Here is a 130,295-nt window from a genome sequence, read left to right on the forward strand (position 1 = left end):
CTGCCTGTTTGTTTGTCTTGGTTTAGTAAAAGTCTAAAACTGCACTTGGATCCTCATTCGCCTTTGTCCAACATCGTGACAGGTAATAAGAATAGTGACATTTCACTGCTTTTGGTTGCCATCTTTCCGGCTTTCTGCCGATTAATGTTATAGATAAATGCCTCCAGCTCTGACTGCACGTGCACGCTGCACGTGCCTGTGCTTCTCCGTAGAGCGTGCCGAGCGTAATGCAATCTAGGAGCAGTGATTCGCCAAACCTCCCTTATTGCAGTCGCACACATCTCTTCTGATTTTCTTTTGGAGTAACGAAGATGCTTAGTGGAAATATAACGGAGTAAAAGTATACATTTTATCTAGGAAATGTAGTGGAGTGAAAGTTGACATAAATTTAAATAGCGAAGTAAAGTACAGATACGTCAAATTTCTACTTTAGTAGAGTAACGAAGTATTTGTACTCCGTTACATTACAACACTGAATAGTAGTGGCCTTCCCATAGCCCACAACGGGTACTGTATGGGTTTGGCAGTTGTGGATGGCCAGCTGCAATGTATCCTGTAATAGTATCATCTGGATAAGCCACCACTGTCAGTTCTAGTTACCCTTCTGGGGGAATCTCTCCTTCTGCTGGCTCCACCCACCATGGATTATTACTCTTAGCCTGTGTTAATATAACAACATACTCATTTAACAAACATTTAACTAATTTCATTAAACCCTCAAAGGTGGTATAATGTATTCTTTCCTGCAAATCTTGTAATATGGTTACAGCACACACTGTTAACACATTCTCACACAATTTTCAGTCTAAATGAAGGCAAGCATGTAGCCAGAAATATTGTGACACATCCCAGTTCAGCACTACTTCCTGCCAGGTTACTAACTATAAAGGCATATTACTAACAAAGACATGTCAACTAGTGTAACCTTGGACTCCTTTATTGAATGTACAAGATTTATATGATAAAAAAACATTCACTTATATGGGTTCTTCAAAATAAAAAACTTCAAAAGGGAAGTTATGGAGACCTTGCTTCTAAAATACTATGCAGTGTTTTACGACCAAACTAAAAGGAATAGAACAGCTGCTGCAGCAGATAAACTTATTTGGTTAAATGCTTTCATCGTCAACTCAGGAAAAAAGCAACCATTTGTACTTGCTTGCATATAAAAAAGTTCGAGAAACTGACTGGCAGCATGGTGAAGTTTCATCTGCTTAGTGCATCTGTTCATTATTATATTGCAATAGTTGTTTTTTGTCAGTGATTGTGCAATAGTAAACTCTAGTTCTGGCTTAAAAAAATACTCCATTACTTTAAAGATGCTTTCACGAGGATGGCTGCAAGCAGTAGAAGAGGGCAGCATGAGATGTAAGAGGAAAATTATAGACAAAGTGTTAATCTATCAAATTGTAAACAGAGAGGGCTAATCTATCAGACTGTGGAAGAGTACAGGCTGGCTGGTGCAAGCAATACGTTTATAAATATATATATAAATAAAATATATATAAAATATCAATAAATTCTGCCTGTGTTTTATCAGCTGTGGGAGGCTAGCACCTACAGTGCAGGACATTGACAAAAAAACTAGATGCTTCATGTTCACCTTTTCTTTTTTTACTAAGCATTAGCACGAGGCACCCCCTCCATCTGTATTTGTTTTGTCTACTCTTGAAAGCAGTGTTACTGTAAGTAGCTGAAAGGCAGATTAAATCAATTACCATAATGTGCAGTGCTGAGTGGCATCTCCTGGATAAGGTTTTAATTGGAATTTTCAAAGTAAGGGAGGAAAGATGTGTGGGCTATTCTGATTAATGACATATTATTTATCTTTTTCTGCATGGCTCATGCAGCTATTTGCATTCATTACTTCCCTCCTACATCTCTTGTTCTATTCCACATGGTGAGACAGAAAGCTAAGTAGACCAAAAGCAGTGATAAAGCTTCTACTCATCTCAGGAGCATACTGTGATATGGAAGTACACATTGTTAATAAAATATTAAAGTATAAACTTTTTTTGGTTACAGACTTATCCAAAATACATATGCCTTGTAGGACTTTTGGACAGAGGCCTATGTTTTCAGAATCAGAGCGAGCAAATATCAAAAAATTGCAGTGTTAAATAACTACCATCTTTTCATGTAGGTGCATTGATATTTTAGTGGTAGCATGTTTGGTGGTGTGCATAATCACATCAACTGATTTTTCATTCAGAATCAAGTTATTTGTTTGTTGTTTGGTTGATTATTTCTCCCAAAAATGCACTGTAATGGGACAGAATTGTTTTAAGCCTATGCTCAAGCAATAAACCAAGTCCAGTTTTTCTAAATAGGTTAGAAAATATCACTGCACTGGTAATACTTGTTGCTCCAGGCACATTAATTTTTGTACACAATACCACTCAAAGTGGTTTAAAGACTTTATTCTTAGAAGCGGTAATTGTAAAAAGAAAACTGTTATGCTTGATATATACAAAGTGATATTACTGAAAATTACTTAGTTAATGTGTTCTCTACATTCTAAGATAAATTTGGCATACAAAATTTGGCAAAAATCTATGTTCATGGATCATGCAACTTAAAATTATCTATCTATCTAGAAATCTATTTGTAAATATGGATTGTGAAATTAATTAGCTTTGTTATAGAATACTAGAAAAGATCAGTCTTTTCTAATGCTGCATGTGTAGCTGTATCTAAATGTCAACATTATTCTCAAACGGTATGTGTGCAGTTTTATGTGCCTATATGTGTGCATGTACTGTATGTGAGCTAGTCCTGCAGCAACTCTTCCATGCTTTTTGAAGTTGATGTGCTTAAGCCGGAATTCTACAAACTGCCCTTAAGACAATCATTTACAGTTTATCTCTTCTCCAAGATGATACTTGCACTCAGGACCGGCATTTTGACTTCTGGCGAAAGTAGGGCGTTCAAACTAAGAACCAGAGACTACAACCTGAACTACAGATTGAATCAAACTTTGGACAAAGTAATATGCATTCTTATAAATCATTGTGTATAGCTTTACAGCCTAAAGTCTGCTGTCGATTCTTTAGTCCTCAGAACTAAAAGGAATGGAGCCTGGACGTAGTAAAGTACATTCAGTGGTACAAACAGTAGTAGTGATTGCCCTTGGGAAAAAAGCAAGCACAATATTCTCTGCATGAAGTTGGCACTCCAGAAAAGAGACAGATCATTTCAGGGATGTGAGAATACAAAGGAGTCATTTAAGAGTCATACATTGCTCTGTCAGTGAGAGAGAGAGAAGAAAGAAGAGAGAAGAGAAAGTCATATAGTCAATAGGGGACTGGATCAAAAAACAGGATGGCTTCCTCTTGAAAAAAGAATCCAATTGAACAGCAAGAGGGTTGAAATTTCAATAATCAAATCAGGCTGCATTAGCAGGGTTTAAGACTATTGATTGCTTTAAAGCTTCTAACACTGAAAAGGTTTAAAATGGAAACAAATCTCTAGGTGTTTCAAACACCTAACTCTGCTATTGTATGAAGGAATGCTACAGATATATATACAAACATATATATAAAAATGTAATTAATCAGATATTAAAAAATGCACACTAAAAAATGCACTCTTCTGACACACTACAGTGCATTGAAGCCCACACTTCTGAGGGTCTGTAATTTAATTCAAGACATTTTGTGATTCACTGAAGCTGAACAATGCCCTTGATTCACCAGTGCACAGGTAGTCAGCCATATAGGGGGAGATAAACGTCTCTGACCTCTCTCATTAACAAGGCATTTTTTTCCCACATGATTTTTAGTTTCACACTAAACCCTAGAGATGAAAATGTTGATGTTTGTTCTGAACTTTGAGTTAAATCTTGAATGATTGGATGCACTGTACTGCTGCCAAATGATTTTCTGGTTGAATATTTGAATGAATGAGCAGATTGTGGCCATCAAGTATACAGTATATGGTCTCTCCTATAATAAAAGAAAAACAGAGTTGAATAAAAATTGCAACAGTTAAATACAATTCTGTATATGACTTGGGATTTGTCCTTAGGCATATGTCTTCTGGTTATTGGGAGATGCTGTCACTGGATGCCAATTATCAACAAAGCCAACAAACCACTCACATTTTATTTTGCAGTCAATGAATCTAAGAATTAATTAAAGGTAAAATTTAACTAGTATGTGGGCTATGGAATAGCCTAGTATAAAGTGAAAGTACACCTGTCCCTTCTTGTAATATTTGGATTATGATTAAAATAGAGCTAGACCTACCATTTGTGCCAAGAACTGGGCTGAGATGGCGAATTTGTTGAACAACTGCAGCGTCCTTGGGATGTCAGTGAGCACTGGGATGGTGCCAAAGTGTAGCTGAGTGGAAGAGATGGAGACAACTGGCCACTGGCCAATGCAGGATAGGAACAACTCCTGTGGGAGACAAAGGAAATGGAGGAGCAAGGGGTCATTGAATGAAATTAAAAATTACAGTACAATTTGTAATTCTACTGAAATAATAGGACAAAATAGACACAGGTCAAATTTCTCTGTCTCACAAGTGTGCATATACAAATACACATATGCTCACCAATGGAGGATCCTTTTGGCCTAAAATTGCAATAAGAACCCGAGGAATCTCTTCAATACTGTATGGCTGAATCACTCCTCTTGGATGAACAGTAGAATACAGTAGAGATGGGTTCTCCTCATACTTCTGCACAGACAGAGACACAGTGTTCTTCACATTCTGGTCAGAGAGACATTCTGAATATACAATACCCCCTATTTATTGAGTATTTCTGTGGGCTTAGAAGACCCTCAATACTCGGTGCAGTCATGTTTTTCTTATGATTTCCTATCATTAACAACAAGATAATGGATTTTTTTAAGGGTCATGTTACCTGGTCTAAAAGGCCATAGCATGCAGGGAGGTTTGTGTCATTTATCAGTCTGGTGGTCTTTTCATAGGGATAACCCAGGAAGCAGCGCTGGAACTGAAGCACAGAACTCTCCAGATGCACTTCAGGAACAATACAGATATAGAGTGTCTTCAGCAAAGAAATAACTTGTATAACATAGTGTACACCTTGATAGTATTAACAGATTAGAGTGAGTCACTATAAATATCCTACCTAGCCTTAATTGGGAGAGCTAACAACTCCTCCCCAACTCCATTAACATCCACAACCATTGCTAGACTGTACTTCTGCACTGTATTGGAGCACAAGGTCACCTGCAGCAGACACACATTGTCATATATATACATATTTGGTTATATATACAGTACATATTTTATTACTGTTTATGACACACTTACCTTCAGATGTACTCAATGGGAAATAATCACTAAACAATATCACATCTACTAGATTTGTTCAAATAATTATTTAAACATCTGTTATTTAAAAATTCATTTCAATTATATCAATTATTTAAACAATTCAAGTATATTTAAACAATATAAAATATTGTTAAATTTAAATTATAAAATAATTTTAATTTAAACTTTAAACAAAGTACAAGTAAATCACAGATAGACACTAGTCATGACTGCCGGATGCCGCCCAATAATACTGCAGGGTTCTTGAATTAGAAATTCCTAATCCAGGCCCGTCATCTAAGTGACAATGTGGGCCAGATGTACAGATGTGAGCATGTGCAGAGAAACCAGAGATCCCCTGTCAACGCCGCCAGCGACTTCCAAAACTAGCCCCCAAACCCAGATGAATGCTGCTGTGGATCGTAAAGTGCTGGCTGCAGTATAACCTGCTGCCCGTGAAGGAAGTTATTGAGAGGGTGGCCATGGACTGGTTCCTTTGGGTGTTACCCGCAGAAGAAAGGAAATCTATGGGGCTAAAAGGGTCTGAAACACTTAGAGAGTTCCACTTAGAGCAAAGTTCCTTCCATACGTCCACAGCCCCAAGAGCACCACGCCTCACTATGAAGGTAGAGGGACGGCCCAGTTCTGCCCTCCTCAACTCCAGGAGCATGTTCATGCTTGCAAGGCTGGCCATCCTCCCTCCCATAGTAAAGTGGCCGGGACGCTAACCAGTCGCCTGTATCCATGGCGATGGCCACTCCATCCCCGCTGCACACGTTAAGATCCGCTCCTCATCTGCCTCTTCCCTGACCTTCCTGTCCTCATTCTCTATGGATATGACTCAGGGGCGTAGATTACGCGGGGAACACTTTTTATAAAAAGTATAACATCACACGCCCCCACTACTGTAGCTCGAGTCGCACCCGCGGTCCAGCATTTGGTTACGATGAGCTCAAAGCGGCAAAAAACGCTTCACTCCTTTTTTATAAAAATGTCAAGCAGTGTAAGTTGGCATATGGTATCCGAATTGTGTTGCACAATGTTTAGTAACTCTGCCTGTTGCTCTTGTTGAATAATTAGCAAGTTTTAATTTAAAGGATTATAAGGAAAAATTGCTGCTTTGACAAACGTTATATAAACTCTTTTATAACGTCTTTTGTTTTAAAAAGTGTGTCATCAAAACCCTTCAAATAAGATTAAAGATAATGTTGAACTGAGATTTTACAGCATGTTTAACTCTGCCAATTCTACATAATATCAAGTATGTGTCACTGTATGTACATGACAGAGACGAGGACGACGAATAGTGACATTAAAGATGTCATTTTAATAATAAGGAGCGGGTAAATCACACATACATACAACGTAGTAAAGACGATAACTGACAATGAGTGAAGACAGTGATGATGAGTATAAATAGAGTCCGGGTGAACAGACAGGTGAAGACGGGAAACAAACATGGTGGATGATGGAGTGCAAAGGATGATGGGTAATGTAAAAAATGTAAATAAGGTACAAAGATGTCCTTTTAAGGGTACTGTCCCAGTGGCAAGCTGTTCTATTTCTTTCTTTCTTTATGTTTTATAATCATATATAATCATAACGCATATAACGCATGATTAAAAAAATCATAATTAAAAATAAAACCTGTCATTTACACAAGGGTTAACTGAAAAAAAAACAACAAAATCATGATGGCTACGCCCCTGGTATGACTAGCCTCGCTTCAGCGCTATGAGCCAGGTTATCCAGTCAAAAGAGGACCGAAAGCATAAGGCCCGGGTGCGGTGTATGGCTCAGGAGGAACTGGACACCGATGGCTCCTCCCCATCTGAGTCCCTGCCTCAGTCCACCCAGTGTCATCCCTGTTTCAGCAGGCCACCCAGGAGAGGAGTTTTGGGAAGAAGCAAAAGGAGGATGAGCGTTTGAAACACTGCTGGAGCCAGTTCCAACAGGTTGAGGGCAAGAGGACGGACCCTTCTCGGCTCCTCCAAGCTGCATATTTCCTAGCAAGAAATGGACTGCTGTAGCAAGGAGCGGAGAGTAGAGCCTTGTGAATTACCGGTTGTCCCCTGGTGATGCACCCCCCTCCTCGTGCACCTGGCCCACACGCACCCGCTGGGGGAACACTTAGGCCCCAGGAATATCTTGGAGAAGCAGGATTGATCTGCCTGGCCCGACATGAACGCCAAGGTCCTGGCTTTCTGTAGAGCTTGTGAGAAATGCCAGCAGACATGCCTGCTCCCCTCATCCCACTTTCCATCATCGGCATTCCGTTTGAGAGAATCGACATGGATCTCGTTGGGCCACTTACGAAGTCAGCCAAGTGCCAACGAGTACATCCTTGTTATCATGGACCACACCACTCGCTTGTGTAATGACTCATCTGCCTGTGAAATGACTTCTGGAGGCTTAATAAGATCTCGGACTTTGACAGCTATCCCATCCCTCCACACTCAATCTCACCAAGGGATATTGGCAGGTTGCTCTAGACCCAGATGCCAAGCCCAAAATGGCTTTCAGCACCACCAATGGCCATTGGCATTACCAGGTTCTTCCTTTTGGCCTGCAAAGAGTGCTGGCTACCTTTCGGCACCTCATGGACATTGTCCTTGCTTTGATCTAAATGTATAAAACAGACTCACTAATGTGCTGTCTTTGCCTCCCTCATTTTCTCCCACAGATTTGCCATAAGAGTACATGCCGTCTGCCTGCTGAGCCTGAGCCACGCTCCTGGGTCGAAATCCTTCTCTACCTCTCCACTTTGGAGACACCCGCATCTTCACCTTCCCACTTCCTCCTTCTGCTGATTGAGTGGACCTATTCCCTGTGGGCTGCACCATCTCCTTCACTCCCCCTCTTACTCCCTACACCACAAACTTTGCAAATAAACCCACAATACTGAATTTTTCACCTAACAACCATCTATGTCTGCATCTTTCCGTGTCTGATTCCATAGAGTGCCCTACAATATTTATTGTTTATGAGCAGATGAGGACACTTGCATGTTTGATTGTATGTACATCATGTGCTTAGACCCAATTGTGTGTTTAATGGCAATTTGTTTTTTTCTGCACAGGATGAACCGTAATTGAATCAAAAAATGGGTGAAACAGCAACACATCCTACTGTTAGAGACCTCACCCAGAGAAGGAAGATCAGCTGCTGATGGCTCAGGCTTTCTGAATCACTCTGCCTTATTTAAGTTCACACATATGACAGAGCTTTTAAAGAATAAGACCAGGACATCCTGCATACTGACATGAGATTCCCCAACCTCAGAGAAGCCCACAGACACCCAGACAAAGACATCAGATTAGTCCTTTTAAAGCATATGACAGCAATTACTGGTGGAAAGGACTACTAGCTGACAATTACACACAGTGCTGGACATCTGGTAAGAAAAGCAAAGTGATTGTTTTTTTTTTTTAGTTTTTTGTTTGCTTGTTCATTTTGCTCAGTTCAAGAATTTAACAAAAAAATAGCAATTATCTTAAGCTGATTAGGGATTAGAGGTCAGTTCTGTCTTCATTAGATTTACATTTTTAACTGCACAAAGAATTTTGAAGGAAGCAGCTTGGAGAAAGTTTTTTTCTTTTCTGCACCAATATTTTAAAAGGGTAGACAACACAGTCTAGTTGAAGTGGTTCAGGCTAAACTTTGCATAGTGAAATCCATTCTAATTTTGTCAAATATGCAGCGAGGACAGCACTGAAGGGTCAAAGGAGGATCTATAAAACAAATAATCCTACCTTGATGTCCATTTGGCTCTGAGCCCGGATGGTGACAGAACTGAGTGTCACTTAATTCTCGAGGCCTTTCAGGTGCCCTGTCTCCTGGCTTCCAGTCCTTAGTGTCCGGCTTTCTTACTTGCTCAGTACTGATCACACTTTTTCCATTCCATCACCAGGGATCCGTAGGCCAAAATTCATAGATACCAATGCGGTATCGGTAAGTGAGCAGGTCATTGTTTGAGGAAAGCCTTTTAAGGCCAAGACAGAGAAAAGATGCAAATAAACAGAGAAAATAATCAGGAAAACTGGAAGTCGTACTGGGGTTTTTGCTAAGCATGTGATCATGGATATTGTCAAAACAAAGTTCATTTACCAAAGGATACCTGACCAAAGTCAAGCTCAGTAATGTTAAAATAGAACTTTCCCCAGACTGTGGCTCAGTACTCATATAGATGAAATCATTATGCATTTCTATCATCTGCATAACAAAATGATTTTCCATTCCTGCATGGAAAAACAGGTTTTTAAAACAGGACTATGGTGCGTCCTTGAAAAACAATGGCTAGAAAAGCAGCCGCACATGAACAATTCAACAAATAAGACATTTACCTGAATGTGAGAATGAGAGTCTGGGGATTCCCCAAAACAGTAAAATAAAACTCCTCGGAGAAGGTGCCCAGTTTGTCAGAAGAGAAGCAGACTTCCAGGACATGGTAAGCCCCAGGTGGCACCATGCCCTCAGGAGGACTAAAGGAAAAGCACAGCCCCACAGCTGTAGTAGGAGGCATGAGCATATAGGAGGCATTTATAAGTCCCTTATTGCTCACAAGCACCTTGAGTAAAGCTAAGCGCAGATACAGAATCACAATATATTGCTAGAACGTGTCTTGCAAAGGCATACTGAGCCAAATAGGATGCATGGAAACAAATTCAGTTAAAGTGAATTGAAGTTAGATTTTGATATCCACTGGGAGGATATTCCTGACTTTTTATTTTATCTCAGTGTTATGGTTAAACTACAAGTAGTTCAATTCAAATCAGAACAACTTACGGTGTTTTTTAAAAATGTATTTATGACATTTTCAAATATAAGTAAACTTTTAAAACATATTTTAATTCAGTTTATACATAGATGTCTATATTTTATAGCATCTAATTTAAGGACTTACATGGTTTTACTTTTAAAATAGAGTCAAATTCCCTGGGATTTTAGGGGTGTCATATAATGCTAGGGATGACTTTTGCATAGACAATATTGTGTTATTCATACCTCATAGCAGTGCTTGGAGCAAACAAAAATGTTTCCAATGTCCAAAGTTAAACTGCAATTTGGGCCCCATGCCTTCCCCCTTTATATGCAATTGCAAACAAGTCTCTCTGCCTGCATGAGGACATTTGTAATAGATCATTAATGTACATCATTAAAAAGCAATACAGTGGATTAGCAAAATAAAAATAATGTTGCAATATATATTTGCTCAGCCACCTCTTACTTTTGCTGTTTGATTGACAAGCCACACACAATCCCTTTATTAAAAGCTTAACTACGCTTAAAAAGTACCTAATTAAAAATAACTTAATATATAGAATTTGTCATATTCATTCATTCATTCATTCTCATTTTCTATCGCTTATCCGAACTATCTCGGGTCACGGGGAGCCTGTGCCTATCTCAGGCGTCATTGGGCATCAAGGCAGGAAACACCCTGGACGGAGTAGAGTTTGTCATATGTATATATGAAAGTGATCTGAATTTTGTTTGTTGATTAAAATCCCAAAAGGCTGATATGTCTTTTTTTGCCAAACGTTATTCACTAACCTCTGGCAGACATGCAAATGTGAGGAAGTCCATGAGAGATAGGCTTATACTCACACATGCAAACCACTCAACAACTGGCTTAAAAAGAAATAAACAACAATGATATTTGTTGCACATTTAAACTTACGGTGTGCTGGTTTGGCTTCTTGGGGTTTAAAGATAATGTTGATTTTTGCTGTGCGGTTTGGCCAGATGTCCCCCTCCTGTAAGCAATACAGAGAGATACTAATTCAACCATAATGTTCTTTTCACTCCACTTCACTATAAAATGCATCCTAAGGCACTTTGAAGTTTGAAGAGTAATGAATGTAAATTAAAAAAAAACGGAGTGTCCACAAAAGATTAGAAAGCTACAATATAAGCGTTGCTGCTCACCTTGGGTAATTATGGTCGGCCGCCACACCTGGGAAGGTTCATCACTGTTCCATGTTTTCACCATTTGTGGATAATGGCTTTATACACATATATATATATATATATATATATATATATATATATATATATATATACATATATATAAAAACATATATATATACACACACACACACACACACACACACACACACACACACACACACACACACACACACACACACACACACATATACATATACATATACACACACACACACAAAGTCGTGTCGGGAAGTCGGGAAGTCGTGGCCTAATGGTTAGAGAGTCTGACTCCTAACCCTAAGGTTGTGGGTTCGAGTCTCGGGGCGGCCACGACTGAGGTACCCTTGAGCAAGGCACCAAACCCCCCCAACTGCTCCCCGGGTGCCGCAGCATAAATAGCTGCCCGCTGCTCCGGGTGTGTGTTCACTGCGGTGTGTGTGCACTTTTCGATGGGTTAAATGCAGAGAACGAATTCTGAGTATGGGTCACCATACTTAGCCGTATGTCACTTTCACTTTATTTATTTAAAGGTGTAGCATAATTCAAACCAATGTGATTGTGTAAAGTTTGAGTTAAGGTTGTATGAAAGCAAATTAAACTAAAATCAGCAGCATGAAAGATTTACTCTAGCAGAAACATTCTGTTAACTCAGAGCAATGCAGAAAGAGCACAATAAAAACTGCTGTCTCAAAACACTTGTTAAAAGGTAGATAATTGCTGCAGTGTTTTTACTGCAACATTTTATATGAGGACGAATGAAAAAAGTGTAACATGCAATATACACACCAGATTGCATAAATATAATTAGATTTTGCTAAATGGCTAGCCTATATGTGTTCTCTCCACACTCCAGAGTACTAGGAAAAATTCAGTGAGGTACTTACCGGTTAGATCCCCACAAAAAAAAATTAAACTGTAAAGAAACTGTTTTTTCTGGAATCTCAGGCTCTATATACAAAATGAAAATGTTCAACCAATCCATCTTACAAAGGTTGAGAAAGGCACATCTCCCTCCCCCATCCTGACTATGTTTTACAGAGGGAGCATTCTGAGCAGCTGCATCACTGTCTGGTTTGGGAACTGCACCATCTCAGATCGGAAAACCCTGCAGCGGATAGTGAGGACAGCTGAGAAGATCATTGGAGTCTCTCTTCCCTGTATCAGGGACATTTACACCACAGAAGCCAACAGCATTGTGGATGACCCCACATACCCCTCACACACTCTTCACCCTCCTGCCTTCTGAAAAAAGGGTACCGAAGCATTCGTCCCCCCACACAGACTGTGTAACAGTTTCTTTCCACAAGCCATCAGACTCCTTAATAACTGAACTGATCTGTACTGAGCACAACACACACACACACACACACACACAACTGTATGGACTGCACAGACCTACAACAAATACACACTCTTCCAATATATGTCCATCATACTGTTTACATGCTGTTTTTGCACACTGTTTTTTGCTCTTTGCACATGCTGACTCACATTTCAGTCGTTTGCTGTTTTGCACAACCCTTTACAATATCTCGGGTAAGCTCTACTATAATACTGTGTTCATTCCAGTATTTCTGCACACGCAATATTGTTGAAAATACAATATTTACACTGGTTGGCACTATTTCTGTTTATAGTCTTTTGTGCATTGTCTTTTGTGTATTGCCTTGTAATTTTTTGTTTGCACTGTCTTTTGTCCTGCACTACACAAAGTTGCACTTTATGTGGCTAGGACTACTTACTAAGTCCTTAGCTCTGTCTTTGTTTTATGTAGCGCCATGGTCCTGGAGAAACGTTGTCTCATTTCACTGTGTACTGCATCAGCTATACTGTATATGGTTGAAATGACAATAAAAGCTTCTTGACTTGACAGTACAAGGAGAAGCCTCTATTTTCCTGTCAGTTCAGTAAGCTCCCCCTCAGGCATTCAGCTGTACTTGCCTAGGCAGCACATGTGCATTTGTTTTAGGGGCATGGCTTTTGAACAATACTGACAGGAGGAGCTAGTTAGTATTTGTTTAAATTTTGAATTTCAAAATAGATTCTTCAGTTAACCTTTGCCAAAATCTCTGACTGCAACTTCATGATGCAGTTAACTTGAGTTAACTTGAATGATTGTATTTAAATGTATCATTGTGTGTGTGTGTGTGTGTGTGTGTGTGTGTGTGTGTGTGTGTGTGTGTGTGTGTGTGTGTGTGCGCGTGTGTGCGTGTGCGCGTGTGCGCGTGTGTGTGTGTGTGTGTGTGTGTGTGTGTGCGTGCGTGCGTGTGCGTGTGTGCGCGTGTGTGTCACCTGAGGCTCTATGATATGCTGGTCACTGAAAACCAGGCTGTCTTGATGTGGTTGCTTACTGAGAGATGGTCTCGGAAAGTGGGTTCAGCTTCAGAAACTGTTCCATCTCATCATCCTTTTCCTGCTGCCGCTTAGAAAAGAATATAGATGGAAAATGAGAGGGAGAGAGAGAATGTCAGAAAGAGAGAGAGGGTCATATTAAAAAAATCTCTTATATTCATAACTGCATCAGAAAGGGAGAGCATCTCAGCCTCTTTAAATGGGGCAGCATTCTGATAGATGTGATTAAAATTTAACAACACAGATGTTTTAAGATAAGGCAATCCACAAAAGGCTTCAACCCTTAAATCTCAGGACCTCTTGGTAGCTCTAGACTTACAGTACATTGCTTACACTTGTAACTACATTATTTTAATATAAATACAGTTACTGAAAAACATAAAGCACTTATTAAACAATACTCATTAGGAAGAATCTGTGGACTCTTCTACTAGTGAAGACTTTTAGCTCACCTAGATATCCTAAATGCTTATATTTCCTTGGTTTGTTTATGCCTGATCCTGTTTCAGATATTAATCTTGTCTGGATAAGATAGACTTACACTTCCTAAGTACAGCTGCTGTAATCATAAAAAACTGGCTTATACTAATCTAACAATATTATCACATAAAGCATTATGTATTATTTTTAAACATGTAATACATTTTGTATTTTCTCTGTATGACAGTGTAGTGTAATGTACAAAACTGTTTGTTGAACTGAATTATAATCTAGGAACCTTAAAGGAGTTCTGGAATTCTCAGAATCTATAAAGAATACTTTAGGCCAGGGGTCGGCAACCCGCGGCTCCGCAAGTGGCTTTTTCATCCCTCTGCTGCGGCTCCCTGTACATTTGGAAAATAAATATCTAATTTAAATTTATTTTATTTTAGTTAGTTAGTTTTTTAAAAAATGTCATTCTAAATTCTAAGATTATGATGCTCTTGTAACATTAAAATAAACCGTGTTTAATTTTTTTTGTCGCTCAAAATATGCGTCATAATTGCCGACTTGCAAAATCCAACACACAGAAGCAGACGCATTTTTGGCTTGCTGCAGCGGGCAAGTTAAAATTTTGACGTCATGAATAAGAAGAGGACTCAATTAGACATTGAACATTTTATTTGAAAGTAACCTTCAACCCAGCGTCTTTTTTGTTAAGGTTAGTTCAGACTGTTCAAAATATTTTTGTTTGCCTGCAGAAATAAAATTTCGGTTACTCGGTAACAGTTCATTGATTTCATAAATGCAACACACTACAGTTTTTTCTATACTTTCCATAAAGGTAAAAAGCGATATATGCAGTGTTATCTTCATTTTAGATGTCAAAGGGGTTTTGTGGCTCCCTGTGTTTTTTTTCTGTGGGAAACGGGTCCAAATGGCTCTTTGAGTGTTTAAGGTTGCCGACCCCTGCTTTAGGCAAACATATTAGACCTGAGTCTATGCTGTTCCTCTTCCACCTCAGTGGCAAAGCTCTTCCACTGGAAATGCACTATGGTGTCACTTCTGTTCAGGATAGCCACTGTGCGCTGGTTAGCCATGGAGATGTAAGTCTTTTCCACCCACAGTGAATTCTTATCCAACCTCACATTTATATCTGTGGAGGCTCCATACACATTTATGTAAATATCTTCTCCTATAAAAGAACAAAATTAGATAACTTTGGTTTATTATTCACATTTTAAGAAATAACAGTTGTACTCTAAAACATTGTTTAGAAAAAAAATCAAACTCAAATGCTTTTAATTACTGGTGAATGGAAACCAAGGTGGCAGTGTTGCACTGCTGAGTTGGCAGTTCACAATTCAAAACAAGGGCTCAAGTCAGGAGCAAGGTATGTAAATTATTGCAGTATTTTGCCTGATTTTTGTTCATTTGTCTACATTCAAAGCAGGAGCTTCATGCTCAACCAGATACCCTGACCTAGCAAAACAATGACTGAAAACACACTCACAGGCCAGCACACAAAGTAGAGAGTATTCAAATAAAAAACACAGGGACTGGTTATATCCTTACATAACAGGTCATAGGATTCATCAGAAATGAGCACTAAAATGTCTTCTTGGAGTCCAGTATTTCTACTGATTTCAAACTCAAATAGCTATCCTAACAACATTGGAAAGTTGTTTTGAATGCACGATACAAAGCATGTAATTTTACACATTTATGTATGTTTATTGCCATGTCTTTCAGTGACAAAACTTGTTTCAATGATCTTAAAAACTAAGTACAGCAAATAACAAATACGTTATAATAGCCCAATATAAAATAACAGATAACAGATCATCAAATAAGGAAAAAACATAGCATTTTTGTCTCTAGTCTCTTTTCCCACTAATTCTTGTGTTCTCGTCCTGCATTTTTTGTACATTAGTGAGTGAGTTCAGCTTTGTGAGGATCACAGCAACATGATATGTTCTGTACAGAAATTATTGCAGCATGTCTGTCAATCTCTAGATAGAACACATTTTAGCAGATCAGGAACAAAAAGAGCCAAAAAGAGCAAAAGAGCGCCAAGCAAATTTATTAGCAGTGAAGTTCAAATGCTAAGATAGAGAAAGATGTTTTGGGGGAAAAAAAATCATTAATAATGTCTGTATAACAATAGAGAGCTAGCACACATATGCACACACAGTCATTCTAACCTTGTGAGGAATACCTCAGTTGAGGGAGTAGTGATGCCGAGAGGGGCGAGGCAACACCACGCGCCTCCTAGGTCTAAGTAATGGCCACTCCACAGAGCATAATCTGCAGCGCCAACCTGAACAGGGGGCGTGAACGCAGACCGCCCTATTGATTGATATAGGAAACCACTGCAGTGCTGTCTGTGCACAGACATGGCAGCCGCTAAGGTACAGGAAAAAGTGTTTCGATAATAGAAACACAGCCCTCATCTCTTTCATTCATTCCATTAAATTGTGTAAACTATGGCATTAGTAAGGAGAAATTGTAATGAATCAACATGCAATGATATTTTAACCTTTGAACATGTACGAATAAGTGTGAATCAAAAAAATAAAAAAATAAAAATAAAAAAGTTAAAAAATAGAGCTGGTATTCATAAAAGTTGTCATTCTTTACACTGCGGACAATGTATTTCGGAAAGGCAAACTACAGTTTTGTGAATCCTGATTTTTTATTTTTTTGCATGTTTGTCACACTTCAGATCATCAAACAAATTTAAATATTAGTCAAATATAACACAACATGCAGTTTTTTTGAATGAAGGTTTTTATTATTAAAGGAAAACAAAATCGAAACCTCCATGACCCTGTGTGAAAAAGTGCTGGTTGGGCCACCCTTAGCAGCAAGAACTGCAGTCAAGTGTTTGAGATAACTTGCAATGAGTCTGTTACAGTGCTGTGGAGGAATTTAAGGTCATGCCAAAGCATCTCAATTGGATTCAGGTCAGGACTTTGACTCGGTCACTCATCATTTTGTTCTTCTTCAGCCATTCAGAGGTGGACTTGCTGGTGTGTTTTGGATCATTGTCCTGCTGCAGAACACAAGTTCACTTCAGCTTAAGGTCACGAACAGATGGCCGCACATTGTCCTTAAGGATTTTTTGGTAGACAGCAGAATTCATGGTTCCATTTATCACAGCAAGTCTTCCAGGTCCTAAAGCAGCAAAACAGCCCCAGACACTCACACTAAGACCAACATATTTTACTGTTGGTATTATGTTCTTTTTCTGAAATGCAGTGTTACTTTTACGCTAGATATAATGGGACACACACCTTCCAAAAAGTTCAACTTTTGTCTCGTCAGTCCACAGAGTATTTTCCCAAATGTCTTGGGGATCATCAAGACGTTTTCTGGCAAAACCGAGACAAGCCTTTATGTTCTTTTTGCTCAGCAGCAGTTTTTGTCTTGGAACTCTGAAATTTTTGCCCAGTCTCTTTCTTATGGTGGAACCATGAACACTGACCTTAACTGAGGCAAGTGAGGCCTGCAGTTCTTTGGATTTTGTTGTGGGGTCTTTGGTGACATCTTGGATGAGTCGTCGCTGCGCTCTAGGGGTAATTTTAGTCAGCCAGCCACTCCTGGGAAGGTTTACCACTGTTCCATGTTTTCGCCATTTGTGGATAATGGCTCTCACTGTGGTTCGCTGGAGTGCCAAAGCTTTAAAAATGGTTTTATAATATTTTCCAGACTGATAGATCTCAATTCCTTTTTTTCTCATTTGTTCCTGAATTTCTTTGGTGTAGCTTTTGAGGATCTTTTGGTCTACTTCACGTTGTCAGTCAGGTCTTATTTAAATGATTTCTTGATTGTGAATAGGTGTGGCAGTAATCAGGCCTAAATGTGGCTAGAGAAATTGAACTCAGGTGTGATAAACCATATTAAGTTATGTTTTAACAGGTGGGGGCAAACACTTTTTCACACAGGGCCATATGGGTTTGGATTATGTTTTTCCTTAATAATAAAAACCTTTAAAAACTGCATGTTTTGTTTACTTGTGTTATCTTTGACTAATATTTAAATTTGTTAAAGTTTGTGAAACATTAAAGTGTGACAAACATGCAAAAAAAAAAAAATCAGCAAGGGGCAAACACTTTTTCGCACCACTGTAAATACGTAACGGACAAGGACTTAAGGACGAAGTGCACCCAATGGTTTAAACATTGCACCCTGAAGGTAGTGCCATATATCAGGATGATTATGCACCTATACACATAGCAAGACCGGTGACAGAGTGGTTTGATGAACAATAGTGAAGCTGATCATCACGCATGGCCTTCACAGAGCAGTCACGGTGTTTAACCAGTCGTGGGAAGTCGTGGCCTAATGGTTAGAGAGTCTGACTCCTAACCCTAAGGTTGTGGGTTCGAGTCTCGGGGCGGCCACGACTGAGGTACCCTTGAGCAAGGCACCAAACCCCCCCAACTGCTCCCCGGGTGCCGCAGCATAAATAGCTGCCCGCTGTTCCGGGTGTGTGTTCACTGCTGTGTGTGCACTTTGGATGGGTTAAATGCAGAGAACGAATTCTGAGTATGGGTCACCATACTTAGCCGTATGTCACTTTCACTTTATTTATTTAAAGGTGTAGCATAATTCAAACCAATGCGATTGTGTAAAGTTTGAGTTAAGGTTGTATGAAAGCAAATTAAACTAAAATCAGCAGCATGACAGATTTACTCTAGCAGAAACATTCTGTTAACTCAGAGCAATGCAGAAACAGTACAATAAAAACTGCTGTCTCAAAACGCTTGTTAAAAGGTAGATAATTGCTGCAGTGTTTTTACTGCAACATTTTTTATGAGGACGAATGAAAAAAGTGTAACATGCAATATACACACCAGATTGCATAAATATAATTAGGTTTTGCTAAAATGGCTAGCCTATTTGTGTTCTCTCCACACTCCAGAGTACTAGGAAAAATTCAGTGAGGTACTTACCGGTTAGATCCCCACAAAAAAAAAATTAAACTGTAAAGAAACTGTTTTTTGTGGAATCTCAGGCTCTATATACAAAATGAAAATGTTCAACCAACCATTAAAAATCAGGAAGGGGGCCAACACTTTTTCACGCCACTGTATGGGTATGTTCTAAGTACTGGTCTTAAGGACTCTGCAATGAGATTTCACTGCCTTGTGTTCAGTAACGCCCCAGACCTATTTCATAATAGAAAAAATTCACAGGATGAGATATGCATGTTTGTTTATCTACCACACAGTGTTTGTCACAGCAAACTTGAAAATATAATTACACTGTTTTTAAGACCAATAAATATATAAAATAAATAAATAAAGCCGTCTGTTAAGATAGCATCCATAAATGTACAATGATTCAACAAGCTTTTCCCTGGCCATGAGACAGAGCACAGACAGTCTCTAAAACAGCTAAAAATGAGCAATTTATAAGACATAGTTTCTAATAAGACTGCAAATTCATACACTTTACTGCAAAGTATGTTCTCATTGAAGGGTTGTTAAACTGTGGAAACCAAATAAGACATTTGATGAGGATACAGCTGAGTAATCTGTACTTGCTGGATATCTTTTTGGCTATAGTGTGCCCTTATGCAGTACTGTTTACAAGTAATGCATAAGGGCACACTATAGCCAAAAAGATATCCAGCTGAGTAATTTGTACTCAGCTGGATATCTTTTTGGCTATAGTGTGCCCTTATGCAGTACTGTCTACAAGTAAAGCAATTACAAAACTCATCAAGCTGCCCTTAAAATGTAATATTTACTTATTTTTCTATAAAAGAGCAGACAAAGGTTATTAAAGTGGACAGAAATACTCCAAACCATTTTAGTATTTTTCTGGCAACAGGTTAGCTATCTTGTTAGACTGCAAATGATCAGTGTTACATTTCGTCAGGTAATAAAGCAGATCACAACAGTATATATCTAAATATATCTAAATTCAATGGATAGCTTTCAGCTGTTTTCAATGTGATGTTGGAAAGCCATTAAATGGCAGCTTACTGTAAAAGACAAAATATATCGTAACGTGCTAAATTAAAAATTATACTACCCTAATGCGCTCCAACTGGTGATTTTAGAAATGTGTGCATTATGAAATGTTAATAGCTTTAGCCTTCAGAAGGCCTGTGGGTTAATGCACTGAGACAGCTCAGACATATTCTGCACAGAATGTGCATACACACACATAAATACATACGCAGTCCAGATTTTGAAAAAGCATGCACAAATAAAAAACTCCTCTTGCCTACCAGCTAAATATGATCAACTTTTAAACCCCAAAGTACAATTTATAAAGGTCATATTTTAATGCATACAACTACTACTGTATGTCAGTTGCTAACATCACTGTGATAGAAAACATCAGAGACAAAACATATTCTCTTTAAATAGCTTTTCTTTTCATTAAGCAACTCCACTAAAACAACCAATCATTAGTATCAAAACAAATGAAACAACAAAAAGCAAAAAGCCTTAAAACACCAAAGCCATAATACATAAAACACTTTAAGCCATAATAAAATAAGTTAACCTATAATGCAGCCATGCGTATTGATCATTCTTTGCAAATCACCAATAGTTACCAAGAGACCAAGAAGTTTCTTCAGTATCAGGTCACATGACAATTGCACTCTTTTGATGGACATGTATGCTGAAAAACGTGAATGCTATTTCAGTTTCTTTAAGTTTACTAATTTCCACCATGACACATACACAAAACTGAGCAGTGAATTTGACTAGCAAGGAGATAAAGCAGCAGTATACTTGTAGCTCATGTTTGTGTGCCTTCTTACAAGGGTTATTTAAAACCAGGCTTTCTCTTGCTTTAATTTCACTGTGGTGTTACTGGGCTCACCACTTTGAAATAAAGGGAGTTGTTTTCAACCATCTTTATAAGGCAAGGGATCTGCAAGTTGCAGGAGAACTTAGATACAACCACATGTGTACTTGCGCATATACCATTTGAATTGTTACTGAAATTATATTTATTTATTCAGCTCCAGTCATTAAGACCTGTAAAGTTTACACCAAACTCATTAGTTGAACCATTAGCTGGAAGGGCAAAGGTTCTGGAGTAGTGGTCAAAATGATGTTAATTGAATTTGAAAATGTGGTTGTAAATATTTGTATTTTGTAAAAGTGCATTTGAATCGTAAAAATATTATACATTTGTGTTAATAAAACAAGTTTCTACCTTATGAACACTTCCAAAAAGAGAAAATCACATAAGAATTTTGCAATTTCAAGTTCAAATCCTAAGGTTCTCAAAGTTTTTTAAACTATAAAAAGATCCATGGACCTCCTTAACAGATACTTATTTTTTATTAACACATTATATTTAAATAAATAATTTTGTTTATATAAGGCTTTCTATTTTAAATGTGTGTAGTTTTATTATGTTTACATTAATATATTGTGACACAAGTACATTTGTACATTTAGTAAAATTTTCATTAGAATTCAGTTAACATTACAGGCCTTTTGGTTTCTGAGATTTGGAGTAAACCCACTTAAATTCATGTGTCTAGTCAAAGAACTTAATAATAAATATAATTTTAATAACAGTATGTGGTAATTTTCACATCTGAAAAAACAATTTTAAAATCAAGGACCTATGGTCCCCATGACACCACCAGCTCTACAACAGTTACGTCCCTGGGGCCGTCACATTACTCAACACCCTGCTGCATCCCACTGCTCACCTTGGCTTAGTCAAATGCATTAACCCACTATGACTCATCACACTTTACAAAGCTGCCTCAGACACTTTATGGAACACTATAGTTATTGCTGTTATACTTATTACTGCTATATCACCAAATAGTTTCCAGTATACAACTTATGTTCTTTTTATTTATTGATTTGTGTATTTACAAGACGGTAACAAGACAAGACGGTAGCTGCTACTTTATTCAAGATCTTTAACGGTCATTTTTTTATTCAAGATATTTAACAGCAATTTGTTCACATGTAATTTTATGTTATGCATACACTGCTATATTTATGATACATACTAATATTAATACTGTAGTACTCCCAGTTGCTCTCAGAACAGACTCAATCCTCTGTGGTAAGGATTCCACAAGGTGTTGGAAAGATTCCTTTGAGATTCTGCTCGGTGTTGAAATGATTGCATCACATAAGTGCCACAGATGTGTCAGCTGCTATTCATGCTATGAAACTGCTGTTCTAGCAGAGAACATCTCAAAGGTGCTCTATTGTATCCAGATCTACTGACTAGGGATGCCACTGTACTCATTGTCATGTTCATGGAACCAGTCTGTTAAATGATCTATATACATGCAGTCGTATGCAAAAGTTTAGGAACCCCTGACCATTTCCATGATTTTCATTTACACTGTAAATATTTGGGTGTTTGGATCAGCAATTTCATTTTGATCTATCAAATAACTGAAGGACAAAGTAATATTTCAGTAGTGAAATGAGGTTTATTGGATTAACAGAAAATGCAATATGTATCAAAACGAAATTACTGTAGACAGGTGCATAAATTTGGGTGCCCTTGCCTGTAATACCTGTAACTACTTAGCACCGATTAATTGGAACACACAATTGGTTTGGTGAGCTCATTAAGCCTTGACCTTCACAGGTGCAGGTGCATCCAATCATGAGAAATGGTATTTAAGGTGGCCAATTGCAAGTTGTTGTTCTCTTTGACTCTCCTCTGAAGACAACAACTCTCAAATGACCTGAAAACAAAGATTGTTCAACTTTATGGTTCAGGGGAAGGCTACAAAAAGTTATCGCAGAGATATAAGCTGTCAGTGTCCACTGTGAGGAACATAGTGAGGAAATGGAAGACCACAGGCACAGTTCTTGTTAAGGCCAGAAGTGGCAGGCCATGTAAAATATTGGCGAGGCAAAGGAGAAGGATGGTGAGAACAGTCAAAAACAGCCCACAGACCACCTCCAAAGACCTACAATATCAACTTGCTGCAGATGGTGTCACTGTGCATCGTTCAACAATTCAGCGCACTTTGCACAAGGTGAAGCTGTACGGGAGAGTGATGCGAAAGAAGCCTTTTCTGCACACAGGACACAAACAGAGTCGCTTGAGGTATGCAAACGAACATTTGGACAGGCCAGCTTCATTTTAGAATAAGGTGTTGTGAGTGATGAAACAAAGATTGAGTTATTTGGTCATAACAAGGGACGTTGTTGCTATAGCAGCAAAAAAACACAGCATTATAAGAAAAACACTTGCTACCCACATTAAAATTTGGTGGAGGTTCCATCATGCTGTGTGGCCTGTGTGGCCAGTGCTGGTACTGGGAATCTGGTTAAAGTTGAGGGTCACATGGATTCCACTCCATATCAGTAGATTCTTGAGAATAATGTTGAGTAATCAGTCACAAAGTTGAAGTTATGCCAGGGCTGAATATTTCAACAAGATAACGACCCAAAACACTGCTCAAAATCTACAAGGGCATTTATGCAGAGGAACAAGTACAATGTTCTGGAATGGCCATCCCAGTCCCCAGACCTGAATATCATTGAACATCTGTGGGGTGATTTGAAGCGGGCTGTCCATGCTCAGCAACCATCAAACCTAACTGAACTGGAGATGTTTTGTAAGGAGGAATGGTCCAAAATGCATTCATCCAGAATCCAGACACTCATTACAGGCTATAGGAAGCGTCTAGAGGCTGTTATTTCTGCTAAAGGGGGCTCTACTAAATATTGATGTGATTTTTCTGTTGGGGTGCCCAAATTTATGCACCTGTCTAATTTCTTTTTGATGCATATTGTGCATTTTCTGTTAATCCAATAAACCTCATTTCACTACTGAAATATTACTGTCATTCAGTTATTTGATAGATCAAAATGAAATTGCTGATCCAAACACCCAAATATTTATAAATGAAAATCATGGAAATTGTCAGGGGTTCCTAAACTTTTGTATACGGCTGTATAAATATATATCATTTGTAAGCAGGGTGAGCTCTTACTGTCCGTTTGCCAGTGCTCATTGTGTGCTGTAGAATAGAATCCAGTTAATTCTATTAAAAAAACAGGATTATCACTGTGACACACTTTTAAAGAAACCGCCGAGTTCTGCAGCTCCACCTCCAACACGCCATTCCCTGGATGATAACGCGTTTGTGACCTGTCTCGTCTGCAATTATCTTTACTAATCCACCCGTAGCGGAAAGTATAAAGTCGTCCTTTATTCTACGATTTTCGGTGATTCTGTACCGCAGCCGCTCCGGACATGTCCGCGTCCAACCAGTGCAGGTAAGATTATTTGGAGATTCGAGCCTATTCGATATCACCATTCATAATTCACCCGTTGCTGCTAGGAGAAATGTCGCATTATTTCATATTAATACAGACCACTGTGTAACGGTGAAGTCCAACGAGTATTTTACGTTTCAATGTCCACCGTCTCTGACGAAGATGATTTTTTCCCGTGCCTTTTCTGTAATTGGAGAACGCTATCATTAATACCGTGTAGAATCACGAAGCGCATAAAAGTAAACGTATTAAATTTCCAGGTCCTTCTAGCTACTGCGTCCGCATAAAATATAAGAAAAAACGTCGATTTAAATGTATTGTTTTTATCTGTAGATCACACAGTGATGTCACAGGCATTACTGTGTGTTTTTTAATGCATACATTCTGATTACAGTATATCAGAGATTAATTCTGACTTCCAGTCCTGTTTGGAGAATACCAACGTGTAAATAGGGTTGCACTTAAAGGGCCAGATTACATAACGACTAAATTCCAGATTCAGTGTACACTGCTCGCCTGTACACTGCTCAGCTTTGAAAAAAGAGTCGCATTCAGCCTTTTGCACTACACTGGCCACTAATGAAGCGCTTCATTGTGCATTCCCTGTGAGCTTTCCAGAGTCCCATAGTGACGGGCACAGAATGTTTGAGCTTTATACAAACTGCTAATCCCACTCTATATGTGTGTGTGTGTGTGAGTGTGTGTGTGTGTGTGTGTGTGTGTGTGTGTGCTGCAGCACCACGGACAGCGCCCCCGAGCCCCGCGCCCCAACACACGAACTCCACGTCACGTGACGCATTCTCTCTACAAGAGTCCGTCGTCATTTTTAATTTGGAAAGAAATTTGGCCCATAAAACGTCAGCTGAAGATAAACATTTATGATCATTGCCATTTTATGATTTCTAAATAACATGGAGACTTGGACGTTTTTAAGAACTAAAAAAATATTGTCTTTTAGCACTTGTATGAGAAACACATCAATACACTCACGCTAATGATACACTTAGCTTACTTAGATTAGTATGCAAGTTACTAAACTCTCTCAAGTTTAGTAGGTTCAAGTGTTCTGTAAGCCTTGATGACTTATAAACAGGATGGTTTCAATCTGTTTTAAAGAACAACACTAACTATGGCATGGTTAATGTTTAAGGGAGATCCAATTTATACATTACTTTATATACAAGGCATGAAGGGATTACTTATCTACTGTTTCCAACTGTGTCTACAAAGAATAGAACATAATTGAACAAGGTTAAATATTTCTAGAGCATCCATAAAGTGTTACTCTATTATGTACTGAACGCTTTATCTAAATGTTCTGTGGTTTTCTGGTACTCAGACTACTCTTCATCGCTATGAAACTGCCAACAGATCTTAATGGGGGTTACTGCAGATGACAGTTCATTTCATTGTATAAGATCGTGGTGTATGTACATGGAGGTAGGAAAGGTAGTCCAAAGCAGATGTTACTGACAGCTATGTTTTGTGCTTCTTATCTAGTACCAGTCAGTCAACTACAGATGAAACCTTACATGCTTTGTACTTGCATTGAAATTTCTGATGACAATATTTGACTTTACTTATCATTATGTGTGCACTAGGTAGCATCAGTCCTCATGATGTGCATAGTACTTACACCAAATTATCTTATTACACCAATAACTATCAATATTGAGGAAAAATAAGAAAATCAATGATTTTTTTATGGCTTTAGGTACAAATATGAGGAATGCAAAGAGACAGTAGATTGGCTACTGGCTCATACAAACATCCGGCCAAAAATTGCTATTATCTGTGGATCAGGTCTTGGAGGCCTGTCTGACCTGCTGAACAACAGCATTGCATTTCCTTATAAGGATATCCCACATTTCCCCCGCAGTACAGGTATGCATACTTCATGAGCTCATGAGATTTCCAACAATGTACCTAAATAAACGTAATACTTTATACTCACTTTATTGCTTATTAAATTGGCAATTGACTTTAATTAAAAATAACTATTATGTTGTCTGATTAAAAAAGTGCCTTGAGAAAAATGTTCCATCAACTGAAAAGAAACCAGTCGAAGATATTTGTAAGAAAAAACGAGAACCCCAGCATTTCTCACGCAACTATGTAGATTATTCAGGTACACTATCATGCTGCAAATTTCCCCAGAATCTCCCCTTTCATACCATAAAGGAGTTAGTTTGGATTGAGAACAGATCAGTAAACTCATTGTCATGTTCATTAAACCTGTTTGAGACCACTTCTGCTTTAGGACATGGTCCACTGCTATACAAAAGTGCAAGTTTTCATTACAATCATGCAGGAACCAAACCTGTATATTAAGCTTATTTTTGCTTTCATAATACTGAGGTGTGATTTCTCATTCGAACTTGCAACCACACTGTCCCATTCTGGACAACAGTAGACACCGTTGCATTAGAAGATGAGTCAATTGTGGCCACGAAGGGATGACATGGTTAACAACAATACTCAAACAGGCTGTGGCACACTATTACACCATCTCCACCAGCCTGAACTGTTGACCCAAGGTGACCATGGATTTAAGAGTTTGCCACCAAATTTTGGCCCCATCATCTGTGTGCCTTAGCAGAATTCAAGATTCAGCAGGTGTTTTTCCAGTCTTCAACTATACAGTTTTGGTGAGCAGGTGCCCACCGAAGCCTCAGATTTCTGTTTTTACTGCCTGAACCTTATGTGGTCTTCTGCTGTTTTAGCACCTACTCCTAAATGTTCAAGATGTTGTGCATTCTGAGATTGTTTTCTGATCACCACAATTGTATAAAGATATCAATGGGTTATTGTAAGCCTTTCTGTCAGCTCAAAACATTACAGACATTCTCCATCGACCTCTCACATCAACTCTCTCTCTCTCTCTCTCTCTCTCTCTCTCTCTCTCTCTCTCTCTCTCTCTCTCTCTCTTTCTCTCTGTATATCTTTGTTACTCCTTTAGTTGCAGGACATGCAGGACAGCTTGTGTTTGGGGAGCTGAAAGGAAAGCAGTGTGTTTGTATGAAAGGTCGCTTTCACTTCTATGAGGGCTATGACATTGCCATGGTGAGAATCAAAAGTTTTTACAGAAAGTAGAGATCTATAAGCAAATGGCATACCCTGTAAACTGTCATTTCCTCAGTTAATCAGTATTTGAAAATTGACTAGAGGCAAGAATTGAGAATAATTGAAATGCATTCATTGTTTGAGAGCTCAATATTTCTTTCTATATCGAACTTTACTTTTGTTATACATTTTTGTGCAAAGGATCAATGTTGTTTAGAGTAAAAAATTTGTATATAACGAGTGATTTGTAAAGCACTTTTGTACAGGTTCCACTTTATTAGGAACACCTGTGTATCTGGGCCATGTACATACTAACTCTGTCCTCCTCTTTTGTCTCTTACTTACTGTTTTTTTACACCTTGCTGATACACTGAATGACGTAAAGATTGTAACTCGTGTGGTACTCTTTTCTCAGAAATGCAAGAACAATAGCATCATTAATCATACATGAATGTTTGCACATTCATGAAATTCCAAGGTTAACACTGCAGCATTTCTTTTACTCACAAATCAACCTTTAAACACATAAACATTTTTATTTAACTTAACAATTAACAATTTAAGTTATCCTACAGCAGACTACAGACACCTCAATTCAGTAATGTTGATCTTTTTAGACCACTGGTCCCATGTCACCCCCAAAAACTATAAGCTGGAGCTACATTCTTTGAATAAAACTGAAAAACCTGCAGTGTGGTTTTAAAAAGCTGGCAAAGAAACAAAGAGTGAAAGGGTTCACAGTTCTTATTTGAAGTAATACTACAGTTTATTGACCTTTATTGTCATTCAGGATATGCAGGTTTATGACTGGAGCTTTGAACAAGATAATGGAATGGGAGGACTTTTTATTTTATGTACATTTCTCAGTTCTTTGTGAGCAGAAAGATATTTGTATACAATAGAATAACAAAATTTTTGTTGATAGACCTACATAGAAAGTTTTAGCTTGTAAAAACAGATATTGTATATGTTTCAAGTAGAGATCAGGGAGCTACACTTTTGCTTTGTTGAGTCAGCTAAAAAAAGACACCCTGTATTTTACCACACAGGTCACATATCCAGTCCGTGTCTTTTTCCTTCTTGGAATCGAGACTTTGATTGTTACAAATGCTGCAGGAGGCATAAACTCTCATTTTAAGTTGGGAGATATTATGATGATCACGGACCACATCAATATTCCTGGCTTTGCAGGCCAGAATCCTTTGTGTGGCCCAAATGATGAGAGGTAAGTTACTGTTTTTTGTTTTTTTATCTGTAATAAGGTTTCTATCATTGTAAATATGAAGCATGTAAAGCACTTGCTAGTCTATCATAAGAAATAATTGAATCAGACATATAGCACACATAAACTTTGCAATTGCTTTTTTTAGACCATATTGGATATTAAGTATGAATATGAATAGCACATAATTTTCTATTGCATCAGTGAGGAAATGAATATGTTTATTTTAATGGCACAAGTCATTAAAAACCTGTTCTCAACCTCATTATGTGAGTGTTTCAACAGCAGTGTGGAAACTTGCACATTATGCTCTAAGAACTAAAATGTTTTTTTTTTCAGTGTTCTGGTATTGCTCTAGGAACAATCCATTGTTTGTGTGCATTTATGTTCTGAAATCATAGTAATGCTAATGTTTCTGCATGGCGATGGATAACTACATTTAATTCAGCTGACAGAATTTTTCCCCAATGCTTAACATTGAGTCAGACCAAAAATCTGAGCATATAAGTAAACCACTGAGGAACTTGACTATTTGTTGATCCTTGTATATGAATCCTTTAGAATATCCTAGCAGAGATGTCCAACAATAGAGCTCCCTCTATTGCCTAAACTTCTGTGGTCATGTGTTTGTGCAGGTTTGGTGTACGCTTTCCCTGCATGTCTGATGCATATGATAAAGACCTGGCCAAGCTAGCTGGGCAGACAGCTGAGGAGCAGGGCTGTGCTAACTTTCTTCAACAGGGAGTCTACTGTATGGTGGCTGGACCTAACTATGAAACTGTAGCTGAATGTAAAATTCTTCAGTTGCTGGGGGCAGACGCTGTAGGTAGGTGGAAAACCCAGACTCACCATGGGAATGTTTTTCAAAAAATGATACTTTGGCTGTGTAGTGGTATTGTAATGTTATTTTATTCTAACATGTTAATTGTCAGTAGAAATGTACATACTGCAAAACAGTCCAGCGACTTTTGAAGAAATGTCTTTAGAATTATATAATCTACATTTTAGTTAACTAAAGTCAAGAGCACTAATGAAGTCTCTACAGACACTTATTAAAATAATACAATTTCCAAACATCAAATTATCTCTAAACACTTTGCATATAACTATATTGTTCAGAATATCATTACTATTACACTGATTTACTTTTTGCAACTTCTGTTAGCGCAGGATGAGATGTGGCCTTTAACCTTTGTTTAATTTTTTGCAGGTATGAGCACAGTGCCTGAGGTAGTGGTGGCACGTCACTGTGGCCTGCGTGTCTTTGGCCTCTCCCTCATCACCAACATGGTGGTGTCTGACTACAACAGTAAGGAACTCATCAACCATGAAGAGGTTCTTGAGACCACACGCATGCGTTCACAAGATATTCAACGCTTGATCAGTCATCTCGTGGAAAAGATTTAAAGTCATGCTTATTGGTGACCAGGCGATGCAAGCTACCTAACAATGATGTCTAAAATGCTACACTGATAAATAATTGTAACATCACAATCCAGATCATTTGTGTATGTTTGTGTTTGTGAAAAAAACTGACTGTTTTGGTGTTCAGCCAAAATCTATAGCCAGCAGCCATGTATTCAATTTAAAACACGCTACCTCATTATTCTGAAACCCTAGAACAAATATATATAATATATTATATATATATATAATTATTCACTTAACATCTAAAGGACACACATCATGAATATGTAATATTTTACACAAAATTACACAAAATCCTTCATTTTGATTATTTTCAAGTCATACATGGCTCTCTCACCACAAGAAAGAGTCTCTAGAACAAACAAGTTCACACATGCATTCATAGAGCATTTAATGCTAGCAGTAAAGCTAGCAAACTGTAATGTTAACACATAAATAATAATGATTTATAACTATGAGATGTCAAATGGAAGTGGATGGTATCTTGTTTGAGTCTGTGTCAAGCCATGGTTTCTTACTCACGTTTCTCAGAGAGTATTACTTGCTAAAATCACTATATATCTATTGTTAAAAGCACAAGAGAAGATGACAATGACATGCTTCCTCTGAGACAATGATGCAAATTTCTTTTTTGAGACTAAAAGATCTGCTAGCATTTGATAGGAACATTATGTCTAATTTTTATTGACAAAATGTACACAGAATTGTGAATGTTCTCTATTTTTCTCAATTAAAATGCATACTTAACATAACTTACATACATACATAACTAAATAAATATTTGTCAAACTAAAATGTGTGTATTATATTCTGGTACATATTTAAGCACATATATGTTTATAAGGATTTTATAGAATTTATTATTAATAGTAATATTTATAATAATAATAATACTAATAATACTAATAATACTAATAATAATAATAATAATAATAATAATAATACCAATAGCTATTATTATTATTATTATTATTATTATTATTATTATTATTATGTTGGCTTTGTAGAAGCCAACATTATGTTTTTATTACTACTACTAATACTACTAATACTTTATGTGTATGATTTGACAAAACACACAAACATGTTTTTGTTTCAAGACACATCCATGTTTATCCATATTATGTATATATTGTATGTACATATTGTCTTTTGAACTTTGGTGCTGGTGATGAATCATGTATTTACCCCGAGCAGACAGAAAAACAAATAGATGGGTACTGCAGCAGATCAAATAAAAAATGTTGCTATAAGCTCAGATCATACAGCTTGGACTCTCTTACTTTTATCATATTATGCCAAGAGGACAGTCAATGGAGAGGGACATCATGTTGTGCAAATTTTAGCTGGTTGGCCAAAGAAAGGATGCTTTTAAGGATGAACACTTTTTCAGGACTTTTGATCCTGACAACTCAACATAATCCATAATACATAATGCATAATACAAAACACACACACACAGGTGGCCCCTTTAATTGTTGGTCCTATAGACAAAAACACATATACACTGTATTTACAGATGAGAACCCAATGATTCCTAACATAAAGGCATCTTTAGACAAATAATCGAAAAATGTTCTAGAACGTACTTTGTTCATTTTGCTAGCTGACTATGCTATGATGTTGGAGCTTACTAGTTTGATTAGCTAGACATGAGTTAAAGTGTGTTCAACTCTTAATAATTCAACATGTTTCTGGCTACATAGTTAGATATCTAGAAAAGTTGCTCCTTGCACCTGATCCTGTGTGTGACCTGTAGATTGATCTTGATATTAAGTATTTAACACAACAGGTAACTGCTACTGAACATCAATATGACAGCTTAAAATTAATACAGTGCTTTCATACTAAAACATTAAAATTATTATTTTATTTAAAAGAAGAGTAAAGAGTACTAGAGTAAAAGTAGTATACTACCAAAAAACCACGTATTTGAGTATTATAACAATAGAACATGTAGTTTGCTACTTTCCACCCCTGCAGCCAACCATTCAGTTTCCCTGGTAGTGAATAATTTTGTAGAGCATGAATCAGTAAATAGAATAGTCCCATAACTCAGAGACATATCGGATGATTGTTTTCTATTCGTGTTATTTGTGCTATCTATACAGCCATATTGGAGGACTGTTAAGTTGTTAAGTATGTCTATGAATGATGTGTTCTTTCATCCAGGTTATTATTACATCCGAACAGTATCTTTGCTGTCTCTCTGAAGGATTCATATTGTTAAAGCTCTTAGCGCTCTTATTGTCAGGGGCGAGTGCCTCAGAGGAAACAAAAAAACAATGACCCAAATGCAGGGATAGAAGACAGACGGGGTTTGTTTAACAAAAAAAATCAGTGGACATATGGGAAAACTGAGAAAACCTTTGTTTGTTTTGTGTTTGTTCCTGTCTCTGCACACCTGATCCTCATGTTTCACTGCCCAAGTCATCATGACAATTAATGGTAATAACTTGATAAGTTGAGGTAAACCCATGTATGCTTTTTCATTTGAGTTACAGTGAGTTTGGTACAATTTATTTCAAATTTGTGTTGTCAAGGTGTCTAATCATTAGTAGTTCCATCAATATTGCGACGTTTTGCAACATGACCATCACACCAGTGTTCATTAGGTTTCTGCCACGCAAAGGTTAAAAATAATTAGTTTCCAGTCTGTCCTAGCATTCAGAAGTCAGAGGAAACAGCCTACAGTCATGTGAGGTTACAGCTCTTCCAGAAGCTAGAAACAGAAATAGGAGTAATCTGGTCTATTGTGTCCTCATTGTGTCCTGACCTCAGACAAGATTTCAGTACACAGGCATGACAGAGGACAGAAAAGTTTATAGATGTCTTCTGCCAACCTCAGTCCCACAGAGCACTTACTGGATTCCCTAGATCATATCAGGATACAGTGTGGACTTCCATCAACTGACTCCCACTTAATGAGGCTCTTGGAATTTATTTAAGCTTTTTGGAGATTAGATATTTTGTGAAATAATGCTTGCATTTTGTTTTACATCATATATTTTTACCAGAAATTTCTGACAAAATATCTGCTATCATTTAAGTCATCTCTTCAAAATTCCTGATTAAATTCTCTAAAACATGGTGCTACTATAGTTTTTCAGTCAGTCAGTTTTATCAAATCCATTGACAGTCAGGTAGAACGGTCGTCCAATGGGCAGTTATCTGATATCAAATACAGGAAAAAAATGCTAGTCAGTGTGTCCTGAAAGTGACAGTAAATTAATATGATGAGTGAGGGACAGTGAGTCAATAGCCCATCTGCCAGCACCATTGCATGCCTCTTGGATGGGCAACACTAGGGTGACGAGTGAGGTGAAGAGTGTAAAAAAGTCAATGTTCAGCAGACATGTAAGAGTCTATTTCCTTGGCTGCTTTGGTGACTATGAAATCGATCAACTCTGAGTTTATTGAGGAGGCAAGGGCAAATGGATTATCATTTTAGAATATGATACAATGATACCATGGTATATGCAAACTTTCTTTTGTTTTCTGGTTGCCATTCTGTCCAGCTGTCCACTCGTCAACCTGGTTGGCTGGCTGTGGGCCCGCCCGAGATTCTTGTTGGCTCATTATCTCAAGATCAGGTGGGTGTATTTTGTAGGAATTATATGGAGTAATCATTAGAACCAACAGATGAACTGATTAGATTTTGGAACCAAATTGTGTCAAGGTCACAGCAAGGTCAGATGTATTAAACAGTTTATCTTCAATAGCTTCCTTCCTGTTTGATGTATTTTAAGGGGTCTTGATGAAAGTAGAAACCCTGTTAATTATAGGTTATTATAAAACATTATTTTCTTTCTGTATATCTGTGTTTCACAGTCTAAGTAGTTTACCTTAACATACTCAAGAAAAGACTTAATTTAATTTTGGCCTTCAGAGTATTTGAGTGACTGTATCAAACTCCTCTAGATACAGGGATTTTCCTGTGAAGTATTTGAATGCCTAATGTAGCTTTGTCCCTAGGGCTGTCTCTTCCTTTTCTCCTTCTTCTTGTCTTTGTCTGTTTCAAACACAAGCAGGGAGTTTTTTTTATCATTAGCAAGGATTAGATTAGTACAAGATGAAAAAGAAAAAAAAATGGCCTGGTGTGGGGAGTGTAGAAAGAAGCAATGTGTTGTCAGCAGAGGAGGAGAACAAAAGAGCTGTTTCCATGACCTAAAAATTGTTTCCAGTGTGCGTTTCAATGTGAGTGTGCATGTGTTTGTCGGCTTATATGTGTAGTGTGCATTACTAAAGTACCGTCTAACAAGTCTAAAAAAATTTTAACCTTAGCCACATATTTTTTCAATACCTCTGTTTTTCACTGTTTTTCCATCTCTGGCATGTATTGCTTTAATTACTGACATCCAATTCTTAGTTGAATTATGTTTTGCAAGCTTCCAGGTACATCAAGTTTAACCTATTTATGTTCCCCACTGGGTTTTCACTGCATTGATGATTGTGCCCTATCTGTACTACATACACATTATCATTTTATAGCTTGAGACATTCCTCTTTGTATTGTAAACGAGGTCACGTTCTGAAATCTGAGAACCCTTGGTTATAAATGGGAAAACAAACTTGTATAATACCATAAAAAGCATGATGATTTAAAAATCTGAAATCTGATATTCTGAATAGTTAAATATGGTGGCCCCCATGGTTGCTTCCTTGAGAAATAGATTTTAAAAATTAACTGATTAAAAGAATAATAAAATAATTTTTCTCCAGTCCTTACTTAATATGGAATACTATTTCTAGTTGAGTATTTAAGTGGGTGGGCCCCAATCTATACATATATAATTTTAACTTATTACAACTTATTCAAACCAATAACATGTGCATGCTACAGATGAGGCATTGCAACATTGACACACATGCATGGTACAAATCAGGCAAGAGTTACAGATCAGGTAACCACATCCATTAAAATCTCTGGTTTTCCAAAAGGACAGCACATGGAATGAAAGCTTGATGTGCCAGAGTATTTTAAGGGAAAACAGGTAAAAGCATAACATGTCTTGACTACAGATGAACAACAGTACATAGCCACTCTGCACCTTCTGACCTGAGAAGTGGTTTCCCTGTATTTCCTGCTGATTCCATTCCATGCTCACACACTTGTATAATTCAGCAGGCAGCTGGAATGTGACAGAATGAAGCACTCTGAACTCACTAGTTCACTTGTAGTGCACAGCAACCAAAGCTTTACTGAGTTCCCCTCTGAAAAGCTTGGACAAATGTAACAGTTACTGATAAAGCTTACTTCTGGCACCATCATTGTAAGAATGTCAGATGTAATGAAATGTATGAAATGCATTTAAATGGGTTTTATATGTAATGTGCTGTAATTTTTTATAATGACCATGAGTAATAAATGAAACTTGAAAATTGTTGGGTTTGTAATAAATACCTCCTGTACTGTGATCCTCTTCTATTCAAACAAAAAATGTATTGACTCTATACTCAACTCCAATATTAAAATTAAAAAATGTGTTATTGTTGCCAACACAACAACCTAATTGTAACCTTTCTGAAACAGTTATGCATCATTTTACACAACCCATTCAAACCAGTCATTACTTATTTCCATGTCACTGTAGTACAGGAGTTCCACACACTCAACTAAGCAGAAAACTGACTATTCTCTTTGTTAATATAAAATACACAATTTAGTGTGTTACACAGTAAGAAGGGGAAAAAATTTATTTGTGGCACTGTATGACGGGAGATGATATATACATTTACAGCATTTGACAGATGCCCTTATCCATAGCAACTTACTTTTTTTTTTTTTTTATACAATTGAGCAATTGAGGGTTAAGGGCCTTGCTCATGGGCCCAGGATTTGAACTCACTGATCTTCTGATTGGTAATGCAACACCTTTACCACTAGGCTACCACATCCCACGTTGTTCCAAGTCAATTTTAACAAATATGTAAGACTGATTTTCATATTTAGCATATTAATTGATCCATATGGTTAATGGTATATGAAGGCTTCTGAGGTAACCTATGCCAGAATCACAGTTCTGACTCAGGTGTGCTCTCCAGAGTGACCCCTGAGTTCTAGGGAATCTATCAAGTTGGAGGAAGAGATCAAGGGGTTTGGTTTCTCTCCAGGTCTTTGCCTTATTCTGCCTCAAAGTGTTCTTTCTTGTGGACTCTGTATTGTTCATTAGGGATTAAAATTTACCCACAGATTTTACTGGAGTTCCTTCAGACTTCATCTATGAAATGATAAAAGAATAAAAGCATTTAAAGACAGGTACTTTATAAAAACTTTTTAAACCATCTGCTTGCATGTCTAGAGTAAATTTAAATACCTGTAACGCCTTTTTCTGACAAATCTCCACAGCTATTAAACTGCCTTCCAATTAGTTTTCAGGACTCAGACACAGTCTCATTGTTAAAGATTAGACTGAAAACATATTTATTTAGTCAAGCATTTTGTGAACAGTTTTTTTCTAAGGTAAAGGAGCAGACCATAAGTTTTTTTTTCCCCAGGCATAGAGTGTTTTTTTGATCTGGGCTGTTTGGATTTTGCATGAGCATAGCATGCTAGTATACAAATGATACTAACCCCTTCTGCTCTCCAGACTTGCCTGATCCAACTTGATGCCCAACTTGTAGGACTGCTTATCATTAGAGGTTGATTATTGCTGCTGAGAATGGCTCAACAAGGAAAGTCTAGAAATAAATGGGATTTCTTTATAAAGACAGACTTAGAAACCATGAAAATGGCTTTGGGCTAAAATTGATATGAACAGCTGCTCTCAAATCTCCATCTGTGAACAGCAGATAAATTCGACAATATGAGCGTCATGTTAAAACTAGAATAAATTTCCTGGTTACCCTATTGTACTTTTTGAACATACAGTATCTCACAGAAGTGAGTACCTCACATTTTTGAAAATATTTTTTCATGTGAATAAGAAGAAGGCTATAAGATTGCCAAGAACCTGAAACTAAGCTGCAGCACAGTGGCCAAGGCCGTAAAGAGGTTTAACAGGACAAGTTCCACTCAGAACAGGCCTCGCCATGGTCGACCATAGAAGATGTGTGCATGTGGTCATCGTCATATCCAAAGGTTGTGTTTGGGAAATAGACGTATGGATGCTGCCAGCATTGCTGCAGAGGTTGAAAGGGTGGGGTGTAGGCCTGTCAGCGCTCAGACCATATCCCGCACACTGCATCAAATTGGACTGCATGGATATCGTCCCAGAAGGAAGCCTCTTCTAAAGGTGATGCATAAGAAAGCCTGCAAACAGTTTGCTGAAGACAAGCACTCTAAGGACATGGATTTTTAAAACCATGTCTTGTGGTCTGATGAGATCAAGATTATTTGGTTCAGTCTGATTACAGGTTGATTACTTATTTGGTTCAGATGGTGTCAAGCGTGTGTGGCAGCAACCAGGAGAGGAGTACAAAGACAAGTTTGTCTTGCCTACAGTCAAGCACGGTGGCTGGAATGTCATGGTCTAGGGCTGCATGAGTGCTTCTGGCACTGGGGAGCTACAGTTCATTGAGGAAACCATGAATGCCAACATGTACTGTGACATACTAAAGCAGAGCAAGATCCTCTCCCTTTGCAGGGCAGTATTCCAACATGATAACAACCCCAAACATACCTCCAAGACGACCACTGCCTAGCTAAAGAAGCTGAGGGTAAAGGTGACGAAACCCTATTGAGCAACTGTGGGTCATTTTCAAACAGAAGGTGGAGGAGCACAAGGTCTTTAACATCCACCTGCTCCTTGATGTCATCATGGATAAGTAGAAGAGGACTTCCGTGGCAACCTGTGACACTCTATAACTGAATTTATAATATTATAATATTTGTTGTGACTCAGATGGCGATTTTCTTTTGAGTCTGGTTTTTTGAATGTTTCTTCCTAATATTGTAATATTAGTTTTCCACTTCAGGCTTGATTATTAAGGATACATTTTTATTTAAAATTCATCCTTTACATTCTGAAATGACATTCTATAAAGCTGTTTGTGACAATGACCACAAATAATACAGTATACAAAATACATTTGGATTTAATCAAATTAATTCAGTAACACATGAAATAAAATCCAAAATGTAGAGTCTAATTAGAAACAGTTCTAAGAATTCAAAGTGTTCAATTACATTAATGAAAAATGCTAAGAAGAGCCCAATGCTATATTGCATGCCTAGTTAAAGTAGATCTACTCTTATGCACTCTGCTAACTACCAGACGAAAACTTTTATTGAGAATATTTTATTGAGTATGTTATTGAAAGTATGAAGTAGTAGTATGAAAGACAAATTTTTGAAGGTGAATTTTCAGCACTATCTTCTCCTGCACACCCATCCAGTTTTTTGATTTATCATATTTAGACATGTGACCAGTGTGCAAGGGTAGGATAAAAAAAAGCCCAAATTTACACCTAACCCCTAAGTGAACTTTTAAGCTTTGTTCATTTCTAGTCAACAACAAGGATTCTTGAGCTTCTGCTGGAGGCAATTTTACTATGGAAATTTAGAATTTACAGCACTTCTCTAGGACTGCATATGAGTTGTATGACGGAGTAAGAAATCTGACTCCTTCCTGAGTAGTAAATAGTATTACCCAAGTCAAAACAAGAATCAACAAAAATATTAGTGTTATTTACACAATTACTGTAAGTATATGCCTTCTAAAAATATCATATACAGTGGTGAAGCAAAACCTAATCCACTGTACTGTACTCAAGTATGACTTGCACAAAAAATCATTGGTATTTTAATAAGTAAAATAAATTTACACCTAGATACTGCACATATTCATGGTCAAATTGTTTTGGTTTCATGTGAACTAATGCTAATTATATAAGATTTAACTAGTTAAACCTTGGCAAAGTTAAAGTGAAAACTTATTTCATGAAACCCTACCAAGCTTGTTGTTCTGAACATGGCATTTAATAGTTTCATTTAAAACTTTAAATCAGAAAACTATACGAATAAACTGTACATATTTTGGGTTCTGTTTTGTCTTCCATCATTGTTCTTTTTGCAAGAAAACTGTATATTTACCTGAGTCACTGAAAAAAAACTCATATTTGCCCGATAAAATGTTTAGAATCCAAATTCATGTCAACTTACTGTAATACTGTGACCCTGAAGCAGATTGTCCCCAGACAAGGCTTGTAAAATGTGTAATTAATTTGGCCTTGCTTTAGTCACTGCAGCAAAATGCTTGTACTTGAAGCTAAAAAAAATTTAAGCTAAACAAGTGCAATTTTTTAGCCCTCTTTCAGCAGTGAGCCCTCTACTACCGAGCTGTCAGAGTCCTTGTGGTGGACAAGCTTTGGGCTACTTCTCCCATGATATGCTCCTGCCACCAAGGCTATGTTTCAGGGAAGGTGCTGTAATCTACATGCATGAGTGCAATGGAATAATTAGCCCCAGATGCTGCAGGCTCCACAGGGATAGATGCTTTTCTTATCATGACTGTAAACACCTCACAAGGTACAAAAACACTCATCTACTCAAATATGTGCAATATATGGCCTAAATATTGTAGACCATCTTATCCATGTGTGCTGGTTAAATGTGTGCCTACACTCTTTTGGGAAGGCTTTTTACTAGGTTTTGGCTGTGGGGATTTCTGCCTATTTAGCCACAGCTGTTAGTAAAGTCTGGCACTGATGTCAGGGGATGAGGCCTGGGGGGGTGCAGCTAGTGTTCCAGTTAATACCAAAGGTGTTCAGTGGGCTTGAGGTTAGTTCTCTGTGTAGAACTCTCAAATCTTGGTTGAGCTTTATTTGTTCACCGGGACATTGAGGAAAATGTTGTATGTTCAATGCTGAAACTATATTTGGGCCCCTTAGTGCAGTGAAGGGAAATCCTAATACTACAGCACACAAAAACATCTTCGCATATTCTGTGTTTCCAACTTTGTGGCAACTGTTTTGGCAAGGCTAAAATATGCTTATACGAAAATATAAGCATGGCTTGAAGTAAGGTGAAGAATCTGACAAATAATTACACACAGGCACGCACAGGACTGATGGATGGACAGCCAGCCAGATAGATAGATAGATAGATAGATAGATAGATAGATAGATAGATAGATAGATAGATAGATAGATAGATAGATAGATAGATAGATAGATAGATAGATAGATAGATAGATAGATAGATAGATAGATAGATAGATAGATAGATAGATAGATAGATAGATAGATAGATAGATAGATATTTTATGTGCATAAGAATCTAGCACACGACGGCACTAGGGCAATGTCTTCAGTCTGTAATTGTGTAGCGCTGAGTCTTATGGGAGCTCTAGCGTTAGTGGAGGTGAAGGACACTGCGCCACCCGGCCGCGCGCGGTGGCACTGCAGTTTTTAGCGCTCATTTATAAGCTGCGGCGCGCGCGGGGAGGGCGATATCTACACTCGTTGTTGGACGAAGTAGAAGTTCGCAGGGATTTTTCTATCTTAAGCGCAGCAGGGGAATAAAACATGGCAAATAACTCTGCACAGCCTCCTTATCTTCACTTGGCGGAACTGACGGCAACCCAGTTCCTCGACATCTGGAAACATTTTGATGCTGACGGTAAGTGAATGTGTTCGTGGATACTGAGCTGAGAAAAAGATGCTCTGGAAGGGATTTAACTGAAAATAATAAAATGCTACGTGAGCTTTGACATTAGATGAGAAATAAGCTGAAATAAGTAGCTCATGCAAGAAAAGTTTGTGAAAACAAAAGGTTTGGGTGTTTTGTGTGTAGAGAAATCAGGACGGTGCGCACCGGTATATTTCCGAGCAGAGCACCGAAGGTGTGCACTGAATTTCTGTAATTTACAGAGATGCTTTGTGCTTGCATTGCTATTAAAACTTACAAAAATGCATTTTTACCGTTATTTCTCGAATTTCCTTGTTATTGTTGGCTAGTTCCATTTATCAGGTAAATATATAAAAGGTGTGTGATAATTAAACACTAATTATTTCTATTAAAACTATGTGAATTCTTTACACGATAGAAATCATTGGAACAAATCAACATTGTCTTCTCATTTACCAGTAGAGCAACACTACCTTTCCTTTGCATGCCTGTGTATACCAGTGTAAAATGTGTGTGGTCTCATTCAATAGGTTGTTGACACTGAGTCAGGACTGAACTCTGAATGCATCCAGGTGCTGTCACAGGGCTGTGATGCTAGGACTGACACGGTTTTATTCAAATTTTCATTAATTTAAAATGCGGATGCATGCTGTTTTGTTTTGGCATCCAGTTTTATACTTACTGTAAATAACAAAGAGAGAGAGATTCTTCTTGAGAGATCAATTTTCATGTCTGCAGACAGTTTAACTGACACTATCTATAGTTTGAAGCAGACCACACACATTTGTGCAGAGACTACAGATGGTAATATTTTATGCACTAGCAGAAATTGAATCAGATTTTTTATAGCTCCCTAAAGCATCAAGCTTCACATCATCTTTCTGTGTTTTGAAAGAAATGGAATTTAAAAGGCCCCCTATTGCAAGGCCCTTAATTATTCCAAAATCAGAAAGAGAAACATTCAAAGCGTGCTGAGGAGAACAGCTGTCAAGATTTTAATTAGGCTCTATAACTGTTATGATTTTGGTGCCAGCCAAAAAACGTTTACAAGCTTGGTAGATAGGACATCAGCCAGACAAATCAACAACTTGATTTCATGTTGTCCTGTTTTCTAAATACTAATGGGGATCTCACCTACAGGCAATGGCTACATTGAGGGCAAGGAGCTTGAAAACTTTATCACTCAGCTGGAGGTTGCACGGAAAGGAGCAGGTGTGGTAAGTAAACAAAGAAATAGAAAAATACTTTGAATCTTGAAATTTAATTTTGGAATCTGGCAAAATAAAACACATCTTGCAGAGGCAAAAATGGCTTTTGTACTTTTTTCACCCAAAACAAATTGAATTAAGTTAACTGGTCAGGATCATTCTGTATTTAAGGCCGAAAGTCGGATACAACAAATATATCATTGTCATTCAAGAGCAAAGTTAACCTAGAACAAAAAAAGGATCTACATCTACAACAAAGCTAAAAAAAAGCCATACAGGGACTAGAAACATATAAAAGCACCAGCAACACTAAGCAAAAACAGTCCTGAAAAAGCAGAATGCTTTATTCTATGATGATTTTGCAAAAACAAGCAGTGCTGATTACAAGGTTGTCAGTGACAAAGCAATCGAGGACAGGTGGAAAGAATCATATTGCAAATGGGACACTGTATTTTTGGTTTAATAGAAGTACATCTCAATAGATGCAGAATGAAACAGAGTGACTTTGGAGATGCTTGAGATATTTAAAAAGAAAAAAGAAAACAGAAAGAAAGCTCCCATGATATTTTCTGTGTTGTTGAAACAATAACCTGCTGGTACTTGAAAAATGTCACCATTTCTGCCATCAATGTGGCCAAATTGAATACTGAAATTGGAATTTTCCTACAGGAGTTAAATGAGCGTATGGTATTTATGTAGAGGATCTTTGCGCAAGCAAGAGAGAGGTTTTATTTCCCTGCATGTCATATACTAAAATCCATGAATCATGTGAACCTCTGGAATCATGAGAAATATGCTAGAGACTCAATAAGTAACTATCTTATTGAGGCTTTTCCCCTGTAGCAGAAAGGCATCTTCTTTGATGGGGTGTCATTTATCTGGCACGTTTCCCTTATCTCTGATAAGTAATGCAAATTAAAGTGATTGGTGTTACTGTACATGAGATTGGTGTTACATACATCTAAGGCTAACTCTGGACCAAAGCCCTCCTGCAATGTTTGTCTGTTTCAGGACCCATCAAATGCATCTTTCAGAGACAAGATTGCAGAGTTCATGCAGAAATTCGACAAGAACAATGATGGGAGGATTGAGCTGTCAGAGGTAAGAAATTGCATTGTTTAAAAATGGAGTCTGTTGCCAGTGAACATGACAAGGTCAGACAAGGAAAATCCTTTGAAAACAGCAGATATTTGGACTTAACTCGACTGTTTTAAATGCTCTAAAATGAGCAATTGTCATTTAGATTCTAGAAACATTCATTCTCATGTTATCCATGTTTCAGCTGGCCCAGATTCTGCCAACAGAGGAGAACTTCCTGCTTTGCTTCAGACAGTTTTTGGGCTCCAGCTCTGAGTTTATGGCGGTAAGTTTACAGAAATGGTTAATTTGACCTTCTTTTGTATTCCATACACTGAATTTACTTAATTGTTATAATGGTAAATGTTAAAAAAACAATAGAAAGTTATAGCAAGTGTTTCCAGTCCTATATACTAAGGGTTAGTTGTGATGTTAAATATGTGACTGTACTTCTACCAGTGAGTGCACAAGTACAGATTTCTGTGGAACAAGTAGAGGTCATGTATCCTTTTTTTAATAACACATTCTTATAGACCAGGAAAATAAATCTCTCAGTGTTCCTATACTACTACCTATTGTGGGTAAAAGTTACTCAATGTGCAGCTATTGTACCTGGTTACATTCTTATCTGCAAAAGTAGTTCTAAGTTTATTTATATACAACTGAATCAATATCATCAGGGCCGGCCCTGGCCAATTTGCTGCCCTAGGCAAGATTTCACCTGGTGCCCCTGGAATCACAGACAATTGTGTTCCGATCATTTTGTTCATATATATATATATAAATAATAATTTGGGCACCCGGGCGCCCCTAGTGGTGGGCGGCGCCCTTAGCATTTGCCTATTCTGCCTATGCGCAGGGCCGGACCTGAATATCATTGCCAGAAATACTGATTTTGAATCATAGTTACACCTTTCTTTTACCTTCAAGGTATTTCACATGCATTTGTTTTATCATGTCCCTCTTTGCATTAAAAAAAAAACTCCAGACCAGTTCCTCATGATCATGCAAGCTTCTAGTAACTCTAGAACTATGATACACAAAAGTTTGGAAAAGAAAATGTTTTTACAATTTACACAAGTTATACACTTATTGTTAAAATTATAAAAATAGTTCATGAGTTTATATTCCAACAATGTCACAGCCATCAGTCATTAAAAGAGAGCAAAACTGGCAGAGCTCTCTGAAGGTGGGATGCCATTACTCGCTTCCCTGTCAATGAGGATGACATTAGCCAATTGGGGCTATATTGGGTCTTTGAGCTCATGCATGCAGAACTGCTCAGATAGCACTTTCCTTTGAGTATCTTACATTGCCCTGTGATACAGCAGAAAATATAACTGAGACGAAGCACAAACCTGTACAATTCATGCGCAGGGGAAATTTAGTGAGATTTAGAGGGATAGATGAATAGAAACTACCCACATAGGCTACCCACAAGGGTTCAAGGTTGCTAAAGATTGCTAAAGAAATGAGCTAATGAGAATAGTTCCAAAGAAAACTGTGCAATGTGCATAAAATAAAATGTTTAAAAAATACTTGTGCTATATTAAGGATGTTTTTATGAATATGTCATAAGAATATCACCAATATACTGCATTAGATTATATCATATATTTCTCTGTCTGTAATATTGGCTTGTTCATATCATAGAGAAAAATCAGTCACAAAAAAAAGCTAAACTTTGGAAATGAAACTTGCACTTTGATTTTAGTGACTGATTAGGGTTTGGTGCTTATCTTTCTTCCCATTATGTTATGCAGATCTGATGTAAGTGTGATATTGAGGAGAAAATTCTATGAGCATTTTAATCATACTATAGTTGGCAAACTATATCCTTATCTTGGGTTACTGCGTGTGCAGAATTTTTCACATTCTCAACATGTCTTGCCCATGCCGTTTTCTCTTTTACTCCCACCAAAAAACTGCTAGTAGGTAGACTAGCTTTTCTTACTTATGTATAGGTTTGAATGTATGTGTGCATGGGGTGATAGAGTGGAATCTTGTGTTTCCAGGATAGATTTCATATCTAACCATGAAGTGGTTACTGAAGATGGATGGTCGATTGGATGGAACAAAGGGTTACAGTAGAATGAAGAGATACCAATTTGTATTTTCTGAGCAGTGCATTATAGAAAGTCCACAGAAATACTTTACAGATATGAGAGGCTGAACAGTGTATCTATTTTTGCTAAGAACCGGTGCTAGATATAAGGGCAGCTAGCTGTTATTAAATTGTTTAAATTGCATTACATGTTCTTTGTGCTCTCACTGCTAGCTGAATACAAAATGGATATAATGCATGGAAAAGCCAGTGAGAATACTGCATTGAAACTTTCATGGCTTCCAAAAATTATTACTACCATGCACCTTCCTTTAATCTCTCTAGGATAGTATTTTGGAAGGGAATAATGGGAGGCTGGGGAAAGAAATAAACGTATAATTCTTAATATGCTGTTAAATCTAATATTTCTAGTGGAACCAGACAGTATTTACAGTATTTTATTCAAAATGTTTATTATCATTTTAAACTTTATTCACCATTACTGTATGTCTTGGAACCTGTCCTGGGAACACTTGGTAAAATACAGGAGAATTCCCCTAGAGTCAAAGGGTACCATACACACAAAGATTCACAATAAGGGACAATTTGATATAGCCTGTTCACCTACCAGCATGTTTGCCAGAGGTGTGAGAATCTGGAGAAAACTGGAGAATCTGGAGGAAACATTGGAGAACATGCAATGCTCTACATACAGACCGTAGCAAAGCTTAATACTGACCATTGAGCTATGAGGCAGCAACTCTAACACTTTTGACAATCTCTGATATTTGTCAGTGTATTTCTATTTTAATTACTTCCCATTTTGACATTCAAAATTCACATTTCTTTATTATTTGCATTTGATTTATGGGGACTGTGGCTCTGGAAAATGACAGATGTCTGTAATTTTAAAAATTAAAAAAAAAAATATTATAACAACCGTTTCTAACAGATGTTTTTAGATATTTATTCATGTTATATCGATTTACTTTTTATTTAACATAAAGTACCTTGTTTTGTGGATATTTGACATCTGTAGGCCTGGAGAAGGTATGACACAGACCGCAGTGGCTTCATTGAAGCAAATGAACTCAAGGTAAGATACTTGTATACCAGGATTTATCTTATTTTTAATGGAAATTACCAACTTCTTCTCCAACTATTTAGGAATTATATAGAAGTTAGTAGTATAAAGTATATTAGTATAAGTTAGCTGAGCTATTGTTCCAGGTTGGGTTGTGCTGACTACCCTGCACAACATCTGTGTAATGCTGTAGCTCTTTTGCTTGAGAAGCAAAACGAAAGCACGCAAATCAGGCTGGCTGGAGCAACTGCCAGTTGGAGGAAACATTCAAATCTCTTCACTGGTTCATAAAGTGCAAACCAGGATGTAATCACATGCAGGAAATTGATTTTGACCATAGGTATAATTATGTGCAAATGTTACATTGTCTACCGGATACTTTTAAGGATTGCAATTGTTCTATGAGTGGACCTAAGAGTAAATTAAGTTGTAAATTGTAGAGTAAATAACCTGTATTTTTTCTTTATTTCTTTTAGAGCTTTCTCTCAGACCTTCTGAAAAAGGTCAACAGGCAATATGAAGACCAGAAATTGCAGGAATACACACAGACAATTGTAAGTATTTCATCAGCACACGTTATATGCACATGCATATGTTGCTATAATAAAATATCTGTCAAGCTACCAGTCACTCATTCTCAGAATTACACCTTGGTAGATTTAGTCAATACTTTATTAGGTGTGCATGCATTTGACTAGTTAACTATGACTCCCACAAATTGAGTTTTTAAAGCAAAAAGGAACTGGTGCTCATACAGAAAATAAGAAAGACCTCTAGGTTATTTAATGCTTCGACAAGCTGTTGGCAACCTTGTTACTTAATACTTACTTAAGAGAACTACATCTCTGTTATGAAGGGAACTAGGTGATGATTTTAGTCTGACTATTGACCCTTTTTATGCTCAGTTTGGTTGCATTTGTAACACCAGCTTAGACTTTATTATAAATAGTGGTTAATTTATGAAAATTATCCAATTACTTTGTTCTTTTTTTACACTATCAGCTCAAAATGTTTGATCTGAATGGAGACGGGAAGCTGGGACTCTCTGAAATGGCAAGGTGAGCAATTTTTTTGCCCAAGATAATCAAATCAATCAGTCTCTCTTTAATGTTATGCTAACAGACTGTTGCTTATTTACTTTTTAAGGCTTCTGCCAGTTCAGGAAAATTTTTTGCTGAAGTTCCAGGTGAGTTAGGTCAAAGCAAGGTTTGCAGTTTGTTCTGAAAGGATGCAGTTGTAGCCAAAATACTGATTTGTTTGCACTTTGCTGCAGGGTGTCAAGCTGACCAGTGACCAGTTCAACAGCATCTTCACATATTATGACAAGGTAGTGTGCATTTCTACACTAACATAAATGCAACTGCCTGCGATTTATATGCCATGGCAGGGAAACACACTGTGGTATTTTTAGACTGAAGGACTTCACTTCATTTATAATTAAGTATCTGCCCCAGCAAGCATTCTCAAAGACAGTACATGCAAGAGGAGATCCTGTGCATACTTAAGTTCATTCAACAGTATTTTTTCATTTTATTTTATGTATTATCAAAAATACATTTTAATAAAACAAATTTATATTGCTCACGACATGCACATGATTACAACAAAGAAACACAATGCTTAACAGCATAATAATGTTGCAGAAATTCTCCTGCAGATGACAGCATGGTTTAGCTCAGTAAATCAGGCGGAGGGAGATCTCCTATATATATTTTTTACATCTGATTTCCCTGAATCTTGTGAATCCATTTTGCATGATGATGAGTTCTGTTTCCATTGTCCTGAGCAGGTAAATGACCACGAATGTGCACCTGCTCTCTGAACATTTGACTAACAATTGCTTTTTGGGTACTACAGTTCCAAATATGCCACTAGAGGGTGTGGTAAACATTCTCAAGCAAGAAATGTTAACATATTTTATACTATGTTAGTGTTTTTTATTAATGTATTAATTCATCAGTGTAGGTGTAGGTTATTATAATTGGTATAACTGTTAAGTATTTGGTGTACAAAGTTTTAGAGTTTATCCTTGTTTTTGTACAGCTTTCTCCCCCTCTACCGAATTACATTAGCACTCTGTAAATTTGTACAATTGTATTTAATTAAGCATTGCATTGCATAGTCCCCCACAGTCAACATTAGAAAACAAATGACAACCCAACTAATGTTACATTATTTTTTAAATTTAAAGCTACAATTGTGCAGAGAGTGACATGGTATCCTCTTGCATTGGCAGCATTAAAGCTTTTTTGTTAGGACAACTAGGACAGATACAGCATTTATTGATAAATGAAATGTTGCCGTACAATATGAAATTCCTGCAGTGCATTTCAGTGGTATCATCCTTCTTTCTGTCTGATGCTATCACATCTGCAAAATAAGCACTTGCAGTTGATACAGTGAAGTCATGGGTAAATAAAAAAATAGCAGGAGTGGAAGACGCACCAGGTCGAGTAAATATTGACACACCTGACAGTGTCTAAACAGGATGTGTAGAGCTTTGAAAAAATGTAAAATTTCTGGCCACATGCAAAACAACGTACTCACCCAAAGATGCAAAATAAATTACAAATACCTACTGTCCTCTGTGTTGTCTTAGTTATGACCTCATCCATGCTCTATAACTGAAGAGAGTGAATCAGTGAAGAAGAGAATTGTTAAATCGGAATGCAATCCTCTGTGTAAAACCAATATACTCCTTGATATAACTTCAATACAGAGAGGGTTAACTCAATATAACCTCTTTCTGTGTTTTAAAGGATGGAAATGGGTACATTGATGAGATGGAGTTGGACTATCTCCTGAAGGACCTCTATCAGGTGAGAAAAGACAACCAAGAGCACTAAATGGCTGTAATTTGAACTAATGAATTATAATGAACAATGGTACATGTAATATTTTTCTTTATTTTAGGGTGCTAATGCCCAGGACCTAGCTGGCTATAAAAAAAGCATCATGGCCTTGTCAGATGGGGGTAAACTGTACCGCACAGAACTGGAAGTTGTACTGTGCCGGGAGCCCATTATACTGTGATTGTACTGTGCTGCAAGCCCTGAATCACATTTCTCTTTCTGCTGCCTGACTACTGTAACCTTGTGCATGTGCCAGGCACTGCCCCTTTACTTTATGTGTGTTTTCATTGATGTGCACTACAAAGCACAAAAAAATTATTTTCTATCACACTACCTAAATCCCTTCTGCTTGACAACAAACTGTCCAGCCATGGTTTTGACCTCTGCTGAATTTTAATACTATGTTATATTAATACTATGAATATGTGTGTAATGCTATTATTTACTAATTCAACTGTTTATTAATCCATATTTTCATTTATTTAATTGGATCCCTGTGCATCCCCTGGAAATCTTTCAGGTTTTCTATTTTCTCTTTGGTTTGAATATTAATTTTATTTCATTTTCAGCTCTTTTGGGTTTCTGTTTTCTTTCTTTGGCTGATACTGTTAGACAATGTTACTGACAGAATTAATAAAAGACTAAGTTGTGTGAAGAACATCGTGTTTTTTTATCTAATTCTTTCTCAATGTGATCATTTAAAATATTGTTTAATTAATTGGAATTGAGTTTAATAATGGTAGAATGCATTTGCTGGTTAAGGAATGATAAATCTATATTTCCATATTACAGATTTATGTACATTCAGCTCAAGACTTTCTGTACCATTGAAAATTTGGGTTAAAAATGCTATGAACAAATATTACAATGGAATTAAAACATTTTGAACCAAACTGGGGGACACGGTGGCTTAGAGGTTAGCACGTTCGCCTCACACCTCCAGGGTCGGGGTTCGATTTCCGCCTCCACCTTGTGTGTGTGGAGTTTGCATGTTCTCCCCATGCCTCGGGTGTTTCCCCCGGGTACTCCGGTTTCCTCCCCAGGTCCAAAGACATGCATGGTAGGTTGATTGGCATCACTGGAAAATTGTCCCTAGTGTGTGATTACGTGAGTGAATGAGAGTGTGTGTGTGCCCTGCGATGGGTTGGCACTCCGTCCAGGGTGTATCTTGCCTTGATGCCCAATGACGCCTGAGATAGGCACAGGCTCCCCGTGACCCGAGGTAGTTCGGATAAGCGGTAGAAGATGAATGAATGAATGAACCAAACTGGGTTGCCAGTAAATAATGTAACAAAATAAAATGCACAGTGGACAATTGAAAAACATATTTACAATAAAGTACTGCAACATCTTAATGTTGTATAAAATAACATGTAACCACCTACACTTTCATATCTGGCTGATGCAGGAGAGACTAGAGCTGAAGTTTAAGAGTCTTATCCAACCATGAGAGCTGGAGTTTGAGCACACAGCTTCTTATGAGTGACTCAAAGCCTTAACCTCTGAGCTAAAACAACTACACCACACCACCACAACTAGCTTGCATTGATTCTTCTTTTGCCTCTGAATTAACTCCACTAAATGATTACACTGCAACAATACATGCTAATTGAGACAGCAGTGGCTCAGTGGTTAACAGTTCAAAGCACAGTAAAAAGATCATATGTTCGAATCTCTGCACCAGCAAACTTCCTTGATTGGGACCTTGATCATGTGTATCTTGCAGTTAGCAATGTTATTGAGCTATGTATGTAATATTATGTGTTATTTTATGCTGTTAAGTTTGATTTACTGGTGTATACTGTACATATATAGGTAATTTATTGCCAGTATATTACTCTAAAAAAATATTTATAGTGTAAATTTATTGTTTGGGGGGAATCCTAAACAAATCTACATAAAAAATGTTTTAAACAATACCACAATCTCTCTTTGCCAACATACAGCTTCTGCATAACACATAACAGGTCAAGATTGATTCTTTGGTCAGTTATCCTCTTGTGAGGTTTAGCTTCTTGGCTGTGAAATCTTAAACACTTTAAATTTTTTATTTAAAATGTAAATATAATTTTTTTTTAAATTTAAAATTAGTCTTGAGAATGTTTTTCCCACACCTCTATTATTGTCTGATCTGATCAAAGATTTCCTTCTTCACACATGCAAAACAGTGTGGAATTATAGAACTGTAAACTTTGTGACCACAACCAGTAGTATCTTCTGTAACCACCCAACCATGAACAATGGAGAACTTTTGGTTCCTCCTCCCCACTGTCTGGGGGGAAATACATTTTCGTGGATATGGTCTTTTTCAGGAATGTTAAACTTTTTATAGTTGTTGTATTTTTATAGTTATTTTTTTCCCTTTTTTGGGCCCAGCAGCACAAATCATCTTTAGGGGAACACCAAGTAGATAACTAAAATAGTAGTAGTATTTTACATTTATGTTAGTAGTAACTAAATAGATGTGTCACAGGCTTCCATTAAGAGGGAAAACAGAACATAAATATGAAAACCAAAAACAACCAGAGCAACAAAGCATGACTTACAATATACATGACAAGACAGGAGAGAAAAAAAAATTCTATGGATGCATATTTGATGCTGGATGGCTTTCCTATTGGATTCGAATGCAGTAATTAATAATATTAGTAAAGGAATAATATTAATAGCAATTAAAAATTAACAACACCATTTTTTGTTTTGCATGCATGTATATAATACAGATTCTGTGAATGAATAAATTACAGATAAGTGGTATGGCTGTGATTATACGGTGTGTCTGTAGAGATCCGTCTTCGTATTGTTCAGTGTTCTGAACTGTCACTATTATATTTAGTGATGAGTGTGTCTAAACAACGATGAATTTGTTGATTCGTGTTAATCAAGGCAGATATAGGGCTGATACTGATGCCAATATCAATTCTAAAATGCTTTGTTTCTTTTGATTTTGTATTCTCTGATCTTTTTTGTGAATGATAAGTAGATGACACATTTGTAAATTCACATTTATACCACAGGAAGTCATGTATGGTCATTTAAGATTTGCTTGTTAACCTTATAAACCAAAAATGGAAAATAATGCAGTTGGAAATATCAGTTACTTTTGTGCATAACAATTTCTAGGGATGGCAATAAAAGTAATGCAGATTAGCATTAGGGAGGGCATGAAACATTCTGATTATCTGAAAAGAAGATTTAGTGATTAAATGAATATGGAATTGCATCTAGTTACAGTTTATCGTTTGCAAAGTGGTGGCTTGAGCATGACTATATGTTATAAATTTAAGACTCCACAAAAATTTAGTAATAATCTTAGACTTCCGGTTTCAGGTGAGATCTATAGAGGCAAAGTATGCCATTTAGGAGCTTTTTTGCCGTGTACTTGTAGTTTTTAATGCAGCAGCATTGCCTCCATGCGGCCAAATTGTGTTATTACATAAGTTCCATGAGTTAAGTACATTATTTACAAGGATGTGTAGTTCAAGTGTGTAAAAGCAGCATTTACGCAGTCTAAAGAAATGTTTATCTTAATAATGTAGCAGTATTGCATTGACCTATATTATATATCATGTAAATCACAATAGCATACAATGCATTTTAAGAGACTTCTAGATTTTAGGTCATAACACTGATAGGCCATAACATTACAACCACTGACACTGATTATTTAGTTCAAATTGTAACTATCAATCGCTTATGTATATTATTAGATACATAATTATGTAGAGTCATTTCTTAAAGCTGATTTGTTGGAACAAGGAAAAATGGGCAAGCGTGATGGCTAGACAACTGGACCAGAGTGTCTCCAAAACAGCAGGTCATGTGAATGTTTCTGATATGGTCCACGGAAGGACAATCGGGTAAACGAGCAACCAGATCAATCAGGTATATTCCCAGAGAATCACCTTTAGGGTATCAGAAAACACAATGCATCACAACCTGCTGAATATGAGAGTATTGCTGCAGACCAGTCAGAAAATTGTTCAAGACTGCTGTGAAAACATGACAAAGAGTTCAATCTGTTGGCCTCCAAATTCCCCAGATCCGATCGAGCATCTATGGGATGTGCTCGACAAACAAAGTCTAATCACCAACTCACATCTTACAGGACTTAAAGGATCTGCTGCTACCGTCTTGGCTTACCACAGCACAACAGGGGATATTGCAGATTTTCTTGGTCGATTAAATGTCCCCACCATGTTGCCTGATGCTCCTAACCTTTTAGAAGAACCAGTTTCACAGGAGGAGGTGACAGATACCATTCCTTCATTACAATCTGGGAAGTCCCCAGGACCCGACGGTTTGCCATTAGATTTCTTTAAAAAATTCTCTAAGAAATCTCCCCAGCTTTAAATCAATAATGAATCCATTTCCAGCACTTGGTAGACACCCTTATCCAGAGCGACTTACATTATTACATTTTTATTCAACTGAGCAATTGAGGGTTAAGGGCTTTGCTCAGGGGCCCAACAGTGGCAGCTCGGTGGACCTGGGATCGAACTTACAACCTTCCAATTGATAGCCTGACACCTTAACCACTAGGTTACCACATGCCTTCCTCATCTCTGTATTGCTTAAAAAGGATAAAGAACCTTTAGATTGTGCTTCATATAAGCCTATTTCTTTGCTCAATTGTGATGTTAAAATTTTAGTGAAGGTGCTTTCTTCAAGACTTGAAGAAGTTCTTCTTTTTGCAGGAGAACAATAACTTTGAAGAATTTCAGTTACATTTCAGGCCCCATCATAGCACAGAAACTGCACTTGTTAAAGTTATAAATGACATGTTATTAGCTTCAGGCCAAGACCGCATGTCTCTGTTAGACTCTATTAGTGATCTTAGTGCTACATTCGACACTATAGATCACAACATTCTCCTACATCACTTACAAAATTACACAGGTATTCAGGGACAGGTATTAAGATGGTTTAGATTCTACCTGTCTGATCGATACCATTTTGTAGATTTAAATGTAGAATCCTCCAGTTTATTATTATGGGGTCTCTCAAGGATCCTCTGTAGGGCCTCTGCTTTTCTTAGTATACATGCTTCCCTTGGGAAATGTCATTTGAAGGCATGGGATTAGTTTCCATTGTCATACTGACGATACCCAGTGAAATATCAAAATTGGATAACAGTGTGTTAAAGATTTAAAAAATTGGATGACCTGTAATTTTCTATTGTTAAATTCTGATAAGACGGAAATACAACTTATCGGTCCAAAAACCAGTACACAAAAGCTCTCACAATTCAACTTCTATTTAGAGGGATGTACTGTTACTACTAAGTACTGTAAGTACTACTACAGTGAAAGACCTGGGTGTTATATTTGACAGCAACTTGTCTTTTCATATTGAAAATCATATTGCCCATATTACAAAAACAGCCTTCTCTCACCTGAGAAATATTGCCAAGCTAAGAAACATCCTATCATGACCTCTGGACTGGACTATTGTAATTATTATTATTGTATTGCATTATTAGGTGGTTGTCCTGCATCTACAATAAATAGGCTACAGTTAGTCCAAAATGCAGCTGCCAGAGTTTTTACCAGGACAAGAAAATACAATCATATATACCCAATTTTATCATCTATACACTGGCTACATGTTAATTTTAGAATCTAATACAAACTGCTATTTGCTGCTACTTACATATAAGGCTCTAAATGGTTTAGCTCCCATGTATTTAACCAGTCTTCTAACATGCTACAATCTGTCACACTCTTTGTGATAAAAAAAATTTCAGGACTTCTGGTAGTACCCAGAATATCAAAATCTAGTAGAAGTATTCAGACATTAAGAGGAGATGCCTACATATGGGTATTGAGGACAACAACCTCCTCATCATTCAAACTGGTCAGTGTGTCTGTCATTTCTATCAATCACAAAAATCTTTGATTTTAAAAATAGCTCTGCACAGTCTATGCCATAGACTCTATAGTATTGCTTGTAGGATAACGACAGAAATGTGTGGGGCTAAGCTAACAAATATGTTACATAAAACTTAAAAATCTTAAATATTTGGCTTTTTTTAATAATTGATAAGGAAATTAGAATGTCTAAGGTAATCAGTCATCAGTGCCCCAATGTCTTGCATACAACACAATTGTTTTAGTAAACAGACTGAGATGGGGCGGAGTTAAGAGGCGTTGGGGCGTGTCTATCAAAATGACTGACAGGAGGCACATATTTTCTCAGCTATACAATACACTTTTGCTGATGCCATTACCTAAATAGTTATTTTTTTATGGTATTTTATTTTCCAGAATTTCTTTACAAACTGAGAATTAACAAATCGACAGGCATTTAATTTTGTTGTACATCGGTCCTCTGTGCTGTAGGCGGCGCTGTTCGCTCCCTGTGTGCTTCTTTAGAAAGCTTTGCTGCTGTGACTTTCTCTCTAAGTCTCGTTAGTTCTGTGTGTGAGTCCTCTTCAAGCTTTAGTCACGTACGGTTGCAGCAATGGCTCTGCTGAAGACTTGCAAGATTATTTCATCGGTTGGGGTGTATAGCCCAGCTCTGGGAGTCTTACCTCTCCGCGCAAGGTAATTTTTTTTTTTTTTAACTGAGTTGTATTATAACAGTAGGAGTTTGGTTGGCTATGTTAGCCTAATGACTTGTAACGGGTCGTCTCCCATAATGCATTTCTCCGGTTGCATGGAAGCTAGCTAGCTAGTTAATTAATCAGCTGCTGGATTCTAGCGTGTGTAATTAAGAAACTAATTTATACACGTAGTGATATCAGTGTAGCTTGACCGAAGTCAACAATTACGAAGGTCACAACGGGTAGCTAACTGGATAAGGATAGCTACATCACTGAAAAGTTGCTAACAACCCACTGTGTTTCTTTGGTGTCACCTTGACAACAATTAAACCGCGTAATGCTTGTGGAAACTGACAAATCACACGAAATTACTAATGGTACAAACTAATGTTGCCACCGAGTTTATTTGTGTGTCTGTTTCGAGTTTTTTGTACATAGGAAATCAATGATGCCAAGTGAAAAGTCATCCCGAGGCCTTGTAGTTTAATCTGCTCAGTTGATAGAAACCTTTCAGCGAAACCTACAATTTCCTGTTAGCATGTTGAGACCAACAAGGATTAGATCTAGATTTTTTTTTATTATTGATATTTTGGACAAAAAAAATAAATCACACTGACTGCATTTATATAAAATCTAAATGTATGATTAAAAAACATCATCCTATGTCTATTTTTATATTTATTTTAAAGCTATTTTCTGGTTTCTTTTAACTGAAACAATCCAAAAAGACGTTTTTTTTATCATTTATGAAGACGTACATTAGCCTTTTTTTGAGTCCCATTTAGTTTTCTACTTGTATTTAAAAAATAAATGTGACTGAATACAGTGCACTAAATTATCATTCTGATCTTTCATCTTCTTGCTTGCTAGTCAAAGTAATCCTCTTAGTCATGGTTTCAAGGTAAGTTGCTTTGCAAGGGGATGTGGTGATGTGATGTCAGACTTATTACAGTGATGTGAGCCAACAGAGGGAAAAAACAGACATTTTCTTTGATTTATAAATAGTAACTTGTACGCTTCTATGAAGTTGTTGACACAGAGTTCTGCAGAGTTTTTGCCCTTTGGAGTGTTTTAGATGAACTGTTTTTACCAGAAGGGTGTGTATTGAGGCTAGCATCTCATTGGATTATCATCCTTCCCGGTAGGGGTGGAGAAATGCACTGTAAATCTTGCTACAAGTTGTAATACAAAATAGTTTACTGAATGAATGAGAGAGTTAGTTATTAAAACACATGTTATTTAGTCTGAATGTACATTGAGCAGTAAGTAAACATGACGACATAATAATTGTAGAAACCGTTCACATGGCTGGAAGTGATTGTGGTGGAAGAGAAATATTCATGAAGTTAACTCTTAACATGCAACACAGTTATAGCAGCTTTTAATTAACTGCTGGTATATTCTGCAAATAATTGTAAACATTGGTAATGTTCCAGGTAATGGCAGCAATTAAACCTTTTTATGGAAGTCTGTTTTTTGTGTGCACTCCTGGGCAGAGTAGCCACAGACAGCCTGAAAGGCAGACTAGACTGTTGAACCCTTGATGTTGGCAAAACTCCAGATTCCATAGAGATTTGTCATTGAATCCTGGTACATGATCGGTCTGTTGGACTAATAAATATTTGACCTTTTTACAAGGGTCTTGCAATATTCACTTTAAGTTTTGTTTGAGGAGACCTGTTTACAAAATGAACAATTATAAGCATTACATCTGTAAATATAATGTGTGTTCTTATTCCTTTTAGTTATCAGACTGTTATAGAGGAAGTCTAGCCTAGACTTGCTCTACAATAGGTTGCACTGATTGAAATTAAGTGAATTTTATTTCCTGTGATGCAGCTCATGGTGGTCTGAGGTGCAGATGGGCCCCCCTGACCCCATCCTTGGGGTGACTGAAGCTTTCAAGCGTGATACCAACCCCAAGAAGATGAACCTTGGAGTGGGGGCTTATCGTGATGACCAGGGGAAACCCTTTGTTCTTAGCTGCGTCCGCAAGGTGCAGCTTAACATATCTCTTCCTCTTGAACTAGGTGCACCAGCTCAGATTAGATTCACTCACTGTCAAAACTCATGAATCCATTACTACCTAAGGAGAGATCTGGGCCTGTATTCATGAAAATCTTTAGTGCAAAGAGTTGCTCCTAGTTACAAAATTCTAAGAAATGTATTAGAAATGTGGGTGTTTAACCTGAAAATTAAAGAGAAGCTATTTGTAAAGATAGGTATTCACAAAGCATCTTAACCCTTGAAAGAGCTCATAAGGTCAAAAAGTGTTGGGAGTAGGACTTTTAAGAGGCTTAAGATTTTTTTTTTTAGCAGACAGAATATTAAGGTGACGAGATAGAAGATTGGGTTTCAGACAATGTTAATAAGATGCTACAGATTCAATCCTGTAGGGATTGTCTGCAACCAATCATATTAGAGATGCACTAACATCTCCAACACAGCACAGAAATTCTATAGCACTGCCTCCTTTCTAATAAGTTTTTTCTTTTCCTTGCTCTGAGATTGGTCTTGAATCACTCTTTGATAAGATTATTTAAGCTAAATGAGGAGCCCTCTAAGATGATTTTTAGTAGCTTTAAGAATACAGGCCTGGAAGTTGATTGTTTTAGATTTGATTTATTTTTAGCTAATTACTGTTTGGGGTAAAAACGTAAAATATATCTGCTGTGTTTCAGTTTAATGACATCTAGATGTTTATGAACATTTATATCTAGCCACTGCTTAGACCGATCTTTGGTGTTATTTCAAATTTGAAATATGTTAAATGTTACCTTGTGGGTGTGTTCAGGCTGAGACTCAGATTGCTGCTAAGAAGTTGGACAAAGAGTACCTTCCCATTGGAGGCCTGGCAGATTTCAACAAGGCTTGTGCTCAGCTCGCTCTGGGACCTGACAATGAAGTCCTGAAGAGTGGCAGAGTAAGAAGAATGTTTTTGTATTTTTGTTTGTATGAAATTTTTTTTTTTTTTTTTTTTTTGCCTCCTCACTCATTTACTCAAACTGGCCTGTTTTTTTTTTTTTTTTTAAACCTTAGAGTATCACCGTTCAGACCATTTCAGGAACTGGATCTCTGCGTATTGGAGCCAATTTCCTGGTGAGACTTTTAATTATTCATTCATTTTATTTTATTTATATTTAGATTCTGTAATTGGAAGGCATGGGGTTTTATGTTTTGTTCCTCTCACTAATAAATTTTTTTCTCCTGTTTTGTCTCAGTCCCGGTTCCACACTGCAGTGCGTGATGTGTACCTGCCGAAGCCCTCATGGGGAAACCACACACCCATCTTCAGAGATGCAGGCATGCAGCTGAAGGCTTACACCTACTACGACCCAAAGACCTGTGGCTTTGACTTTAAGGGAGCCATTAATGACATCTCAGTAAGGCACACATGTACTTTTGTTCTTTATTTGTTTTAAGGTTACATTCATCACAACAAACTTTGATTAGTTTTTATTTCTTTAAAATGTTGCTGCAGCTTTATTTGATTCACTTGATGTTGCATATAAAATGTATGTAGGACCTTGTGATAGAAACTCACTTGCAATATATTGTTTTTAAACAGATCAAGGGTAAAATTATCAAAATACATTTGTATTGACGGAAAGTTTTGTTAACTGTAAAGATTTTGAAAAACAACAAATGAAGCTTATTTTGATTTGTTCAATATGATAAATTAATGAGACAATTTCTAATTGTACTACACTGGATTATTGTTTTTTGTAATAAATTTAAGCTGAGAGAAATTTTTGACCCACACTGCTCACTATTTTGCAACACTAAACTTTGAGTAAAATATGTGATGTACTAACAGTTTAAGTTTGAGGCTTTTGTGTGCTTATCTTTATCAGAAAATCCCAGAGAAGAGTGTGATTGTTCTGCATGCATGTGCTCACAACCCCACTGGAGTAGACCCAAAACCAGAGCAGTGGAAGGAGATGGCTGATGTGATCAAGGTGCTGGTTTTTGCTTTTGTGAACGTATAAAGTTGGGAGTAAAGTATTTGAAAATGTTAAGGTCTCTGTTTGTAAATAATTGTGCTAATGCCTAAATCTTTCTTTTCAACAGAAAAGAAATCTTTTGGTGTTCTTTGACATGGCTTATCAGGGCTTTGCCAGTGGGGACATTGACCGGGACGCTTGGGCTGTGCGCCACTTTATTGAACAAGGCCACAATATTGTTCTCTCACAATCCTTTGCTAAGAACATGGGCCTGTATGGTGAGCGTTGGTCAAATAAGTGTGTGCATTTATGACTAAAACACAGATATAATTGGCATTTATATGTTTTATATAGAGTTAATTTTCATTATAAACCTTTATGACTAATTTACTAATCTTTCTTGATTATTTTGCTAATTGAACTGTTTAGTTTTTGCATTGCTAATTCCCCCCAATGCTAATTTCTTCACTACTACAATTAATCATGTGCATTGGTGTAACAGCAGTTAGAACATTTACATTTGAGTGTAACTGAGCTGTGGGTATGTCTGGTGTCCAGGTGAGCGTGTAGGAGGTTTTACAGTTGTGTGTAAGGATTCTGAGGAGGCCAAGCGTGTAGAGTCCCAGCTGAAGATACTCATCCGTCCAATCTATTCCAACCCCCCTTTGAATGGAGCTCGCATTGCTGCAACCATACTTAACACACCTGAACTCTACAGTGAGTGGTAAGTGTTAATTAGGAATAATTTTCAGTAATATAGAAAATGCATGAAAAATAGCTTTTTGTTTTTTCTTTTTCTTTGTTTTTTCTTTTTCATAGTTCAGTTAACTTTATCTTAATATGATGCATAAAAACTAGAAGCAGCCTATGCATTAAGTGTGGCTTAAACTTTCAAACGAATAGCCAATCAACAAAAATGAATCCTAATCTTAATGTAGGTATTTCATTTTACACTACACCCAAATCCTCTGTACTGGATTGTTGGGTTATTATGAACATGCTTTATTTGAAGTAAAATATACTAGCCTGACAATATTGCTTGTCATAAACATTCTGCATATCCAGATCAAAAGCTTTATAAAATGTTGTTCCAAATATTGTGGCATATTAAAGTGTAAATATATGGCCAAAAGTTTATGAACATCTGACATCACATGGTCCTTCACCAAAGTTTTGCCACAAAGTGGGAAGAACCCAAATGTCTATTATGACTTTGTATGCAGTAACATTACAGTTTCTCTTCACTCTGGCCCCAAACATATTCCAGCATGACCATGCCCCCATGCACAAAGCAAGGTCCAGTAAGACATGAATTTCAAAGTTAAATTAGAATGTTGACACTGCCCCAGTGAATTGACCTTTAATGTGCTTGACGCAGAATGGGCAAATCCTCACAGCCAGGTTCCCTGGAAGAGTGGAGGTTATTACAATGCATGGGTACTAAATCTGCAAAAGTATGGGCATGATGGTTAGCTGTCCACATACCTTCTTTTGTAATATAGTGTAAGGAAAGAGTAAACGACTTTTGTTTTGCTGTTTCATAGGCTGGTTGAGGTGAAAGGCATGGCCGAACGCATAATTAAGATGAGGGACATGCTTGTCTCAAATCTTAAAAAGGAGGGCTCCACTCATAACTGGCAACACATCACTGACCAGATCGGCATGTTCTGTTTTACTGGCCTCAAGCCTGAGCAGGTTAGTCTAAGTAAAAACCCAACTAGACCATCTTTCCTCAAGAATTCATTCTAACATCTCGTTCTCCTTTCTCAGGTGGAACGTCTAATTAACGATTACTCTGTCTACATGACAAAGGATGGACGTATCTCCATGGCAGGCGTGACCTCCGGAAATGTGGGCTACCTTGCACAAGCCATTCATGCAGTTACCAAGTGAATCAAATGTGTTGTAGATGTTGTTGTATACTGTAGTGACATTCAACTTGCACACAAAATGTCTTGGTTGAAATTGGGAGCGTGCTAAGTAGGAATTCCCTGATCATTGTTGGCTCATCTTGATTGGCATTATTAATAATAATAATTTATTATTATATAAAATGGAAAAAGTAAAATTTAAAAGCGCTGCACTTATAAATTTCCCCTTGAGGTGTGAGAGAGATCAAGCTATACTGATATTACAGAGTTCCCAAAGAGTTCCCAATTTCTTAGTGGCTTTAGTTTCTCAAAAAACCTCCCCCTTCTATTTAAGTCAGTAATGTTTCATCTGAAAATTTGTAAATAGAATATTATGAATCCAAAGCACTTAAGAGAAAAATATATTCAGACAAATAACTTGAGCTAGCAGGTCTGTCCATTTCGGTAATGCTAATTTTGTGGTATTTACTTTTATAAACTGTTATAGACCATTTCATCTGATCATTGGAGCCATGTTCTTTGTCCCAATAAAGATCTTGGGCATTTAATTATACATGAAGCAAAAGCACTTTTTAGAGGAGACTCTGAGTTCGGAGCAGCTAAAAAACTAGCTGCAGGATTTGTATTAGATGTGATCCAATGTGTATAATTTCCCACAACATTAAAGCACTTGTTCCAACCTGACAAATGCCTGTTACATTTACATTACAAATCAAACTAATACAGCTAAAAAAAAAAAAAAAGCAACAATCATAATCAAAGTTTTATTCCCATTTCTTTTGCACACCTGATTTAATCACTGGTGCACGTAAATGTATTGTAAGTTATATGGAGTTTTATTCATTTGGATGCATAATACACAATGGCTTATAAATAGGCGGTTTGGTTGAAACAAGTTAAAATTTACTTAGTGGGATTTCTTTGTCATCAACTATCAAAATCTCCTATTTTTCTCAACTGTTAAATGTGAAATGTTATATGCAAAATATATCCTAAAACCTTGTGCAGTTAACCAATAAAGATGAGCTTATCAAGCCTGGAGTGTTCTTGCAAGTTTTTTATGAAGATAATATGCTACAATATCCCTTAAATTTAGTTCAGTTACTAATAACAGCACTTTTTATACAGTGGGTGTTTTCTGTTTTTGGCATGGATCTTTGTGTTATTAGGGCCTGAGCACCGAAAGGTGCGAAGCCCTATTGTTTTTGCTCGGGAGTATTTTTTTGTTTTTTGTTTTTTTTCCCCCCCCACACATTGGCCAATTGGGGTCCCTTAACGTGTCTTCTATCTAAGGCAAAAAATGTCTTATTGTGATGACACGCGGTGTGTATGTTCGGCCAAGGATTCCGATCGCATCGATGTGCTTATTGTGAGTCCCGGGTATAGCGCCACCAACAGGCCCCAGGAAGTGTGTCAGTCACAAAGGTGGATTTTCTGACAGCTGCATGCGGTAAACTTTTAAATAATCCTCCTAGGGGATTCATAAAATTGAGACCAGACTTGGCCACCATGACGCAGAGATATTGGAGATGCGAGATGCGTAAACACTGTTACCATGGCATCGTGTCAAAGTTTACTTTTATTTCAGGCATATTTAAGGCTTTTGGCGTGCTTAGATTAACTTGAAATTTGACACATACATCACATTTGTCGGCTATTAAGTGTGGACAAAAAGGTCAGACAAAGGTGTGTCTCTTAAGTGGGTCACTAGCGCCCCCGTTTGTCTAAAATGTGGGGTTTCATTTACCTACAGTCCACTGATATTTACCCACTTGATGCACTTGCCCACCGTGCATTGTTTTCTGGGAGGCACCGTATAGCGATAAAAAAAAAAGTGCGAGGGCCCGCCATCGCTGCTTGCAGCTATATTTTTAGTTATTTTTAGTGTGGCTTGCAGTAATAGAAACCTGTTCAAATACCCATGAAGTTACACAAGGTAGTTAGCATTAAAATATGCAACTCGTACCCTTAAACTAATACACCATGTAAATTCGTGCACAGTATTAGAAATGCAATCAATTTCCCACAGCTCTCTGCGTGCCTCCATAAGGGCGCTGCAGCAACTTTAATGTTCCTTCTGCAGGTCCTTATTTTATTGATGTTGCAGATAGGATCTTGCACATGTAGTCAAGATTTGATTATGATTTTTTTTTTTGCTATTATGCATTGGATAAAAAATACTAAATAAATTATAAGAAGTGTATGAAATTATTTTGAAGATTTTGAACCTAATGAATCGTTTGTATTCTATCACAAATTGCATAAGATAATTTATAAAAGTTTACTTGTATGAATCAATGTTCAGAGCATTACTTAATTTCTCTTTAAGAATTTAAATTAGGCGTTTTTACGAGATATTTTAAACGGTGGTGAAGACATTGGACCATGTTAGAGATCATATTCCTGACCATAGTCCTGTTCTGTTAGATTGTGGAATAAACAGTCAAATACAGCCATCTACAGGTCATCTACCGTATGGACAGGACCATTTAAGAGAACTAGGATTGGATTAGGTGCCTACCATATGTGTGGTTTACTGCAGCTTTAATTAAATGTCTGCTGAGTTGAACGCATTTGTTTAGTTGCATATGCTTCATGGCGTTATGTTATTCAGGTGTGAACGGTGTGTTATCTGGTTGTGCCACAATCAGATGTGCTCTCCTGTAGCTGAACACCAGTGATCTCGTCACTGTAGTGTTTGCAAGGACAAAGCTTTAGATCGGTTTACCGTAATCACCTGAGTGCTATTCTCTTCCGGTTTGCGACAGATGTCCAAGTCTTCTCAGCGACTACATTAAATTAGGCAGAAGGCTGTCAGGATAAACGCAATCCACTTCGCAAGAAGGGATATATTAGGTATTTTAATCACATAATGAGTAACGCCTTTAAAAACTGCAAAACTGTCCTTGTAACCGGGGCTAACCGAGGCCTCGGATTACAAATAGTTGAAAGCTTAGTGAATGGAGGATTTTATCCAGGAAAGATCATCGCTACTGCACGTAATCCGGGGGAAGCGAAGGTAATAGGGGATGGACAACACTGAATTTCTGTTTGATCCTATACGAACATTGCTACACCTGTTTCCTTATAATTTATACAACTGAGCAATTGAGGTTTAAGGGTTTTGTTAGGGACCCTGGGATTCGAACTCATGACCTTCCAAACAGTAGTCCAACACCTTATCCACTATTCTACAACATCATTTTACTACACATATTAATGCAAAAAAGGTTCATTTGCCTTTTCTACAGTGAGACTTTGCAAACATCAAGAACTTAGCGAGATAAATCATCAGAGTGTCATCTAGTTATATTGAATTAGTGATCACTTACAATACGTTTATACTTTCAATTCAATTTTTATCTGTATAGCGCTTTTGAGCAATGGGCATTGTCTCAAAGAAGCTTTTCAGAAGTGTAAAAATCTTTTTTTTTAAAGTTTAAAATTAAAGAATTATTCATCCCTAATGAGCAAGCCTGAGCCAATGGTGGCAAGTAAAAACTTCCTGAGATGATGTTAGGAAAAAAAAACATGAGAGGAGCCAAACTGAAACCTATCCTCATTTAGGTGAGACCAGTGAGTGAGATTAGATATAATATCCTTTATACAACTGTTTATAGCCCAGTGGAATTGTGCAGCCAAGACCCAGTGAGCAACTTATAGGTCAGTGTCATTTCTGAGATCATTATAGACTTAACACTAATTCCTTTATGCCAAAGTCTTCAAATGTTCTCTTGCCTGCATGACTTTGTGAGTGGTGGAAAGATCAGTAGCTCAGAATCAGTATCAGTAGAATCAACAGGATTGATTTTTAGAGAAAACCATAGCCAGGTACACTCGGTCACCAAGCAGCACCAGATCCAACCCCACCCGCACCTGGTAAAGATACCATAACTCACACAGGTTTGTCAATTAATGAATGCAACTTTGGTTATTTGATTTGTTTTAACAGGAATTGCAGAGCCTTTCCAAGAATCATCCAAACATACACATTATCCCACTTGGTAAGTTCTTATAGATCTTAAGGCTTATGAATCTTATTGTTATGTTAAGCAATGTTTTTTTTTATATCCCCTTCCATCCCCTTTATATCTGTCTAGATGTTGTCAGTGAAGAGAGTATCAAGAAGGCTGCTGTGGAGGTAGAACAGATTGTTGAGGAGGATGGCCTCAACTGCCTTATCAACAATGCTGGCATCAACGTCATAGCCGACTTTGAAACAGTGACCGCTGAGAAAATGTTGGAGAACTTTCATACAAATTCTGTCGGACCCCTCATGATCACCAAGGTGATTTCTAAATCAGAAACCAAAGTAAATTTACACAAACCTTCTTAATCTCTTAATACCCATTCCTGACTTTTATAACTAAATGATTCACAGAAGTTACTGGATTATGCTTCAATATAAATAACTAAAAAATAGGTTGTGTGAAGACACTGGCATACTTTGAAATGGCTTTGATATGGTTTCTTTTTTTAATTCTGACATGCCACTTTCCTTTGTCTAAACAATAGGACTGTGACTACTGATTATTCTGTTAGTTGATTAGTTGACCATTTTTTTTCCTTTAAAAATCGGTAAGCAATTATATGGCACCTTAAATCTTACTTGTCCAGACAATTGTTAACATTTGTTGTTTTTTTAACAAGATCAATGCAACATATTAATATATTTTTTTATGCTTGGTTTTGTTTAATGCAAAATAATTTCCCAACAATTGCATCTGCATCTTTTTATGAATGTACAATATACAAGAAAAAATTCTTAATGTCATTGTAATTTTTTCTATAATTATTAAATAGATTTTAATTTTTATAAAATTACAATTTCCTACTTGTTATAAAATACTTATAGCTAAGTTAAAACAATCTATTAATAACTTGTACTTATACAGTTATACAATAACTTGTTATTGCCATGTAAATAGAGCATCAAAAACAGGAAAATGTAGATAATAATGTAAAAATGTTTGAATGGATATAAATGTAGATTTAAATGTAATCTCTTTATTAATATAAAGATTATGAGTGAAAACTTGCTTATTGTGCCATGCCTATAGCATGCAACATTATCACTGGGCAGGGTGTCACTTTCAGTCTAGTCCAAGTCTAGTTCAAGTCTAGTCACTGAAAAGATATTTTTAAAAAATTGTTTCAGTCATCTCTTCTGGACGAATTAATGCTGCATTATTTATAAACAAACACAGACATTGTACATGTAGTAAAGGAGTGAATGTGCATTTTTTTTATCACGAATGTACTGACCATATTCTGATCCTGGAGTGATGCTGGAGACCTGATCCTGGAGTGTTGTTTTAAGTCATGAAGCTGAATGCTTTATCGCCACCTTCTGGAGTCATTTGGCTATTATAAATTTCCAGCAACAATTTTTTTATAAACTAATAGTCGAATTATAATCAAATAACGTGACAGTTCTGTGTTATTGATGTTTTTTGGGCCATCTGCCAGGCTATGCTTCCAATGTTAAAGCGGGCTGCGGCGAATGGGGTAGGACTGGGCATCCACCGAGCTTCAGTTATCAACATGACCTCGCTCTTGGGCTCAGTGGAGCTCAACTGGGGAGAACGTGCCAAGGACTTTAAATGGTACCCATACAGAACATCAAAGGTATGAACCACCAGCAGTCTACATTTAACATGATGAGGAAAAATTCCAAACACAGTAGCCTGGAAGTCTGTTAATGTTATTGCAACTGTAGTCTAAGTTGTAAAATCCTCTAATTAAGCCTAAAATATAATAAAATGCCGGTTATATTAAGAAATCATTTTGAGTTAGAAAAATTAAGAATCTGCTGTCTTATGGACACTGTTGCAGAGCGCATTAAACATGATCACTAGATGTATGGCAGTGGACCTGGAGGCTGACGGGATCCTCTGTATGGCTATTCATCCTGGCTGGGTTCGCACAGATATGGGAGGGCAGGAGGTAAGCACTTCCAAGTGTTGTCAGTGTGATCAGAGTTGTGCTAAGAAGAGTTGTCAGAATGTGCTTAGACTTGTGCATGCTTTGAAGGAAAATAATTTGAAATAGGAAGTTATAGACAATAGGAGTGGCACTTTACATGACAAGCATCTGAAATCTTTCCCTATTTCAGATATTTGAAGCACTAAGCAGAAACTAATAATACTGTTTTAGTATATAACTCAGTGATTTTAGCCTGAAAGGTTTGTTTAAAAATTATTAATATATATGGCACCTAGATAACAGATAACAAGCCCTAGTCTTGCATTTAATTTAGCTCTTCTCTCTGCAGGCACCACTGAGTACAGAAGAGAGCATCAGCTCTGTCTTGGCTGTGATTGGCAATTTGACTGAGAAAGATCATGGCACATTTCTGCATTACACTGGAGAAGCTCTGCCCTGGTGATGCTGCTGAGGAGGAGAAATAAACAAATATTGTAAAGTATAAAACTGGTTTATAAAACAGTTTGTGTTCTTTATTAATTAGATAGTGCTGATGTATGTTTTGGTTAAGTTTAAGTTCTACTTATGCAAAACCACGATACTTTAATCCTTGTAAGTAAAAGGATTGTTTAGTACTTTAATAAAATTGTAAGTAGTATAATAAGTGGGAAAATACTGAAAAATTTGCTGATGTTTAATGTGCACTATACTGATTTGAATGAAACACTATCAGTAGTCCCTGTGACCCGAGGTAGTTCGGATAAGCGGTAGAAAATGAGTGAGAGAGTGAGTGAGTATCAGTAGTAAATGTATATACTATTTAAAATACATGAAATATCTTATAGCTTGAAATATCTTGAAATAATAAATAACCTATATTTGTGTGTATTATGTAGAGAGATTTTCTTATTAAAAGTTTCAGACAGAGCTGTTCTTTTTTTATGTGATATGTGAAGTAGGCATTGTTGTCATTGGGCCGCATGTTAACCAGCAAACAAACCTAATACAAACAAGACACCTTACTTTCATCCATCTTGTTAGTTACTTTTAGTTGTGCCTAGTTATCAGGTGTCAGTGCTTCTTTAAAAAATAAATTAAAAAAAGTTGAATAAATGTATTTGAAAGGTTGCACATACAGTTTTTATAACAACAATCACACATTTTTTATTCTTACACTACAATTCTGAGATAAAAAAAATGTAAGTGATTTTAATTTAAGGATGTGAGCAGTTATTTCAAGGGAGCTGGGATGAACAATTTAGTGGGATGATATACATGATTTGAAGAATTGTTTGCAAAAGGACATTTTGTTAAGTTTACAGTAGTGCAGCATGACTGTGTCTGAGTTCTCTTATAAGAAGGGAAAAGAGAGGCTTTTATACCTGATAAATAAAAAAGTGATCTGACTGGTTTTCGCTTATGTTTACTGATCATCTGTCAGCTGATGTCTGCAGTCAGTCTAGTTAAAGATGAATACAAATAGAAGCCACATATATCACCATCGATAGTTGAAGCCTATCAACAACCAGCGCTAAGAATCTATTTTTAAAGGTACAGTTCTTTTTTTTCAATCTGGGAAGAAAGAAAACTAATATTTAAAGATGTATTAGTTAAACTTAAGAACTTAAGAGTTAAGTTTATTAGTTATTCATATTGTTTGTTGTGATTCTCAAATAATGTCATATAGAATTATAATTTTCTAATTTGTCATGTTTATAACAACTTAAATACATAGTCGAGAAGTGAAGACGTGTCCATATCTCGCATGTTCTGGCTCCTTCTCAGTAGGAGTGCTGTACATGGCAGGGGAGAATGTTTTTGTCAGCTACTTCTGGGAACTCTATATGGAACATTCAGATACCTTTCTCAGAGGAAGCTAAATACTGGGCTTTAGGGACTTCTGTTTTTCTTTTTCTCATTGCCATCTGTATAATGATATGGCAAATTCATCGATATTGCACACAACTGACTGGCTCCAGACATACTGGTATGTTCCATTGCAAACGTCATAATTTTTTGTTGTTTGTATTGTAAATGACTAGAGATCTGAGAAGTAGTAAGAAACTGCATGTATAAAGTGAATTTGAAAATTTCAATATTTAATTGCAGTTAATAGCTCACTATTAGACATCCGATCTGCAAAAGATGAAGCATCTAAAAACTCACAGATACCCAACTACCAGGTGAGTCATTCAGCCATCTTGTAATGTAAGTGACTTCAATTATCACACTCTCAAACACAGCTTTACAGTATATCATTTAAAACAGTCTAATTCCGAATTTAGAGGTTGTGTGCTTCATATTCCTTTGCACTGTAATCTAGGTGAAATTAAACAATATAACTCAGATTGTGCTTTTTATGTTTGTTTGTAGATAAAAATCAATTTTGGATTAAGTTATTTGTAGGATTGTAATGATTTGAAAATTACCATCACTATCACTATTATGAGAGCATCCATTCTTCTCTTTTAGCTATATTTCCACCAGGGTGAATTAGGACCCTTACGTCGCTGTCTGTCCAGCAACTCTGATCTGGCCAGCAGTACTGACAGTCTCTGGGATGTGGATAAGGAAGACATTCAGGGCACACTGCGCTTCTCACTCTTCTATGATCAGCTCCAGTCACGGTTGGTGGTGACTGTATTGGAGGCAAGAGGCCTGGCGACTCAAACATTCAGCCAGAGTGTGGACTACTTCGTTCATGTACGAGTGCTGTGTATAGCGGTGGAAGATGAAGAGCAACAGCTTACTTGTGTGCTTCAGGAGTGGCAGACACACCCAATCAAGAACAACTGCAACCCTACATTTGGGGATACGTTTTCCTGCACAGTGACTGAGGAAGAAATGCACAAGTTAACAGTGCGCCTGGAGGTATGAATCCAACTATGTATGAATCCAAGCCTAGTAAAGTGTAAGATTCTTGTCTTTTGCAATGACACGTGTTTAAGTTGCTGTTAAAGTTTGATATGTGATCAGATTTCACTTGTGTCCTTGTCAAAATTGAAACAGAATTGTTTGGTGGCTACTTCTGAAGCTTTACATTTTGCAATTTTACTAAATAATGTTTACATTATTTATTTCTCTTTGTGAAAAAATACACAAAGAGTGAAAAATACCTTTTTAAGCCACTGTATTGGAAGTTTTCCTGCCCCAATAAACTTTTTTTTTTGGTATTTGTCCCCCTCCTGATTTACTCTGTTTTGGTATTGTGTATTGTGTATCCACTCTAAATGGATTCAGATACTTAAAAATAAGTTCATATTAGTCAAGGAGAACATGAGGGAAAACACAAAATAAACATAGCACTCATGTGAAAAAGTAATTTCAGACACAAGAATTATTTGTCATTTTAGGTGAGAAATTTTGATAAATACTCCCGACATGGAATTCTGGGGCAGGTCCGTGTATCTCTGAAAGGTCTGAATATCTTATTACCTTTGGAAATGCTGGCAGACCTACAAAGACCAAAGAAAGTAAGTCTACATACTAGGAGGAATACAAAAAAAAAATAAGCAAGAAGCAAAAGGTTTATTTAGGGCAAATTCGCATGTTTGCTTTAATGACACTGGAATAGTACGGAAAGTGTCACAGTTCAGCTCCACACAAATAAATGGAAATTACATTTTAAAGCAGAAACAGTAAATACACCACTTCTGCGATGTTTTAACACAATACTGAATATTTCAGTATTATTATAAACCTTATTCAGTGATAAAGGCATGTAACTTTACATTTTGCAGGACATTGTTGGTGAAGTCCTTCTGTCTCTCAAATATATGCCCACGTCTCATAGACTGGAGGTGGGAGTCCTGAAGATCAGGATGGTTTTCCGCTCTAGTAAGGTGGAAAGAGGTAAAGCAATCTTTTTTTTTTTTAACATGCTGAGATGCATTCTACAAAACATATTTGAGTTAAATTGCACTTTACAGTTCAGGAATTCTCAAGGAACAAATGTACAGTGTTTGGTCAATCAACTGAGCTAATTCAGATCATTGAAATAAGTCACATATTGCACTAAAGAATTTTATCTGTTTGTTTTTTAGCTTTATATGCCAGAACCAAAATTGTGTGTAACCAGTGTAGGATTAGACATCAGAGAACCTCTGAGAGGACTCGTTGGGATGTGACTGTGTTCAATGAGGTTCTGATCTTCAATCTACCAGAAGCTCAGATTAGGGAATGCATCCTGACTTTATCTGTCTATGAGCTCTGTCCACGAAAGAGGTCCAAGTGCCTAATTGGTCAGCTAAGCTTTGGGAAAGGCGAAAATGTGGAGGATGATCACTGGAGGCTAATGATGCATGCACTTCGACAGCCAGTTGCCAAATGGCATTTACTCTACTTATAAAAGTAGCCACACCATGGACATAGTTATGGACTTGAAAGTGGACGTGAATACTCTTGTAAACAACACAAAATTGTTTTTTACAAAAAGGTTGGAAAACACATCATGTGACAGCTCTAGAAAATTTAGGGCATGAACAGAACACATAAAAAAGCATGTATAAGCAGTTCAGTTTGTTTTACAACTATTTACATATGTTACTTTTGTTCTATGAAGGTAAATTAATTGCGATGGGCAGTGTGAATCATGTAAAAGCTGCTCAGGTGTTGCGAGGGCCAATAGTGTTATAGAATCTTTAAAAAGTTTAATGTCAAGTAGAAAAAGCACAAAAGTCCTGGAGCGGACCTCTAAATAATCTAAATAATTTCCAAATTAAAATACATAATACCTCATTAAAATATGCTACAATATGTTCTTTTTAAATGATAGAACACTGTTCATATTGCATATAAAACTGTATTATGATTTATATAAATACATTACTGTAAAACTTAGTCATGTATAGTTCATTTAATTCCATAAATACACTTGTTAGACGCTTGGTTTATATATTTATGGTGTTGTTTAAATGTATTTATTGTATATTTTTGCAATGTGTGTTTATTATAGTAATAAAACATTTAGAAAATTATAGTATTATAGTAAATACAAAATTACTATTGTATAAGAATGTAATACAGGAAAAATTAAAAAATAAATCCCATTTCTTCTAAGTATTATAAAATACTGTTTAATTACACCTTTTAGCAATTATTTTATAAAAATGGATATTCATACAAATTACTGTCTCATGCTTGATGGGTTTATTGCTGGAAGCAAATGTATGCTAGTAAAAATGCAGTTAAAGAATGTTTTATATCTACTGCTCCAATGTTAATGTGAAATATGAGGTTCATTATTTTTTTAAAAATACATTAATAAAAAAAAATGTAAAAAATATTTAAGAAGATTTGCATTTATTGTGAAACAGGTTTTAGACTGGCCAAGTCAACTCCCAGATCCAACTGAGCATGAATTTCACATCCTGAAGAGGACACTGTAGACACTAGAAACCACCCATGACAAACAAGAACTCAAAGAAGTTGCAGTACAGACCTGTAAAGAGGCTTCACAAAAGAAAAATGCAACCAATATGTTTAATTGTAGTAGACTTTCATTTATTTTACGACTATCTGCTCCTATTCTTTTGTTGTAAATATAATCTGAAATATATAAGCTGCTGAAAGCTGATCATCTCACATTCACGTGTGTGTGTGTGTGTGTGTGTGTGTGTGTGTACATGTGTATGTATACATGTGTAAGATACTTTATTGACAAAAAGAAATTTTAAACTTTTTTTAAACCTGTGTTTACCAATACCACCAGTAGTTCTGGTGCTGGCTGTAATTATTTGTCTCCACAAGTACACCAACATATGAAGGTAATGCACTGAAACACTGGCAACGCGGTGATCAAATCAGACTGTCAGCCTAATTAATATACATTTTTAATGGATTCCCTTTAGGCTACAAATGACACAAATGCTTTTCATTATAATTAAGGTGAATTCTCCTACTGAATGTGGATAATAATGTTATCATACAGGCCTGAGCATGAAAAAAGTCATGAGTGTGCTCAAGCTGAAGACATCTCATGTATTAGTCCATATCATACTTAGATGCAGCAGTGGCTAAGTCACTAATAACATTTTTAATTAGAAGAGTTAAAAATCGTTGGATAGCACAAAAGTGCTTATATTTCAATTCATTTATCTTATGTTGACAAGGCAGATAAATAAGTGCCAGTATTAGGGAGGTGACTCAAATAAGAAGCGATAAAGTCTCACCAACTGTGGGCTACTCTGCTGTTCAAGGCCTTTCCCATGGATTCCTCTCCAAGATGTTGGCCAAAACTGTCTAGTTCTGCTAAATGTAACACATCAGGTGGGCCTCTAGCAAGAAAAGCACAATTCCACAACTTTGGAAATGATAAACATTCTTCTACTTTCTGCTGTCCCTTGTGTAATTTACTTGGTGATTGCTTATTCATCTCCTTTGTATCATAAAAGGCAGTGGTGTGTAATATGGATCATATCTAATCCTGACTGAATCCATACATGTCTGTATATGACCTGTCCTGTAAATGAAATAAGACAGGTTTAACATTTCTATTCAGATGTCTTAACAAAATATTTATACCTCTTTTGTAAGCATTCCTTTTTTATGCTATGTAGTTTTTTTAAGCTTACGTTTTGTCTGTTTATCTTTTTATGTGTAATCCACGTTTTCTTTGGCAGAGATTCCTATACTGGCATAAAAACTGTTAACACCTGGCTGCTATCCTGACACCAACAAATCCTTCTGAGGAATTTTCAATTGAAAATGACAGCAGAGTTAGAGAATCTCACAAAGGTATTGGAACCACAAGGGCAATTCTATTCTTAATGCTGTATACTGAAGACATTTGAGATTGAGAGTTAAACGGCTTAGAACATGGCAATTTATGTTTGAGGTGATCTTTTGTTTTTCAAATGACCAAGAGTATTGGAACATGTGGCTGAGAGGTGTTCCCCCCCCCACCCCCCAATTTTAGGTGAGCAAAAGTATTAGAACAGATCATCTTAAAGTAAAAAAAACACAAGGAATCTTTGGTTGCATATCTCTTGCTTGTTTTCTATTTCTGTGGTGAAATTCATGTTCAGATTAAGGTCTAGTGATTGGCATGTATTATCACTTGTTCATGGGTTATCTTGCATCTCAGTTTCTGCTGTACTGTTTTCTCACTTTGATCCCTGTATTGCAAATCAAACAAGTCTTCTTATGCCAGAACAAAAGAGACACAGAGAGACTAAAATTTTCCCACATGCGTTTTTGCCCTTGGGATATACAAGGTAGTGCCATCATATTTTCTATTTTGTACAGTGCAGAAGAATTAGTGACTTTCTGCTCTAAGCAGTAGACCTGTTATATCATGCTCTGTGTTGTAGTTACTGTTGAACAAAGTTATATTTCTAGTTCAGAGGCATTTGTGTGTCTTTTATTAAAGTTATAACCTTGCCTTAATTTCCACACTACAGAAACTGTGCTCAGTTTATGGCTATATAGTATCAATATGTCAACCTTATCTGGCAGATTTATCATTTCATCAGATTTTATAAGATCATTTGATGAATCTAAATAAAATAATTATAATAAATAAAATAAATGTATAATAATAATAATAATAATAATCCACATGAACTATGAACTTTGGAACAGTTGATTTGCTGTGGCATCTTTGCAAAACAAGTGCACATGATGGCTTATATAACGCCATGACACAACAGAGGGGGGTTTAAAAAGCACAAGCATCTAAATATACCTGTACTGTCCTGTAATGTAGTGTCTTCTAATATTTACACTTTCATAAATTTATACAATTGCAGAATTGCGCGCTTGTAACATCCTGTAAGTAGCAATGGGCAAAAGCTTTCTTATAATCAGTCCACACAACGTGCATCAGTGGCAGCAGTAAATTGAATAAGAACTAACTAAAGAAAAAGTGGTTAATAGAAACAAAGCCACTTGCTGCAGTAAATATCTTGTCTTGTTTCAAAGAATCATGAATGCTGTAGTGACATCAAGTTTCATGCTGGAATATGATTAATATCAAACTACTCATGGGTGCTCTAGGTTAACATATCAGATTTGATGTGATACTAGTGGAGATGGAGCATAGACAATTTACCATCTAAACAAGTTAATTTCTGTTATGATATTAATACGTCTTTCAAAAAGACCACATTAGCCCAACAAATATTGCTTAGTTTTGGTTTTATCATCTAAACAACATTTTCATGACCTATCTGGGTAGCAGCAGTAAGTAAATAAGTTACAGTCCTCTAAGCAGCCACACATTACATGTGATCAACTTGGTATGTATACTGAACTTTAGGGTGGGGCACATCTTGATTACAAGAGTTTTGTAGTCAATGTTGATGTTTTGTTTAAAATTAGACTGCAATTCAAAATGTGTGTAATCTCAATTAACAAATGTGCAGTACTGCATGGCAATTACATATAAAGAAAAACAAGAACTGATTCTGTCCTTCTAATATAGTCTAATATATAATGCCTAATTTTTCTGAACTGTAGCATATGCAACAGATGACAGTAAAGACTGTAACCTTGGTATCAAGCTAATTTATGGACAAAATATAAGTGGGCCTGAACTTACAAACTTACAAAAAAGTTGTGCTATATGAAAAAGTAAAAATAATACTGTAAAATCTTAGATTACCACAAAGAAATGCTTAAAGCAAAGGTGCGGTAATTTTAAAACCAAGTTCTGTGTCAAAATCCAATTCCCATAACAAAGAGGTGATCTAGGAGCAAGGTCAAGGTGCAGCCAATGGCCAGGCCATTAAATAAATTTAAATACAACACTCCAAGTTCAAGTTGTTCCAGTCATTAACAGGCCAAACAAACTTTTCTGGTTTTCTGGTTTTTTTTTTTGTTAGTCAGTGCTGTTGTTGTTGCTATGTTGTTTCTTTGCCAAGTTTAATAAATTCCTTTATAACTTGCACTTGATTAGGTGAGATGCCGTCAAAAATAATTCAATAAAATTTTCTCAAAATGTAAAAAAAAAAAAATATGTAGAGCACCATCAAAAGTGTAGTCATTCTGACTAAACATGTTAAAACTTGCTTGTACTGAAGTTTCTCATGATTTAACCTTTGGGAATAAATTGATATATTTCAGTTCTGGAAGTTCATTTGAAGGACTTTGATGCCAATATAATGTGCTATAGGTTTTGATTCTGTAAGTTATTTATGATTCTAAAAGAATTTAAAAAAGCATTAAAAGCTGTACACGAAAATAGTAGGGTAGATAGAGTCAAGTGCACATTTTTCAGGCTGTCACATACTGTGTAGTCACTCTGATTCATGACTGACAGCTACCATTGATAGCTAACTGACACTTTCATTCATTCATTCATTCATCTTCTACCGCTTATCCGAGCTACCTCGGGTCACGGGGAGCCTGTGCCTATCTCAGGCGTCATCGGGCATCAAGGCAGGACACACCCTGGACGGAGTTCCAACCCATCACAGGGCACTGACACTTTCATTAGCATTTTTATCAATGTAATGTAAGTATAAGTAGCTAATGTAAGATACCAGTTAAAAATTTACTGATAAATCACTGCTGTCAGATATTTTCATCTAGCTTTGACACTTGCAGTAAATTACACATAAAAGAGAAGTGCTCTTTTACAAAAAAGGAGTGACTGAAATTCTTGGAATTGTTTTGACAGTGGATTTACTTGTTTTTGTTTTTTGTTTTTTTTTGCAGATAGTTTTTAAAAAATGCTAACTGCTTGTAATGACTCATGACTCATGGTGAACTGGATTAATCTTATAATGCTTGTCTTTTCACATGTCTTCATAAAGTCATGACATCCTGTCATTTCACCTTCTCTTTAATGACCCTACTGTGTTCACAAAGGTGTATCTTCCTGCTTTAACAGATCTGGACAAGTGTCATTCAAGAGAACTGTAATACTTACCAGCAAGGAAAGACATATTATATAATCGAGTGCTTCACACTTGGGGAAGGCTCACTTATAGATGTCAGATATCCTCAAACCTTTGACTATGTGGTTTATTATTTTTCACCTTTTATTAATTCACCATTTATTGTGTGAAAGATTAATTTTTTATTTTCTTGCAAAAACAAATTGTGTGACATTTCAGAGAAAGAAACTACAGTAACAAGTAACTGCAATAACAGCATGTAAAATGGAATTATGTGAGTGCAAGTTGATTTTTTTTGCCAGTCCAAAGGTTGGTCCTAACCAATACAAAACATACTTAGCCTTTAGCTATAACATGTTAACTGACATTGAAAATGAAAAAAAGACCTCTCTTTGATTTGAAAAGGAATTGCGTAATCAGCTTTTAAAACAAATTGAGTTTATATTTGAGACTAAGTTTTGAACCCATTTAAATGTCTGCCGACACTTTAAGTAGCCATCACCATAAACCAATCTTAAATATTTTTTTACTTTTCTAATAAATAAGGCAATAAATAGAAAATACATTGAGGAATGAAAGAAATTAAATGGAAGACTGAATAAGTGAATCCATACAATCTTTACTTACTTATTAGTTTAATTGTTATTGAATTATGACATATTATTAATCTTTTGTAGTCTGTTTATTCCAGCATTATGGACATGAATGACTGAGATGTAAAACTTGAATCATTCTGCATACTTTTATTTATAGTTCATGAGCAAAGCATTCACTACAGAACAGGGTTAGTTCATGTTAAATTCAAAAGCTTCTTTCTCCTTTTATTACAATACAAAAAGAGCAAACAGTGGATCAAACTATAGATTGGTTTTGAATTCCCCTGTAGTATTGTACATGATGAAGTCAGAGACAAAATATTGTTTAAAACTGAAGTAAATTATTAATTTATCATTACATTCACTAATATACAACTGTGTTTTCCATTGGACCCTTTGTTTTTTATTGAAATTTGTGATTACATTGCTAGAATATGAATAATTACAGCATCAAAACATTGGGTATAAAACAAACAAAAGCTATTTACATGTCACAGTTAAGATGTAAAAGAAAAAAGAATTAGCAATATTTAAATCCCCTCACAAAACACACTTTCTTATTAAGAAAAATACCTCTTCCATTAAAGGAAAAAAAGCAAAGTTTCATATAGAAATACTTTTTATATGACTCGTATAGAGTGACACTCACAGCAATGTTAAAAATAAAAATATATCATCACTATACCATACATCTGCAGACAAATATAACAAATGTTATATTTAAAAAAAGGAGCTACGATTGTAAAATATTTTTAAAAGATTATCACAGTTTAACTTATACCAGGGAAATGATAAAGGAATATAATAAACGCAGAGAAAATGAGAAAATACTGTTATTACACAGTTGAAAAAACTAAGTAAAAAATAATTTATCTCGTGGAGAAAAGATCACATAAGCCAACTATGAAATAATGGAAGAATTGTTAATTTGTAACATGAGTTTTGTGTACATACAACTGTGTTTTATTACTAAAATATTTTGCTCTATTTCTAGAGCAACATACTTTATTACAATTTACAAATCACAAATTTCAACATGAGTTAGTTCACCACTGTATCCACAATGTGAAACAGATCCAGTAGACCAACAGAACTAGCTTTTCTAAGTCCAGTTCTTAATTTTGAATCAGATCACATCCTTCATCATGTTTTCCCAAGTATACACATGTGGCCAGGTCTCACAGTGTATTTGTTTTTCACACTATTACCCTCATGACCTACACCCATTAAAAACAAACATTCTAGTAGCTGTTCAAGTAGAGAAAGAGAGGTAAACAAACCACAATAAGGCTTCACACAAAAAATTTGGATGAGTGTATACAGGTCTCACAGCTCTGAAAATCCACCATGCCAAATGAGTTTGGTCTGTTGTACCACTCTATAGCTTCAGGTCCATGCTTGTAAACCTCACTTTTTCACATTAACCTAGCACAGGTTGTAAAGATAATGGAGCAGAGATTACCTGCCATAACAAAAGCAAACACACGTTGCTCTTTGGGCTGAAGTTCTTCCACCAAATCTGGTAGAGTCTAGCTTCTAAGTGTTAGTTTGGTAGTTTTATCTATTTTTTTTCTTCAAAAGCCCACCTATGACTGTAATGATAATTTTACATATATGCATTTTTCTTTCTTTCGTTCTTTAAAGCCTACAAGCATTCAGAATCAGGTAAATGTGTTGAGCTTTTGGAGCTGAAACACTGAGATAAACTCTGAGAAAAAGCATGGTACACTGTTGAACACGTTAGGCCATGGAAAGGTGAGTAGTGTCGATTTTAGACCATGCAGCACCATATAAATATCACAGTAGCAAAGCAGCTGCTTTTTATCAAATTCAAAATCCAGGTCTGCAGTCTTTACTCTGCTCGTCTTAGGTTCACTGTCCCTTGTGAAATAACACAGCTTTTAAATACCCAGCTCCTTTTTCAGCTCAAAGTATGCGTCAAATCTGGCTTTGGCATAGTCCTGTGAGCATGAGGGAGAAAAAACAGAGAGAGGTAACAAAGAAGATTGTGAAAGACAAGCAACATGCCTGGTAGATATTCTGATTAATCTGTAAATATATCTAAACTGTGTTGTACTGCTGTCATGTCAGCATGAACTTTATACCCATTTTGACTCATGCCACCCTGTCATGCCAACCTGAACTGATAAACAACTGAACTTTGTTCAGGGTTGTCAGAAATGATTGCAGTAACCATGTGTACATACAACTGTGTTTTATTACTAAAATATTTTGCTCTATTTCTAGAGCAACATACTTTATTACAATTTACAAATTTACTGTCTAAAAAGCAATGCAGGTTATTTAGTATAAACATAATTAAATACAGAAACTCACCATGTAGCCAAACTCGATTGTGGATAGTCTCGCCTGAATTATGGACCACAGGCCCCAGAAAAAGTGTGATGCCAGGGCAAACCTAAGACAAAAGAAAGATTTTTTTCACATTTTGTGGAAGCCATGTGACTGATGATAAGCTACGAAACCTATTTGAGGCCTTTTCCTGGAAGTGAGCTTCACTCTTGGACAAGCTCCAAATGGTTGCACAATCTCCAGATGCCTCTGTACAGTAAGAAGGAGGCCCAGAGAGGGCATCTCTCAATTTAGTGTCAATATACATAGACGAATAAAGAAATGTGTTCATCTATCCCCTGTTTGTATATTACAGCTTTTAAACAATTAAAAACCAAGCATGTTTCTTTAAATTGTTAAACAATTAACAAAATCTGTGACTTGGCATCCATAATCAATTGTGCAAGATAATATTTGTTAATCTAATATAATAAAGAAAAACAGATCCTAGCAAAGGAAATATGCTCACCTGTTAACCTCCACCAACATATCCTCTTTCATTTTTAGCTGATCTTCCTCGCTCAATTTTGCCAGTTCAGGGTCATATTCAGAAAGGTAGCTTTGAAAGAATTGCATCTAAATGGAAAGATATAGAAATGTGTATTCACTGTAATGACATACTTTAGAACAGGTCTGCTCACAGTTCCATTACTCCATACTCTAGATCACAGAGTCTTATTACACTAACCTAATTTGGCAACCCTGTCATTAAAATCTCATACCTGCTGATCTTTGGTTGGATAATTCTTGGTATTGATACTGAAAAACGGAGGTGTGTCACAGTTGTAGTCATACATCCATTCACAGAAAAAGTTTCCTATGTCAAATCCTCTGTAAGACAAAAAGTTGCTCCTTTAAAATGACAAACAATGCACAGTCTGCAGTTTACTTTAAAATAGTTTCTGATTGTAATATTTCAGCAATCACAAACAGCTATTGAAGTGTTCATGGGCCCAGATAAAGTGCTAATCTGCTGGCAGAGCACCCAAAGCTCAGCAGGTCTTTCACGCGAGCCTCACAGCTGCTGTGGAAACCAAACAAAAGACCCATCTGACTTGTTTTGAGGCTGTGCTCACTCCTGCTTCTAATGCTGTACTGAAACTATAAAACTTTCCTTGTGTGATTTCATGACCCAGGAGACCAGCTTGGATGGAAAGCTGAGAAAATAAATAATGTCTGCCAATGGTTGGCTTTTCTCAGGCTTTAACTCTATCCAAATGGATGTAATAGAATGGATATGAGTTAAATGGGTATCCATGGATTCTGGATGAAACCCAATCCATCTTGTCCTGGAACATATGTGGGAATGTGAAGCTGTGACAAAAATGTTTTAGCTGGCCTGTTGGGTGGCTACCACAGGTTTCAATGTCTATAAGTCTCTTTGAAGAGAGTGTTTCTCTCCAGGCGTTTTAATCAAAGGAGAATGCCTCAGATCAAACTGATCAACATATTATTTCCATGTTTTTTAATATTATTATTTACTAAGTTAATTACTCCAGTGATCTGTATCCAAGTTAATGTCATGTAGTCAGGGAATGTGCTATGTATTTTGCTATCCAAAATCCAGTAAAATAAACCATATGGCTTTGTACTTGTAGTTAATTTTTTTAATTGAAGCATTTAACACAAACTAACCATTCACGCGCACATAGGAGACTGAGTAATCAAATCTACAATTAGACACACAGACCTGTAGTTGTAGCTGCTGTACTCAAAGTCGATCAGCATAAGTTTCTGCTTTTCTATGTTCTCCTGGCCACTTAGAAGAAGAATGTTTCCTGTAAGCAGTAATGAAATATTTAAAAGAAAACTAAAAAAGGAACACTATAGAAATCTTAAAATGTAACATTTTATATTACATAGCAATTTTTTTATATTATATAGCATTATTTTACCTTCTTGCAAATCATTGTGGCAGAAAACAACAGGAGATGGGGTTGATTCCAAGAGACACCTGCAAATACATTGATAATCTACCTTCTCATGTGTAAAATAGCAGTACTCACTCAAAGGTTCATTCAATTGTAATTATAATAATACAGTTCAGAATCAGTGTTGGTTGTCCATAAATACATATTTTATTCCTTTCTTTACCTGAGGTTCTCCATCTCCTGAGGCAGGTTGTAGCTCATAAGTTGGTTGAATTTATGGAGTTGGATCTCTCTGGTGAAGGTCAGCCTTTGCACCTGATTCATGTACCTACAATGTGGGAAAAGCCAATGAATGACCTTGAGACAAGAGATTTCTAAGCCAAAAAGTTAGTCCATAAACATTCAGCCAGTTACAGAGGTTTTCAAATACTTGAGGATTCCCACCTGTTCACACTTTGTGTTCTGTTTCAGCCAGCAGACACCTACAAAGACATTTGAGCCAAATAATCCAAGTTCTATAATCTCCATGAATTGTTAAATTGGTGGGATTGGTGTTAATATTTAAAAAAAATTTCGTTTGTCTAGGGGGAAGAGGGCAAAAGCACTGAATTAAGAATCGCTGACCAGACCATTTGGCAATTGTTACATAATCCTTTTTAATTATACATTAAAACTGCACTTTAGGCAGACTAACTAGTAATCCATCAAACAGTTCAAATCTCTCTGCAACATGCTGACTGAACCACAGTTTTTTACTCTCTTTTACTGCCCTGAATGCATCACGCAGCCTGTTACTCTCTTTTATAGCCATTATGGAAGCATTTCAACCCTATCTGAGTAAAACCTAGATAACATTTATTGATAGTTTTTCAATATTTGGCTTTTACTGTTACAGGATTCATTTAGGAAAAATGCTTACCTCATTGATGTGACAGAAGTAACACACAAAGGTAATGGTTAATCTATTATTTACCTACTGCTTGCTCCCAAATGAGACAATGTATAATGCGATATCAGAATATGATAAACTGCTGAAAGTACTGAAAACTGTTGAGAGACACTCACTTTTCCATAGTGCCAAACAGCCATTTTGGCTCTTTGTTAAAAGGCATCCTCATCTTGTGGAACTTAGCAATTTTCTCTGCAATCTCAGGAGATAAACTAGGATCTCCCAGTTCCTCTGTGGTAAGCTTGCGGCTCTGTGGGGAAAGATAAGTAGGACTGAGTTATGATTTGAAATGATAGCTGGACAACATACTGTATTTTGCCATCATTTAAACTACAGTCCCTTTCAAATTAATCAGCTGGTGCATTTGAATAGGCCAGCTCACATGCTCATATAGGCATATAAAATTTTTTACAATTTCTTAGATTCTCTTACAAATATGAGCAAAACACCTCATCAGTCATGCACATACACCAACACCAGCACTGCCTGATCAATGAAATGCCATACCGTAAGACTTACCGGAACATACTGTTCCAGTCTTCCCTGGGGAAAGATGCCATAGAGCTTAGGCCCAAGCTGCCTCTCTGCCAGGATGGCAAACATCACACTTTCCATGACCATCGCCTCAGCTCCCTGCAGAAATAAATAATTCCTCAATAATTTTAAAATAATGATAGCTTTTTCAGTTGGAAGTAATAATCGCATGTGAAGTTGGTGTACCAAGTTGAGATCATTAAAAAAGTAACAGCTTAAAGAAACAAGGGAGTTGATTGTAAAGAGAGAAGCTCAGCTTGCCAAATGATTCTGGTTTTCAGGCCTTCTTAACTAAGGATGACTTTTTTTTTAATTCATTGAATTGAATGATAAATACACTTAAGTACTTTACGGTCTGTGGCTAGAAAAGATGCATTATGTGGCTCTCATGTAATAAAGGCAGTTTTCTTCTGCAAAGACAATGCAGATTTCTGCACAGTGATAGTCACAGGCTGTTAAATGGAAAATTCCATTCGACCAACACTGTGTTTATGTAACAAGCACCAGCCAGTATTATCTAACTTTATTTGCTGTAAATAGATATTATCTTATCTTTTTTTGCTGTTGTTGTAGTTGTTGTCATCACAGGAATTCATGATCATAGACCAGTTCTACATTAGTAGAATAGCATTGCTCTTGTGAGCTCATGTTCACTAATCCGTTTTGCTATTTTGGCATCTTTGAGTGACCGGGACGCTCGGTTCCTGTCCCCTGTACAGACCAAGTAACCACATTTTTACAACATAGGGAGTAGACTTCAAAAAAATAATCCACTTTCTTTTGTTTGTTTGTACAAATTCATGTCAAACTTTGTACTTAACACACACACACACCCCACACACCCCTCCCCGGGCACCCCACCACTACCATCACCACCTGCAGTTTGTGACTGCCGGTAAATATGATGAAAACATCCTGTTCTGTTCAACTAAGCAAAACAGGAAAACCTGGACAAGTCCAGCATAAATGGAAACTGCACTTCCTCAAATCTAGAGCCACTCTGTAAACCTAAATTTCACTTGAATGGCTTGTCATGTAAGGAGACATCAATAAATGATTAACTGTAGAGTCACCATCAGCCGTGTGCCGGTTTCCTCTAGATTCACACTCCAGACGAGGCAGGTAAAGATAACGATATAATAATTACTATATGGCATACATACCAGAACGTTTATCTACAGGACAATATTTATCTTGTTGTTAGATTAATATAGAGGCTGAGCAAAGTGTGTGTCACTCTTCATTGCCTTAGTTTTATTAGGTTCTATATGGAATTCAATATTTGTCCACATGGAACCTTATAGTACTAAGGTCAGTAAGTGCGACTGTGCAAGTCCTGACACACACATTTACATGTGGCCCAAACCCACAACACCTGATACAATTTAACCTCCAACACTAACCTGAAATTATTTACTTATATAGTCATCATGGCTTAGAAATTCCAACCACCACCCAAAGGTCATGTACAAACAATTGCCATAACTTCTTTCAGTTGGAACTTTTATCAGTGTGGATTCTGTTCTTTACCTGGGAAATGACATTTAGTGCATTTGCTGTTAGATGAGCTTCCTTTAGTTTACTATAAAGTTACTATAAATGACATAAATAAACTCACAAACACACACACACAATTACGAACATGAACTTTTTTAAACTAGGCAACCATACACCAGATTCTACCCTACTATTTTAATTAGCTCTGTTCTCATTTGCAGTGAGAGAATCCCTTCAGTATTGAGTTGGATTGAAGTGGTGGATTTAGCTTTTGCCAGAATAAATTCAAGCTCAAGTCCTATTATTCATTATACCTTAGCTGAGCTTTTCTACAGCAATATTATTTCTATATACAATCGCAAACTGTAAGTAACTGGATTAAATATGTAAGGAAACATCTCTGGGTAAAAGAACTATATTTGGTTTGTATGAATGAGCAGTGTTTTTTTCCCCCTGAGCAACAGTTCATCCCTCAATTATCTGATCACTCTCTGTCTGTCTCTCTCTCTCTTTCCCTGTCCATCCATAGATCCCTCCCTTCCTCCCTCCCTCTGTCACTCTCTATGACTAAGCAGTAGCAGTCATGTGTCTTCAGGGCAGGGCAGCAGTGTGGGGGATTTTCCATTGCTCCCTGCGCATAGAACACAAGCCCTAACTGGATTACGCATGCATATAAAACCACTTGTTAAGATGAAAGTTTACCACAACATGCAGTAAGAAGTAACAATCAAGCATTGTGTTTTGACTATAAATAAGGGTTATGTTTATGGAGATTGAGAAGGGCAGAAGAAACATGACAGACTTTGGAAACACAGTCTGTTTCAGAAGCATGCAAATTCTGAGGTGCAAATTGAACTGACATGCATGGAAGACACACACACAGATTGTTCTCTTAATTTATATCGAGGCTTCTGATTCAGTTGATTCAATTCAGCCTCACAATAAAATGAATCACCAAAGTTCAGAGCGTGTTTATGGAAAAACATAACCTTTATGGTCAAAGGCAAAATCATGTCTTGTGATGAAACTGAAGATCATCAAAATATTAAGGGTAATTTCATCCAACAGCAATGGGAATTTAGCATTTTCTCAAAATTTAAAGTGAAACAGTACAATGACATTGTATTCTTGTATTTCTGATGTTTAGTTTTGAATGCCACTGTGACACACCATATTTACATATGGATGAGTCACAGGAGTGATGCACAGTGGGCTCATGTGATTCAAAATGATGTGTAGTTTAAAGGGCCATTCTTAAGATGCATGCAAATATTTAAAAATTAAAGCTTTATTGCTACGTGTTACTTACTTGAAAATGATTTTCTGTGTTTGACTGTCCAGATTCTCCTTTATTGCAGGACATCTATTAATAAGAGATAAAGCAAAAAGCTAACCATGAGCACAAAGTGTTGTTGTTCTTAGCTTTTTTCGACAGCCATTGGATCTTGAGAAGGAGGTTGCAACAGACAATGAAATAGTTCTCTCAAATATAAAAATCTATAACTATTATGATTTAGTACATTCTACCATACCTAACGCTACTATAGAAAAGTATCATTTTTAGTAATATATGTTTTATAGTCATGCAAGCGTAGAGAGTTTAGAAATTCCAGATACTCAATAGTTAGGAATTTATAACTGATTTTGAAAGGCATGAGTCTTCCCAATGGTGAGCCAGGGCCTTCTCTGAATCACGAATTTACTAACAATGTTCCAGCAGACTGACTGAACACTTTAAATGCTGTTAAGAACTAAAATCCAAGAGCTGTTTTAGAAGGAATAAATGTATCTTTCTAAGATATTTGGTAACCATGGTGTAACACACTACTTCTTCCAATGAATGTACAAATATTAATAAAAAATGTGCCTCAGGCAGATTTGTGTAGATATATTTCAGTATTTGATTTAAATAGAGTGAGAGATAAGATTAGGGTCAGGATTAGTTAGCACCTACCAAGTTTACAGTAATCATTTCTATGTAGAAAACAGGCTAGGGTTCTAGCTTTGGTACTATCAAGGGTGTCCAATCTTATTGACAAAAGGCGGGTGTGGGTTTAGGTTTTCATTCAAATGAAGCGGGAGCTTCTTTATGGTTGGGGTAAAAAACTGCACCTACAACAACTCTTTCTGAATATGATTGGATACCTTTGATCTATATAGTAGTATTTAAAGCTAGATTTGCATTTCTTGTTGGTTTTGTGAATGTTACTTAATACATTTTAAGAATTTGTTTATAGACAGCAGCCAGTGGTAGAGAATATTTCTGACAGAGCAACAGATAAAAGGGTCAAATGTCAAGAGGGTTAAGTATTTGACATAATGGCGAGAACTTGGCTGACAGTGCTGTAGCTTCTGGGATCTAATACTGTACCGTGACTGGTATGGTGGATCACCTGGAAACAAGAATGCTCAAGGCACGCTCCTTGGGCAAGCCTACGGCAAAGAAGACACGCAGGTACAGGCATGGAGGTACATCACCCAACAAAATACGGCATTCCTCATTCAAACACCAGCATGCAGACGACAAGCTCTCATACAAACTTTCTCCCTTACACATACATATATAAAACATGTACACACTCCCTTTATTATTTTAGATATATAAAAACAATTTACAGTCTAGTACAAAGTTTGGGTGAGATCACTTCAATATAAAGTATAATTTAAATATGTGCATTTACGTAAAACAGTGGTAAGATGACAACACATAAACACCCCTGCAAGTTATAATATTATTCTCTCTACTCTACAACCACCCTTATTACCTCATGAATGTCTTTTTAATGAACTAATGTGTTAATTTGGGTATGTTGTAGTGGAGAAACAGGGCTAGGAACCTGTTGGACAACACCAACAGTCACATATCAGCTTACCTATTAATTATTAACTTGCACCGAAAGGAGTAACATGGAGTTTAAAAGAATTAACATACCAAATTTAGTTGATTCATTTTGCACTTTCATTGATGTATCCAATCATTTTGTGAGTGTACAGACCTGAAGAGATTTTTTTTTTTTGGTAATTGCTAGCTTCCTGGGGTGTGTGGACACGTCTTACGCATTTAGGTGATCTTCCCAGTGTAAAAGTAGATCTGGGTTTGTGGTGCACAATGATTAATCATGCCATGCATAATTAAATCAGACAGTGGGAAACACACCTGCAGTATGGCTCCGTATATGCGAAGTAGCACGTTCCTTGGCTCGTCCCCAATGCTTCGCTGATCCTCGGGTACTGCGCAGAGGAACAGCTTGTTGCTGAGACCCCCTCTGTCAGACACAAGGAAAATTATAATCCTTATATATGCGCACACGCACGCACTCACTCACGCGCGCGCGCGCTCACACACACACAGTAACAAAAGAAGCAATACTACTGCGCATTGCAAAATGCACTTAAAGATCTGCTGATCTATAAAGATCTTTAAGAATAAACTCCTAATTGCATAAGGGTATGTTGGTGACTATTGCCCGAGAAATGCGCATAAAGCAACCTACCTGATTATGGTTATCTGAAAATCCTCTTCCTTAATGGCCCTCCAGGCCCCGTGCAGAAATTCTTTACACCACAGATACGCATTATGCTTGGTCTCAGGGTCAGGCTCATCTGCGCGTATAGCTTTGCAGGCTGACTCGGTATCAGGCTGAACATGAAGCTCGTTCTCGGTCACCAATAAGCCCAGAGACATTGAAGGTGATGAGGAAACCCCGTTTATGAACTTACCCTTCATCTTTAATGTAGATCAAAACGAGTTTATATGTTAAAATATATCGATTCTAGTGATAAGTTAGGAGTTATAACAATGACTGGAGCTAAAAAAAAATCAACAAAATACTCTGCAAGGACCGAGACGGTAGTTACCTTAAGGCTACGTGCTGCGCGTATGGCATTTTACTGTTCTGTGAGATTTATTCATGGAAACTTGCTGGAGTTACGCGTCATCACAGTTCTTCTCTGATTGGATGATTTGAGCACGTCAACCCCCTACACGCCCAAGCTGGAGAGCTTTCGACAAAGTAATGGTCGTAAAAGTTCGAAAATCTAAATCTTAAAGGAGCTTTTATCGCCAAGTACAAGGAATTTTGTACAGTACACAGAGACGACAACGACGACACACGGACAAAAAATATATATATAAAATGAGAATTAAAAAAAAAAAAAAGAAATACCCGTATGTAAATACGAATAGACAGAAAAAATGGGGAAAAAATTGAGATTTTTTTTTAAATGTAGTTATATGCTATAGATGATAGAACAGAACAGAACAGAATCGAATCGAATCGAATCGAATCGAATCGAATAGAACAGATTAGAATAGAATGAGATGCAGGGATGTACTAGGATAAATAATAATAATAATTATTATTATTATTATTATTATTATTATTATTATTATTATTATTATAAATACTAATAATAATCATAAATAGGAAAACAAAACGTTGCCTTCTACAAATCCATCATAATAATAAATATAAGATTATTGATTATTGCACATTGTTATTGCGTAATGGGGGAACATTTCATTATTCCTGAGGTAGATTGCGTCCTCCTGGATTCTGCTATCATCACTGAGCTTCTAGTTGTGACTGCACCAGACAGCCAGCTGTCTCTTTAACCTCCTGTCTGTAGGCAGGATTAGTCTCCGTCCTTGATGAGGTCGATGACTTTAGTGTCGTGTGAATTCACGTGTTTTTTACTTGTTTGAAGTGAAACCTTTAACCACCAAAATAAATTGAAACCCATACATTTTTGATATTGGTACCTAAAACTGATACAATGCTGCCATCTATACATAAAGTTATGTAATTCACATATAATTACAACATATAATTACAAATTCACTAAAAGGCTACAAATAAAATGAATATATTATTACAGTAGACTGAAGTTCAACCTTAAAAGAGCTAGCATTTACCATCTCACGCATGTAGATGGCGCAGTGAATTGCTATTCACTATATAGGCATTGGAAGTGAACGCCTATGACCTTGCTGTTTCAAAACATAAAAAGTGCATTTAAATATGCTTAATGGATTGTATAAATACTCAGTATGGAAAAAAATACTTAAGGAATTTTGAATACTTGACCTATGACCATTAAAATACAGGAAAATATCAGGTTGTGTGCAAGGGTACAATGGTGGTCATCAAGGCACGGGTTTGTGGTTAGCTGAGCAAAGCAGGGTCAAACACCATAAGTGCCATTTCAGTAGGTCTAGGATATGGCTGGAACCTAAGTCAACTAGGATTGACCCCAGTAAAAGACCTGGAAACAAACAGTATTAAAAACAAATAAGTGGCCAGATCCATTGCCAAGGTTTTGTTCGGAGCTCTAAGCCCCTTAACCATGACCTCAATTACCCACCTGGTTACTCCCACCATGCAGGATTGTCAACGGGCTAGGATGGCAGGAGAGGGCATTTGGCTCAACAGTCTTGGAGCTGGGATGGTACGTGTTGGTGAACTAGTCAACCAAAGAACATGGTGATGACAGTTCAGCTGGATGCAGATAGAAGGGTTCTGTTTCTTCATAGCAGGCATCCCAAGATCCAAGTCAAGTTATAACAGACAATGTTATACATTGTCAGGACACACACATAAAGGACAGACACATAAAATAGTACTAGCCAGTAAACAGTTTTCTGATATACTACAAGATTTCTGTAGAATGGATTTGCTGGCCAAGCTTTCACTCCCTTTCTGCGGTCATTCAATGGAGTTCATTGTTACCTAGGCAAAAGGGATGTTTCTGTTTAGAGACTTCACTGAAACCAGAGTAATCTCTACAATAAGGTGAGAAGTGAAAGGAAGTGGTGGGTGCGAGAGAGCTTTAACCTGCTTTGGTAGCAGGCTATTTGGATCAGATGGGAGCAAACAATGAAATACAAAATCTTGTGAACTGAATTCTGAAAAGCTGAGTAATTTTGAATATTTTCAAAACAGAGGGTTTATGTCGTTCCCATCACATCCAACCTCTAGTATAGTGAAAACCCCAGTATGCTCACAGTGCCAGAGAAGAGGAAGCCTAGAGCACATATTGAGTTGATGCTAGCAGAGGTATATTATTGCTTGCACCATGATCAAGGTGCTAATGGTAATATCATCTACACAGGGATCACTTGTAGCAAGCAACAACATCAGCAAGGGAGACCAATGATTTTATCAGGGAAGGAGAGTTGGCTAGAGTGACTTTGCAGGCTGTATGCTGTACAAGTCTCCTAAACTTCTTGGTATGTCGGCCAAAGATTAAGAAAGCTATGAGGAAAATACACAGAGGCTGCAGTCAATGTTTTTGGATGGGGTAGCCTGTTGGCTAAGGCATTGAACTACTGATTGCATTTACAGCATTTAGCAGACACCCTTATCCATAAAGACTTACATTTTTATTACAATTTATACAACTAAGGGTTGGGGCCTTTCTCGGGGTCCAGCAGTGTTAGCTTGGTGGATCTGGGATTCAACCCATAACCTTCTGATCAGTAGTTTAACACCTTAACCACTGAGCTACCATCTAATGGGTTGGACATGTGGGACATGGATTGGAAGGTTGCAAGTTTGTATCTCAAATCTGCCAATGTTAGACCCTGAGCAAGGCCCAATACAGCAATTGCATTAAATGTGATAAAAATGTAAGTTGCTCTTGATAAAGGTGTCTTCCAAATGCTGTAAATGTTTTGATGAAAAAACTGTTAATTGAGCTGGCTGCAATAGCTTATTTGTATTTTATTGTGTGTTTTATATATATATATATATATATATATGAATATATATATATTTTCTTCCTAGTAGCTTAAAAACAATATCAAGAATGTTTAGTTTTGATTATTATTATTATTTTAAATATAAACTAAAAGTTCTTGATATTGTTTTATTGCGCTTCATGATGCCATCTACATGATCCAGTATGTTCTGAATCTTTTAGGGTATAACGGAAAATGCGAATAAGTAAACTGGTAAATAAGAAGCCAAGTTAAGCCTTGTATCATAATAGTGGTGTCCAATTTTATTCTGTGTAGTGGCAGGTTTTCATTTCAACCAAACACAATCCACACCTCAATCTATTGAAAGCCAAGATCTCTTGAATTAACATGTGGAATAAGATTGGAAACTCTTGTATTACACCATATATGTTATAAATCATATGCTTGCTACTTTTATTACACCAAAGTTAGTCTGTTTTAAACTTTAAAGCACTGGTTCTTAGAAAATGTCCATGACATTATTTTTCCTTATATAAATATATCATTCACATTGTTTGATTGCAAATTGGTATTTATTTCCAGACACTGGCAGTGCATAGGTGGATATGGGTTTTAAGGTGAGGACATGGAATTTACATTCTATTTAGGTAACTTGTAGTACTCCACCCAGTGCTCCCTATGGTTACCATGACCTGACAACAAATGAAAACATGGTGTAACAAAAGTAGTTGTAAACATTGTGTTAATCTATTATTGTTACTGGGTGGAGTAACTACATTTGCTCAAGTTCTGACTTAACACAATACATCACCTCAGTTACATCGACTATGAACCTGTTGTAGACTGTCATAGTTCAGTAATACATGGTTATACTCATCTCTGAGGATACATTCATTCTAACACACTGACAGTGTGTTACCTGAAACTTTTTTGCTTATGACCTTTTGCATATTATTTTCTAGAAAAAGGTATTAACCTTCAATCCCTACTGGGCAACTAATTGAGTAGGTAGCTCTGAAAGGTGGAAGAAATGCAGTTGCATTAAAAAAGTCATTTTGTTTCATCCGGTTGAATAGCAGTTTAAAAATGAACTAGGTGACAAGGCTGAAGCTGGTTGCCTTTTCACCAGCTTCTTAGAGTACATTTTTGTTATTTTGTTTTGCCTTTTCTGACTAATTCCTATACAATTATCACTGCATTATGGATTTTTTTTTTTTGCACAATGGGCCTGTGAACCTGGCATTTCACAAGAAAATGTATAAGTAATTTTGGATGTTTTAAACTGTCATAAACTTGGATAGATTGAAGAAAAAGAAAAAGAAAGAAAAAAGAAAGAAATTACTGGAAGCATAACGTCAAATGGAGTTAGTAACAAGTAGATAAATGGAGAGAATGTTAGAAAGTGAGAATTAAAAATGATATATGTAGATTGATAATTGAACGTGTTACTAATTGGTGTGCATCATATTAGTTAAAATGCTTGAAGGAGCAGCCAGACATCTCAAAAATTACTTTAATATTTTCAAGTACTCAAAAAAAGTTAAATAAAAACAGGTTCCAGAATATACAGTGAGCAAGCCCCCCTCCCTTCCCAAAGTGCATGTATATGTTACACATTATGTCCATTTTCTAAAGAGAAACATCTTGGGGGATTGTTGTGATGTTTAAGAAAACTAGAATCTGATAAACTTTCTTTAGATTATAGACAGCATTAGGGGTAGCAGATGAAAAAATAATAAAAAACAAACAAGATAAACATCAGCTGCCTACTTACAGTATACAGTGAAAGGATTAAATGCTTTAAATGATTACCTCATTGCAAAGCAAAAGAACCACAAGGTCAAATAATTTAAATACTAATTATATAGTTTGGGAATAGATTACTCTAATGGTGTTTTTAGCACAGCCCTATTTCTGATATGCTAAATGTTTCTTTTTCCTGTGGGATTTCAAGATGGTCCACGTCAGATGGATTTCCAGCCACAACAGTGAGCACCATGGCCTTCAGGTGGACAAAATGTAATGCAAACATTCAAACATGAATCCCAAAGATTTTTTTTTTTTTAACCAAATTACCAAATTTGAATTCTTTACTATTCCCTTTAAACACAATGAGTCAAATGAGATCCTGCACACTGCTGTTTAAACTCAATAACTGATAGCTAGCTTTGGAGGTGAACACAAGCATTGTGTTTTTGAAAACAGATGAACAGATTCCAGCCCTTTACCTCTTACCAGACTGAGATGTGAAAGGAATAGTTCCACCAAAACATGCTAAAATGCCCAATAATGATTGAAGGTCTGCAGGCAAGTTATTAATGAAAATCAGACCACCCTGCTTATGGGTTTTCCTCACCCTGTTTTTAGTGTTGATTGAACTATTCCTCTTATGGAATATAACTGCAAATGTGGACAAAACGCTGAATAACATCTGCACATTAAATTGACAAATAGAATTCATACACATCTGTACATTTTCTACAATATTTATATTCATGAAGAATAAACAATAAAGAAGTGCCACCATTAAAATGTAGAGAAAGATATCTTGTGTTGATTTCACTGTACATTTGCCATTCTTACTCCACATTTAAATTAAGTCATTCAAAATGAACACATAATTGGTAGACTGAGGTTTATTTACATAGCTTAAGCATTAAGTCTGAGTGACTGGTCCTCTCTCCTTCTTGAGGAGATGTCAATGTCTATGGAATCTTTTCCCACAATGAGCCTCAGACGTTTCGCTGGTGGAAGAGGGATGAAATCATCCTCATTATCAAAGTATTCCTCCTCATCTTCCGAAGTCAGTGAGTCCTCCTTTACGTTCCGACCCATCTGAACTCCCACCTCTCTCTCCAGAACTTCACCCTCCTCCCGCTTGACTAAACCTGTGAAGGTCACATCCTCTTCACGTTTTAGCTGGATCTTCAGCTTGGTGGAGCTTCCATGAGATCCGTGACCAAAACCATTGTTCAGCTTGGCCACATACAAGCCAGCACGCTCATTTTCCCGCTCCTTGCTGAACTTGATGCTGATCTTCGAGGAGCGTTGCACAGCCTTGGCATCTCGTTGCTCTTTATTCTTGCTGCTGCTGCTGCTGCTGTCATGTCTCCGCCGCAGTGTCAGCTTGGGGATGCCTGTATTGTTCTCCAAGATCAGCTGTGCATCGTAGCGTGTGATGCGGCGCTTTTTCTTGCCACCCTTCATGCGCCGTGACACCCTGGAACTCTCTGCTAAGCCGTCGTAATGCCGGTCTGGAAGGGTAAGGGGCACCTTGGCACAATCCGCCACATCAGCGGCATGTGCTGCATGTTGCAGGTCAGGCACGCCCTCCTGAAGAAGCTCATCGATGTAGGTGACAGTTTCCTCCTGTTTTATCATCCTCCTCCGCCTTGGGCATGTACCTTTCTTGGGACAGCTGGCTTCAAGGCTGGGGATGTTAATCGGATGACCAGGCATTGTAGGAACAAAATCATCAAGGTTCATTTTGATGGCCGTGCTTCCCGCAACATTGCTTGTGCTGCTTGGCTTTGGGCCAGGCTTGCCTATATCACTCTCATGAGCACCGAGAGTGGTCCTGTTGGACCTGCGAGTTCTGTATGGGCAAGACACGCTGCCCTTGCAGGCTGAAACACCCTTTGGGGAGTTCTGATTGTTTTCATGATCTGCAGAAGGCTTACTGCCACCCTTGCAGCCAGAGAAATTAGAGACTCCTCGACTGTCTGCCTCTCTTTTGCAAGGCTGCTTGAGGCTCAGTCTCTTTACATTCGCTCTAGTAGGTGCTTTCAGTCCTGCTGCTTGACGCTGTCTCCTTGCTTTAGACAAAGGCTGTGCAGGCTTAGACTTAAGTCTCTTTGGTAAACTTGAGTTGGTTGGTTGACTTCGTTTAGGGGTTGAGGTAGACTTAGGAGTGCTTGGCTGCGTTTGCCTCGTCACAGCTCTGCCTTTGCATTGCTCTTTGAGAGAGGGTTGCGACATCCTCTTGCGTAATGCTAATGAGAACATGAACATGAACAATTAATCCAACTCCAAAGTTTTATTATAAGCTTCACTTTCTCCAAACCACAAAAATACCCCCACACACTATTGTCATTAAAGGCCAGTCTCAGTGTGCTCTTACATGTCTGTCCACTGAGTGGTTCCTGAGACTCTGCTTCAGTAGAGGCAACAGACCGGCTGTCTGATTTTTTACTGCCCTCTTCCAGCTTCTTTAGTCTGTTGAGCCTCTTGTCAGTCTCCCTCAGGCCATACTTGCTATTTATCACTGTGGCCTCAACAGGCAGTCCTGCTTTTGATTTAAATGCACCAGTGCCACGCCTGAAATTACATTAAAGATGTGTCAAAGGCATATGCAATTATTTTACATACATGATATTTGTTTCTCAAAAAAATGTTTTTAATTATTTAATTTAATAGTTAATCATCAATCATCATTTTGAAGTCATTTATGCCATACAGAAAGAATCTAATACCGTTCACAAGTATAGCATTCACAGAATTCGTTGTTTTCCCCAAAGAAGCCATCTCCATAGTAACATGAGATCTCTTCCCTTGGTTCAATGTCCCGCAGGACCTTGACACATGCAGTGTCTCGACCTGTGGATACAAACTGTAACAACCCCTTCAATTAGCTGCTTTAGGGTTTTCTTTTATAGTTTATGCAGCAAATTAATCTTAAAAGGAAGTAATGATCTTCACGAGCAGTTTATACGAACCTTGCAATTTGGCCGACAATCTGTAATAGAAAAGACAAAATGCTTTAATTTACTTGACAGGCAACTTAATTCCTCTTAGTGATTATGTTTTGCAGTATTGATGGAGGAGGTCAGCGGGTGTGCATTTGAATTGTGAAATGTAAAGATACGCAGTAAGTGATGGATTGTGATCCTGTAATACTCATCATGAAAATAATGTCAGTAGTTACATATATTGTGATTAATTGCAATGTTATTACTTATTGTATTAATTAATTGATTGGTTTTAGTCCAACCATCCATGGCACAAAGTCCATGAAAGCCCTGTCCTCTACTTGCACCAACTTATGCTTTTAACATGTGCTATACAGGTGTTGGACAATGAAACTGAAACACCAGCCAATATAGTGTTGGGGGATTCACACCTATACATGTGTTGCTGCAAGGCCAAGCTTCAGTGATTTCACATTCCATAAGTAAGATTAGAGTGAAAGTTGAATTAGCAGAGAGCTGTACCCAAAATATTGCAATCCACACACCATAAGACCAAGGACTTACCATCCTGTAGTACCATGTGCACCAATAGTTCATACATTACACCCTAAAGGTGGTGCTGTATATCAGTATGATTATGTACCAACAGATACCTTAAGAAAGGTGACTGTGTGGTTTAATGAAAATGAAAGTAAAGCTGAATATGTCCCATGGCCTGCACAGTCAAAAGATCTGAATATCATTGAGCCATTTTGTGGTGTTTTGGAGAGTGTTCTGCAAGAAGACCTGGCTCAAAATCCCTCTGGTCACTGTGCAGTACCTGTATGTCATTCCCAATAATAAATTGATCTACACCATAATAATAAATGACTGTGATCTAAAACCAGGTGTCAGTTTCATTGCCCAATCCTTCTGTTTCTTAAATAAATTAAATAGTAATTTGAAACAATTTTTGTTGTGCTATTTATCACTTGAAACCACTCAGTGGCACAAACAGGAAATAAAGGTTTCTGCTCTGCATTTACCTGTTCTTCTTTCTCGTCTCCTCCTCTATGTCTACTCTCTGCTGCTGCATTTGCTCACTTTGCTGAATCTCCACTGGCCCTTCCTCACTGCCTTCTTGCCTGCCTACTAAAGCAAAGTTCATTTTGCTAGTACCCCTGCAGTGAAAGTTATTTCATTGCCCTGAACTTATACACTCACCAGTCACTTTAATAAGAACACATACACACCCACTCTTTTATGCAATTGTCCAGTTATTCAATCATGTGGCAACAGCACAATGCATAAATCCATGCACATAAAGGTCAAGAGCTTCAGTTAACATTCACATCAAACATCAGAATTGAGAAAATGTGGTTGCAGTGACTTTAACCATGGCATGGTTGTTAGTATCAGATTGACTGGTTTGTGTATTTCAAAAACTGCTTTTCAGACACAAATGTCTGTAGAGTTTTTGTGTTGAAGTGACACAGTTGAAGTCTGGAAAAAGACATGGTGGGTTTTTTTCCCCTGTCCAGTTTCTGTGAACCTATTTCCACTACAGCCTCTGATTCTTGTTCTTGGCTGACTGCAATGTGGTTTTCTGCTGTTGGAGCACATCCACCTCAAAGTTTGATGCTCTGGATGTTCTGAAATGCTTTTCTGCTCACCACACTTGTGTAGAGAGATTTTTTTAGTTACTAAATACTTCCTGGCTGCTCAAATCACTCTGGCTGTTTTCCTCTAGAAGGCATTTCCACCCATATAAGTGTCTCAATGTTTTTTGTTTTTCACAATATTCTGTGTAAACTCTAGGGACTCTTCTGTTTAAAAAAAATCCAAGATGATCAGCAGTTTCTGAAATACTTGAACCAGCCCTTCTGGCTGTCACAGAGACGATTTTACTTCATTCAGATGTTTGATGTAAACGGTTCCCAAAGCTCTCGAACTGAAATTGCATGAATATTTGCACTACGCTACTGCCACAAGATTGGCTGATTAGATATCTGCAAGAATAAAGTGTTAGTGTAAATATCTTAATTGAACATAGTTTTTTAAACTTAATTTGTCGTCAGTGTCCTACTACTCGTTCCTCTTCTGACAATTTTCTCCAAACAACTGTTAAGTGTGCCTCCAATTTGGCCATAAAGTAAAGCCTACAGCCACACAGGCCCTTCTGGGTTAAGAATAAAGACCCCTGGTCTAATATTAATTTTCAAATCATCAGAAGCAGGCACTGATGACAAAAGGTGTCAGAGACTGATCAATGGGAGTTCATAAAGGAACAAGTCATAAATTCTCTATAAAGTTTATACTCAAGTAAACATTTTAAAAATATACCATTAACTTTTTTGTTCTCATTTGTTTTTGATGCACAGAAAATGCAGGATACATACCATGATTAATAAAAGCAGCAGGTCCCAGCCAAAGCTGAGCACAGTTCTTACGCGTAGAGTACATGACACTGAAGTCATTCTCTCCATGTCGTAATAACATCTTCTCTTCATTAGCAGACAGCTCAGCAATGCAACCCACAAGGTGTTCAATTTCATCATTCCTTTTCCTTGGGTATAAGAACAGAAATGAGGAACACTTGCTTCAATTGACATAAAAGACAGCCTCAACAATCAGATGCCATCAAGCTTACCAATCCTTTGTTGCTACAATTTTGGCTCCATTTTGCTCAGAGGAATAGCGATTGCATGGAAGAATCTCAAACCCACTGTCTGATGCAAACATACGCAAGTAAACAAAGACCTGCACACAGAAAATTGAGCCATTTAATTTATGACCAACTTTGAAAAGAAATAGGCCAGGTTTATACTTTTTTAAAAGTATACAAGATGTCTGTCCCATGTATATGTTCATCTGGCTTATCAATTGTGTATGTCCAAAAAAATCTACATATTGATCTGGTGTGATGTAATACCACCATTGTTTTCTAGAGTTTTTTTGGTATTAACTAATCTAACTATATTACAGCTCCAACAGCCTATGCTTGTTTTGGGTACCAATTTCTGAGTCAAGTTTAATAAATACTATTAAATTAGCAAAATTGTAGTTTTGTTCAGAGATGCTGCTCATAGCAATATTTCCTTGACATCTCTGTGCTTCTGTAGAGCCAAAACACATGCGCATTAAATCATTATCAAGTAATCTTAATGGGCAGTGATGTTTTGGTTTTGGCATCCATGTGAACAATGCCAGTCATGTAGCTTCTGAAAAGACAGACACACCTATAGTCACATGTCAAGTACAATCCTGGCATATGTGTGTCCAGGTTTTTATTATTTATTTATTGTAAAACATTTACATGTGCTTTGAACAGCTTCTCCTGGGCCTTTGACTTATTAAGAAAGTGATGCCGTCTCCAGTCTCCAGAAGTCAAAGCCTGGAAAGCTTTTTCCAGGTTGTCATTCTTCTTGAAGCTCTCAATCACTTCTCTAAGCTCTGCCTGACGACCTTTGATTGGGCGAAACCTAAGAAGATAAATGATACTAAAATTATGCACATGTACTGTCTTTTCTGAAGGCTATACGAAATAATTTTTAAATTTAATAAATACAAACCTTGTATTCATCTTGTGAGTCTGAAAACCCAAGTAAGAGTCCAGAATAAGGCTGGTGGACAAGTCATCATATTCACACAGTTCCTTAGCCGTCATCCCTGATGAGGGCACATGGCGCTTTTCTGGCTCTGGGGCTGCACCACTGACACCTAACAAACAGCAAGTAATAACACGATAACAGCTGAACACTTATTATTCTGCAGTACAGTACAGTATAGGCAAGTACAGTACAGTATAGGCATTCTTTTTCTTTTGTACCAGAGCACTTACGCCGACTGCATCTCCTGCCACTAGGGGAGCTTTTGCTCTGGCGCAGGTGGGCCCTCTGGCTATTTTGCAGCCTGGTCTTTCCAACCGGCTGATTGCTGGAGAACCTACTGCAATGTCTCCTTCCATTCAGCACCATGATCTTGGATTCTCCCATCTACTTCATACCAGCAGGCTTTCTGGTGAAGGCTCATTTAGCTTCTATGTACTTATGAAAAATCATGAGTAACATTTAATAAGCGGATTTATTTCCCGCTTGCAGGGCAATCAGTATATATACTGCCAAGGGTAATTCTCTATCCTGCTTGCACCTGTTAAAAACATAGCAAACAGGAATTAGAACAAGATAACAGGAATATGTGACTAAATTAAAACAGACAGTTTATGAAATTAAACACATTATCACACATTAAAAAATATGATAAGGAGTGTGTTGATTCAATACAGAGTTAAGTCTGATTGGACTTTGCATGACTGTGAAACATATGCTTAGGTAATAACATCTAAAGACTAAACAGGGGCTGAGTTATCTCTGCAATCTTACTTTATGCTTCAAAGAAAGCTGTATGCGGTAAGTACTTTGAAAACAACAGCTAGGTTAGAAACCATCATTGTTAATAGTTGATAAGCTGGCCAGTTGCTTGGTAACTATTAATAAGTGTATACTGCCACCCACCGGTTACTAAGAATAACAAAACCACATGCTTAAAACAATATAAGGAATAAAAACATTTCCGCTTTGAGAATTATTGCGTGCTCGTCGATGACGTTTGATACACTTCTATAATTATCATAAATAACGCGTCGTGACTGAAACACCAGATTCCACTGCCTACACAAGGCGACCAAGCTAGCAGGCTAATGCTGTGATCAATTTAACCACCCAAACAACGCAAAAGGGCGGTGGAGCCAAAATCAACAGAACTTGCCGAAGTAATAACACGCAATACATTACATTGCGTGGACTATTCGTCTATTTAAAAAAAACCCCCAGAGAAACAGCGCTTGTGTGTTTTTCTTTGCTATGCTAACTTGATAAGCTTCGTTTAGCACAGAGACAGTTAGTTGTAACCGGCTAGCATAAAAGTACTGCGACGTCCCATTTAGCTTGAAAGCTGGCCAAAGAGCGGGCTGTTAGCTAACAGTTAGTGCTTCTAATTAAATAACCATTCGGCAACTGACAGTTTGTCCAGTTGGCATTTAGCTCTTTAGCCACGTAGCTAAAAGACACTAAAACCACACAAAGTTAGCATTATAATAACATTTGACGACAAGCTCATTGGAAAATTTCCGCACATCTCTTTTTTGTCACTCTTTTTAAACGAGTAGCCGAATAGTTAACGAGGAAAAGAGTCAGGGCCTACAAATTGCTAAATGCTAAGCTATTAGCTAACCGCTAAGACCTAGCTAGCCAAACATAGCTGATAGCTCACATGCTACCTATCCAGTTAGCTAAACCGTACTGGGAAAATGTTAATTAAATTAAATCGTGTTTTCGAAAACGAGAGCAAATCTGTGCTTTTAATACTCACTTTGTTCTTTTTTTCCTGCGTTAAGACATGTCCGTCACAACGAGCGGAACGTCTTAAAAAATATTCCATATAGCAAACCTATAAACTGCAAGATAATTTACATTAAAATTCAAGATGGCGACAGGGTTTGGCAATAGTGGAAAGACAGGACACAGAACCTCCTCTGAAAAAAATAGACCCAAAAACCTATTGTTCCTGTCGCCTATTCTGATGCTCGTTATTATTAGAGCCACAACGACTCCAAACGACGGTCCACAGAAGCGCACAGAGAAACGTTAACAAATGCTATGAAATTCTGTGAAAACTTTAATGGCTACAAAGAGCGCGTTGTTATTTCCCTTTAAATGTCCGGTCGTGTGAGTGCGCAGCTCGCCGGCGTGCATAGCAACATCCTCTCCCTCTCCGAGCTGCCCGAGTTCACTCAGATATTTAACTTTCTCTTATAGCTACTGCCACATCAGTTATCTCTGTGTGTGTGTGGAGCAACAGCAGTCTTTTATTTTCTCTCACTGCCATGTTGATATGTTTATACTAAAGCACAGTTAAAGTCTGGGCTTCAGCTGAGCCATTCAAGGCACTGGCATACAGTACATCTGGAGCAGGGTTTTGTTCAGGAACCTTTCTGTGTTTGACTTAAGTTTCTTTTACTAAAATTATTGGCTTTTTCTAAATATTTTTGTCTAAGAATGAGTTCATGTTTCTTAAAAAATGATATATTACTAATCGTTAACGCAGCTGGAATAACGTTACGCGTTTTAACGCAGGCCGTCATTTCACTTCCTGTCTCCTAAATTCCAATTCGGTGCTCTTTTCCCGATCTAAAAAGTGGGAATTACGACTTTTCTCGACGTTCTGCGAACGCGTGACGAGGATATGACGTCATTTCTTCGAACGTAAACGTCGGTTAATACGGTTTGCAAGTTTCTACTTTTTTTTTTTTTTTTTTTGCAAGGCTCCCGTTCACTTTAATAAACTGATAGAAAGTAATAAACAGAACACGTTTTAAGTCGGAACTTTCGCTTCACATTGATGACGCAATCAGAATCGCAACAGCAACAAGAACCCTGACACGGTGTGACACCCAGCAGCCGCTTGTTCAGGGTCTTTATTCTGATCCGTTTCTATCACTTAAAAGCTTCGTTAAAAGTAAGTTAGACCGGTAGGACCATTTTATATGTAGTGTTTGTGTTTAATGACATTCTCTAAAATGAGCACATCTTGTTAAAGGTTTTATGGGCTACATATATAAAGCTTAGCACTGAGTTAGCTAGCCGTGGTTTGTTTACATTTACCTAGCTCGCTATTCAGCACAGTGGTTTCACACATTACATGTTAACTTTGCAGTCACTGTCACAACGTTTACCAAGTAGTTTTCTGACATGTGTCTTGAGTACATAATGTAATGTTTCGAGAATACGCAGCATGCTACCTGAATAGGACCCTGAATAGTGTTAGCAACTGTTGATCTGTTATATGCTAGCTAGTAGCGAGTCATACTTAAAATATTGTTGTTGTTTTTTTAATTACAGACAGGTTTAAGCACATTTCGTGCGTATTTGTACACGTCTGTGTTAAGGATATGACGAGGAAATCTCTTCTGCCTTAGGAGGAGACAGATGAAAATGGCTCAGTGAAAACGTGCGACAGAGGTATGGTACGCTGTCACGGTTCCCTGTCAATGATCATGCCTCCAAGGAAGAGACCCCTCGTTCCTGTTAGCGCAAGGCGTCGGACAAAAGATGATGATGATTATTTCCCCTTCAACTTGATGCCAGTGGAGTGTCAGCTCCATGTGCTTTCATTCCTAAGTGAGGTGGACAAATGTAACTCAGCACTTGTGTGCTCTAGCTGGAGCTGCCTGGTGCGCTCTGGGAAACTGTGGAGAGTTGCAGACTATTCTCGCCGTGGAGTGTTTCGTCTTGGACAGGAAGGACTACTCGTGTCCAACAGAGAATTTGAGCGTTGGAAATCATGGGTTCATCATTATACTCACCATCTCATATCTCGTGGGGCTAGTCTGCTTACTCTAAAAGCAAGTTTTGATTTAGGGGACCAGTGCAATAAATGGGAAGAACTCCTCTCTCATCTATTGGAAAATGTCCACTGTAGGGATCTAAGTCATTTAGACTTAAACTGGACATTTACTCTGCTGGAGCCATTGGACCTCAGAGTCCACTCCGGTTCTAGCTCACATCAGGATGTCATCACTAAAATGGACCAAGTTAATAATTTTCAGATTCTTTTAGCCAAACTAGCCCAAAGCTGCCCACGAATCACCAAAATGCGGCTGCACTTTGATTGGTCTGACAAGTCAGTAGCTTTAATAACTCAATTCCAACACTTGCGGATTTTGGAACTAAAATACTTCTGGGTCTTTAAAGGGGTTAGCCCAAGCACCTTGCAGACACTGACTAAATCACTGCCTAACCTCAAGTCCCTTACTCTCAATGTTTTGGTGCCACTTCGGAATTTGGGCATTTCATACACTCTTGAATCACTGTCACTGGAGTTCCTTGATGTTTCCCTCAGTCGAGGTCTGGTATTCTCTTGCCTCAAACTGCCTGTGCTTAGAGAGCTGCGGGCTAAAAAGATTGTACGGGGGATTACTCTGGACCGCCGGACCAGGCTCCAAATCCAGAGCAGGTGGCCTTGCCTGTATCAGGTCCTGCGGGAGGGGACACCCAAGCTACAGGTGCTCAACAATGAACGACTCCTTCCAAATTGGAAAGAGCAGACTTACAATGATCTCTCTTCCATTCTCCAGCAGTCTTGTTACTGCCTGCAGCATCTGGATAATTGGATCTGGTAAATGAATGGTCAGAAATAAGGGCACAAAACATTCAAGACCCAATGAAGCAAGGATGATGAATAATTTGTGAAACTGCCTGTCACCAATTATTAAACATGTATAATGATTCACAAAACACTGATACACCCTAAAAGTGAAAAAGATCACATAAAGCATAGTTTTCAGACCAAGTACTTCTAACAAAATTTGATATTTGATGACTAGCTGCACAACTCGGTTTTATCAGGTGAATTAAACTGCCCTGGTCATATGTAGATAAAGAGATAAAATCATATAACATGGGGAATGCAAAGCAATGTTTGGTCTGGATCTTGGCCATTTGTCATATGTTTTCACATGCCAACAGAAAAGCATGATTATTTCTATGTTAAAATGTTTCCTATAGATTAGGAATAATAGGATAAAGCCACCATGCCAGACTCTCATTATTACATTTAATTTTAAACATTGATTTAATCAATATCAGTCTTAATCTTTTTAAAATTGGATTTATCTTGTAGCAGACTGACCAGTATCTTCGCTGACATTAGAGTTTACAGAGATGATGTGTTAAGTCATTCTTTTTCTTAAATTTAGAGAAAATGAGCTAGTATGAGCCTGTAGCTGGTTTTATGATGAGTGCACAGATTTGCAGAACTTCCAAAGATCTAAAGGACCAACTGATGTGAAATATTTTCATATATTGCATTTTTACAGCCCCCTACAGATAATTGCTTTCCCATCCACTGAATTTTTATTCATAGACAGAACAGGACTTGTTTGTGTAGTGCTTCATACTTATCCATAGAGGTCCTTTTAGCTTCAAGTTTTTATACAACCAGCAGTGTTTCCCTCTGTGCGTATTACCTTAATTTATTAGTTTGCACTGATTTTTATGCTTAAAGGCAATCAAATAATTCAGTGTGTTTTAAATATTGAATTGTTAAAGACTGCCAGAATAAAATAGACTGGTTTGACTGTCCATATATTTTCTTTCTATGTGTCTTCTGTATCAGGTTGTAATATGTTACTTTGTCAGACATAGTTTATTTAGACTGGAGATTAAAACTTCCATGAAGTTTCCAAAATCTGTCCTGTAAGAGTTTTGACAATGTAACAGAACTTCTTTTTATGCACTTTGGATGTAGCTCTCAACAAATTTTGTAATGTAATTTCACAAATTCCTAATAGGATTTAAATCAGGTGACTTTGCTGACAATTTCATTTCAACTTTCTACTTCTCAAAGCATCCCCTCATCTGAAGTGTTATAAAGCATCTTGCATTCAGTATTTAGCCATTGTATGAAGCTGGACAATAAGGATCAGACAGTTTGTGAGCAAGTCCGTATAAGTATCCATGTTTCTCAAAAATACAACATCACTGCAGTAATTCATCTTAAGACCACAATTTCACCTCTTCTTCCATAATTATTCTCCCAGTGTCCTCACACCGACTTATCACTTTGATGGGAAAGAAACCTGGATTATAGAATTTCTCCCAGGAGTCTTTTTGTCTGTCAGGATGCTACATACAACCATTTAACGATATTCCCACAATTTACTTTTCTTATTCTTGGCTTATCAACCCATTTATCACTTCTAACCTCCAAATCAAACATCAAAGGTAATCATTGTTTATTCACAGTTGTATTTTCAGGCTTGAGTTTATATTGAGCATACATGCACTCTGCTTATCGCACGATCATTTTATTTCTAATAAAATAGAGTATATCCTTCCTATGCAATCTGTACAAAGACCTTGGCAACCAAAAGTCATAAAACAAACAGGTTCTTAATGTCTCATTTCCTCTTTATCTTCCCTTCAAAAGCTATAAAAATAGTTGCTAATCATCATCAGGGGCACCACTAAGGGAGGAAAAGTTAGGACTAGAATTTTTGGAGCCCCCAGAGATAATTTTAATTGGTAGTAAAAGTACTAGTTATAATGTAATAGAAATGATAAATGCCAAGGATTTACAACTCTACCAAGGAGTTACAAATAAAACAAAATTAAGGCTTGTTTCTGCATTTCTGGCAAAAACTCCCCCCCCTCCACACCAATTCACTGCATGATTTCTTCAAGCCTCAAGACGAGTCATTCAATGTGAGAACAGAACAGAATCAGGTGGTTAATTTAACATTGTATGCTGTACATGCTTAGCTAGCTGGCAAGCACAAAATACAGCTGTTAAGCTAATAGTCACATTTGGTTGAATCTAGTTTTCCCAGTAAGATCATGATCATGAGAAATGTTGGACACTGCTGGAAATGCTGGTGTTACAGGGTATTTATTATTTTATTATTTCTATTAATATAAGTAGTCAAACTCATTCCATATAAGTAGATTGGTTTGGTAATCACTATGTCCATGTAGAACAGGTTCTGAATGAATTATCTTTTGGATATTCTAGAGCAGGACCGTCCTCAAGTCAGTCAGTCAGGGAGGACGCAGAAAGAGATCATAAAACAGCAGATGAGGCGGAGGACAGTATTAGTAGCAGCAGTCGCAGCACAGATGAGGAGGAGAAAGGAGTGAGAAGCTTACATTACAAGGGACAGAGTGAGGAAAAAATGGACACTTTAGATGAGCCAAATGACCTGCTGTCAGTTCACCCCGGTTTGTGGCCTGCAAAATTATGTGGCTTGTATGTTTTGTGCGAAATGGGTGTGGTAGGGGCCCAGTCTCATTTTCTTTAATAGGGCCCAAAATTTTTAGTGGCACCCCTGATTCATCAGGATTTCATATGTACATGTCATACTTTTGATGACGAGCGATTGAAAATCCAGTGATTTTACATTTACGGCATTTGGTCCTAGTGCTTTTAAGTCTCTATGAATGAATACATTAACTGGTTTACTAGGCTACAGACTTCAGACTACAGGATACGATCAACCTAAAACTGTTGAGGGGAAAAGTGCTAATTCAAGTGTTTCAGGAAGAGGCAGGTCTCCACCCATCATTTAAAGATAACCAGTGACTCAGCTGTTCTGACATCTAGGGTAAGTTCCACCACCTCGGTGCCAGAGTCTTTCTATATACCTACCTCTTACTCTGAGAGATGGTGGGACCAGTCAAGCAATGCTCAACAGTCGATAGAGTTTACACTGAATGGTGAAAAACATCCAGTTATGAGTAGTTCTGTGGGTGGAAACCTGATGAAATAGATCATAGGAGAATGGTGAGACTGATTTGAGTTGACTGGAAGGCTATGGTAGCTCAAATTATAACTCTTTACAAATGTGCTGAGCAGAAAAAGATGCGCAACACGTTAAACCTTAATGCAGATGGGCTCATCACATTCGATTCCACTCCAGTCAGCCAAGAGCAAAAATCCAAGGTTGCAGTGGGCACAGATTCATTGAAACATAGCAGTGAAGATTGGAAAAGGACCAGGTGGATGTGTCTAAATACATGCCTTTACAATATATAAGATGTTGCTTTTACTTTTAGCACCTACAGTGCTTTTTTGTAAATCCTAGGATTTTAACGACCTTCTAATCAACACTAGAGACTGAACCTTACCCCATTAACAAATTAATAAATTAGCTTTGGACTATTCAACAAATGTAAGGAAAAATTGTAAGAGCTACCAGTCATTAACATCACTATAAAATATTTAAAGAGATGTTTGTTTTATTTTGAGATATTCTATCCATATTGCTATTCCAACTGTTAAATCTGATCATGCGGTCTTACTTGAAGAATAGGTTTAGTTTACAAAAAATGACCACTCAATATTTTACTGAGATTTATATCTGATCTACATGACAAAAATTTTATCTACATGATAAAAATATATTCCATACAATTATGTGGGTTTTTTTTGTTTAGTTTTGACTTTGACTTTCTTATACATAGGAGACATTTGATGTCTCATTTTGTAATTTATTCTAGAACCATTAAATTTAAAAAAAAAAGGCTGTTTACATGAAAGACCAGGAAACGTTTTGGTACTGAACAAAGTACAATGGCAAGTTAAACTTTGCTCATGAACCATAAATATATAAACAGTTTCAGGTAATAGTTCTAGCCCAACTCATAGATCTTGTTTTATCACCATTATGGTGTTTCTTGACATTTTGGGAAATGTGACCTTCATATTATTCATTTTCTGTCTATAAAAATGATATCTTCTCAGGTTTTTGTGCTATGCCCAGTTAATTTTAACTGCAAATAATTATTACACAAACACAAGTTTAATTTATAGTTAAAAACAGCCTAGATTTTTACTTTTTTGTTTGCTTTTTTCTCTAATGCAGTTAAGAATGTGTTATCCAGGGAGGGAAAAAAGAGCTACGATCTCCACCCCTTATACTCTTCTCACAGAAACACATGCTACCAATTTGACTTGTGCATGTGTATTAAATCGGCAGTGGTGGAAGACCAGTGTTAGAGAGTTTTAAGAAAACCTACAAAGGATATGTAGCTTTGTGGCCAGTTTAGTCTCTACCAGTGGGATGCCATATAATTTCAACTTGAACTTAATCTAGAGGGGTGCAGGATGGAATCGAATGGCAACCCATGGGAACGTCATTTGTTTTATAGGTTAGTGCCTGCACTCAGAGAAGACGACACACAACCGCTATTTTTCATGTCAGCATTTTTTAGTATTTTGAATATATTTGCAGAGCAAAGCGTCCTTCTTCCGTCTTGTTCTGGACTGGTCTGAGGTTGGCAAAAGTGGAGACAAAAGCCTGACAATCAGATAGAAAGTACTACTTTATTTTATTATCTCTTCTAGTTAATGTGTAATCCCAATGAAGGCAGTGATTTTATGCCTTCAGCTGTGTAAATTTCCTCGATTTATGGAAAGGTTCATAGTCTAATTAAAGGCTGTGGGTTCCTCACTTAGCTCGGATTCACTTGTTGGAGCTTCTCACATGGGACAGACATGGCTAAAGGAGTATATATTTCTAAAACCCTGGCTATTGCCACAGTGGTGCTGACAGTGTCTGCGCTTGGTGGCATCATTGTTATGGTCACCCTCTACCAGATGCAGATAGCAAAACAACCACCACTGCCTCTACCAACCCTCCGTCCTACTACGCCTATTCCAACAGGACTTCCACCAACACTGAGACTTCCTGACAATTTGATTCCCGACAGCTACGAAGTCAACCTTAAAACACATCTCTACGCAGAACTACCCAATGCCACCGAGCAAGTTTATATTTTTGAAGGGAACTCGACAGTTAGGTTTAAATGTGTGAAAGACACATGGACTATCTTTCTTCATGCCCTGGATCTATCAATCGACAAAATTATAGTGACTCATACTAACACAAGGGAGAATATAGCAGTAGAGAGATATACTTTGCACAACGACTCTCATTTCTTTGAGATTGTGCTTAAGAAACAGTTAGTAGGAAATGGGGACTATTATGATCTTTTCACTAAATTCAGTGGGGAACTCCTAGATGATTTAACAGGTCTTTATACAAGCCAGTACACAGAGGTAACTGATGGTGAAGAAAAGAAAAGGTAAGCATTTTGTAATATTTAAATTGCTTATATTTGAAAAAGTGTTTAGGCTCATTGCCTAAAATAGTGCTTTCTCTGTCTAGTATTATGTACTATAGAATCACTGCCTGTACAGTTTTAAGTATTCCCTACTGACCCAGCTCATGCTGTGTATCAGACTGTGAGTCCCTAAGACTGGAGCTGAGAAACCCAGCTTCACATCACTGTAACACAAGTAAATTGCTAGCTGAAAATACTTTCTAAAAAATGTTCATTGTTGATTTCAGCTCCACATTACTCTCTGGTTTCTGTTTTTTCTTTATGGCATGTTATTCATGAAGCTGGAATCATGCAGTGGGATTTGTGTGTGTCCAAGTCCAAAGGGGGAACAGAACACAAAAACTCACACATTCCCTTCCAAATATCAGATTACCCAAAGCCATTTCTTGGCCACGGCAGTATTTATGTTACTGTGTTTATTGTAGAAGGAACCCCCAACTCTGTTCCTACCCAGTTTTATTGCTTTCTTCTTTACCTGTCTTCAAGAAAGTTATCTCAGCTGTAATGTTTCAAGCAAAGGAGTTCTGAATAGCACATATTTGTACCCATAACTAATGTGACATGAAACAATTATTAGAAATATTTAAATTTCCTGTCTAGGGTCTTTTGCAGTTGTGGGTTATATATGAATACCTTTCCCAACAGATTTCTCGTTGCAAGCCAGATGCAGGCCACAGAAGCTAGAAAAGTATTCCCTTGCTTTGATGAACCAGCTATGAAAGCAGTTTTTAATATTACTATTATCCACAGACCAAAGACCCATGCCCTTTCCAATGCCAAACTAGGTAAGTGGCTTTGTGATAGCTATTAAAACATGTTTGTGTTGGAATTAAGTTAATATAAGATAACATCTTAGCTAAATGGTGATCTTGCTTTGATACTTTGCTTTGTTAATTACATTGCTTGCCTTGATGAACACAGATTACAAAAGTGAATATAAGCATAACATAAAGCACTTAAATAGCATTAGTGTAAAAACACTTTTTGTATTCAACAGACAATGAACGGTATGTGGATGAAAATATGTGGATTGCTTCAACATTTGCTCCAACACCAATCATGTCAACATATCTCTTAGCTTTCACAGTAAATGCATTTAAGTCTGAAACTGGTAAACATGATAACAAGGACATACAGGTGTGTTGCTGTTTAATAATATTTGTCTCTTTATTATTATTATTATTATTATTATTATTATTATTATTATTATTATTATTATTATTATTATTATTATTATGTCATTTTGTTTAAAGTAAAAAATGAGAATGTAAAATCATTTGAGTTCAACACTATAAAATTGTTGATTATGTACATACTGCTATACATATTGATATGTAAATTCTTGTAATAACAGTTTTACTTAGATTTAATTAATAATTTCAGGCAAAGTCTACATTTTACATTCATTTCTAATTTATTTTTTCGTTTCTGAAGATCTGGGGCCGACCTGAGGCTGTGGATGCTGGACATGCCAAGTATGCACAGAGTATCACTGGGAAGATTCTGAGCTTCTATGAGAAGACATTTAAAATGAAATATCCATTAAACAAACTAGGTGAGATTAAAATGTTTGGGTTAAGAAAAAAACAGCAGAAGGTACCATTTTAGTAATTGGTAATGTACACCATATGTACTTATATTCACAGATCAGATTGCACTACCTGACTTCAGTGCAGGTGCCATGGAAAACTGGGGTTTAACAATGTACAGAGAATCAGCTCTGTTGTATAAGGACAATGTGTCCTCTTCCTCTGATAAAGAATGGGTTGCCATTGTGGTAGCTCATGAGCTGGCACATCAGGTATATTTATACACTTATTTATTCAAATTTAATTAAAAAAACTGCTTTAGACTCTGTGTGTATAGCCAGTGGCACATTTTTATGACACTAAATGCATACAGACTTTTGAGTTTTTAATTGGATTTATTAATTCATGATCAATATTGCTGGAAATCTAGTGGTTTGGGAACCTTGTCACAATGAACTGGTGGAATAACCTGTGGCTGAGTGAGGGATTTGCCACATACATCTCATACTTGGGAGTGGATAACATCGAGCCTACATGGAACATAGTAAGTTCCAAACATTTCAAAGAATTGTTATACATTAACATTTAAATTTACTGCAATTTACTTAAATTTACTTTAAAGTTGCTTCAACTAAACCTTTTAACTTTAGCTGTCACATGCAAATCTAGATTCTGACATCTGTGAATCTACTCTTATTTTCAGAGAGATATGTTTGTGCTTAAAGAAATGCATCCAGTCATGGAGATGGATTCACTGAACACTTCACACCCCCTGAGCTTGAAGGAGTCTGAAGTAGAGACAACATATGATATCTTGCAACTATTTGACAGCATCACCTACAGCAAGGCTGGTTTGATGTCTCTTCATTGCCCAACAATTTAAGGGCTTATATATTTATACACATAAGTCACATAAGTATATATATAAAGATCATTTAGATGTTACTAATTGAGCAAGTTTCTTTGTCCTTTCAATAGGGTGCAGCTGTACTTAGAATGTTGTCAGCTTACATTGGGGAGGAAAAGTTTATTGAAGGGCTTGTGGTAAGTGGTGTGTGGTGAGCAAGCCTAGCACAGTTCAATATTTTTCTTTTTTTCTTTACTTATAATAATGTCTAAGCATATAAGCTTAATTTTAAAACTTATACAACTACTTCATTTTAGTGCTACCTTGAGAATTACAAGTACAAGACTGCTGACACTACAGACCTGTGGAAGTGTATGCAGAAGGTAAATGTGCTAGAGCTACTTGCATATGTAAAATAACAAATACTCAACAGTAATAAAGGATGAACTTACTGTATATTTGTTTTTGTCATGTGCACATACTAACATATAGTATGTGGCTAAAGGTTTGTGGACACCTGGCCATTAGACACATTCCATTCCATTGATATTATAATAACATCCTGGAAAGGCCTTCCACTAGAGCTTGGGGCCTGGCAGAGTGGATTTGTCAATTCAGTCACAAGCAGATAAGTGAAAACCTGGGGTGAAGACGTAGGGTGCAGTCAGCTTCCAAGTTCATCCCAAATCTGTTCAGTGGGGATAAGGTCAAGGTTCTTTGCAAGTTCTTCCACTCCAACCTTGGCAAAGTGTACCTCTCTTTGTGCACAGGGGCATTATCATATGGGAATATGTTTGCAACCCTGAGTTCCAATAAAGGGAAACCTTAATGCTACAACATACAAAGACTTTATGATAAATGTGCGCTTCTACATTTTTGCCCCAAAATATAGGTGTGATGATAAGGTGTCCACATTCATTTGTACATGAAGTGTATATACCAGCGGTGTCCAATCTTATCTGGAAAGGGCCGGAATGGTGCAGGTTTTCATTCCAACCAAGCAGAAGCCACACCAGAGTCTACTAAAAGAAAAGAACAACTGATTAAACAGGTGGAATCAGGTGTGGCTTCTGCTTGATTTGTATAAAAATCTGCACCCACACCGACACTTGGTATATACAGTACCATACTATCACTTAATAATGCAACGTATTGCCATTCTCAGACTACATTTGAGGACGTAGAGAGCATTATGGCAACATGGACAGATCAAGCAGGCTACCCAGTCATCAGTATAAATACCACCACTGGAGAAATTGTTCAGGAGCAGTTCCTTTTAAATCGAGCCGAGGACACTGGGTGAGCTCCATGCCAAATTTTTTTTTTTATTATTTATTTATTTATTTATTTTTACATCAGTTACATCTGAAAGGAACACTTCAACCAGAACCCACCATTACATATTAATTAATTAATTAATTAATTCAGTCAGTCATTCATGTTTAGTAACCATTTTATCCTAGTCAGGATTACAGTGGATCTGGAACCAGTCCTGGTAACTGTGGGAGAACAACAGTGCACACACATTATACCTAGGAGCAATTTAGCATAGCTAAGTTTCCTATGTGTATTATTATAGACAGTGGGGTGGAAACCCATGAAAACAAAGAGAGAACAACTCCAAACAGACAGTAACCTATGGTCAGGGTTGAACCAGTGGCCCTGGAGCTGTGAGACAGCAATGCATTACCATCTCACTCAAGCTACATAAGTATTAAAAGTAATTTTCTGTATTAAATACACTGCTTACATGGGCCTGTTGGTCTTAGAGATGGTAAACATTATATTTACATGAATGTCTGGTTAAATATGGTTTAATGGGCTAAAATCCATCCTGAATGGAAAATAAATCATTCTGACTCTTGGTACTTTTGCAAAAATGTTTGTTTGTTTGTTTGTTTGTTTATTTTTGGAAATGTCATCGTTTTGTTTATGGAAAAGAAAAAACCCATGCTGTAACGAATTTTAAGCCTGAAACTTCACTCTTTTATGAAGTTTTTGTTTTCCCCATAGGCTTGAATGGCAGATTCCAATTATCTATACGCAATCTGATTTCACTGAAACAAAGAAAACTTTACTGAAAGAAAAAGGGCCTGGTAAATCTCTCTCTCACTCTCACTGTTTCTTTCTCACCCTCACTCACTCACATACTGTCTCATTTTTTTTCTCTCTCTCTCTCTCTCTCTCTCTCTCTCTCTCTCTCACTCACTCACTCGCATACTCTTTTTCTCACCCATCCTCACCTCACCTCTTCTCTCCTTTGTGAAAAGCTATCACTGAATTATACAAGCTGTGTTTGCATTAGGAAACAAATAGGAAACATGGTTATAGTATGACACAGTAACTAATGCCCAGAAACATGTTGTCTCTACAGTGAGTAAGCCTGTTTTTGAAGTCACTAATGATGTATGGCTATTAGTCAATATAAACTGCAACGGTTATTATAGAGTGAACTATGATGAACAGAACTGGAATAGACTTATTAACCAACTGGAGAGTAATTATCAAGTGAGTATATATATTCATTTCATTATTCCTTAGACAATATTGTTGAGATTCAACTGTTCTTCTTAGAAACAAAAGAGACAAGTCCCCCCTTTCAGTCCCCCCTGACAGTATTGTGTGCTTCTTCATAGACTATCCCACTTATCAACCGAGGCCAGTTAATTGATGACGCATTTAATCTTGCTAGGTAAATACATTTAATATTTTTTTCTGATTGTAAATGTATTTTGGTTTTTCCATACATATCCCAAGACATAAAAAACCTACAATATTCTCTCGTCTTAAGTTTCATATTCATACATGCATGTGTTACCTTGTCTTTTGAAGGGCCAAATACATCAATGTCACACTGGCATTGAGCACAACCAAGTATCTGATCAATGAAACTGAGTATGTTCCATGGGAGTCAGCTCTGAACAACTTGGGTTACTTTATTCTCATGTTTGATCGCTCTGAGGTCTATGGCCCCATGCAGGTGAGTGTAATGTACACAGGACCCTATGGGTAGAGTGAGAGTGCACAGATAATCAGAAAAGACTAAGGACTGGTCTGTTATTCCATTTTCTGTTTACAGAAATACTTACGAAAGCAAGTTGGCCAACTTTACAACTACTTCCAAGAGTACAATGATAATGCAACTGTTCCATTGAACCTTTCTGACCAGTATGTATCTAACTGGTTTCTCCAAATTCCTTTAATACTGTATGTAAAATGCATTATGTAATTGTATTCTAATCTCTCTGCAGGTATAATCAAATAAATGCCATTTCAGTGGCCTGCAGCAACGGTGTTGAAGTGTGCTTGGATATGGCAAAAAAGCTTTTTAAAGAGTGGAGAAATGGGACAGATCGGTAAATTCATTTTACATTTACTGCATTATATTAACACCTGCATTTAGGCCACATTGAGCTAATTATTGTTTAAACAATCAGTCTAACTGTCTCGTGTCAGTCACATGTTCCAATATTTTAGCTCACCTAAAAATTGGGTGTTCTGATACAAAATGTGCTTTGTCGGTCAACACATCTGCAAATAAATACTAGGAAATATGGCTGAAATTCTGTCCTAACATGCATCTTTTTATCTCAAAACCAAATTCCTTCACTCTGCAGCAAAAAACAAATGAATTGGTCTGTCTATACCAATCATTTCAGAAGAGACTATACATTAATATATTAGGCAATAAGCTAATATATTAATATAGGATTAATTTAAATAAGGAATCCTATATTTAATATTATATATTAATTCATTTTTACTGGGTTTGAGAATATATTAGGACATTTTCATCAATTGTAATCTTATTCTTACCAGTTAAACATTCTCTTGTTAAGGATTCCACCTAATTTAAAGTCCACCATCTACTGCAATGCTATAGCAGCTGGAAATGAGGATGACTGGGAATTTGCATGGAAAAAATATGAAGAATCTAGAGTTGCCTCAGAACAAGATGTACTGAGATATGCATTGTCCTGTACCAAAATTATCTGGCTCTTAAACCGGTAAGCATTTTGTGACATCATGGTCCAACCTCTGTGGCCACACTTATTACACACCTATAATGTCATTCATTCCCATGCAGATACCTTGAGTACACTCTAGATCCTAACAAGATAAGGAAAATGGATGTAGTGTCTACCATTAACTACATTGCCAGGAATGTAGCTGGACAAGCTCTTGCATGGGATTTCATTCGGGCCCAGTGGAACTACATAAGTCAGCTGTGAGTATTGTTTTTTGTTTTTAAGAAGTCTGACCATGTAATTACTGAAAAAAGCCCTAATTTAAGGATATAATCCAAGTTTGTAGGGTTTAGCAATTTGCTATTTCCTACTGTGAAAGTCATGAGTTATACATTTGATACTAAACTTTACACGCAATTCAGGGATCGAAGGTTAAGTTCAGCAGTTAGTGAGCACTGTGTTTTTATAGTTTGTCCTCATGGTTAAAAGGCAATACAATTATCCACCTGGTTAATGCTCATTTCCTTAAACAGGTACGGAGGTGGAATAATGTCCTATGGAAGCTTGATTAATGACGTGACTGAGAGGTTCAACACAGACTTTGAGCTCCAACAGGTGAAAACCGCCCAACAGGATAACATTAGTTTCCTTAAACTCTAATGACACATTATATTCTATGGTTCCACCTCAGAATGCATGGATTAACCTCCACGTTTTCTAATTGTCCCTGTCTAGCTGAAGCAGTTCAAAAGCGAACATGATGAGGATAGCCTCGGGCCGACATCACAAGCTCTTGATCAGGCAATTGAGAGGACTGAAGCCAACATTAAATGGGTGAAAGAGAATAAACAGACTGTATTGAACTGGTTCAGAGAACAGACACAGGTCCACTGAGCATTTGCACAACTCAGTATGCATAGAAGAGCTAGAGCAATGAGAAACAGATGTTGAGTACTGGTGTGGTTATAGAGACAACATCCTGTGTTTCACAATGTTTTGTTTTTCCACAAGCAAAGCCTGTTTCATAAGGAAATCTCATCATTGAATCGGAAAAGAAAACTGGCCTTTTTCCTTTTTTTTCCGGAAAAGACTAGGTTAGTCAAACTGATGAAATTAAGATTAGGGATAAATATGCACAATTAGGTATTAATCTGATTAAAAATAAGAATTATGTGATCATTCATCATTTTAAAGAATTTTTATACTAAACCAAACTGATTATTACTGCATTGAAAATAACCATACATTTTTTTAAAGTTATCTATATTACTGGTGCTGATTGAATGCCTAATGAATACAAAATGTTATATAAATACATGTTAGTCTCAACATTAACCTGTGGGTTTTATGGATTTAATTTAATTTATTGCTCCACCCATGTTTACACAGATGATGTATCATCCAAGCTACTTACTCAGGCATATTATTTTAAGTAAATAATTTTATTTACTCATTTAGTATATTTTGTAAGTATAGTAACTAGTATAAATGCATATGCATAAATACCTTGCCTAAAACAATCTCTTTCTGAATTAAATTAAAATATAAAACCTTTGGATTATTATTATTGTTCTCTTAAACATAATTTTCCATTTGATAAATATCAATTTAATGTTTTTGTAGGTACACTTAGTTGACAGTGAATTAGATCCACATGCCTTATATCTGTACTCATTGGCATCATATGAGTACAGGTATAAGGCATCACAGTATAGGTGCTCTTTGTAGGTAGAAAACTTCTGACTGTAGTCCATCTGTGACTATATCAATTTTGTCACCTCTTCTCCATGTATACCTAAGAAAATATATTTTTTTCCCTGAAAAATCCCAGAACTGCTTCTGTACCAAAGACATGTCAGCAACACAAACAACATACCAAGAATGCTCCACAGCCCAAAGAACATCTGGTTAGTGGTGATCACAGTCTATTGAAGGAATGGTGTGACTGTGGCTGATATGTAGTTTGTTAAAAACTGTCGAGCAGTAAAGAAAAAAAACTAGAACAACTACATTTCCAAGTTAATAATATTTGACATAATCAAAATACAAAACCCTGCACAGACACAAACCTCAATTATTAATAAAATGTCATTTATTAGTTCTTTACATAAAAATGTTTATATAAACAGATCTGAGTTTACTGTATGAAGTACATATGGGTATAAAGTATGTCTTGGTGAGAAAATGCTTTACAATTTTCATCCATGAATTTGATGTACTGGTCAGTCATCCTGAAATAAAAATATAGCTCAGTGTGACATTACAAAATTGGATGAGTTGGAACATAATGAACAGCCTTACTTTTATCAGACAAAGTTTGACTGTACAGTAGATTAAGGCAGATTAAGATTAATGGTGGTTAATTTTATTTAGCATGACAATTCAACAAAACCCAATATTATTTTACATATTAAGATGTTCTATTCCTATTACAAAAAGTAAAATAGTAAAAAACAAAACATTGTTTGAGGCCACATTATAGACATCCTAATGCACTGGTTTGTGTTTTTTGCTAGTAAAACTGCTGTTAGAAACTCAGGTCTGTCCAACTATGTATGGTATCACCAGTTCAAATACTGTTTGAGTAGTCACTATCTTACCCACTCATCCTCTTCAGCCCCTTCACCCAGTGCAGCTGGCTTCGCTTTACTTGGCGCATCTGCTTTGTTTGACATTATTTTGTCTGTCCATGATTCCCCAGCTGCCTCATCTCCTGCAAAGTTGTGCTTCGTGACTGTGCCAGCATCCAGTTTGGCAAAGGAAACTTGGAACATAAAAGGAGAAATAATGTATCGATAGCTTAATATCCAGTTAGTTTCAGCAACATTGCTATTACAAGGCATTGGCAAAGACACACTCACAGATAAAGGGACCATCTCCTTTAGTCTTTATACGGATATCTTGTCCTATTTCCAGCTCTGTCTTCTCCAGTTCAGCCTCCAAGATCCAAAAGGCAAATGCTTGGTTGGGACAATGCTTCTGTGTGATAGTAAGCAGTTCCTTTTTGTTCACTATGCCCTTCAGCTGCTCCTTGGTAAGATGATCTGATTCACCTTTGGCTTCGAGTTCTGTGTATTTAACAAATGAGCATATACAAAGTCAAGTGTTTAAATGTTTGTGTGTATCATGTGATTTAACACAATCTTGTTGGTGAAGTGCTGTTTGTAGTTTTTCCAGCCACCACAAGTTCTGCAATACACATCTGGAACTAATGGGATTTCCTTTTAGAAAAAAATAGGATGGAATGTATCTGTCTGCAAAGAAAAAGCCATATATTTACAAGATATTTTAATAGGAACATCTGTACACCTGCTCATTTATGTAATTATCTAATCAGGCAATGGCAGCAGTTCAATACATAAAATCATGAACTACAGTTAATGCTCACACAAACACCAGAATAGGAAAATATGTGACCTCAATATGTGACCTTGGCATGATGTTAGCACCATATGGGTTGGTTTGGAATTTTTCAAAATCTGCTGATGACCTGTGATTTTTAAACGTTAAAATCTTTACACTGTGTAGAAGTTTACACTGAATGTCACTATAAATGAAAAACATATGCTGTCTGGCAACAACAACCGTGCCATGATTAAAGCCAGTGAGATCACATCTTTCCCCATTCTAGTGTCTGGTGAGAAGGTTAACTAATATGCTTGACCTGCATCTGCATGGCTGTATGCATTGGGCTGCTGCCACATAATTTGCTGGATAATTTCATTTACAGTAAAGTGTTGAGGTTTGCCAATAAATTGTCTAGGAATATATTCATTCTTGCATCTTCAGAAAGCGCATTCTCTTGGTCAGGGTTACAGTGGCTCTGGAGCCAATTCCAGTAACACCAGGTGCAAGGCAAGAGAAGTCAATTCAGATGGGACACATGTCCATTGCCTGGTGCCATTCATTTACATATTCACACATTTTCACCTATGTTACCTATGTTATGTATTCATCTATGGACACAGGGTTCCTACAGGTTTCTTAAGGTTAAATTCAAGTCTTTTAAAGACCTTTTTAAGACCATTTATATAAAAAATTAATACCTATTTCACGTCCCTACCAGCAAAGAAAAACAAAATCCTTGAACTTGTGTTCATTTATTTTTCAAATGTGGAATGGGTAAAAGATAAGCCAAGCAGTGTGAAAAATAAAAACATTTCAGTAGGCCACAAGAAAGTTTGCTGAACAATGTTAAGTTGTTTTTTAACATGAGCTAGCTACTTATTCCATGCTGGGAATATGGGGAACTGAGAGACCCCTGAACAATAAACATCGAAAATCAGAACTCAACAATAAATTAAATTAAGAAACACAGTCAGCTCCTTAGCTCTTCACGCAGGACAGCAATGTCTTTATCAAGGACAGCCAGTTCCGTCAACTACTCCTTATGGCCTCTCCGCAAGAGGTTGGACCTGGAGATCAGGTCAGTGTTGGTGTGGACCCAAAAGCTGTGCGCAGATCCACTCTAGTTGCGGCCATAGCTGGAGGGTCTGCAGCGCTAGCAGCAAGCTGGCTAACATTAGCTCCTGTTGCCACTTAAGGCACATTAGCAGATAGCTGGCTAACATTAGTTGGTTGAAACACGCAGGCGATGGAAGGAGTTTGTTTTTGTCCATTGAGAACGTTAATGTGCTTGGACGACTAGGCATGAGACTCTAATGCCTTCATTCCCATTGTACCTAGCTGAATCCTTTTTTTGCATATGGTGCAAAAGGCCTCAAAAACGTTGTTGTCCACTGGTTTCAACCAATGACGAAGAGTTTTTATAAAGCCACGCTCCATTAAATTTACATTTCCCCATAACTTCAGAATGAAATTGGTAGGTAGCTAACGTAAAAACAAACTTTAAAAATATAACTGCGTGCGTCAGTCTAGTGTTAATTTCGTCACCTATTTTTAATTTAGTCTTAGTCTTAGTCTTGTGCCAAATGTCCTTGTTAGTTTTAGTCATATTTAGTCATTCACATATCTTTTTTTGTTAGTCAAGTTTTAGTCGACTAAAAGTCTCGTCATTTTAGTCTAGTTTTAGTCAAAAGAAAACTCAAGGTATCTTAGTCAAGTTTTAGTCGACTAGAAGTCTTTTAATTTTAGTCTAGTTTTAGTCAAAAAATTGTAGCTTGACCACATCTGGAATCTATTGTAAGAATAAATACAACGAGGCCTCATTAAATGCAATAATATCAGGAACAGAAGTGTTATAGTGGAAATAAATAACTTAATGAAAAGCCTAAGATCAAAACTGTAGGTGTGTACACACACACACACACACACACATATATATATACATATATATATATATATATATATATATATATATATATATATATATATATATACACATATACACATATATACACACACACACATTATACATATAAATTACCAACTTAATGCAAGTTATACATGGTATTGCACACACCATTATTGATGATATTTGGAGCAATATTACATGTAATTGTTAAACTTGATTCCCTTACATATACATTTGCTTTTAAGCCTAATTATTAATTTTGATTATAATGTGATTGTGACAGGGAAGAGGTTTCAGGTTGGGGGTGCTGAGTTTTTTCTGTCACCTCTTTTAAATAAGAAACAATATCAAGGCTATAAAACTGGTCAAAACTCCGCGAATCACAAAAGTATCAGTGAGAAGTTGAGAACACTCGTTTAAACAGTGCATACACTCGAACTTGACTGCACATCACATTTTTTACTTTATTGATACTGCTTTTAATCGTAATGCAAAGACCGGTCATCGGGACATAAGCTGTCATGTACAATAAAAGAGCATGCGCAGCGACAGGAATTATAATTTAACACAAAAAGCCTGCCTTGACCAGGGGTGGACTTGCGCTCAGGAGATTTTATTTATTTATTTATTTATTTATTTGTTTGTTTGTTTGTTTGAGCGGCGTGTGGACAAATTCTTTCTACGCACACACTATTTTATTTCTTGATAACAGACCGCTGCGAACTATAAAACACCGTTGCCATGAAAAACAGCGTTGCCATGGACACACAGGCTTCTAACCGTAGAGACGGAGCGCACTATTTTCTTTAGCGGAAACAATACAATCATTTTTAAATCAATAAACTAATTTTTAAGTCATCATTTTGTGCCAAATTATCGATTTATTTGGTAGGTAGCAATATAATAAGCGGGATCTGCTTCGCGAACCTGTAACTTGAGCAACAGCGCGAAGCCGCGAACTCGTTGTGAATATTTTAAAGGCATAACAGCTGATGAAAAAGCAATTTGTAGACGAAATGAAGAGAGATTTTATCTTAGTTTTTATTTTATACAAAACATTTTCGTCTCGTCTTTTTTCGTCAACAATAATGCATGTTAATTTAGTCTTAGTCAGCGTTTTTGGACAGTGGTGCAGTCTTGTCATCGTCTCGTCTTAGTCATGAAAAAAAGGTTGTTGACAAACATATTTCGTCTCGTCTCGTTTGACAACCTTTCCTGTGGAATGCTGAGATTTTCATTGATTTCTCGCGCTTCTCCTTTGCTTGTTATGTTGTGTTGTGTTGTGTTGTAGTCTATGGCTGTGGTGTCGTAGCGCATGATCTTCCTTTACTGAAGGCATCGCGTGTTCGCAGTATTTTGTTCGGTGACCCGGGGCTACGTTGCGTTCTCAATTATTGGTTCCGCCACTCTTTTATACTACGTCATTTAATCAAAATAATCGTGGTTGACAAATGAAACTTTTGAGGGAAATTACAATATGGAGAAGTTACATACAGCACAATTTTTAAGACCCAAACATCAAAATTTAAGACTTTTTAAAGACTTTTTAAGGTATTATTTCCAAATTAATAAATTCAATGCTTTTAAGACATTTTAAGACCCCGCGGGAACCCTGTGGACAAGTTAACATAATTCATTTGCCTAATGATAAATTTATGGGGGATTGGAGGGGGAGTGGAAGGAAACTGGATAACTGGGGCTTGTTGAAGAAGAAGAATTCTTCATTTGCCACATATATATTAGACTGCAGTGAAATTCTTTTTTTTGCATATCGGAGCACAGGGTCAGCCATGATATGACGTTCCTGGGACAAAGAGAATTAAGGGCCCTGTTCATGTCAATTGTGTTAAAAATTTCCTTCTACTGCATTTCCTTTTCAGTTTATTGCTTGGTGAGTTTGAGATAGCAATTATATTCATTAAGATGTTATTGCATGCAGTAGCTTTCTGATGTGCCATCTGAGTCAGTCAGTAGCACATAATAATCTATTATATATTAAGTACAAAGGTTAGGTAATTATACAGAAACAGATAAAAGTACTTACTGTAGGATGACATAAGATAACCGGTGTTGACCTTCCTGGATTCACTGAAGTTGGGCTCTATCTCATTTCCCTTGGAGTCATATTTTCTGTAGTGGATTCGACTTGGATTGATATACAGGATGTTATAACGCACCTACAAACAACCAAAGCTCTGTTTGAACTAAAACCAATGGTAATAATAAAATAACAAACAGATTTTGTGGACACTGTAAAGTTTGCAAAAAACAAACAAAACATCTCATTACCTTTTTATTATTGATGTCTGAAAGTGCATGGCGTGACACATCATACAGCGTTCCCTCTAAAATCACTCCAGGGCCACTGAAACAGATTATCAGTCAAATTCAGTGTCATTGTTTTGTGTAGAACAAACCTTTTTTTTTTTTTTTTTTCTTTTCGCAAATTCACATCTTACCTCTGATAAATAGATGGCTCCCATGAAAAAGACAGTTTCTCGTTGTGAACGGGTTTATTTTCTAACGCTGTGTTGTCATATATACGACTCATTTCGCAGATTCTGCGTGGATGTTTACAAACAAAACAAAACAAAACTTCACAAAAACCTTATTGTCGCTTCCTCGTTTTACGTCATCAGTAAGCGACAATGTTGATATTCAGGAAGAAGAGAGAGCTAATATTTGTGGATTATGGAATCAGGGATGATCGTTATACAGGCGTTGATTTGGTCATGAACGTTTATTTAGGGTTTTATGCAAGGATAAATTAAGTTAATTTACTTTCTCTTTTTGAAGTTTATTATGCGAAACGAATTGGAGCTTGTCACATTACTGAGAAACTGACACATTTCTCTCCTTAATGCTGTCCTGTTGTCCTGTAATCCTGACTTCATTCTTCCAAAAATATTTAGTAATAGAAACTTTATTAGAATGAGCACATAAAAGAAACCTGTGATTTGAAGCCCTGAAGTCTGCACTACTGCCACAGTTATGCTGTTATATAAACAGAATATAAAACCAAAGGGACATGATGTCATAGAAAAATATAATAATTCATTTTTATAGCTTTAAAACAAAATGATTTTTAACTATTTTTGGTTATGTATTAAAACCAGAATGTGAGAAATATATATATTTTAAAAAAATTTGACTGTCAAGAAATGTCATGCTTTTCTTTGTTAAACATTGAATGTATTGTTCTGTTTTTTATTAGTATGATTTAATGATTTATTTGATTATGTGGAACATCCTGCATATAAGTCCATGGTAATAAGCTGTTAATAATGAAATGATAACACATTAGAACAAGTGCTGTCAAGAAACATCATTTTTCTATAACACATTAGAACAAGTGCATTAAAGTCCCTGGAGGACAAGAGGTTAAGCTTCAGTGCTCTCACTGCCACACCCCGGGTTTTCCCCAGAAAAGAGACAGAGCAAGACAGTGCTAAACCCAAGCCCAGATCAATGAGGGAGGTTTGCGTCAACAAGGAATAAAACCTGTGCCAAATCAAATATATATCAATAATACACTGAGGTGACCTTAATGGGAAAAAATAAGAAATGTGTGTTTCATTTTAAATACTATTGTTAAGGGTAAGTTAGTTAATGCCAATCGAAATTCAAGTCTTCTGAGTATTGTCTTCATTGTATTTGCAAAGCTGGTTGTTACATTTTCTTAAACCATTATAGATAATAGCATTCTACAGAGTATGATTTCAGGATTACTTGTCAGCAAGTGAAGTACACAGAATATTTTCCCAAAAGCTCCCCAAACATCACTGAATGAAAGATGAATGAAAAATTAGACCAAAAAAGTGGATTTGCCACTTTGCAATAAAGAAAGTGGGATAACTTTTAACTTGCTAGTTTGTGTGTTTAAGTAATATAAACTTTGTTGAAAAATCTATTTATTTTGTCAAAAACTGCTGATTATTATTCAGCTGAAAGTAGTTTTGGATATAAGGCAAATTACATGTATAAAAAACGTATGCACTCCTTTTAATATGCTCTGATCTTTTTATTAACACCTCATTCAAACAGATTTGTATGATCAGATGATATCATCACATCAGATATTAGAAAGCTTCCTGTAATGAGACATTTATTTGACATTTATTTATTCACTTTCAGTCAGTCATTTCAGACTTCATGAGCATTCTGGCATCTTAATTACATGATTTTTTTTGTCTCATTTAAAAGAAAAAAGTGGAAAAAGGCAGGTTGAAGGGGAACATCTGGCTTTAGCTGTCATGACATAAAGTGATAACAAGAACAAACTTTTTTTATGGATATTTTGCAACATTAAATAAAATTATGAATAGTTAAAACCATGATGATCTCATTAAGAAATTTAAGTTTTCTCCCAAATAAAAAAACACTGTGTTGCTGTGTTGTTACAGGAAAATAATCCACTTAAAGCTGGTAACTGTTTCATATCAGGCCACATCACACAAATATGTTATGGATTATTTCTGACATAACAGTGTGAAGTAGACGTGAGAGAGTAATAAATAGTATGAAGATACTAGTTTACTGACAAATACGAACAAGTGAGCACATTGTTTATCGACATCTCACTGCCAAGTTTTTATTTTAACAAATATTTTCTCGTGCAAAATTCAAACAATACATTTTCTTATTCGAGACATCTGAATAGGGCAGCAATTGGGATGGCTTTCCTTAGCAGGAACTGGATAATTGTAAACTGTCAAACTGCCCAGGATTAAAAATACAAACAAGCTAGGCTCAAAGAGTAGGAAAACTTATAATGAGTTGAAAGCTTAACACATCCATCTTTAAAATGAACATGCAGACATGACTAAAGCTCCATTTATGCAGTTTGATTATTAAAAAGTCAGTCATGGAGACCCAGTTATTAACCAAACCTCAATTCCTGCGAGGATCCATTTAAGCCCAGAGTTGTTAAATGATGCCAGTTTCCATTCCATCCAAATGCTAATGTTAAAAGTTTCCATTACATGCCATTATTGTGACGGAAATTCTGATTATCCATCCAAGTTTATAATAAATACATTTATATGAAATAATAAAATACACTGAAATATTTTGCCAGTGAGAAAGAAAAGGCATGATCTGAAACAGTACGTGCTTTATATGTGGTGAATAAGCAATGTAATTCATTGTTTTCAGTTGGACAAATCTGGGATTTGAGTGTCAAGCCTGAGCGTAGGTTTATAAAAACAACACCGAATTGGCTTCACCAGGAGATTATACATAACATTCTGGCCACTTGGAAGCAGGCTATGTGGGCTGAAAGCTTAATTTGTCTTCCTTAAAGGGAAAACACTTCCAGATGTAGGAAGCATAAAAACGGAGCAAAAAATAAATGTCAAATATTTCGTTAGTTCAGTTGTGTTGTCCAAATAACACTTCTATAATAGACAAAATCTACATTAACATCTAGCTGACAACTAACCAATATTGTTACAGAGTAATTACTTTTGTTTCTTCTTCAGTTGTGCCTGATCCTCAACTCCTATGATTGCTGTTAAATCCAGATGTAGCTTTATTTGAATTTAAACATTTTTGTTCTACACAAATGACCATTGCCATTTCTGTAAATGATGATTGTCTTTTCCTTCCTGGTGCTCAATAAGGCAAGTGGGAAATATATATATATTTATTTATTAATTTGGGGGGACGTTCTCCTCACACCTCCAGGTTTGGAGGTTCGATTCCCGCCTCCGCCTAGTGTGTGTGGAGTTTGCATGTTCTCGGGGGTTTCCTCCGGGTACTCCAGTTTCCTCCCCGGTCGAAAGACATGCATGGTACGTTGATTGGCATCTCTGGAAAATTGTCCGTAGTGTGTGATTGCGTGAGTGAATCCGTAGTGTGTGCCGTGCGATGGGTTGGCACTCCGTCCAGGGTGTATCCTGCCTTGATGCCCAATGACGCCTGAGATAGGCACAGGCTCCCCGTGACCCGAGGTAGTTCAGATAAGCAGTAGAAAATGAATGAATATATAATTAAAATATAAAGCTAATAAAGTAATAATACAATACAGTAGAACAGAATTCACGATGATATCTTATTTTTTCCCACTTCTGTTATGTCCCAGCCCGGTCAGTTTCTTCTCTACACATCTTCTCTGGGTTCTGTTTCATTTAGTGCCTGCTAGTTGTCTCTTATTCTTCTGGAAAAGAATGAAAAAGAATCAACTTTATTGTCAAGTACCATGGATTTATTTTTTGTGATTGTTGTGGCCAGAAATGCTTTATTTTGCTGTGGCTTTTTTTTGTGGATTTTTTTGGTCAAAACTACTCTTTTTTCTAGCAGTTCTCTTTTTTCTCTTTTTTCTCTTTTTTTTTTAAATCTTCTAGCAGTGAGGGCAGATGTAATTACTTTCTACAATAGCTGCACTCATTTTTGACACACATGAATCAAAGAGGGCTTTAGCTGAATGCATGTTGTTAAGATGTCACATGCCACATCTTGGCCTAAATCTGCAGAAAGTCTTGGAGACCTTCTGTGAGTAAAAAAATCATGAAATCCTGGGGGGACAGCACAGCTACACCGTGATCCTTCAATAAGCCATATCATATAGTTAATATTAAAGTGGATAATGTAACCTCACCTTCCCTTTATTTGCTGTGAGTTGTTTGTCAGTAGCTTGTGTGAAGTTTGGACTCTCTTCTAAAATCCTACCTACAAAAAGATTACAGCTGAGGTCACAAAGAACACAATAACAGCAAACCTTTGTTTAACTCACAACATAAACTAAAATACAGTTCAACTTAAATATATTTTTTTTGAAACGTCAAACTCCAGCAGATAAAAACTCCTCAGCTTTTAACTGTATATATAATATATATAATAATTTCTATAGCAAGGTCATTTAGTCATGGGACGCTCCACATAATCGAAACCTCCTTATAATAAATGGACCCTAAAAAATAAAAAAAATAAATTATATATATATATATATATATATATATATATATATATATATATATATATACAGTATATATATATATACATATATATACTGTATATAAAATAGTTGTAAAATGGTTATACTCCCTTATCTATTTACGGCATTTGGCAGACACCCTTATAAAGAGCGACATGAACCTAGTGGTTCTCTAGGTCACAGATAGGCATATTTATTTATTTATTTATTTATTTATTTATTTATTTTTCCACAAACAGGGAAAATGTGCTAGTTCAAGTGTTGCAGGAAGAGGCAGGTCATGGGAAGTTCATTCCACCACCTCGGTGCTAGAAGAGGAAAACGTCTTGCTGTATACCTACCTCTAACCCTGATAGATGGTGGGACCAGTCGAGCGGGGCTGGTAGTTCCTAGGGTGCGAGGTGCAGTGCAAGATGTGATTAGAGATTTGAGGTAAGAGGGGGCTGGTCCATTTTTGGCTTTGTAGGCAAACATCAATGTATTGAATCTGATGTGTGCAGCTACTGGAAGCCATTGTGGTGGAATTTGAGAATTTAGGCAGGTTGAAAACAAGTTGTTCAGCTGCATTTTTGATCATTTGCAGAGGATAAATTGCGTTCATAGGTAGACCTGCCAGCAGTGAGTTAAAATAGTCCAGTCATGAAATGACAAGAGACTTAGACTTCTCATTTATACAACTAAATTTATACAATTTATGATTAAGGGCCTTGCTCAGGTGCCCAGCAGTGGCAGCTTGGTGGTCTGGGATGCAAACTCACAACCTTTGATCAGAACAAGTCCAACACCTTAACCACTAAGCTAACGTTTCCCTAATCGTTGCTAAATTGATGTGGTATATTAAGAATAAAACACTTTGGGATTTGAAAATACCATCAACATCAACAGAACAGGCTCACTGTTTGTTGGCCGTTGCTGGAGAAGTATGTTCAACCACACGTTGCGTCTCTGACTCCAATTCCCAGGAGCTTCCACTTCATAAAGGTGCTCCCTTTGTTCATGGTGTATCTCAAGGTACTTCTTGCATACTGCACACAAAGATTGTTACGAGGTGTGTAAGTAAAGCTTCTATATAGAAATACAAATGTATTGAAAAACTAATTTAAGCATAAAAAAGCTTTTTTTTTACATTTTGTTTATCATCATTATGTAATGATTTACAAAATGCTTTGTAAAAAGCAAAAGTCTGATAGAACGAAAAAATTTTAACCAAAGTAAAAACAAGAGAAATGACAACACTGCAAAACACACAAAATGGTATTCGTATTTGGTGAATTTTCTTCAGGTGCTAAATAGCAAAAAGCAAAATTTTAATTCCATTGAAGTGTATTCACCTCATTCTCTGTACATCATATACTAATTAGACTGCCAGAAATCCTTGATTAGCAGAACCTCTCCATCAGAGCTAAAGACAACATTTCTAGAAGTGTAAATATCCATATCAGGATAGCTCTCTTTTGACCTCGGCATAGTGTGCATCAATGAACCACAGTGACAGCCATTATATCTAAATCGAAAACAGCTGGAACATAAAATAATAACAGGAGTAGTCTTTCGGCCAAAATTTCTCTAAGGGACCATTGACAACTTATCCAAGATTTCACAAAAGCTTCCAAAAAAAGATCAAAAGAACCACAGGCTTCTCTAGTTCCAGCTTACTTCAGCATTCATAGCTCCAATATGAATATGACTCACGGTGGAGCATAAAGACAAAAGCCACTTCTAAACAAGTAAAACATTAAAACACATCTACACTCATTTGGGGCTGAAACATTTATTTATCATTTGTTTTTAGCTTACCTCTATACATACTGGGAGATACAGGGTAACTAATACCCAGCACCCTCTCTGTTGGCAGGGACCCACAGAAATCCTGGAGCATCTGCAAGGCTAAGCCTCTCCTCCTCCAGTGGCTGCGCACAAACACAGTGTCCAGCACAGGGAGAAGATAACTCTGAGCAGTGTATCCATTGCAAAGGCTTCCTTAAAG

General features: G+C 36.9%; 11 protein-coding genes across 18 annotated transcripts in view; 7 read left to right on the forward strand and 4 right to left on the reverse strand.

Moving 5' to 3' along the window:
* The first annotated feature begins 24,103 nt into the window (after positions 1–24,103).
* Positions 24,104–30,768, forward strand: pnp6 (purine nucleoside phosphorylase 6). The gene is made up of 6 exons (XM_060877872.1): positions 24,104–24,260; positions 25,975–26,144; positions 27,220–27,323; positions 28,373–28,548; positions 29,181–29,371; positions 29,756–30,768. The coding sequence occupies exons 1-6, from the start codon at positions 24,238–24,240 to the stop codon at positions 29,950–29,952; spliced, it is 861 nt and encodes a 286-aa protein (XP_060733855.1). The 5' UTR covers positions 24,104–24,237; the 3' UTR covers positions 29,953–30,768.
* Positions 30,769–40,367: 9,599 nt separating this feature from the next.
* calb2a (calbindin 2a) lies at positions 40,368–49,466 on the forward strand. The gene is made up of 11 exons (XM_060878610.1): positions 40,368–40,534; positions 41,684–41,760; positions 42,763–42,852; positions 43,034–43,114; positions 45,912–45,968; positions 46,433–46,510; positions 46,959–47,014; positions 47,103–47,142; positions 47,230–47,283; positions 48,716–48,775; positions 48,870–49,466. The coding sequence occupies exons 1-11, from the start codon at positions 40,441–40,443 to the stop codon at positions 48,987–48,989; spliced, it is 807 nt and encodes a 268-aa protein (XP_060734593.1). The 5' UTR covers positions 40,368–40,440; the 3' UTR covers positions 48,990–49,466.
* Positions 49,467–55,193: 5,727 nt separating this feature from the next.
* Positions 55,194–62,201, forward strand: got2a (glutamic-oxaloacetic transaminase 2a, mitochondrial). The gene is made up of 10 exons (XM_060877874.1): positions 55,194–55,353; positions 57,192–57,348; positions 58,147–58,275; positions 58,392–58,451; positions 58,574–58,735; positions 59,207–59,311; positions 59,424–59,574; positions 59,855–60,020; positions 60,841–60,991; positions 61,067–62,201. Exons 1-10 carry the CDS (start codon positions 55,271–55,273, stop codon positions 61,187–61,189), a joined length of 1,287 nt encoding a protein of 428 aa, XP_060733857.1. The 5' UTR covers positions 55,194–55,270; the 3' UTR covers positions 61,190–62,201.
* A 1,504-nt stretch (positions 62,202–63,705) lies between these two features.
* Positions 63,706–68,626, forward strand: si:dkey-12e7.4 (uncharacterized protein LOC558132 homolog). The gene is made up of 7 exons (XM_060877877.1): positions 63,706–64,186; positions 65,120–65,171; positions 65,268–65,455; positions 66,637–66,795; positions 67,003–67,113; positions 67,442–67,591; positions 68,534–68,626. The coding sequence occupies exons 1-6, from the start codon at positions 64,040–64,042 to the stop codon at positions 67,553–67,555; spliced, it is 771 nt and encodes a 256-aa protein (XP_060733860.1). The 5' UTR covers positions 63,706–64,039; the 3' UTR covers positions 67,556–67,591; positions 68,534–68,626.
* Positions 68,566–71,859, forward strand: syt19 (synaptotagmin XIX). Of its 2 annotated transcripts, none has more exons than XM_060877875.1 (7): positions 68,566–68,643; positions 68,878–69,079; positions 69,202–69,275; positions 69,565–69,963; positions 70,446–70,565; positions 70,833–70,944; positions 71,136–71,859. In XM_060877875.1, the coding sequence occupies exons 2-7, from the start codon at positions 68,905–68,907 to the stop codon at positions 71,438–71,440; spliced, it is 1,185 nt and encodes a 394-aa protein (XP_060733858.1). In that variant the 5' UTR covers positions 68,566–68,643; positions 68,878–68,904; the 3' UTR covers positions 71,441–71,859. The 2 variants fall into 2 exon arrangements, with proteins under 2 accessions (XP_060733858.1, XP_060733859.1); XM_060877876.1 differs by having other exon boundaries at positions 68,596–68,643; positions 68,881–69,079.
* A 5,800-nt stretch (positions 71,860–77,659) lies between these two features.
* chka (choline kinase alpha) lies at positions 77,660–88,715 on the reverse strand. 2 transcript variants are annotated; one of them, XM_060877879.1, is made up of 13 exons: positions 88,589–88,715; positions 88,225–88,457; positions 87,888–87,996; positions 86,040–86,093; positions 83,219–83,332; positions 82,816–82,949; positions 81,974–82,078; positions 81,775–81,833; positions 81,570–81,657; positions 80,602–80,710; positions 80,349–80,455; positions 79,865–79,946; positions 77,660–79,488 (listed from the first exon to the last, which is right to left on the reverse strand). In XM_060877879.1, the coding sequence occupies exons 2-13, from the start codon at positions 88,455–88,457 to the stop codon at positions 79,429–79,431; spliced, it is 1,254 nt and encodes a 417-aa protein (XP_060733862.1). In that variant the 5' UTR covers positions 88,589–88,715; the 3' UTR covers positions 77,660–79,428. The 2 variants fall into 2 exon arrangements, with proteins under 2 accessions (XP_060733862.1, XP_060733861.1); XM_060877878.1 differs by lacking the exon at positions 88,589–88,715 and having other exon boundaries at positions 88,225–88,582.
* Positions 88,716–92,925: 4,210 nt separating this feature from the next.
* On the reverse strand, positions 92,926–100,101 carry kmt5b (lysine methyltransferase 5B). Its single transcript, XM_060877880.1, is given in 9 exon segments — positions 92,926–95,422; positions 95,551–95,747; positions 95,903–96,039; positions 96,146–96,165; positions 98,497–98,663; positions 98,748–98,857; positions 99,414–99,579; positions 99,670–99,817; positions 99,939–100,101. Coding segments are annotated over 9 exon segments (2,451 nt in total). The 3' UTR covers positions 92,926–94,079.
* Positions 100,102–102,398: 2,297 nt separating this feature from the next.
* Positions 102,399–105,239, forward strand: si:dkey-12e7.1 (uncharacterized protein LOC557553 homolog). Of its 2 annotated transcripts, none has more exons than XM_060877882.1 (2): positions 102,399–102,613; positions 102,997–105,239. In XM_060877882.1, exon 2 carries the CDS (start codon positions 103,119–103,121, stop codon positions 104,274–104,276), a length of 1,158 nt encoding a protein of 385 aa, XP_060733865.1. In that variant the 5' UTR covers positions 102,399–102,613; positions 102,997–103,118; the 3' UTR covers positions 104,277–105,239. The 2 variants fall into 2 exon arrangements, with proteins under 2 accessions (XP_060733865.1, XP_060733864.1); XM_060877881.1 differs by having other exon boundaries at positions 103,074–105,239.
* A 3,745-nt stretch (positions 105,240–108,984) lies between these two features.
* anpeplb (alanyl (membrane) aminopeptidase-like b) lies at positions 108,985–117,670 on the forward strand. The gene is made up of 20 exons (XM_060877883.1): positions 108,985–109,737; positions 110,422–110,561; positions 110,774–110,913; positions 111,211–111,331; positions 111,423–111,577; positions 111,736–111,849; positions 112,009–112,152; positions 112,284–112,349; positions 112,470–112,535; positions 113,318–113,451; positions 114,166–114,248; positions 114,527–114,660; positions 114,789–114,844; positions 114,985–115,132; positions 115,232–115,320; positions 115,404–115,508; positions 115,992–116,159; positions 116,240–116,380; positions 116,654–116,735; positions 116,856–117,670. Exons 1-20 carry the CDS (start codon positions 109,148–109,150, stop codon positions 117,012–117,014), a joined length of 2,835 nt encoding a protein of 944 aa, XP_060733866.1. The 5' UTR covers positions 108,985–109,147; the 3' UTR covers positions 117,015–117,670.
* Positions 117,671–118,190: 520 nt separating this feature from the next.
* arpin (actin related protein 2/3 complex inhibitor) lies at positions 118,191–124,004 on the reverse strand. Its single transcript, XM_060877884.1, has 6 exons — positions 123,834–124,004; positions 123,664–123,739; positions 123,419–123,551; positions 118,982–119,188; positions 118,721–118,884; positions 118,191–118,351 (listed from the first exon to the last, which is right to left on the reverse strand). The coding sequence occupies exons 1-6, from the start codon at positions 123,923–123,925 to the stop codon at positions 118,343–118,345; spliced, it is 681 nt and encodes a 226-aa protein (XP_060733867.1). The 5' UTR covers positions 123,926–124,004; the 3' UTR covers positions 118,191–118,342.
* Positions 124,005–125,936: 1,932 nt separating this feature from the next.
* fam169b (family with sequence similarity 169 member B) overlaps positions 125,937–130,295 on the reverse strand; it is a 7,544-nt gene continuing 3,185 nt past the window's right edge. For 2 of the 5 annotated variants that reach the window (XM_060877889.1, XM_060877887.1), the window contains exons 6-9: positions 130,106–130,288; positions 129,205–129,333; positions 127,973–128,043; positions 125,937–127,531 (exon numbers count right to left, since the gene is read on the reverse strand). In XM_060877889.1, coding sequence (XP_060733872.1) covers positions 127,499–127,531; positions 127,973–128,043; positions 129,205–129,333; positions 130,106–130,288 — 416 coding nt within the window. In that variant the 3' untranslated portion in view covers positions 125,937–127,498. Of the gene's footprint in view, positions 127,532–127,972; positions 128,044–129,178; positions 129,334–130,105; positions 130,289–130,295 lie in introns of all 5 variants that reach the window. The other 3 variants (XR_009649017.1, XR_009649016.1, XM_060877888.1) reach the window with 3 other exon arrangements.

Source organism: Tachysurus vachellii, chromosome 9 (genome assembly GCF_030014155.1).
Source record: "Tachysurus vachellii isolate PV-2020 chromosome 9, HZAU_Pvac_v1, whole genome shotgun sequence".
NCBI classification, from domain to species: Eukaryota; Metazoa; Chordata; class Actinopteri; order Siluriformes; family Bagridae; genus Tachysurus; species Tachysurus vachellii.

What these genes read in the sequence shown, in the direction of transcription:
- pnp6 (XM_060877872.1), top strand. Translation starts at nt 24,238, where the DNA reads ATGTCCGCGTCCAACCAGTGCAG. An exon ending in ACATTTCCCCCGCAGTACAG is followed by an intron (nt 26,145 to 27,219) that starts GTATGCATACTT and finishes TTACTCCTTTAG; the next exon opens with TTGCAGGACATGCAGGACAG. An exon ending in AGGGCTATGACATTGCCATG is followed by an intron (nt 27,324 to 28,372) that starts GTGAGAATCAAA and finishes TTTACCACACAG; the next exon opens with GTCACATATCCAGTCCGTGT.
- calb2a (XM_060878610.1), top strand. Translation starts at nt 40,441, where the DNA reads ATGGCAAATAACTCTGCACAGCCTCCTTATCTTCACTTGGCGGAACTG. An exon ending in CCAGCTCTGAGTTTATGGCG is followed by an intron (nt 43,115 to 45,911) that starts GTAAGTTTACAG and finishes TGACATCTGTAG; the next exon opens with GCCTGGAGAAGGTATGACAC. An exon ending in TCCTGAAGGACCTCTATCAG is followed by an intron (nt 48,776 to 48,869) that starts GTGAGAAAAGAC and finishes TCTTTATTTTAG; the next exon opens with GGTGCTAATGCCCAGGACCT.
- got2a (XM_060877874.1), top strand. Translation starts at nt 55,271, where the DNA reads ATGGCTCTGCTGAAGACTTGCAAGATTATTTCATCGGTTGGGGTGTAT. An exon ending in TTCTTAGCTGCGTCCGCAAG is followed by an intron (nt 57,349 to 58,146) that starts GTGCAGCTTAAC and finishes GGGTGTGTTCAG; the next exon opens with GCTGAGACTCAGATTGCTGC. An exon ending in GAGCCATTAATGACATCTCA is followed by an intron (nt 58,736 to 59,206) that starts GTAAGGCACACA and finishes TATCTTTATCAG; the next exon opens with AAAATCCCAGAGAAGAGTGT.
- si:dkey-12e7.4 (XM_060877877.1), top strand. Translation starts at nt 64,040, where the DNA reads ATGAGTAACGCCTTTAAAAACTGCAAAACTGTCCTTGTAACCGGGGCT. An exon ending in GTAATCCGGGGGAAGCGAAG is followed by an intron (nt 64,187 to 65,119) that starts GTAATAGGGGAT and finishes TTGTTTTAACAG; the next exon opens with GAATTGCAGAGCCTTTCCAA. An exon ending in GACCCCTCATGATCACCAAG is followed by an intron (nt 65,456 to 66,636) that starts GTGATTTCTAAA and finishes GCCATCTGCCAG; the next exon opens with GCTATGCTTCCAATGTTAAA.
- syt19 (XM_060877875.1), top strand. Translation starts at nt 68,905, where the DNA reads ATGTTTTTGTCAGCTACTTCTGGGAACTCTATATGGAACATTCAGATA. An exon ending in CACAGATACCCAACTACCAG is followed by an intron (nt 69,276 to 69,564) that starts GTGAGTCATTCA and finishes CTTCTCTTTTAG; the next exon opens with CTATATTTCCACCAGGGTGA. An exon ending in ACCTACAAAGACCAAAGAAA is followed by an intron (nt 70,566 to 70,832) that starts GTAAGTCTACAT and finishes TACATTTTGCAG; the next exon opens with GACATTGTTGGTGAAGTCCT.
- chka (XM_060877879.1), bottom strand. Translation starts at nt 88,457, where the DNA reads ATGAAGGGTAAGTTCATAAACGGGGTTTCCTCATCACCTTCAATGTCT. An exon ending in ACACAGAAAATCATTTTCAA is followed by an intron (nt 83,333 to 86,039) that starts GTAAGTAACACG and finishes TTATTTCTGCAG; the next exon opens with GGAGCTGAGGCGATGGTCAT. An exon ending in GACTGGAACAGTATGTTCCG is followed by an intron (nt 82,950 to 83,218) that starts GTAAGTCTTACG and finishes CTTTCCCCACAG; the next exon opens with AGCCGCAAGCTTACCACAGA.
- si:dkey-12e7.1 (XM_060877882.1), top strand. Translation starts at nt 103,119, where the DNA reads ATGGTACGCTGTCACGGTTCCCTGTCAATGATCATGCCTCCAAGGAAG.
- anpeplb (XM_060877883.1), top strand. Translation starts at nt 109,148, where the DNA reads ATGGCTAAAGGAGTATATATTTCTAAAACCCTGGCTATTGCCACAGTG. An exon ending in CCTTTCCAATGCCAAACTAG is followed by an intron (nt 110,562 to 110,773) that starts GTAAGTGGCTTT and finishes TGTATTCAACAG; the next exon opens with ACAATGAACGGTATGTGGAT. An exon ending in TGGAACTACATAAGTCAGCT is followed by an intron (nt 116,381 to 116,653) that starts GTGAGTATTGTT and finishes TTCCTTAAACAG; the next exon opens with GTACGGAGGTGGAATAATGT.
- arpin (XM_060877884.1), bottom strand. Translation starts at nt 123,925, where the DNA reads ATGAGTCGTATATATGACAACACAGCGTTAGAAAATAAACCCGTTCAC. An exon ending in CAGACATCAATAATAAAAAG is followed by an intron (nt 123,552 to 123,663) that starts GTAATGAGATGT and finishes GGTTGTTTGTAG; the next exon opens with GTGCGTTATAACATCCTGTA. An exon ending in TTATCTTATGTCATCCTACA is followed by an intron (nt 119,189 to 123,418) that starts GTAAGTACTTTT and finishes TTAAATACACAG; the next exon opens with AACTCGAAGCCAAAGGTGAA.